This window comes from Lepus europaeus, chromosome 1 (assembly GCF_033115175.1).
Source record: "Lepus europaeus isolate LE1 chromosome 1, mLepTim1.pri, whole genome shotgun sequence".
In the NCBI taxonomy this organism is placed as follows: Eukaryota; Metazoa; Chordata; class Mammalia; order Lagomorpha; family Leporidae; genus Lepus; species Lepus europaeus.
Genome location: NC_084827.1, coordinates 10,809,970 through 10,950,194, shown reverse-complemented (window position 1 = coordinate 10,950,194; position 140,225 = coordinate 10,809,970). Strand labels below are relative to the sequence as shown.

At 41.3% G+C, this 140,225-nt stretch overlaps 2 protein-coding genes, 1 long non-coding RNA gene, 1 other non-coding gene and 3 pseudogenes across 6 annotated transcripts; 4 read left to right on the top strand and 3 right to left on the bottom strand.

The window, feature by feature from the left end:
- Positions 1-27,549: 27,549 nt before the first annotated feature.
- Positions 27,550-66,508, bottom strand: AKR1D1 (aldo-keto reductase family 1 member D1). Its single transcript, XM_062194397.1, has 9 exons — positions 66,323-66,508; positions 60,865-61,032; positions 56,426-56,542; positions 45,888-45,965; positions 40,890-41,012; positions 35,349-35,458; positions 33,979-34,144; positions 31,637-31,719; positions 27,550-29,142 (listed from the first exon to the last, which is right to left on the bottom strand). Exons 1-9 carry the CDS (start codon positions 66,413-66,415, stop codon positions 29,100-29,102), a joined length of 981 nt encoding a protein of 326 aa, XP_062050381.1. The 5' UTR covers positions 66,416-66,508; the 3' UTR covers positions 27,550-29,099.
- Positions 66,509-68,889: 2,381 nt separating this feature from the next.
- LOC133768351 (U2 spliceosomal RNA) lies at positions 68,890-68,956 on the top strand (annotated as a pseudogene).
- A 3,663-nt stretch (positions 68,957-72,619) lies between these two features.
- On the bottom strand, positions 72,620-117,272 carry LOC133761744 (uncharacterized). Its single transcript, XR_009866219.1, has 4 exons — positions 116,851-117,272; positions 86,686-86,890; positions 75,383-75,583; positions 72,620-72,791 (listed from the first exon to the last, which is right to left on the bottom strand). It is a non-coding gene; the product is annotated as an uncharacterized LOC133761744 (long non-coding RNA).
- Positions 87,583-89,213, top strand: LOC133763174 (palmitoyltransferase ZDHHC6-like; annotated as a pseudogene).
- A 3,567-nt stretch (positions 117,273-120,839) lies between the features above and the next one.
- LOC133761593 (UDP-N-acetylglucosamine transferase subunit ALG13 homolog) lies at positions 120,840-130,991 on the top strand. Of its 3 annotated transcripts, none has more exons than XM_062194080.1 (4): positions 120,840-120,939; positions 121,463-121,625; positions 127,242-127,380; positions 130,849-130,991. In XM_062194080.1, the coding sequence occupies exons 1-4, from the start codon at positions 120,859-120,861 to the stop codon at positions 130,961-130,963; spliced, it is 498 nt and encodes a 165-aa protein (XP_062050064.1). In that variant the 5' UTR covers positions 120,840-120,858; the 3' UTR covers positions 130,964-130,991. The 3 variants fall into 3 exon arrangements, with proteins under 3 accessions (XP_062050064.1, XP_062050240.1, XP_062050154.1); XM_062194256.1 differs by lacking the exon at positions 120,840-120,939 and adding an exon at positions 121,170-121,317; XM_062194170.1 differs by lacking the exons at positions 120,840-120,939; positions 121,463-121,625 and adding an exon at positions 123,594-123,679.
- LOC133762418 (probable U3 small nucleolar RNA-associated protein 11) lies at positions 123,002-123,700 on the top strand (annotated as a pseudogene).
- Positions 130,992-137,153: 6,162 nt separating the features above from the next.
- On the bottom strand, positions 137,154-137,225 carry TRNAC-GCA (transfer RNA cysteine (anticodon GCA)). The gene has a single exon. It is a non-coding gene; the product is annotated as a tRNA-Cys (tRNA).
- Positions 137,226-140,225: the final 3,000 nt, after the last annotated feature.

Sequence of the window (140,225 nt, the reverse complement as noted above, 5' to 3'; positions counted from 1 at the left end):
AACAAAGAGGGAGGAGAGCTGGCTGGTGCTGGCAGTAGCCTGGTAATGCAGCAGCGACAGTTAAGATCAATGTTTGCCCTAACAACAATGATTGATTTCCTGCACCTTGAGTACACACAGAGGGATAAGTGCAGAAAAGTCTTAGAGTTAGAGCACCATAAATATACCAGTAGCCAGCAAAGCACTCAGGATATTGTTGCTGTTGCTGTGTTGCTATTTTTGTTTCCATCCAATTTGTGTGTTTGTAGCTTTTATCCAACTTGAAGGATGGATTATTACTGGTTCCCTCTTGCATCCCTTCCAGGGCCTGAGATCTCACACAACAAGTGACCCACACTGGCTCTTTCTTATCATCCTCCATGAAGTGTCTTAAGACAAAAAAATTCACACAAAGAAACTCTATATCATGAAATTAGTCCAAAATTGCTGTTTTAAAAGAAAATATCTTAAGGCTTTTAAAAGAAGATAATTTGTAAAATTATTGTACTTAGGACTAAGAGCATTATTTAGATTGCTATGTGAATTTTGAGAAAGTAGCAAGTTGAAAAGAACATTGGTAATTTTACTATACATAAACTTCTGAAAAGTGAGTAAAAGTATTAGAATTCAGCAATAGAGACCCAGCTATTTACAATTCACCTAGAGAGATATGTATTTTATTTGTAATAAGTACTCACAGTTTTCAGCAATTATATTTTTTCAAGGTCAATTGTTTATCACCTTCAGTGCCTGAAGACATATATTTTGAGAATTTACTACTGTAAATGTTTTTATGTATACTCTTTGTTTTGGCTGATGCCAATATAAACACATACAATGCTGGCTTAGGAAAATATTTTTTTTTTCTGCCACATGAATTTCCATTCATTCTCTAAGACAGGGGGATTTGATTCAGTGGAAGGGCTTTTGGTTGAGCCTGCACTGTCGCTTTACTATTGGGAGGAAAGGAAAAGGGGTACCACAATGCAAGACAGGAAGCCGAGTCCTGACCCTGCTGTCCGAGCCCTACAAATGCCCCCAGAGGTCTCGCCTGGAGACAGAATAGAGACAACACCTATCACTGTTCTTGAAAGGATGGCATTGGAAGTGCCCCACCATCAAGGAAGAAATCCTTCTAAAGATGGTGAAATAGACATGTACCCCTTCTGTCTCGCCCCTGAAGTTTCTCACTTGCTATAGGAAAATTGTGTCCCCACAAAGTTCCTATGTTGAAGTCCTAGCACCCAGACCCCAGAATGTGGCCTTCTTTGAACATAGGGTTATTGCATATATAATTAATTAGATGAGGTCGTACAGACAAAACCAGGGGAAATTCACCCTGTGGAGATGAGGCAGACTGGGTAACATCTCCATAAGCAAAGGAACACCAAAGACAGTGACCACTACCAGGAACCCGGCAGGAGGCGTGGTGCACATGCTCCGTACAGACCTCAGAAGGAACCCCCACCCCTGTGCTGACACCTGACTGCAGACTCCCAGCCCTGCTGATCGTGAAACAACGGATTTCTGTGGGTTGAGCCCCCCATTGGGTGCACTTTGCTATGGAGGCCTGCAGAGTAACACCATTCTTCAGTAGAGATTTCCAGTCCCCCCCAGCTGACATCTGCAGTAAAAACTGGCTAAGCCCAAGGATTGATAACCAGTAGTCATGACCTTCCTGGGGACTTTTGCAAAGTGATGTTTGCTTTTAGAAAAGTCAGTCTTTCTAGTGTATGGCCTTTGATCAGCTATGGACTGAGTAAGAGCCAGGACTTCCTGCCGCAGCCTGCACAATGGTTCTTGGCCTGCCTACCCTAACTGTTGCCACGAGGGCCTTCCCTGGGCAGTGCCGCTCACAGACCGTCCACAGCACTGGGGTGCCGGGAGAGTGGCAAGGCAACTATGCCATGTCCTCAGCCTTCAACACTTCGTCGTGCGCACATTTTGAGGCCACAGTTATGAGGACTCATGAAGGCTGAACAACTTGAATTTCCCAGACTTGCCTTCTCTCTCTGGAACTCATAACTTTCAGGCTTCCGCTGCTGACTTCCCCCATTTCTGACCAGTGCAGGTTAATAATGGAATCTGGGTATCTATCTTGTGGAGCCCTGGTCCTTAACTATGAACCTCCCTCAACTCTGAACTGTAGTCTTGATGCTTCTGCCTCCACATACCAGATCTCCAAGTCCTGTTTCATTTCTTTCAAGAGAATAGGCTAAGAGAGTGACACCTCACTAGGAGCTCACCCCCTCACAAGGGGCATCTGGTGGAAGCCTTTCTCACTGGGTAACATCTCCTCTGGTAGAGCCATTCAGTGTGGGGGGATTCCCACCATTCTGTGGTCTCGTCAGGGTCCCAGCTCGAGGTCAGGCTGCCCTCCTGCATTTCCTACCACTGACTGAGCTTGGGGCAGACCTCTCCTTTTGCAAGGTGCGTGATGACGTGACTCAGCAGTTAGAAGTTGCTCCAGGTTTCTCAGACTCTCTTACCAAGGCCACATTATCTTCCTTGTTTGCCATGCACCTCCTCCTTAAACCAAACCTTTTGTTGTTGTTGTTCAAGATTTAACTGAAGGCCAAAGGAAGCATCTATCACAGATCTTCTACCCCTGTCCTAAAACTGAGTATTGTCCAGCTAATGGTCTAAGTTGCAAAATGCAAGCATATAACCTGTTGTTTTCAATGATAGGCAGTGTATCCCACATTGTGCTTTAGCCACATTAACTCCATCATTTCTGAATTTCAGGTATTTCCACTTGCGCTGCCTCACTTCCAGCTAGCTGTTTTTGCAACAGGATTTTTTTTTAGTTGACAATAGTGAAATTCTAACTCATTCTAATTAATCAGAAAAAGTGAGTTCAAAATTCCCAAGAATTGGCACGAAAGAAATAAAACACATGGATAAGGTGGCTCTAATCAGCTAGAGCAAGAGCTCAAACAACCTGCTCACAACTTGCATGTTTCTTATTATTCAGACATGTTGTCTCCCAACAGATAACAAGCCAGTACTTAACAACCTTGAGCTCTCCTATGGACAGCTTATGAGAGTCGTTTATAAGAGTACTGCGGGGGAAATAAGTCCTGGCAAGAGCTCTTTTTGACCAGCACATATCATACTTGAAGCAAGCACAGTGTCCTGTGACAGCCACACTGTCAGGGCCTGGGATATAAACTAATCCCTGTGGCTTAGAAAAGAAAAAGAGGAGGGACATGGAGACTGAGAGAGTAAAGAGATCACAGGAGGATGGGAGGAGGTGGGAAGAGAGGAACATGGAGGAGAAATGAAGGGACCTACCTCCTGCAGCCCCAACTGAACTCTAAGGAATAGATTGCCCTAAGAAGCAGGAAAGTACTCCAAGCAGACAAAATAAGATGTCCACACAGGTAATTTCAGTGAGTTGGAGCAGAAGGTAGTTTTTAAAAATGATTTATTTATTTGAGAGGTAGAGTTAGAGAGAGAGAGAGAGAGAGGTCTTCTATCCGCTGGTTCAGTCCCCAAATGACTGCAATGGCCAGGGATGCACTGATCCAAAGCCAGGAGCCAGGAGTTTCTTCCGGATCTCCCACATGTGTGCAGAGGCCCAAGCACTTGGGCCATCTTATGCTGCTTTCCAAGGAGTATTAACAGGGAGCTGGATCAGAAATGGAGAAGCCAGGACTCAAACCATCGTCTATATGGGATGCCGCCATAGGCAGAGGCTTAACCTGCTACACCACATCACCAATCCCATAGCAAAAGGTTTTAGTTTTTGCTCCATTACTTCAGATTTCAAAAAAAAAAAAAATCATGGAGATCTGTACCAGCACTGAAATTCAGGATTGACTACCTGTTAGAGAGTGTAAATGATAAAGTATCAATGCATAATTTTCAAAACCCTAAAATGAGGGTGGACATCTGGACACTACGTAGTATCACTTTGACCACTGATGGGACTGTGGAATGAGTGACTAAGATCAGCCTAATGGGATCTATATGACGAAGTCCCAATAAGAATGGTCACCTCAAAGCGGCAATGAGTTTCTCTGGCTGACATATTATGCATGTGGTGTCACACTTCATTGCTAGGAGAAGCACACTTTGCCCGTGCAACTCTACTGAGAGAGAACATCTGGAATTTTGTGGCTGGTCCTACTCCTGGACTCTTCTCTGTGCTCCTTGTACCCTGGCTCACTTTCATCTGCATCCTTTCACAATAATGAACCATAACCATGCCTATAACAGCTTTTCTGAGTTCTGTGACTCCTACTAGCAATTGAAATTCAGGGTGGTCTTGGACTGCTTAGCATAAGCAGTTATGGCTCCCTGGAGAACCAGATAGTCCTCGAGGAAGTTGCAAGACAATGTCCATCACAGCATTGACAGTGTACACAACAGTTCCTTTCACCCATCAAATGTTAGGGTTCTTTTTTTTTCATCTTTATTTATTCCTATTTTCTATTTGAAAGACAGAAACAGAGATAGAGACCAAGAGACAGAGTGAGATATTCCAAACACTGGTTACTCTCCACATCTCTGCGATAGATAGGGGTGGATTAGGCAGAAGCCAGGAAGCAGGAATGGTTACCTGGATCTCCCAGGTGGGTGGCAGGGACCCTAGTATTTGAGCCATCATCAGCTGCCTCCCCGTATATGCATTAGCAAGAAACTAGGTTGAAAGAATTGGAACTAGAACTACAGTTACTCTGATTGGTATGTGCGCATCCCAAGTGACTTCTAAACCACTGAGCCAATAGCTTTTCCCAGATTTTAAATAAGTTTTTAAAGACATATTTGATTATTTGAAAGGCAGAGTTACAGAGAAAGAAGGTGAGACAGAGTGATCTTCCATCTGCTGGTTCACTCCCCAAATGGCTGCACCAGACATAGCTGGGCCAGGTTGAACCCAGGAGCCTGGAACTCCATGGGGGTCTCCCAAATGAATGCCAGAGCCCCCGGCACTTCCACTGCTTTCTCGGGCACATTAGTAGGGAGCTGGGTCAGAAGTAGAGCAGCTGGGACATGAAATAGATATTTTTTAAAAATTTTAAAGATGTATCTATTTTTATTTGAAAGGTGGAGTTACCGAGAGGGAGAAGCAGAGGCAGAAAGGGAGGGAGGGTGGGAGGGAAGGAGAGAAAAAAGAGTGAGAGAGAGAGAGAGAGAAATGAATCTTCCATCTGCTGGTTCACTCCCCAAATGGCCATGACAGCTGGAGCTGGGCCAATACAAAGCCAGGAACCAGGAGCTTCTTCTGGGTCTCCTACATGGGTATAGGCGCCCAAGGACTTGGGCCATCTTCCACTGCTTTCCCAGGCACATTAGCAAGCAGCTTCATTGGAAGTGAAGCAGCTGGGACTTGAACAAGTGCCCATATAGGATGCTGGAACTGCAAGTGGATGCTTAAACTACTGTACCATAGCACCGGCCCCAGATATTTAAAATTTTTTGCCTTTTCCCTGAAAACTAACAATTTAGATGTCAACTGTTTAATTACTACATTTATTTAAGTAGCAATTTAAGACCAGAAACTTATAGAAATCCATTTCCCTCGATATAGCTATACGTTCTTTTTTCACTTATTTGAATACATCACTAAACTTACCTATATCTATATTTTTCATTTTTATTTGTTCTTATTGGATATTTCCTCTATTTTAGAAATCTCTGCCTACCATTACTCATCCCAGAATCTGTATCTAGTGTTTTTGTGGGTTTTTCAAGCTTTTTTAGATATAATGAGCAAATGAAAATATTACATTTTCAAGTTACATGATGGGATGTTTTGATATACATATTCATTGTGAAATGATTTACACAATCAAGTTATATCATCACCTCATATAATTCTCTTTCTCTTTTGTATGTGTAGTAAGAATACTTCTACTTAAGATTTATAATCTTAGCAAATCAAAATTATATAATACAGTAATATTAACCATACTCACCAAGCTATACATTTTACCATCAGAATTACTCATCTTTAACTGCAACTTTGTACTCTTTGACCTTCTATCTCTCAGCCCACCTCCTACTCTCCCACAACCCCTAGTAACTGCCCTTCACTCTGTTTCTATGCATTCAATTGTTTTTAATCCCACATTTAAGTGAGACCACGTAATATTTGTCTTTTGGGGTCTAACTTTTTTCACTTAGTTCAATAGACTCCAGGTTCATCCATGCTGTTAGACACAGAAGGATTTCCTTCTTTGTTAATGCTAAATCATATTCCATTCTGTATGCTCATATATACCATAATTTCTTTATGTTCCTATCCATTGACAAAAATGTTGCCATATTTTGGCTAGTGTGAATAGTACTGTGGTGAGCAAGAGAAAGCAGATTTCTCTCTCTCTCTCTCTCTCTCTCTGTGTGTGTGTGTGTGTGTGTGTTACTCTGCTTTCAAGTAGATGAAAGGTAAACATTTTAAAGTAAGTTTATAACAATAATTGGCGGTGCCGGCACTGTGGCGTAGCAGGTAAAGCCGCTGCCTGCAGTGCTGGCATATCATATGGGTGCCGGTTCGAGACCCAGCTGCTCCACTTCTGATCCAGCTCTCTGCTATGGCCTGGGAAAGCAGTGGAAGATGGCCCAGGTGTTTGGGCCCCTGCACCCACGTGGGAGACCCGGAGGAAGCTCCTGGTTCCTGGCTCCTGGCTTCAGATCAGCGCAGCTCCAGTTGTTGGGGCCATCTGGGGAGTGAATCAGCAGATGGAAGACTTCTCTCTCTCCCTCTCTCTGCCTCTCCTTTCTCTGTGTAACTGTGACTTTCAAGTAAAATAAATAAATCTTAAAAAAAAGATACTCTTTAAAAAAAACAATAATTGGCTACATTACAAAAGAAGGATGCAAAATAAGTAACCATGGATAAACTAATTGGTTTCCTGCTAACCAAGTGGGACCTGGATGGTGTTCTTAAATCCTGGCTTTGGTCTGAACCCAGTCCTGACTGTTGTGAGCATTTAGGGAGTGAACCATTGGCTATAAGCTATCTTTGTCTGTCTCTGTCTCTCTGCCTTTCAACTTAAAAGCAAAATTAGCTAACTAAGAACAACAGAGAGAATGCTGAAATAAATGAAACCAGAAATGAAAGATGAGCTAATACTGCTGATACCAAAGTAATACAAAGGATCATTGTAAATTATATGAATAATTACAGACAAACTGGATGATCTAAAATAAAAGAGCCGGCACTATGGCTCACTAGGCTAATCCTCCGCCTGCAGCGCCAGCACACCGGTCCAGTCCCGTTTAGGATGCCAGATTCTGTCCCAGTTGCCCCTCTTCCAGTCCAGCTCTCTGCTGTGGCCAGGGAGTGCAGTGAAGGATGGCCCAAGTGCTTGGGCCCTGCACCCCATGGGAGACCAGGAGAAGCACCTGGCTCCTGCCTTCGGATCAGCGCAGTGCGCCAGCCGCAGCGCGCTGGCCGCGGCGGCCATTGGAGGGTGAACCAACGGCAAAGGAAGACCTTTCTCTCTGTCTTTCTCTCTCACTGTCCACTCTGCCTGTCCAAAAAAATAAAATAAAATAAAATAAAATAAAACATACATTTTTAGAAACATATGACCTAACAAGATTGAATCATTAACAAGCAGAAAATAGGAACTGAGCAGTAAAGAGATCAAAAGTAATTAAAAATCTCCCATCAAAGATTAACCCAGGACCTCATGTTTTCCTTGCTGAATCTACAAATATTTAAAGAGGATTAATGCCAATTCTTATAAAAATCTTCAAAAAAAAAAGAGAACTTTCAAAATTGTTTTGGCAAGCCCAAAATTACCATCATAGCAAAGCCAGATAAGAGTACTACAAGAAAAGAAAATTACAGACCAATATCCCTAATGAACATAGGTCCCAAAAACCTCAATAAAATACTAGAAAACCAAATTCAACTGAATGTAAAAAGGATATCCATCACGATCAATGTGGACCTATCTCTGAGATGCAAGGATGGCTCAACATATGCAAATCAATCACTGTTACAAAATTTATTAACAAAATGAAAGATAAAAATCATATAATTACCTCAATAGATGCATAAAAACCACTTGACAAAATTCAATACCCTTTTAATGATAAAAACTCTCCACAAGTTAGGCATAGAGAAATGTACCTCAACACAACACAAACTCCTGGGGCCATATGTCACCAGCCTAGAGCTAACATGGTACTCAACAGTGAAAAGGTGGTGACCCTCCTTTAAGATCAAGAACAAGATAAGGATGCCCACCAAAATGCTATTGTTTTTCCTACTCTCACACAACACTTCTGACACCTAATGGGTGGACTGTCCAAACAGTCCTCTAGCAGCTACAACTAGGTTTTCCCTGATTTACCCCAATCCAATTCTGACATTGTCTACCTGGAGAAAGAGCCACACTGCACAGATTAGGAGCTCAGTCTCATCAGACTTCGTCCGCTGCAGATGGCAGGCCCAGGTTGTGGCTTGTGCTTCTGACCAATTGGCAGTAAATCAAAGTTCTTCTGATTCCCTCCTGAGGTTCAAAATACAGGGGCTGACGGAACTCAAGGAAGCAGTTACTTACATGTATCTTTTTCTTACCAAGGGCATTTTAAGGACACAAATGATGCTCACCCTGGGAGGCAGCAGGTGGGTCCTTGTCAACTCAAGCAGTTGAGTCCTTGCCACCCACAGTGGAGATGTGGATTGAGTTGGGAATTCTTGGTCTAGCTTTAGCCAGTGGGTTTTGGAGAGTGAATCAACAGATGAAAGATATATATATATATATATCTGTCTGCCTATCTCTATGTATCTGTCTCTGTGAATATCAAACAAAATGAAAATAAACAAAATTTGAATACTCAGGAAGGCTTCCAAAGATGGTAGCATAGGGAGCGAGCTTACTGCTCTAGTCTAGGAGAAGATAGTTTAAAAAGTGGACTGAGTACAGTCTCAAGGAATAGTTAGGGAGATTATGGCAGAGGAAACTCTACGCAAATTAGAGGGACACAGTGGACCTACGTGGAGGGCATGGATGCCCACAACTCAAGACCCCAGCAGCCAAAAGCTTCTGCAGCAGCATTGGAGAGGGAGGTAAGACCAGTCTGCAGCAGCCCAAGCCACTGGTGATAAAGCTGCAGGAAGAGCCTAGAGGAAATCCGGCTTGGAGCCCCATGGGGAATAGTGTGCCTGCCAAACTAGAGGAGGAAAAAAAACGATGGGCCTTTCCTCTCTCCTTGATCACCCTGCAATGGTATCCTGTAACAAGCTGATAGAGCAGGCGCCATTTTGGACATACTTAACAGCTGTGCCAACTTGTGTCCACACTCAGCAACCAGCCAAGTAGAAGACTCCTGACTCTGGTGGGGAGAACTAACAGGGAGCTGGGTGCTCATGACTGTGGGAGCCTTGTGTGCCAGGACTGTGAAAAATCAGGCTGTGTGGGTGGCTTACAGTGTGGCTGGGATATTGGGCAGTCACTGTGGGAGACTGCACACACTCAGGGCTCCCTGGATTCCTGGTGAGGGACATTGCTGGGGAATCTGAGCTAAGAGTGAAGACTGCACAGATCTTTTGTGTGGCCCTTGTGGCAGAGCTGATGAATACTATACCCACTGGGGCTAGCGCTCAGGCACTGGTCTCCTTTGAGGAGAGGAGCTCAGCTGAGTAGAATAAATCTCCCCTATGATAAAAAGACAGAGATTTACCATGCCAAACCTGAATGTGTCACCTTAGACACACTCTTCACCCTGGAGAACAGAACAGAGCTCCCTGGCCACACACACTGCACACCTCTAGATGTTCAGTGAAAGCAGACACCCCACTTATCTACAGAGGTATGGTACAAAGATAAAAGCTCCCACAGAGAAAAGAAAAAGAAACCAATGAGTATCTCCACAAATGCACCAATTCAAGAAACAAGAATAAGGAAGACATGATGCCCCAGAAGAACACCACACTTCAATACTAGATTGTGATGATGAAATTGAAGAAATGCCAGAAATGGAATTCAAAAAATTGATCATAATATTACATAGAAGAAATCGGAAGCAAATGCACAAACTACTGAAATTTGTACATGACATGAAAGAAAATTTATCCTACAAAATTGAGATCTTAAAGAAAAATCAAAACTAAAGAATTCAATAAAAAAATGCAGTGGAAAGCATTAGCAACAGAATCATTGAAGCAGAAGAAAGCATATCCAACTTAAAAAAAAGCATGGGGCAGCACTGTGGTGTAGCAAGTAAAGCCGCTGCCTAAAGTGCTGGTATTGCATATGGGTGCCAGTTCAAATCCCGGCTGCTTTCTGATCCATCTCTCTGCTATGGCCTGGGAAGGCAGTGGAAGATGGCCCAAGTCCTTGGGCTCCTGCACCCACATGGGAGACCTGGAGGAAGCTCCTGGCTCCTGGCTTCAGATTGGTGCAGTTCCAGCCATTGCAGCCAACTGGGGAGTGAACCAGTGGATGGAGGACCTCTCTCTCTCCCTCTGTCATTCTCTGCCTCTCCTCTCTGTTTAAATCTGACTTTTAATAAATAAATAAATCTTTAAGGAAAAAAAGGCAAACCACAGGAAATTATACAGTCAGACCAAAAAGAGAAAAGGAAATTAGAAAACTAAAAAATACTACTGGGGAATCTACAGAATACTATCAAATGACCAAAAATACGGGTTCTAGCAATTCCTGAAGGTATGAAGAGAGAAAGGATTATAAGGTCACTTTAGTGAAATAATAACAGAAAACTTCCCTAATTCAGAGAACTAAAGAGACATCCAAGTACAGGAAGCACAGAGAACTCCTAATAGACATGACCAGGAAAGATCTTCACCACAACACACTGTAATCAAACTCACCACAGTAAAAAAATAAAACAAAGAAAAGTTTCTAAAATGTGCATAAAAGAAATGCCAGATTACTTTCAGAGGATCTCCAATTATACTCACAGTTGACTTCCCATCGGAAACTCTATAGAAAAGGAGAGAATGGCTGAATTCTACCAGACTTTCAAAGAACTAACTCCAATTCTATGATGCCAGCATCACCTTAATTCTTAAACCTAAAAAAGATGCACGAGAGAAAGAAAATTACAGACCAATTTCATGATGAACATAGACACAAAAATCCTCAGCAAATTCTAGCCAATAGAATACAACAACACATCAGAAAGATCATCCACCCAGACCAAGTGGGATTTATCCCTGGTGTGCAGGGATGGTTCAGCCTTCACAAATCAATCAATGTGGTACACCACATTAACAGACTGCAGAAGAAAAACCATATGATTATCTCAATAGATGCAGAGAAAGCATTCGATAAAATACAACACCCTTTCATGATGAAAACTCTAAGCAAATTGGGTTTAGAAGGAACATTCCTCAACACAGTCAAGGCAATTCATAACAAACACACAGCCAACATCCTATTGAATGGGGAAAGTTGGAAGCATTCCCATTGAGATCCGGTACCAGACAGGAATGCCCACTCTCACCATTGCTATTCAATATAGTCCAGGAAGTTTTAGCCAGAGCCATTAGGCAAGAAAAAGAAGTTAAAGGGATACAAATTGGGAAGGAAAAAGTCAAAATATCCATATTTGCAGACAACATGATTCTTTAGATAGGGGATCCAAAGAACTCCACTAAGAGACTATTGGAACTCATAGCAGAGTTTGGTATAGTAGCAGGATATAAAATCACTATACAAAAATCAACAGCCTTTATAATCATAGACAATGCCATGGCTGAGAAGGAACTTCTAAGATCAATCCCATTCACAATAACTACAAAAAAAAATGCCTTGGAATAAACTTAACCAAGAATGTCAAAGATCTCCACAACGAGAATTACAAAACATTAAAGAAAGAAATAGAAAAAGACACACAAAAAATGGAAAAAATCCTCAATGTTCATGGATTGGAAGAATCAATATCATCAAAATGTCCATTCTTCCAAAAGCAACTTACAGATTCAATGATATACCAATCAAAATACCAAAAACATTCTTCTCAGATCTAGAAAAAATGATACTGAAGTTTATATGGAGGCACAGGAGACCTCAGATAGCTAAAGCAATCTTATCCAACAAAAACAAAGCTGGAGACATCACAATACCAGCTTTCAAGACATACTACAGGGCAGTTATAATTAAAACATCTTGGTAGTGGTACAAAAACAGATGGATAGACCAATGGAACAGAACAGAAACACCAGAAATCAAACATCTATAACTAATTTATATTTGATCAAGGAACTAAAACCAATCCCTGGAGCAAGGACAGTCTTCTCAACAAGTGGTACTCTGAAAACTGGATTTCCACATTCAGAAGTATGAAGAAAGGCCCCTACCTTACACCTTACACAAAAATCCACTCAACATGGATTAAAGATCTAAATCTATGACCTGACACCATTAAATTATTAGAGAACATCAGAGAAACCCTGCAAGATATTGCACAGGCAAGAAATTCTTGGAAAAGACCCCAGAGGCACAGGCAGCCAAAGCCAAAATTAACAACTGGGATTACATCAAATTGAGAAGTTTCTGTATGGCAAAAGAAACAGTCAGGAAAGTGAAGAGGCAACCGACAGAATGGGAGAAATTATTTGCAAACTATGCAACTGATAAAGGATTTTTTTTTTGACAGGCAGACTGGATAGTGAGAGAGATACAGAGAGAAAGGTCTTTCTTTTTGCCGTTGGTTCACCCTCCAATGGCCGTCACAGCCAGTGCGCTACGACTGATGCATCGCACTGATCCAAAGCCAGGAGCCAGGTGCTTCTTCCTGGTCTCTGATGCAGGTGCAGGGCCCAGTGATAAAGGATTAATAACCAGAATATACAAAGAGATCAGGAAACTCAACAACAAGAAAACAAAAAACCCACTTAAGAGATGGGCCAAGGACTTAAACAGGATTTTTCAAGAGAGGAAATCCAAATGGCCAACAGGCACATGAAAAAAATCTTCAGGATCACTAGCCATCAAGGAAATGCAGATCAAAACCACAATGAGGTTTCACCTCACCCTTGTTAAAATGGCTTTCATACAAAAATCAACAGACAACAAATACTGGTGGGGATGTGGGGGAAAAGGTACCCTAATCCACTGTTGGTGGGAATGCAAACTGGTAAAGCCTTTATGGAAGACAGTATGGAGATACCTCAGAAATCTGAATACAGACCTACCATATCACCCAGCCATCCCACTCCTAGGAATTTACCCAGGCGAAATTAAATTGGCATATAAAAGTGCTATCTATACCTCCATGTTTATTGCAGCTCAATTCACAATAGCTAAGACATGGAATCAACCTAAATGCCCATCAACAGAAGACTGGATAAAGAAATTATGGGATATGTACTCTACAGAATACTATACAGCAGTAAAAAAAAAAATGAAATCTGTTCATTTGCAATAAAATGGAGGAATCTGGAAAACATCATGCTGAGTGAAATAAGCCAGTCCCAAAGGGACAGATACAATATCTTCTCCCTGATCTGTGACAACCAACTGAGCACCTAAAAGGAAACCTGTAGAAGTGAAATTGACACTTCTAGAAGCAATGAATTGAGCGCCCTTGTTTTTATTGTCGAGGAACAGTTTTGGTTTTTTTTTTCATAGTATTTGTTGAACTGTTTACTTAACATAGAGTTAATCATATGTGTATAAAGTCAATTAAGGATGGATCTCATTAAAAAATAAGAGTGGGAATAAGAGATGGAAGAGGGAATTTGTAACTGTAAAGCTGTATAGTTCTGCATACATTCCTACAGACTTACTTCTAAGGGTACAGTTTTTTTCTTTTTTTCATTTTTTTTACTTTTATTTAAAAATATAAATTTCCAGAGCACAGCTTTTGGATTACAGTGGCTTTTTCGCCCCATAATCTCCCTCCCATCTGCAACCATCCCATCTCCCGCTCCCTCTCCCATCTCTAATGGTACAGTTTAAAAACTTGTTTTGGGACCCCAAATCCCATTACGCTGGATGGAAAAAAATGCCATCTTAATATTGAAAGTGATCATATTAAGTGTTAAAGTGATCATATAACTAGGATCAAGTGTCTGGTAATAATAGATAGGTAGAATTAAAAAGGAGAGAATATTCCAACAAGGGAAGCAGTCCACACAGCTGATACATAGAATGCTGATTGCATTAAGTCACACTCTGAGCTCAGAATCAGCCCTTAAAGCATCCTGGTCTGCCTGAAAAGCCCGTGAGAGCATTTCAGGCATAGAAATCCAAGACACTGTGGCAAAAAAAAAGTTCTACATGAAGGATCTCTGTGAGATCCCAGCAGAAAGAAGTGGTCATCAAAGAAGGATATACTTTCTCTGAAGGGAGGGAAGATCTTCCACTTTGCTATGGCCTTGCCTAAATACTGACAGATTTTGTGGGCTCAAAAGGCTTCCATAGCTCAGGCAGCTCATGTCAAGAGCCTCGGGTGATCACTGATACCATACATAAGAGTGTTAATTATTCAGTTAACAGGAGTCACTGTGCACTAACTTCCCATGCAGGTCCTCTGTCCTTAATGAGTTGTATTTTGAGAGTTAATTGTAAAACTTGTTCTCAAACAGTTTGTGTGTTTGTGTGTGTGCAAATTGTTAAAATCTTTACTTAGTATAGAGTTGATCTTCTGTGTACAAAGTTAATTGAAAATGAATCTTAATGGAGAATGGGACTGGGAAGGGGCAGGGTAGGAGGAGGAGGGATGGGGGTGTGGGTGGGAGGGTGGGTATGATGGGAAGAACAACTATATTCCTAAAGTTGTACTTAAGAAATTTTTGTTCATTAATAAAAGGTTTCTTTGGGGAAAAAAAGAAATAAAATAAAATTTAAGACACAAAATTGAAGAGTGGTGTGCCAGGAATAAGAGACAGAGACCAAATGTATATTTCTGATTATATCACAACATCACACTTTTTCCTTTGTATTAATTTATTTGAAAGGCATTGTGACAGAGATTGAGGGAGAGACAGAAAGAGAGATGTCTTCTAATTCACTCCCCAAATTCTGAAAACGGGTTGGACTGCTAGGCAGAAACCAACTGCCAGGAACTCCATCCAGGTATCACATGGGGGTGCAGGATCTCAAATACTTGGGCCATCTTCTGTTGCCTCCCAGGTGTGGTAGGAGGAAGCTGAATCGGATGTAGACGAGCAGGGACACAAGCTGGCACTGAGTAAGAGAAGAAGGTGACTTAACCTGCTGTGGCACGCACCCTCCACATACACACTCGTCTTCCCTCTCCTTAAGAAGGTGCTGGAAAGTCTTAGTCACAACGGTTGGATAAAAAAAAAAAAGTAAGTTACCTAAATCAGAAAGCAATAAGTTAAATCGTCTCTACTTGCTAATGACATGATCTTATTTATGGAAAACCCCAAAGATTGCACTAAAAAACTCTGAGACCTAATAAACTCAGTAAAGTTTCAGGCTAAAAAATTAACATAAAAAGTCACTTGTGTTTCAATACACCAACAAGGAAGCAATCACATTAACAATAGACTCAAAAGAAATCAAATACTTAGCAGGAATAAATTTAATCAAGAAGCGAATGATATGAAAATTATAAAATATTAATGAAAGAAATTGAAGAAGAGGAATAAATGTTTTCATGAATTAGAAGAGGCAATATTAATCAATATGTCCATATTTATCCAAAGTGATACACAAATTCAATGAAATCCCTATCAAAATTCCAATTGAAAATTTTCACAGAAATACACTAAAATGTGTATAGAAAGTCATAGTTACAGAGATCAGGGAGAGACAGAGAGAAAGAGATCTTTCATCCACTGGTTCGCTCTGTAGATGGTGGCAATGGCCAGTGCTGGGCCAGGCCAAAACCAGGAGCTGGGAGCTTCATCCAGGTTTCCCATGTGAGTGGCAGGGGCCCAAAACTTGGTCTGTTTTCCACAGATTTTCATTAGCAAGGAACTGGATCAGAAGTGGAGCAGCCAGAATATGAACCAGTGCCCATATAGGATGCTGGTGATATTACCCATGCTCCTCTTCTGATCCAGCTTTTTTTTTTTTTTTTTTTTTTTGACAGGCAGAGTGGACAGTGAGAGAGAGAGACAGAGAGAAAGGTCTTCCTTTACCATTGGTTCACCCTCCAATGGCTGCTGCGGCCAGTGTGCTGCGGCCGGTGCACCGCGCTGCTGATCCAGCTTTCTGCTACAGCCTGGGAAAGCGGCAGAGGACATGGCCCAAGTGCTTGGACCCCTGCACCTGCGTGGGAGACCCAGAAGAAGCTCCTGGCTCCTGGCTTTGGATCAGCCCAGCCCTGGCCATTTTGGCCATCTGGGGAGTGAACCAGCGAATGGAATGGAAGACTTCTCTCTGTGTCTATAACTCTGCCTCTCAAATAAATAAATAAAATCTTTTTTTTTTACTTTTATTTAATGAATATAAATTTCCAAAGTACAGCTTATGGATTACAATGGCTTCCCCCCCCCATAACTTCCCTCCCGCCCGCAACCCTCCTCTTTCCTGCTCCCTCTCCCCTTCCATTCACATCAAGATTCACTTTCAATTCTCTTTATATACAGAAGATCAGTTCAGTATATATTAAGCAAAGATTTCAACAGTTTGCCCCCATATAGCAACACAAAGTGAAAAATACTGTTGGAGTACTAGTTATAGCATTAAATATCAGTGTACAGCACATTAAAGACAGAGATCCTACATGATATTTTTAAAAAATTAATTTTCTATGCAATTTCCAATTTAACACCAGGTTTTTTTTTATTTTCAATTATCTTTATATACAGAAGATCAATTCAGTATATACTAAGTAAAGATTTCATCAGTTTGCACCCACACAGAAACACAAAGTGAAAAATACTGTTTCAGTACTAGTTATAGCATCACTTCACATTAGACAACACATTAAGGACAGATCCCACATGAGACGTAAGTACACAGTGACTCCTGTTGTTGACTTAACAATTTGACACTCGTTTATGGCGTCAGGAATCCCCCTAGGCTTTAGTCATGAGTTGCCAAGGCTATGGAAGCCTTTAGGGTTCGCCGACTTCGATCTTATTCCAATAGGGTCATAGTCAAAGTGGAAGTCCTCTCCTCCCTTCATATATATATATATATGAAGCTTCTTTACTGAAAATGTTAATAAAATGCAAATGAGAGGATATGGATTGAGGAGGAGCAGGTGAGAACCTCCTGGAGTGCCGAGGTGTTCTGTCTCCTGACCTGGGTGCTGGTGGTGGTGGTGTGTATGCACAAAAATATCCCTGAGCTGCACCCTGGAGATTAGTGTGCTAAATGCACTTTCCTGCCTCTCTCCCTGTGTGTGTGTGTGTGTGTGTATGTGTATACATACTCTCTCTCTCTCTCTCTCTCTATATATATATATATATATATATATATATATATATATATAATTTAATATATAAACAGCAAGTTTAATATGCAAGAAAAATGTTTCTTGTCAAGAGAGGTATAGGGCTGGTGCTGTGGTATGGTATAGTGGGTAAAGCTGCTGCCTGCAGTGCCAGCAGCCCATATGGGTGCCAGGTTGAGTCCTGGCTGTTCCACTTCTGATCCAGCTTTCTGCCATGGCTGGGAAAGCAGTAGAAGATGTCCCAAGTCCTTGGACCCCTGCACCCAGTGGGAGACCTGGAGGAAGCTTCTGGCTCCTGGCTTCGGGTCAGCACAGCTCCAGCTGTTGTGGCCAACTGGGGAGTGAACCAGTGGATGGAAGACTCTCTCTCTCTGCCTCTCCTCTCTCTGTGTAACTCTTTTAAATAAATAAATCTTTTAAAAAGAGAGAGAGAGAACTAGAGGTATAGTCCAGTATTATTCACTTTGTATCAATCACCTTTTCCTGTGACTATCAGGGTGACTTGGAGATTACAATGTACCTTCACAGTTCAAATTTGTAGAGTAGGTAAGTATCATTTCTCCGCCCTTTGGCTAAGATCAAGTGTAGAGTAGGTAAATAACTTAGATGACTTGAAGGTGTTGTATGATTCATTAACAGGACAAAACTTTGTTTACTCAAAGGTATTTTTAAGAAAACTTATATGGGGTTGGGGGAAGTGTTTGGTGCAGTGGTGTCCTTTGGACCCCCACATCACACATCAGAGTGCCGGTTTGATTCCCTGCTGTTCTGCTTCTGACCCAGCTTCCTGTCGATATGCGCCCTGGGAGTCAGCAGATAATGACTCAAGTACTCGAGGCTCTGCCGGTTACACAGGTGACCGCACTGAATTCTCAGCTTCTGGCTTCAGCCTGACCCAGTGCTGGCTGTTGGAACCAGAAAATGGAAGTTCTGTCTGTCTATGTCTCGCTCTCTTTTTCAAATAAAAAATGAAAATAAATAAGTGAAAAGCAAAGGAAACAGAAAATCGAACATTCGATGGGTGAGAGGAACTGTCTTGTGCACTGTCAGTGCTCTTATGGACATTGTCTAGCAACTTCCTCAAGGACTGTCTGGTTCGCCTTAACTATTTATGCTACAGGGCCCGAAGACCAGCATAAATTTCAATGATTTGTCAGGAGGAGTCACAGAGCTCAGAGAAGCTGTTATTCTCATGGTTATCGTTCATTACTGTGAAAGGATGCAGACGAAAGTGAGCAAAGGTAAAGGAACACAGAGCAGTGTCCAGGAGAAGGACCAGGCAGAGCTGCAGATGTTCTACCCCAGCAGAGTTGTGTAGACAGAGTGTGCTTCTAGCAACGATGTGTGGCGCCACACTGCTGGTGCTCCGAGCAGGGAGACTCCCTGCAGCTTCTAGGTGAACATGTTTATTGAGACTTTGTCACATAAATCCCACAAGGCTGATCTTGGTCACTCATTCCCAAAGCCCTCAGTGGTCAAAGTGATACCATGAAGGTGAAGGCCTCCCCACCATAAATCACATCATTAGCATAAGCTATCTTATGTGGCCCTAGGTCCCAGCTTAACAGAAAGAAAAAGCATTCTTCTCAGGAATGGCATTCCCAGGGTTTCAAAGTCATCTCCCAAGAGAAGTCAGGGGCCAGACCTTCCTTGGGAATGTGCAGGATTTTTGAACCTGCCGGATCCACTGTGTGAAACATCGGAAAGGATACTCCACAATTCTGATATATAATAAGAAAATTTAGTTTTGAACTGCAAAAGGAATTGTTTCAGAAAACTGGGAATAATAAAAATGATTCTTGTGCAATCAAAAGGCTAATGGTTTGTCTAGTAGAGATATGTTTTATTATGTCTGGAAATAAAAGATAAACTCAAGGCTGATATAGTTACTGACCTTTGGAAGATACTATTTTGGTATCTAGTGAAGAAAGCCACTTCACTTCTGCACGTCTTTGCTTCCAGTTCTGCAAGGAATTTGAATTCAGTTTTTGCTTAAACTAGTTTGAGTTGGGTTTCTCTTACTAACAACTAAAATATCCTGATACAATAGTTCCTAAAAGTGGGGCATGGCAAGTGGCAAATCCTGGAATTCAAAAGTGACTGAGTTAAACATGGCTGAACCACAATGTGGGATACAGCTCTCACTGGAGTCAGCACAGCTATGCTGTCATTGAAAAACAACACGTTACATGCTTGTATTTGGCAACTTAGGCCATAACTAAGATCTAAGTTTTATGGATGGAAGAGAAGATCTGTGGTAGATGCTTCTTTTGGCTTTCCGTTAAATCCTGACAAAAAGAAATAAGCACGAGCTGGAGGTGCAGAAACATAAATGGGCAAGGAATGACTCAAGGAAAAAACTGCAGAGGAAATGCTTCCGGATCTAGTGGATGTGACACAGAGGACCTAGAGGGAGCCCACCACATGGAAGCCCAGCCGCGGGAGCCGAGCCGCAGAATCTTGCCAGCATGGGGACTGGAGGTAAGACAAAAACCTCAGAAACCCAAGACATTGGTGGGGAAAGGCAGAGGCCTATCTCTCCACTCACCTAAAAAAAGTGGAGCAAAACAAAGAGCAGGCACCATTTTACATATGTAAAGCGGCAACAAGTACACAAACTCAGTAACTTTGGGACTGGTCGAAACTTGAGAACACATTGAAGGCTGCATAAACTCTTTGTGTGGTCCCAGGGGTAGATCAAACGAATACTCACAGAGGCCAGATTTCAACTACCCTCAATTCCACTCAGCTGTGCAGAATTACTTCCTAACTGAGTCAAAAAAAAAAAAAAAAGAGAGAGAGAGAGAGAGAGATCCAGCAAGGAGCAAGGGGGGGAACAATCTGGGTGAGTCACTTTTTGCACAGCCTTAAACCTGAAGAATCAAGCAGAGCTCTCTGGCCACACCCATCACAGCCTCCAAGGATCCATCAAAGCAGACAACCCACTTAGAGGCATAGTATAATGAGAAAAAAACACCACCACAACAACAAAAAAACATAAATTATCTCCAACATGCCAAACAACAAATGTAGAAGCCGAGGTAACAAGAGCAAGGAAGACACCATGATGCCCCCAAATGAACAAGACACCCCAATGCAAGATTATGAAGATGAAGAGATAGAAGAGATAGAGGAAATGCAAGAAGCGGATCTCAAAAAATTGATAAGAACATTAAGAAGTTCTCAAAAACAAATTCTTGAAACAGAAATCCTTAATAGACAAGATAGAAAATCTCTCATGAAAATGAAATATTAAGGAGGAATCAAAACGAAATGAAGCAACTAGTAGAACATGAAACTGTGATAGTGACAAGAAACCATAATGAAATGAAGAACTCAATAGATCAAATGACAAACACATTAGAGAGCCTTAAAAACAGAATGGGTGAAGCAGAAGAGAGAATATCGGAATTAGAAGACAGAGAACAGGAAAGGAAACAGTCAAATCAAAGAAAATAAGAAGACATCAGAAATCTAAAAAATACTGTCAGGAATCTACAGGATACTATTAAAAAACCCAACATTCGGGTTCTAGGAGTTCCTGAAGGCATGGAGAGGGAGAAAGGATTAGAAGGCCTTTTCAGTGAGATACTAGCAGAAAATTTCCCAGGTTTGGAGAAGGACAGAGACATCCTAGTACAGGAAGCTCATAGAACCCCTAATAAACATGACCAAAAGAGATCCTCACCACGACACGTCATAATCAAACTCACCACAGTGAAACATAAAAGATCCTAAAATGTGCAAGAGAGAAACGCCAAATTACTCTCAGAGGATCTCCAATTAGACTCACAGCAGACTTCTCATCAGAAACCCTACAAGCTAGAAGGGAATGGCGAGAAATAGCCCAGGTACTAAGAGAAAAACTGCCAGCCCAGAATATTATATCCTGCAGAGCTCTCATTTGTGAATGAAGGTGAAATAAAGACCTTTCACAGCAAACAGAAATTGAAAGAATTTGTCACCACTTGTCCAGCCCTGCAAAAGATGCTTAAAGATGTGTTACACACAGAAACACGGTCACCAATATGAAAGAAGGTAAAGGAAGGAAACCTCACAGCAAAAGATCACAGGAATCTCAAACCATATAATAGAAAATATCTTTGGCAAATGACAAGGCAAAGTTACTCCTTCTCAATAGTCACATTGAATGTTAATGGCCTGAACCGTCCAGTTAAAAGACACCGATTGGCTGATTGGGCTAAGGAACAAAACCCATCTTTTTGCTGCTTACAAGAAACTCATCTTTCCAACAATGATGCATACAGACTGAAAGTGAAAGGCTGGAAAAAGATATACCATGCCAACAGAAATGAAAAAAGAGTGGGCGTAGCCATCTTAATATCGGATAACATAAACTTTACCACAAAAACTGTTAGGAGAGACAAAGAGGGGCACTATATAATGATTAAGGGATCCATTCAACAGGAAGATATAACGATTATCAATGTATATGCACCTAATTACAGGACACCGGCTTACATAAAAGACTTGTTAAGGGACTTAAAGGGAGACGTAGACACCAATACAATAGTTCTGGGGGACTTCAATACTCCACTCTCAGAAATAGACAGATCAACAGGACAGAAGATCAATAAGGAGACAGTAGATTTAAATGACACTATAGCCCAAATGGATCTAAAAGATATCTACAGAACATTTCATCCTACATCTAAAGACTTTACATTCTTCTCAGCAGTACATGGAACCTTCTCTAGGATTTACCACATACTAGGCCATAAAGCAAGTCTCAACAAATTCAAAAGAATTAGAATCATACCATGCAGCTTCTCAGACGACAAAGGAATGAAATTGGAAATTAGCAACTCGGGAATCCCTAGAGCACGTGCAAACACATGGAGATTGAACAACGTGCTCCTGAATGAACAATGGGTCATAGAAGAAATTAAAAGAGAAATCAAAAATTTTCTGGAAGTAAATGAGGATAAAAGCACAACATACCAAAACCTATAGGATACAACAAAAGCAGTGTTAAGAGGAAAGTTTATATCAATAGGTGCCTACATCAAGAAATTGGAGAGGCACCAAATAGATGAGCTTTCAAGTCATCTCAAGGATCTAGAAAATCTGCAACAAACCAAACCCAAACCCAGTAGGAGAAGATAAATAATTAAAATCAAAGAAGAAATCAACAGGATTGAATCCAAAAAACATTACAAAAAATCAGCCAAACGAGGAGCTGGTTTTTTGAAAAAATAAACAAAATTGACACCCCATTGGCTCAACTAACTAAAAAAAGAAGATAAAAGACCCAAATCAATAGGATCAGAGATGAAAATGGAAACGTAACAACAGACACCACAGAAATAAAAAGAATCATCAGAAATTACTACAAGGACTTGTATGCCAGCAAACAGGGAAATCTGTCAGAAATGGACAGATTCTTGGACACATACAACCTACCTAAATTGAGCCAGGAAGACATAGAAAACCTAAACAGACCAATAACTGACAAAGAAATTGAAACAGTAATAAAGGCCCTCCCAACAACGAAAAGCCCAGGACCAGTTGGATTCACTGCTGAGTTCTACCAGACATTTAGAGAAGAACTAACTCCAATTCTTCTCAAACTATTCAGAACAATCGAAAAAGAGGGAATCCTCCCAAATTCTTTCTATGAAGCCACCATCACCTTAATTCCTAAGCCAGAAAAAGATGCAGCATTGAAAGAGAATTACAGACCAATATCCCTGATGAACATAGATGCAAAAATCCTCAATAAAATACTGGCCAATAGAATGCAACAACACATCAGAAAGATCATCCACCCAGACCAAGTGGGATTTATCCCTGGTGTGCAGGGATGGTTCAACGTTTGCAAAACAATCAACGTAATACACTACATTAACAGACTGCAGAAGAAAAAACATACGATTCTCTCAATAGACGCAGAGAAAGCATTTGATAAAATACAACAGCCTTTCATGATGAAAACTCTAAGCAAACTGGGTATGGAAGGAACATTCCTCAATACAATCAAAGCAATATATGAAAAACCCACGGCCAACATCCTATTGAATGGGGAAAAGTTGAAAGCATTTCCTCTGAGATCTGGTACCAGAGAGGGATGCCCACTCTCACCACTGCTATTCAATATAGTTCTGGAAGTTTTAGCCAGAGCTATTAGGCAAGAAAAAGAAATTAAAGGGATACAAATTGGGAAGGAAGAACTCAAACTATCCCTCTTTGCAGATGATATGATTCTTTATTTAGAGGACCCAAAGAACTCTACTAAGAGACTATTGGAACTCATCGAAGAGTTTGGCAAAGGAGCAGGATATAAAATCAATGCACAAAAATCAACAGCCTTTGTATACACAGGCAATGCCGCAGCTGAGGAAGAACTTCTAAGATCAATCCCATTCACAATAGCTACAAAACAATCAAATACCTTGGAATAAACTTAACCAAGGACGTTAAAGATCTCTACGATGAAAACTACAAAACCTTACAGAAAGAAATAGAAGAGGATACCAAAAAATGGAGAAATCTTCCATGCTCATGGATTGGAAGAATCAATATCATCAAAATGTCTATGCTCCCAAAAGCAATTTATACATTCAATGCAATACCAATCAAGATACCAAAGACATTCTTCTCAGATCTGGAAAAAATGATGCTGAAATTCATATGGAGACACAGAAGACCTCGAATAGCCAAAGCAATCTTGTACAACAAAAACAAAGCCGGAGGCATCACAATACCAGATTTCAGGACATACTACAGGGCAGTTGTTATCAAAACAGCATGGTACTGGTAGAGAAACAAATGGATAGACCAATGGAACAGAATAGAAACACCAGAAATCAATCCAAACATCTACAGCCAACTTATATTTGATCAAAGATCCAAAACTAATCCCTGGAATAAAGACAGTCTATTCAATAAATGGTGCTGGGAAAATTGGATTTCCATGTGCAGAAGCTTGAAGCAAGACCCCTACATTTCACCTTACAAAAACAAAAATTCACTCAACATGGATTAAAGACTTAAATCTACGACCCAACACCATCAAATTATTAGAGAGCATTGGAGAAACCCTGCAAGATATAGGTACAGGCAAAGACTTCTTGGAAAAGACCCCAGAAGCACGGGCAGTCAAAACCAAAATTAACATTTGGGATTGCATCAAACTGAGAAGTTTCTGTACTTCAAAAGAAACAGCTAGGAAAGTGAAGAGGCAACCGACAGATGGGAAAAAATATTTGCAAACTATACTACAGATAAAGGGTTGATAACCAGAATCTACAAAGAAATCAAGAAACTCCACAACAACAAAACAAACAACCCACTTAGGAGATGGGCCAAGGACCTCAATAGACATTTTTCGAAAGAGGAAATCCAAATGGCCAACAGACACATGAAAAAATGTTCAAGATCACTAGCAATCAGAAATGCAAATCAAAACCACAATGAGGTTTCACCTCACCCCAGTGAGAATGGCTCACATTCAGAAATCTACCAACAACAGATGCTGGAGAGGATGTGGGGAAAAAGGGACACTAACCCACTGTTGGTGGGAATGCAAACTGGTAAAGCCACTATGGAAGTCAGTCTGGAGATTCCTCAGAAACCTGAACATAACCCTACCAAAAAACCCAGCCATCCCACTCCTTGGAATTTACCCAAAGGAAATTAATTTGGCAAATAAAAAAGCCATCTGTACATTAATGTTTATTGCAGCTCAATTCACAATAGCTAAGACCTGAAACCAACCCAAATGCCCATCAACAGTAGACTGGATAAAGAAATTATGGGACATGTATTCCATAGAATACTATACAGCAGTAAGAAACAATGAAACCCGGTCATTTGCAACAAGATGGAGGAATCTGGAAAACATTATGCTGAGTGAAATAAGCCAGTCCCAAAGAGACAAATATCATTTGTTTTCCCTGATCGATGACAACTGAGCACCAAAGGGGAAACCTGTTAAGTGAAATGGACACTATAAGAAACAATGACCTGATCAGCTCTTGTCCTGACTCTAGATGTACAATGTAATACTTTATCCATTTTAGTATCTGTTGTTGTTGTAGTTGTTGTTCTAGCACTAGTGGTTGAACTCTGTAATTAACACACAATTACTCTTAGGTGTTTAAATTTTAACTGAAAAGTGATCCGTTAAATTTAAGAGTGGAAAAAGAGAGGGAGGAGATGTACAATTTGGGACATGCTCAATCGGACTTGCCCCAAATGGTGGAGTTAGAAATGTGCCAGGAAATTCCAATACAATCCCATCAAGGTGGCATGTACCAATGCCATCTCACTAGTCCAAGTGATCAATTTCAGTTCACAATTGATGGCTCTGATAGGTCTAAGAGTCAAAGGGATCACACAAACAAGACAAGTGTCTGCTAATACTAACTGATAGAATCAAAAAGGGAGAGAAAGATCCAACATGGGAAGTGGGATACATAGCAGACTCATAGAATGGCAGATGTCCTAAACAACACTCTGGCCTCAGAATCAGCCCTTAAGGCATTCGGATCTGGCTCAAGAGCCCATGAGAGTATTGTAGGCATGGAAAGCCAAGATACCATGGAAAAAAAAAAAAGAAGAAGACCTAAATGAAAGATCTCTGTGAGATCCCAGTGGAAAGAACGGGGCCATCAAAGAAGGAGGTACCTTTCTCTGAAGGGAGGAGATAACTTCCACTTTGACTATGACCCTATCGGAATAAGGCCAAAGTCAGCGAACTCTAAAGGCTTCCATAGCCCTGGCAACTCATGACTAGAGCCTAGGGAGATTACTGACACCATGAACAGGAGTGTCAAATTGTTAAGTCAGCAACAGGACTCACTGTGTACTTACATCCCATGTGGGATCTGTCCTTAATGTGTTGTCTAATGTGCAGTGATGCTATAACTAGTACTGAAACAGTATTTTTACACTTTGTGTTTCTGTGTGGGTACAAACTGATGAGATCTTTACTAATTATATACTGAATCAATCTTCTGTATATAAAGAGAATTGGAAATGAAAAAAAAAAACAAACCTGGTGTTAAATTGGAAATGGCATAGAAAATTAATTTTTTTAAAAAAGTATTATGTAGGATCTCTGTCTTTAATGTGCTGTACACTGTTATTTAATGCTATAACTAGTACTCCAACAGTATTTTTTTCATTTTGTGTTGCTATATGGGGGCAAACTGTTGAAATCGTTACCTAATATATACTAAACTGATCTTCTGTATATAAAGAGAATTGAAAATGAATCTTGATGTGAATGGAAGGGGAGAGGGAGCGGGAAAGAGGAGGGTTGTGGGTGGGAGGGAAGTTATGGAAGGGGGAAGCCATTGTAACCCATGGGCTGTACTTTGGAAATTTGTATTCATTAAATAAAAGTTTAATAAATGAAAAAAAAAAAAAAGAGCACTGGTAGCAGGGGTCGGTGCTGTGACACAGTGGGTTAAAGCCCTGGCCTGAGGCTCCGGCATCCCATATGGGCACCGGTTGAAAAAAAAAAAAAAATCCATTGTTTCACGATCAGCAGGGCTGGGAGTCTGCAGTCAGGTGTCAGCACAGGGGTGGGGGTTCCTTCTGAGGTCTGTACGGAGCATGTGCACCACGCCTCCTGCCGCGTTCCTGGTAGTGGCCGGCTGTCTTTGGTGTTCCTTTGCTTATGGAGATGTTACCCAGTCTGCCTCATCTTCACAGGGTGAATTTCCCCTGGTTTTGTCTGTACGACCTCATCTAATTAATTATATGTGCAATAACCCTATGTTCAAAGAAGGCCACATTCTGGGGTCTGGGTGCTAGGACTTCAACATAGGAACTTTGAGGGGACACAATTTTCCTATAGCAAGTGAGAAACTTCAGAGGGGTGTGAGCAGAAGCAGAAGTGACTTTGGAAAGGCAGGTCCCACTGTTATTCTTTCTTGACCTTCCTAATTTCTGTCTCCAACAACTCCCCCATCTGTAGGACTGAGATAGGAATTCCTTCTTCCATGTTTAGAGGAATTTTCTTCCTTGGTGGATCATGGGACTCTTTCCAATGTGATCCTTTAAACAAAGGTCTGATAGGTGTTGTCTCTATTCCACCTCCACACAGGACCCCTGGGGCATGTTGCAAGACTCAGACAACGTGGGTCAGGATTCAACTTTGTGCTCTTCCACTGTGGTAGCCCTTTTACTTCCTTCTCTTCCCAGTGCTAGATGGACAGTACTCAACTGAAGGCCTTTTAAATTTTTGAATTAAGATGATTCTTCCCTTTTACTCAACTTAGAAAATGGAGATTCATGTAGAGAAAAATCGTTCAACTTTTATTGTTTCTTGTGAGCAAAATATTTTCCACAGGACAGAATTGTACAACTGTTAGATCATTGGAAACAAATGTGCAAATCAAATTTTTTTTTATTTGAAAGACAGAGTTACAGAGAGAGATCTTCCATCTGCTAGTTCACTCCCCAAATGGCTTCAATGGCCAAGGCTGGGCCAGGGCAAAGCCAGGAGGCAGGAGTTTCATCTGGGTCTCCCATGTGACTGCAGGGGCTCGAGGGTTTGCACCATCTTCCACTGCTTTCCCAGGTGCACTAGCAAGGAGCTGGATTGTAAATGGTGCAGCTGGGACTCAAACAGACGCCCATATGGAATGCCAGCATTGCAGGTGGTGGCTTAACCTGTGCATTACGATGCTGACCCCTCAAGATCAGATTTTTGTAATCAATAAAAACATATGTGTAAGCAATGGAAATGATAAGAAATTGGTTTTGAAAAATATAATTTTTGAAGAACTCACCTTATGACAGTGACCTATTGCTAACAAATAAAATATCTAATTAAATTATCTGTAATGCTGAATTCTAATAATCTTCTTATTCGCTTTTCAAAGATTTATGTAAAGCAAACCGCCAATGTTATTTTCAGCTTGCCACTTTTCAAAATTCATATAGCTATCTCAATAACACTCAAAGTTGTAAGTATAATAATTCTATGTCTTATGTCACTATGCTTCCTAAATCCTCCTTTTAAAATATATTCTTTTAAAATAGCAGTCTTGGTACAATTTCTTGATACAGAGTTTATTTGTGTGTGTTGTTTTCTCAAGTCACGTAACAGTGGTTTTTGATGGCTGTGGACGAGGGGGATAAGACGGAGTCAATGCGAGTCACCAGTTCCAGTTGTGTTAGAGCTCAGGCCCTTTAAGGACGCAAGCTAGAACTAGTAATAATCCATTCTCCAAACTGGATAAAGGCTACAGAAACACACACTGGATGGAACAAAACAGCGACACAATAGCCGTAAGATCACCAGGGCTTTGCTGACCACTGTGTTAATTACATAGCTCAATTTTAAGACTTTTTCTACACTTAGCCCTCTACGTCTACTCATGGTGGGACAAACGACTTCCTTGTTAATCATGCATGTGTGCATCTCATCGTGGTTGTGTCTGCATTACAAGGCCACTGTCAGCACACTGGCACCTGCCGGCTCTCCCCACTCTTGGTTGTCCTGTTAACTGCTAAAGAATCGAGACTACCAACAGTAGTACCCAGATTAGTGAGATATTTATCTTCATATGCCTTTTAAATATTTTCTAAATCTTTCAATATGGAATGCAGAATACATTGGTCTTTGCATTGTTAGCTAATAATTTCTCGGTTTTTTTTTTTTAGCTAATAATTTCTAAAGAATTATTTCATCAGATCTGAATAGTTTTTGTTAAAGCTTAGCTAAGTTAAAGTCACGGATGCTACACAAAAGTTGGGCATCATTCCATTACCACTTTGAGAACAGTGAAGCCCCTTTCTTGTGCGCATCTTTGGGCACTGTGGGGAGGAAGAATCTGAAGTCAGTATTCATCATTAAATGGATATTCAGGATGATCACGCCACCTGCCAAGACAACCCCCCCAAAAGGAGAAAGTTCATTCCAAAAGTTGCACAGCTGTGAGGGTTACTCACACCCTTCATTATTTCATGGATCACTATCCCACTCCCACCCATTACCCCTCTGTTTCTCACATCTTTCTCCCCCTTTTTCCCCCCAAGCTAGGGCCTTAATCTACAGCCCTGGATAGTACCCTTGGTTGTAGGTGTGAGTGTGGGTGTGAGGTTGGTTACCACATCAACATTTTACTCAGCACAACACCAAAAAAACTAGAGGTGAGTCCCGCCTGTCTTTGTTTTCAAGACGTTGCTCAATTCCATCCTCCCCTGCTCTCTTGACCCTAGCTCCCACCCACTGCAATGAACTAAATAAGCTTAGCTCTTCAAAACTCCTCTTCTGGGTCTGTGTCACACTCTTCTCATCACAGTTTTACTTGCTGCTCTCACTAGACCTCCTGAGTGTGGAAAGTTTTAAAATCTACAAAGGGAACAAGCAGTGAAGTGTCCATTACTAGTGATTGTGATGATGATGAAACTGTGTCTTAAATAACAAAGGTGAAACAGGCTATAAAAGGTCTGGAGTGTGTATCCCTGACATGGTGCTTGTCCAAGATTCAGTTCTTTCCAAGCTACCATGAACTAAAAGTATAAAACAAAAAAGGCTCTCAAATGTAAAAGATCAACTAAATGAAAAACAATAAAGATTCATGACCCAGTATCCCTAAATGATAGTTTGTTGACTCATGCAGCCTAATTTTTGCTTCGTCTTGTTAGTTTTCTAGGTATTTCCTGCACAATAGGTTATTCTCTCCCAGTGTTGCTAGAACTGGTATTAAATAGGTGAAATGTCTGACTGAATCATGCCACAAATGTCTGTGAAAAAAATCAATACAGTGGTGAATTGATTACATCTTGCTATTACATCTTGCCTCTTGCTATTTCATCTTAATTTAATGATATTTATTAAATAGAAACTGGTTGTCTTGAAGAACTATTAAGTCACCTCTAACTATCTGTTAGTTCAGGCAAAATGTTATGAGTTTGTGTTTTCTTTTTGTTCTTGAGGTTGAGTACTACCTTTTGATGTCAATCTTTCCATGGAAAATTCACACTCACAAGTTTTTATTACAGTGGTTCAGATATTCAATATTAGCCCTACCAGAGAACCTTCCACCTTATCAAAAAAGGAGAGCCCAAAGGCTAAGTGTCCAAATCTTCTTAATGAGCATTTTCTAAATGCCACTAAAGTTAAGATTACAAAACAAAGATGACTGTCTAGGTGATGAGAAGAAATGGAAAGATTAATAGAGAATGATAAAAAAGAAAACAATGTGTGCATATGCAGATAAGTGCATGTGTAAAAACTATATTTTTTGTCTTAAAATTGTAATCTTTAGAGAATAAATGGCCACCTAAGTGGGTTAACTGATTGTGGCAACACTCTAAAGAAATATAAGGAATTCTGCTTGTGGGAAGTTAGTTAACAGGTGGAGCTAGAAGCTCTACATCTTATAGGTAGGAAATTTGCAACTGCAGGTTCTTTCTTCCCAATCTGATTCTCTTTCTAGTACATTATAGTGCCTTTCTTCCAGGAACTTTTTCAATTAAAAGATTTTTATATCAACTTGCTCTAATTTATGCATCACTTTGCTTTTGGGGAAGAAATAAATATATTTTGATACTTTTGCTGCTGTTGTTTTAACATATACATCATGAGTTACTTCTCTAACATGTATACATTGCATTAATTGTTTAACATGTACACGAGTTAATGCTCTAACATATGTATGTTATTAGCTAATTCTCTAACATATGCACATCATGAGTTAATTCTCTAATCTATGTTCATGAGCTAATTCTCTAACATACATGCATTATGAATTCTCTGACATATATACATAGTGAGTTAATTCTCTAACATGTGCATATGAGTTAATTCTAAAACATACACATGATTTATATATGTATGTATGTTATGAATTCTCTAAAATATCTATGTAATGATGTAATTCTCTAACATGTATGTAATGAGTTAATTCTCTGATGTATATACATTATGAATTAATTTCCTAATATGTACCTAATGAGTAAATTCTCTAACACATGAACATCATGAGTTAATTCTCAGTCCTTCACATGCCACACTTTAAACTAAGCCATGAAATGGCACAAATCCAGGATTCTCTTAAATAAGTGTAGGCTAACACTTCTCAATCTTTTGGCTAAGATCAAGTATAAATAAAAGTGTGGGGTTGTAGGAATTTTGGGGGCAAGGAGGCTTCAAAGAATTCATGGACAATGCATGTTATCTAATACCATTTTCGCATGAACTTTTTGAATCCCTCATACAATGTACATATCTCACCCAGGCATGTTTAATATTCAGAACATGCAACCCACTATCCTTGAGCTGGTGTTTCCTGTGGACACCTGGGTCAGGATATGTACAAGCCCTATTGGCCACTGGGAAATTTCTGATTAACAATCCCCCAAAACTTACATGAGCAATTCCACATATCGAACATTTTTATTCAAAGCTTCAATGTCCTTCATTTCTTCTTCAGTGAGAGAAAAGTCAAAGATCTGCAACAATCAGGACAAAAGAACATTTTTGAAGGGGGAAGGGTTAAGCTTGGGGTGAGAGTATGGCCAGCAGAGGGCGCCCTCCTCAGGTATAGGAGCATCTCTGCAGGTGCCTGAGAAGGCTGGGGCTGCTGTTGGAGCCCCCAGGGGAAGTAGGGCTTGACATCCTGTTCATCCCTTCATCTCTGAGGTTATCCTGTGAGAACATTTTGTAAGACATTCCAAATGCTCTGTCGAACAGCAGATATTCAGGAACTCTTGAGATTCCAATGTGAAGAATTCTTATTTCTGTGTAAGATGCTCAGCTTTGGATGCATTTGGTGCATCCCCTTAAGCCCCCACTTGCAATGCTGGTGTTCCATATGACTGGCACTTTAAGTTCTAGCTGCTCTATTTCCATTCTGCTCACTGCTAATGCACCTGGGAGAGCAGCAAATATGGCTCAAATGTTTGGGCCTCTGCCACTGGATGGAGTTCCAGACTCCTGGCTTCAGCCTGGCCCAGAGTTGTGGCCATGTGAGGGAGTGGACCAGCTAGCAATGGAATATTCTTGCCCCCCCCCAACCCCCCCCCCACAATTGTCACTCTCTTTCAATTAAATAAAATAAATCTTTTTTTTTTTTTAAATGGTCAGTTTTTATTTTGGACTACTGCCTTATACTTTTAAAAAAAAATTCCTAGCTTCTAAAATTGTGTATTTTTTGAAATTTTGATTTTTTTTATCTTGAAATATGCTCTTACATAGTTTTCAATGTTTTGCCTACCTTTATATTTTAATAGCATTTTCAGTTTTACTTTTTTCTTTATACTTATATACTTTGCACATACTCTGCTCTTTAAATACTTGTGAAGTTTAATTATCTGCGCAGTACCTAACTATGTGGTGTGTGTAAAGAAACGGACACCATGGAAGTACAGACAAGCATGGAATGAAAAATGAGAAATCCGAGCTTCCAGGTGAGTGAGCAAGAACATAGCCATGTGAGTATTCACCTCAACTTGTCAGGGACAGAACCTCTTGTGATTCAATCTCTCTCCATCTCTCCCTCCCTCCCTCCCTCTCTCTGTAACTCAGCCTTTCAGATAAGTTCATTAATTAAAAATGTACTTTGGTAGACGCAGAAGAACATTATTTAAGGGGCTGGTGTTGAAGCAGTGAGTTAACTCACTGCCTTCAATGTTGAAGGGTACCAGTTTATGCCCCTGCTGCTCCATTTATGATATACTTCCCTTTCAATGCACCTGGGAAAGCACTGAATGAAAGTGCTTGAGCCCCTGTACCTAGGTAGGAAGACCTGGATGGAGTTTCTGCTCCTGGCTTTGGCTTGGTGCAAATTTGGCTATTGGGGCCGTTTGGGGATGGGAGCCAGCAGACAGAACACTCTTTCTCTCTCTCACCATGCCCCAGTTTCTCTCTCTCTCTCTCTCTCTCTCTCTCACTGCCTTTCAAGTAAAATAAGTAAATTTTTCTAAAAAAAAAAAAATGGTTCAAAAAAAATCAAATGATTAGGAATTTCATTCAGTTGAAGTCTTCCAAAGATTTTAGAATTGTTCTCTTTATGATCATTCTTCAAAACCCCTTGTGAAATATAGAATATCATGGTGTGCAATTTTGTCAAACATTTTTAAAAAATTAGCAATGAGGGCCGGCACTGTGGCGTAGCATGTAAAGCTGCCACCTGCAGTGCCGCAATCCCACATGGGCACTTGTTCTAGTCTCAGCTGCTCCACTTCCAATCCAGCGCTCTGCTATGGCCTGGGAAAGCAGTAGAAGATGGCCCAAGTCCTTGGGCCCCTTTACCAGCATGGGAGACCTGGAAGAAGTTCCTGGCTCCTGGCTTCGGATGGGCTCAGCTCTGGCTGTTGCTGCCATTTGGGGAGTGAACCAGCAGATGGAAGACCTCTCTTTCTCTTTCTCTTTCTCTGCAATAATTTTCAAATTTGTTTCCAAGTTTTACCAGAGTCATTGAGGAAGGAGATAGTTTATAATGAATGTCGAACCTTACACATTTCTGTTGTGTAGAAATGAGTAGGGAGTGTCCAGAGTCAACAGAGAGGGGGGAAGAAGATTGAAGGGGATTGCTTTACTGCTTGTTATTCATCTCCCAAGTACGGGGAATTATACAAAGATATGGGCAGTGGTATAAAATAAAGCAACGCAGCATTACAGATTGCTTAGTGAGCCACACAGGACATGCTCTGAAAGCAAAGGCAACCAGTGTACCCATATTTTCACATTTCCAAAAGCAGTTCTCTTACCTGAAAGTTCTCTTTGATCCTTTCAGGATTAAAGCTTTTAGGAATGACAACCACCCCTCGCTGAACGTTGAAACGCAAAACAATTTGGGCTGCAGTCTTCTTGTACTTTTTCCCCAGTGAGTTCAGCAGTGTGTCCTTTAACAAAGGCGGGGAAGATGTATTCACCCTTTCAAAAAATCAGGACATAAGTCACATGTAGGCAGAGAGATGACAACCAAGTGTTAACCAAACCCCCTCCTCCTCTGTCTCCTGTCTCCTCTTTATCTGGTGACCCACCGGGACACTGCAGGTCACTTGTAATCAGTTTCTCTAAGTGACAGAATCCCTTGAATGAAGAGTTGCTCTTTGTATGAGAAGATCAAGGAAGAAAGTTTATGAAGATGCCACTTCCAGAGGGTAAGTAATAATAGTGTTCTGAAGAGTCTTTTTTTTTTTTAATATTCTTTATGTGAAAGGCAGAATTACAGAGACAGGGAGAGAGAGAGAGAGAGAGAGAGAGAGAGAGAGAGAGAGAGAGAGATTGTCCATCCACTGGTTCACTCCACAAATGGCAGCAACAGCTGAGGCTGAGTCAGGCCAAAGCCAGGAGCCAGCAGCTTCATCAGATCTCCGATGCGGGTGCAGGAGCCCAGGCACTTGGGTCATTTTCTGCTGCTTTCCAAATCACATTAGCAGGGAGCTGGATGGGAAGTGGAGCAGCTGGAACTCGAACTGGTGCCCATAAGGGACACACCACAATGCCAGCCTCCTCTGATGAGTCTTACAGAGAGAACTGGATCAGAAGTCCACATAGGGAAAGGCAGAAAGACTAAAGTGGAAGAAACAGAGCCCCAAGTTTTGGAATTATCTTAGAGTAGAAAAATTTCTACTTAACTTTGTGGAACACCTCACATTGAAGAGCCACCATGCTATACACAGAACAAAAGATTCAAATATTTCAGAACCTAACCATAAAAACTCTGTCAAATAATAATTGAAATAACATTTATTTGGCCTTTCATATGTACCAGGCACTGATAGATAATTTTACACTCGTAATGAATTCTAACAACACTTCAGGGAGAAGCATATTAAAAGCTCTATTGTATATAAGTACATAATGATTTTAAGAGATTACTTTCTTAACCAGTTAAGTGCCGAGTTTTCAATTTCTATTTCAATGAAATATTTATTTCATAGTTGCCAGAAGTAGTATATTTATGGTTCAATTCAAGTATTTATGTGTCCTATAAATAGGACAATGGGACATAATGGATTAAGATCAAACAGTCAAACAGGGTCATTCCAATTAAGTATTCACAACAGCCTCACTACACCGAATGAACTATTTTCTGAAGAGATGTGACACAAACTAATGCCGAACTACTTACCACATTGGATTCCTAGAAGTTCCCAAAGGGCTATATGCAACAATGACGATGTCATGTTGTTGGCAAAATTTTAGGAGTTTTGGCTGAGTGAAGTAAGGGTGGCACTCAACCTACGTAGTTGTATTGGAGAACAAAGCACAAATTTAGTTTCTTGTAGTCAAATGCATTTCACATAGTTAAAAAAAAAAACTCTTCAACAAAATCCACATTAATAACATAACCACCTCCATACTATATGCTACAGTTTGTATCTAGGTCTTTTTCTTAATGGGATAAGTTCATCTCTCTTTCTTCTATTAAGGTTTTCTATATTATGAATGCTTTAAAATTTATTCATTCTCCTAATTTTTAATGTTGTTTTCATCCTCTTTCCTCTTAATAAGCCATGCTTTGATAAACACACACTAAATCTATCTAAGCATCCTGAGATTCTTTAATCAAAATAGATTCCTAGAAATGGAATCCTCTGAACATTGTTAAGGCTCTTAATATATATTGCCACACTGATTTCCAGTCAGACCGAGTTAATTTATATTCTCTGGTGCCTCATCACTTGCTTATGCAGAGCATTATAATATGTACAGCATATGTAAATGTACAACAGACACTTTGCTAATATGAAATACAGAATCACACTTAAATTTGCATTTCTCTAATATGGTGAGTTGAACATTTTTCACATATGAAGCTCCCTCAAAAATGTCCTGGAAAATGGAATTAAAAGAGGAGGTTATTTTGGTGCACACATATACAAGAGATCTGGAAATCCATGCACAATTTTTTTTTTGCTTTAAAGGTAATTATCTTTTTCTTATTTTTTTAATTTATTAAATATAAATTTCCAAAGTACAGTTTATGGATTACATTGGCTTCCCCCCCCATACTTCCCTCCCACTTGCACCCCTCCCATCTCTCACTCCCTCTCCCATTCCATTCACATCAAGATTCATTTTCAATTATCTTTATATACAGAAGATCAATTCAGTATATATTAAGTAAAGATTGCATCAGTTTGCACCCATACAGAAACACAAAGTGTAAAAATACTGTTTCAGTACTAGTTATAGCATTACTTCACATTGGACAACACATTAAAGACAGATCCCACATGAAACGTAAGTACACAGTGACTCCTGTTGTTGACTTAACAATTTGACACTCGTTTATGGCATCAGTAATCTCCCTAGGCTCTAGTCATGAGTTGCCAAGGCTATGGAAGCCTTTTGAGTTCGCCGACTTCGATCTTATTCCAACAGGGTCATAGTCAAAGTGGAAGTTCTCTCCTCCCTTCAGAGAAAGGTACCTCCTTCTTTGATGGCCCCGTTCTTTCCACTGGGATCTCACTCACAGAGATCTTTCATTTAGGTCTTCTTCTTTTTTTTTTTTTCCCATGGTATCTTGGCTTTCCATGCCTACAATACTCTCATGGGCTCTTCAGCCAGATCCAAATGCCTTAAGGGCAGATTCTGAGGCCAGAGCTTGCACAATTTTTTAATAATATGCATTTTTTCATGAATTTCTGCAGTATCCTCATATTGACCAGTTCTGCAAGCTCTGTCTTTGTGAATTTGTGTTCAATTCTTTTACACACTTTTCTGTTGAATCTTAATTTTTTTTACTTATGTTTCACTGATATTTACTATATTTTTAATTCATAAAGAGGTGAACAACTTTTATATTTCTAGGAGTGTTATTATTATTTATTTTTCTTTGCTCCTTAATTGTTACTAGATGTTTATATTATTAAAATTTTAATAATAGTTAAACAATATTTAAATAATAATAATTTAAAGTTGTCTTTGTGATTTTTCCATGGTTTTTTGTTTCTACCCATTTTCCAGAAAACTAAAGCTCTCTTCTTGTATTTACGGGTGATTTTTGTCATCCTTAACTACTGACCAGAGGGATATTAACTTTCTAGTATGAGGCAAAGATCTACATTTGTTTCTACATGCAGTCATTTTTCTCACACTATTTACTAAAAAAAAAAAAAATTTTAGAAGTACGGATTAGGCTTCTGTCATTTATGACGACTTCAGGGAAACTATCTCAACCTTTAGCATACCCTAGATATCAAAGCTATAATAATGTGACCCTTGAATCTGGATGTATTCAATGTGTATTTGCTGAATGAATTAAATTGTCACTTTATTTTTCAAAAAAAAAAAAAGAAAGAAAAGAAAATCATCCCTTTGCCCTTAATTTGTGTTACTTTACGTTACATTACATTTTTATTATACTTGGTCCTATTTCTAAGGTATTTGTTAACGTCCATTTATTAGTACAATGTTTCCTGCACTGGCTTCACATTATTTTAAATACTCTGTACTATGTCTCCACATTGAAAGGTCTTATTCTACCTCATTCTTTTCTTTTTCTTTTTTTTTTTAGTTATTTTTCTATGGATTTGAGCTTCAAATCTTTTTTTAAAAAAAAAAACTTATACTTTGGAAATTTACATTTATTAAATAAAACTTTTGGATTATAGCGGCTTTTTTCCCCCATAACTTCCCTCCCACCCGCAACCATCCCATCTCCTGCTCCCTCTCCCATCCCATTCTTCATCAATATTCATTTTCAATTATCTTTATATACAGAAGTTCAACTTAGTATATGCTAAATAAAGATTGCAACAATTTGTGCCCACTCAAATACACAAGGATAAAGTACTGTTTGAGTACTAGTTATACCGTTAATTCACATAGTAAAACACATTAAGGATAGAAATCCTACATGGTGAGTAGGAGCACAGTGATTCCCGTTGTTGATTTAACAATTCACACTCTTATTATGACCTCAGTAATCACCTGAGGCTCTTGTCATGAGCTGCCAAGGCTATAGAAGCCTCTTAAGTTCACAAACTCTGACCTTATTTAGACAAGGCCATAATCAAAGTGGAAATTCTCTCCTCCCTTCAGAGAAAGGTACCTCCTTCTTTGATGGTCTGCTCTTTTCACTGGGATCTCACTCAGAGACCTTTCATTTAGGTCATGGGCTTTTTAGCCAGATCCGAATGCCTTAAGGGCTGATTCTGAGGCCAGAGTGCTGTTTAGGACATCTGCCATTCTATGAGTCCACTGTGTATCCTGCTTCCCATGTTGGATCATTCTCTCCTTTTTAATTCTATCATTTAGTATTAGTAGACACTTGTTTATGTGATCCCTTTGACACTTAATCCTATCTTTATGATCAATTATGAACTGAAACTGATCACTTTGACTAGTGAGATGGCATTGGTATATGCCACCCTGATGGTATTAGATTGGAATCCCCTGGCATGTTTCTAACTCTACCATTAGGGGTAAGTCCGATTGAGCATGTGCCGAACTGTACATCTCCTCCCTCTCTTATTCCCACTCTTATATTTAACAGGGATCATTTTTCAGTTAAATTTAAACACCTAAGAATAATTGTGTGTTAATTAAAGAGTTCAACCAATGGTATTAAGTAGAACAAAAAAAATACTAGAAGGAATAAAATAGTAAGTTGTTCCTTGACAATCAGGACAAGGGCTGATCAAGTCATTGTTTCTCATGGTGTTAGTTTCACTTCTACAGGTTTCCTTTTAGGTGCTCAGTTAGCTGTCATGGATCAGGGAGAACATATGATATTTGTCCCTTTGGGACTGGCTTATTTCACTCAGCATGATGTTTTCCAGATTCCAGCATGATGTTTTCAAGGTTCTTCCATTTTGTTGCAAATGACCAGATTTCATTTTTTTTACTGCTGTATAATATTCCATAGAGTACATATCCCATAATTTCTTTATCCAGTCTACTGTTGATGGGCATTTAGGTTGATTCCTTGTCTTAGCTTTTGTGAATTGAGCTGAATAAACATTGAGGTGCAGTTAGCTCTTTTATTTGCCAATTTAATTTCCTTTGGGTAAGTTCCAAGGCGTGGGATGCTAAGTCATGTGGTAAGGTTATAGTCAGGTTTCTGAGGAATCTCCAAACTGTCTTCCATGCTGGCTTTACCAGTTCCCATTCCCACAAACAGTGGATTAGCATACCTTTTTCCCCACATCCTCGCCAGCATCTGTTATTAGTTTATTTCTGTATGTAAGCCATTCTAATCGAGGTGAGGTGAAACCTCATTGTGCTTTTGATTTGCATTTCCCTGATGGCTAGTGATCCTGAACATTTTTTCATGTGTCTGTTGGCCATTTGGATTTCCTCTTTTGAAAAATGACTATTTAGGTCCTTGGCCCATTTCTTGCATTTCTTCTGTCTCACTGTCTTCATAATCTTGTATTGGAGTATCATGTTCTTTTGGGAGTGTCATGTTTTCTTCCTTGTTCTTGTTTCCTCAGTTGTTGTGTTTGTTGTTTGGCATTTGTGGAGATATGCGTTGGTTTCTTCTTTTTTTTCCCCTTCCGCTGTGGTGGCTTTTCTTGTTGTACTATGACTCTGTAGATAAGTGGACTGTCTACTTTCAGTGAATCTCTAGAGGCTTGTGGTGGATGTGGCCAGAGAGCTCTGTTCAGTTCTTCAGGAATAAGGGTGTGCCTAAGGTGACACACCCAGGTTTGGCGTGGTAAATCTTTTTTGTTTTAATCAGAAGGGAAGTAATTATGCTCAGCTGAGCTCTTCTCCTCAATGGTGATCAGTGCCTGAGCACTAGCCCCAGTGGGTATAATGTTCGCCTGCTCTGTCCCAAGGACCACACAAAGGATCTGTGCAGTCCTCAGTGTAAGCTCAGATTCCTCTGCAATGTCTCTCACCGGGTAGCCAGTGCCTCCCAAACTTATGGCAATTCCCACTGAGATTACCCATGTCTCAGCCACACCGTGAGTTCTCCCACACACTCTCAGTTTTTTTTTTCCACAGTCCCAGTTCATAAGCTCCACACATTCACTAGGTCTTAGTCTCCTGTTATTACTCCCCACCAGAATCAGGTTTTTCTGATTGGCTGATTGCCAGACACAGCTCCGAGCTGGTGTAGCTGTTACTTATGTTCAAAATGGTGCCTCCTCTGTAGGCTCCTATGCCTTTGTAAGGTGATTGGAGAGATAGAATCGTGTCCGTACCTTCCCTTTTATTTCTTCTCTCCTCTAGTTAGGCTGGTGTACTTTGCCCCACTTTCCCTCTAGGCTCTTCCTGCTGCTTTTCCACCAGTGTCTTGGGCTACTGCAGTTTTGTCTCACCTCTCTTTCCAGCACTGGTGTGGAGGCTCTCGGCAGCTGGGGTCCCCAGCTGTGGGCACCCATGCCTTCCACGTAGATCCACCATGTCCTCCTAATTACAGAAGAGTTTCCTCTGCCGGTTTTTTCCCTAACTCTTCCCTGATACTACACTATCTCCACTTTTATTAAACTATCTTTTCCTGGACTATCAGTAAGCTCCCTCCCTATTCCGCCACCTTGGAACCCTCTCTCCCAAAGCTTTTTAAATTGAGCAAAGTCAGAAGGTGTCCCCAGGGTCCTGTGATGAGGTTGCTATGGAGCCATCACAAGACTTCCCAACTCCTGGTCCAGGCCTCGCTCTCTTAGTAAACGCTGTCCTAGGTCCCCTCCACCCGCGGTGGAAACTGAAGCTGTACCTGGTTGCAGACGGGCTTGTGCTTCAGTCCTGGTTTGTTCAGGAGGAGCTCCAGCTGCCTGCGGTTAAAGTTGGACACCCCGAGGGATTTCACCAGGCCAGCATCTTTGCAAGCTTCCAAAGCCTGTAAGAGACAACATGTCAAGAAAGAGGCCTCACAGAAAGCCAAATTAAATGTTTAGGGGTGGGCATTTGGCAGAGCAATACAACAACCAAGTTGCCACGTGGAATACACTTTTCAATAAGATGAAAAATAAAAATTAATAAATGCTTATGAGGGTTAAAAAGTAAAAGACCTTAGGCATCTCAACAGGCATTCTGTCAGGAAAAAGAGGGGGTGGGGTGGGGAAAGGCAGGAATTCCATGACTGCATGAGTCTGAGAAAAACTATATACTGGGGATGGCACTATGGCATAGAGAGTAAAGCCACTGTCTGAAGTGCCAGGATCCCCTATGGGCACCAGTTCAAGTCTCGGTTGCTCCACTTCTGATGCAGCTCCCTGCTGATGTACCTAGGAAAGCAACAGAAGATGGGCCAAGTCCTTGGGCCCCTGTACCCATATAGGAGACCTGGAAGAAGCTCCTGGCTCCTGGCTTTGGATCATCCCAGCTCTGGCCACTGTAGCCATTCAGGAAGTAAAACAGCAAATGGAAGACATTCATTCTCTCTCACTCTCTCGCTCTCACTCTCTCGCTCTCACTCTCTCGCTCTCTCACTCTTTCTCTGCTTCTGACTCTCTGTAACTCTGCCTTTCAATAATAAAAATAAATAAATAAATAAATCTTTAAAAAATAAAGAAAAACTACATACCATATCTACACATTGTATTTGTGCAGCATATACATTATATATTATATATTAGCATACATTAATAAAATCATATTTCCTGAAATTTGTTGAGGTTTCTTTATGGCATAGGAATATTCATTTTTATAAATGTTTTAGTGTATATGAAAAGCATATACTCACCTATTTTTGGATGCAAAACTATCTTTTTCTCTCCTCTCTTATACAAATGAGTATGTATGTACAGCATATACAATATATATAAAATCAAGCCTAACTTTACTTTTCTCAGTATGTGAAAGGAATATGTCATAAATTTACCATTATAATGCTGGATTTATCAATAGCTTCCTGCTGTCCATACTTTTACACAAATTATAAATTTTATTTAGGCAGAGAGACAGAGCCCTAATCCACTAGTTCAAATCCTAGATGCCTACAAGTGTCAGGGATGAGCCAGGGCCACAACCACAATCTGGCAATGCTATCCAGGTCTCCCAGTTGAACCCAATTACTTGAGTCATCATCATTGCTTCCCAGGGTCAGCACTAGTAGAAAGCTGGAATAAGAAACCAGAGCTAGCAATTTTTTAGAGAGTTTTTATTTAAAAATATAAATTTCATAGGTACAGCTTTTGGAATATAGCAGTTCTTCCCCCCATACCCACCCTCCCACCCCCAAACTGCAGCTCTACTCACTACGCCTCAGTGTCAGCCCTGACTTTCAAATAAATAAGTAAATCTTTTAAAAAAAAAAGAAAATATTATCTTTTTACAACCAGTAACTGAAAATAAAACAAAATAGATACTAATTTCATTGTATGTGACTAGTTCTTTCTGTCTGGAAGTTTTAATTTTTATTTTCATTTAAATGTATAATATATTGAGTTAGGACTGATACACAATAAACTACATATATTTGAAGTGTAATTCTGGTGAATTTTAACATATATACATATCAGTCAAATCATCAGTGCAGTCAAGATAATGAACACTTCTGGTGGAATGCTGATAAATATTTAACAATTCACTCTTCAGGGGAAAAAGGTCCCAATTTGTAATTTGATAATTTCTACAATATGACCACTCACATCAGGCTGGCTGCACTCAGACTATCAAGACATCACCAAATTATAAGTTATAAAGGGATTTACACAATCAGTTCTTGCAAGGTGATATGAGTCAGCTTCAGTACCCCTGGAAGATTCTCCCTCTCCCACTGAATTGCCTTCACAATTCTGCTGAAAATAAACTGACCACACATATGCATATGTATGACCATATATGTGGCTTCTCTACTCTGTTCCATTGATTTAGATATCCATCTATGCCCTACTATGACATGATCATGATTTCTATAGTTGTATAGCACTTCTCAAAATTAGTTTAAGTCCTCCAAATTTCTCCCTCATTCTTTCAGAACTGTTTTGACAATTACAAGCTATTTGCATTTCTATATAAATTTTAGAAATAACTTTTCCATTTCCATTGAGGTTTTGACTAGGATATTTTTTTAAGATTTATTTATTTATTTGAAAGCCAGAGTTACACAGAGAGAGGAGAAGCAGAGAGAGAAAGAGAGAGAGAGAGAGAGAGAGAGACAGAGAGAGGTCTTCCATCCAATGGTTCACTCCCCAGTTGGCCACAATGGCTGGAGCTGCGCTGATCTGAAGCCAGGAACCAGGAGCTTCTTCCGGGTCTCCCACATGGGTGCTGGGGCTCAAGTCCTTCTTCTACTGCTTTTCCAGGCCACAGCAGAGAGCTGGATCATAAGTGGAGCAGCCAAGTCTCAAACTGGCACCCATATGGAATGCCAGCACTTCAGGCCAGGGTGTTAACCTACTGCGCCACAGTGCCAGCCCCTTGACTAGGATTATATTGAATCTACAGATAAATTTAGCAAGACTGATTAGGCCAACTATATCAAGGGATGTGGTGTATCTCTTCTTTCATTTACACCTTTGGCTTATCTCACTAACATGTTATAGTTTTTATTAAATAAGTCTTAGACAAACTATTATATGATCTACAAATATTATTCATTTAAAATTCAGTTTCAAATTATGTTGCTAACATTTAGGTGATATAGAAAAACAGGTTTTATTTCCTTTATTTGCTAACTGGTTGCTTACAGGTATGCTTATTAGTTTCCAAATATCTGGTGATTTTTCAGACATGGCTTTGTTAATAATTTCAAGTTTAATTCCAATAGTATAAGGCAGCATATTTTGCATAATTAGAAAAATTTAGAACTCATTGAAATTTGCTTTATGGCTCAGGAAATGGCCTGTCTCATTAAATGTTCCATGTACATTTGAAAAATAGCATTCTCTTTGTTTTGATAAAATGTTCTATAAATATCAATTAGATAAGAAATATTGATAATGTTTCAATCTCCCATATGCTACAGCAGTACTATATACTTACTGTCTCATTTACTGGGAGACAAATTTTGAAATCTCATAGCTGTAAATTATTCTTTTTATCTGTCAGTTCTCTTATTTTATGCTTCATGAAATTTGAATCTCTGTTATTATGTTCCTAGATGTTTAGGTTTGACTCCTCTATCATCATAAAATAACTCTTTACAAAATAACCCTCTTGGGGCCGGCACTTTGGTGTAGCAGGTTAAGCCTCTGCCTGGGACACCAACATCCCATATGGGCACTGGTTGGAGACCCAACTGCTCCACTTCCAATCTAGCTCTCTTCTAGAGAGTGCCTGCGAAAGCAACAGAAGATGGCCCAAGTGCTTGGGCCCCTGCACCCACAGGGGAGACCCAGAAGATCCTGGCTCCTGGCTTCAGCCTGGCTCAGGCCTGGCCAATGCAGCCATTTGAGGAGCAAACCAGCGTAGGGAAGATTATTTTCTCTCTATCTCCCTGTCTCTCCTCCTCTCTGTAACTCTGCCTTTCAAATACATAAAAAATAAATCTTAAAACAAAAGAAAACTTCTTTCTCCTTGGAAATACCTTATGCTCTGAAGTATTCTTAACATTAAATGTCACTCCAGTGTTAGTTTACTACCCTTTTTCTATCCTTTTAAGAAAACATTTTGCTCTTAACCTATTTTGAGTTTTTAAAAGGGTTTATTGTGTATTAATATATACTGGGTTATGGCTTCTATCCATTCTTACAACCTCTGCCTTTTAATTGGATTTAGACATTTACATATTCTCTGATTATTGGTATCACTGAGCTTAAATTTATATTTCCCATCTCCTATCTCCTGGGGATACTGCTACCTTATCAGGTAGTTCCTTCCAGGCAAACCTATCAGCAACAATGGGGCCAGAAGTGAGCACATGGTCTTTTGGGTGCAGAACCCAGCACCTGAAAACCCATTCCAAGCTTCTTTACACAGATGGGTCAAGTTCCCAACCATTACCCACAGGGGGAAGTTGATAAGAGATATTCATCACAGTGTGACTGCCCAGGCTCTGGAGTGTGGAATGGGAGTGACTGGGAAACAAATGACTAAGGCCAGTTAGTGACTTGTGTTTTTCTCAGCTTCCCAAATGGCTGGATGCCACTGCTGCTCTGATCTGATTTCTGAAGACTTCTCACCATGAGGCCTCAGTTTGTACCTGTGTTTGGAGCAGGCAGTACTTGCCCCTGGGCTATGGCAGGGGAGAAGAAAGTGGAGAAAGAGCTTCAGTAGCTCCTCTCCCATACTTATGACTAATGTCCTGTACTGCTCCTTGGGTTGCCTCCTATTCCAGGTCAAAGCTGCAAAACTACCTCACAAACTTCCAAACATCCCTCCCCACTGTGAATCTATAAGTTTCTCCTTGTTTTCCCACAGTTTCCACTCTGATCTTGGAGAGGAGTCAACAGTTGGCTCAAAATTGGATCCAGAATTATCCCAAGTCATTCATACATCCTCTTGTTTTAAGTTGGTTTACTGGACATCTTACTATTGGCTTTTTAAAATTCAATTTTTTTAATTTATCCTGTTCAAATATTTTAATTACTGTTATTTAGAAAATATTTTCTATACTTTCTTCTTCCTTCCACACCTTCCCCTTCCTTTTCCTTAAATTTTTTCTATTCCAATAAAACAAAATCAAGAATTATTCAGCACCTACACATAGAGATCTCATGTGTCTGTATATATTGTTAGAACTGTCTGCTCTGTTACTCTAAATCTGACAAATCAATCAGATCACTGTTTAAAATAAGTTCTTTTAAAATAAAAGCCCACCTGAACTTACCTCCCATGTGGCACACAAATTTGTCTTGTGGTATATCCACTTGCCATTCTCATCTCTGGGATAGACTTCATCTCCAGGCTACAAAACAACAACAAGTGTAATTCACTTCATTTATGTCCAAACTAAAATCACAGTATTTGAGGGGACAGTGTTGATGCACAGCAGATTAAGTTCCCACTTGCAATACTGGCATCCCATTCCAGTGTGCCAGTGCAAGTCCTGGCTACCCTGCTTCCAATCCCGCACTCCTGCTAATGTGCCTGGGAAGGCAGTGGTGGATAAGCACAAGTGCTTGAGCCCCTGCAACCCATGTGGAAAACCAGGATAGTTTCTGCATCCTGGTTTCAGACTGCCTCCTACCAGACATTACTTCCAATAGGAAAGTTAACTCTCAGATAAAAGATCTCTGTCTCTACCTCCCTCTGTCACTCTGCTTTTCAAATATATACAGAAAGAAATATTTTTTAAAAAATATTTATTTAAAAAAAAAACCATAGAGAGAGAGAGAGAAAGGATTAGAAGGCCTTTTTAGTGAGATACTAGCAGAAAACTTCCAGGGTTTGGAGAAGGAAAGAGACATCCAGGTATAGGAGGTACATAGAACCCCCAGTAATATAACCAAAAGAGATCCTCACCAAGAAACATTGTAATCAAACTCACCACAGTGAAACATAAAGAAAAGATTCTAAAATATGCAAGAGAGAAATGTCAGATTACTCTCAGAGGATCTCCAATTAGACTCACAGCAGACTTCTCAGCAGAAACCCTACAGGCTAGGAGGGAATGGTGAGAAATAGCCCAGGCACTAAGAGAGAAAAACTGCCAGCCCAGAATATTATATCCTGCAAAGCTCTCATTTGTGAATGAAGGTTAAATAAAGACCTTTCATAGCAAACAGAAATTGAAAGAATTTGTCACCACTTGTCCAGCCCTGCAAAAGATGCTTAAAGATGTGTTACACACGGAAACACAGAAACACGGCCACCAATACGAAAGAAGGTAAAGGAAGAAAACCTCCCAGTATAAGATCACAGGAAGTTTAAAGCATATATTAGAAATATCTTTGGGAAAATGGCAAGTATTTCTGGTTTTGGCTTGTTACACCACAAATCTCACCCCAAGAAATCTTTTTAAAAATAAATAAAATCATGGAATCTGAGGGGATAATATACCAATATACCTTGCTCTAGGGAAAATAGTTCAAGTTTATTTGCTTATATGTTTGTATAATCTCTAATAAACATAATTTATATACATATATATATCTGTTACTCTGTCTTTCAAATAAATAAATAAATATTTTAAAAAATAAACAAGAGAGTGGTTGAGAATTAGGACTTTCAGTCTTCATCCTCTGAGGGCCAATCCTTGAAGAAGTTGAAGACAGCTAATTTCTTTTTCTTATTAAAACCCAAAGTTACTCTCTAAGGGTGAGAAGAAATTCTTTGGCTAAGAAAGGTATCACCAAAGACGGAAATGCTTCTTAAGTTTAAGGGAGCTACATAGCATGTGGCTCTCCATTCTCTTTCCCTTCCTGGACCTGCCGGAGTTCAGCATCTTATTTTCTACGCAAGGTCAAATTCCTCCAGTTTTTTGGAGACCATCTCTCAGATTAGACTAACTATGGTGTGAAGCATTCTCTTTCAGATCTCTCCTTTTCTTATGTATCTAAAAAAGAGACCTATCACTTTGAAGGAGAAATGTTCTATTCTCTACCTTTTCAACTCAGTCCCATATCTTGCTAGTGAATGCTGATTATATACCATAATTTTTCTGAGTTCTGAGGACATTATGGTTGACAAGACAACCAAGACTTGTTTTCTAATGAGGATTACATTCTGGTATGCATAGCATAATAACAAGCAAGATAAGCAAGAAGCTAAAAAAGTGACCTATGTTAGACAGAATGACTTGCAGAGGATGATTTTTGATATGATTTTAAGAGGCTCCCTAAGAAGATGATAATTGAGTTGTATTCTGAAAGGTGAGATAAAACTAGCTATTGGAAAATTTAGGGGGAAGAACATTCTAGACAGAGGGAGATGCAAGTGCAAATGACTACAAGTAATGGACTTGGCATAAATAAAGCATCAAACACAGTAAGACTGTGCCTAAATGGGTATGATAGTAAGTAAAATAAAAGAGAAAGGCAAGGGCTGGATCATGGAATCTGTGGTCTATTGTTAACACTTTGCACTTAACTCTAAAGCAATGGGAAGTCTTTGCATAATTTTCAGCAGAGAAGTGTCTTACTGGGTTCCTGCTTTAAAAAGATCATTATGGATATTTTATGCAGGACGCATTTAGGGGAGTGTTGTGGGTTGAAATGTGTTCCTCCAGAATATGTTCAAATTGTAGTCACTAGTACCGGGGAAAATGATCTTGTTTGGAAATAGAGTCTTGGGCTGTTTTGGGTTGCTATAACAGAATACCTGGTGCTGAGTGGTTTATAAAGGAAAGAGATTTATTTCACTCATGATTCTGGTGGTTTGAAAACTAAACATTATTGGATCAGCATCGAGATTGGGCTCCGTGGCTGCATCCCCACACAGTGAAGCAGAAGGGAAGTGGGAGAATGCAGAGACAGAGAGATGTTGGGGGGGTGCCAGGCTTTATAACAACTTGCTCCCTTTGTAACCAATCCAGTCCATGACACATAACCTACTCCCATGAGACAGGCATTAATCTCTTCTGGAGGATTTGCCACAATAAGCCAAACTCCCAACACTGTTACACTAGGAACCCAGTGTCCAGCGCACAGATGTTGGGGGACAAACCATATCTAAACCTTAACAAGCTCTTTGCATATGATTTAGTTACAATGGGGTCATTAGCTGGGCCTGTTACAAAGGTGAGCCCCAAATAACCTCTGTGTTTTATTTCTTCACTACATGTTGCGACCCATTAATTTAGAAGTCAGCCTGAATTCAAACTTTATACATATAACTATTTGAAGAATTATCCAAACAAGTAGATGATTAGTCATTTAGAACCTGAAAACTTCAGCCAGCATCTGATGACAGGACCTTCTGGTTATGCTCTCAGCTACCATGGTCCTTCGGAGCTCCCATCCAGGCACTCTCCACCACGCCACTATACAACATAACTTCCAAAGGGATGGTCTCTCCCTAATCCCCCTCTCTCAAGAAGTTCTTTCACCCTTCTCCCCTGCCAGATGGTTGCTCTCTTGCCATGCTAGGTCTCTGAACAGTCTCATTCTATGAGGGACATTGTTTCTCATGCAACCCTGTGCTGGTGTTGCCAAATAAAGCTTATGTGTTACTGCTTCGCTTGTCATTTCTTTTCCTTTGATCAGTGCCCAAATATTTTCAGCCTCCAACAGGGCTCTAATATAATATGACTGTGTCCTTAACCAAAAAAAAAAAGGAGGGTGGATGAGAAATTTGACACCAAGAAAGAAATGCATACAAGAAGAATCAGATAAAAATAAAGGCAGAGGTCAGAGATTACATCCATAAGCCAAGGAATGTCAAAATCATCAGCAAATCACCTAAGGGTAGGATAGAGGCACAGAACATATTCTACCTAACAGTCTGCAGAAGGAACCAATCTGCCAACAACTTGACCTTGAACTTCTCACCCCTAGAATCATGAGATAACAAATGTCTGTTGTGTAAGACATCTTGTTTATAGCACTTTGTCACAGCAGCCATAGGACACTAATACAGTGAGTAAAATGTAAGAAAGCACATTAACAGCAGGCTAGGATACCGCAGCAGGAGTATAATAGCTACCTGACGTATCATAGTTATGTGATGCTATGGTCTGAATGTCTGTGTACCCCTTCTATAAATATATTGAAACCAAACCACCAAAGTGATGGTATTAGAAAGTGGGGCCCTTTGTGAATGGGATTAATCCTTTATAAAAGAGATCCCACCCAGTAAGGTCACATAGAATGCGCCATCTATTTGAGAGCTCTCAGCAGTCACTGAATCTGCTTGTACCTTGATCTTGGATTTCCCAGCTTCCAGAACTATTACCATCAACTTTGTATTGTTCACAAGTGACCTAGTCTAAATTATTTTTGCTATAACAGCCTTGATAGATTACGACACCTGCCCATAACTGCTTGGACCCCAGGCCTGGATTTGCATCTGTGCTTTCATTCCCCACAGCCAGCCTGTAGGTCTATTTGTCACAGAACAGATCACAGGCTGCTGGAAACTGTCTACTCAAATTGGACAGGGCCATGAATTTACAAACCCCTGTAACTCCAGGGCAGCCTTTAACCAACTGTTACAGAGGTGTTAATATTTCTATTTCTTTGCCCCTTGATTGATCTTGAGATGTGACCAACTTTGTCTCCAGAGCTTTCTGTGACATTGAGGAAAAATTCACTGTCTAAAGGACTTTGTTTTATATCACACATCTGTTTGACCCCTTATTTCCAAGTTACAGTTTGCCATCTCCTTAATGGATTTTCCTGGCTATCCTTCATAATAAATCCCTCTCACAAGCATTCCCTTCCTCTCAGAGTCTGCCTCTAGGGAACTCAATCTAAGCTATTATTGCAGTAGGCAAGAGCTGGTGGTTCCTAGGAATGGGCCAGTAGCAGTAGAGAGGAAAAGAAGGGAAGAGCTTAGCATATGAATTAGGGTTAGAGTGGATACACCTAGATGTTGACTTGGAAATGAGGGAGGGTGGTGCTAGGGAGAGAAGCCAAGATGATTCCTAGACTATTTGTGTACATGATGGTAATAATTTCCTGAGATTAGCACTAGAAATTAAGAGTACAATTTTTAATATTTTGATTTTGAAATGACCATAAGATATTTAAGGAGGTAGGCAACAGAGAATTCTGGGACTCACAGAGGTCACTACTGCAGATCAAATTTGGGAGTCATCAGTCTGTGAAATGTCATTAAATCCATGTGATTAGATGAAATCACTTATCCAAAGAGCATGGTTAGTAAGATTAGAATATTGAGAATAGAACACTGGACATAACAACAGTTCAAAGTTGGCAGAGAAGTTACCAAACCATCATGTGGGAGTGGTAGCATAGATATCACCAGAAGAAAATGTTTAAAGAAGGAGGCCCCAGTCAACTATGTTGCAAGAGATCAAATAATTGAGGACAAAGTGTCTATTGACCTTGGCAGTATGCATGTCTACTAACTTCAAAAAAAGGGTTACTTGGGTTTGTTTTTTTTTTTTGGAGATGGAAAAATGCTATGTTTTGAATGTCTCTCAGAACTCCTGTGTTGGAATCTTTGTCTCCAGTGCATCAGTGGTGGGAGGTGGGCTTACTTGGGAGATGGGCCTACTGGCAAGTGTTTGAGTGTTTAGGCACATGGGTTATTGTCATTTTAAAAAGAGTTCAAGGGAGTTGGTTTGCTCTCTTGTGCTCTTTGCCCTTCCACTTTCTACCATGTAATGATGCAACAATAAGGGCCTTTTCTTTTTTTTTTTTTTTTTTTTAATTTATTTGACAGGTAGAGGTTACAGACAGTGAGAGAGAGAGACAGAGAGAAAGGTTCACTCTCCAAATGACCACAATGGCCGGAGCTACACCGATCTGGAGCCAGGAGTCTCTTCCTGGGCTCCCATGTGGGTGCAGGGGCTCAAGGACTTGGGCCATCCTCCACTGCTATGCCAGGCCACAGCAGAGAGCTGGACTGGAAGAGGAGCAACCAGGACTAGAACCCGGCACTCATAGGAGATGCCAGCACCACAGGTGGAGGATTAACCTAGTGAGCCATGGCACCAGCCAAGGGCCTTTTTCTAGATTCTGGTACCTTGATCTTGGGCTTCTTAGCCCCTATCCTTATAAACCTCATGGTCTCTTCCCTCCATTCCTGTTCCTCACCATCAGGTGACAGAGGAAGAATAATCTAACTCTTTAAAAGTCCATGTTGTTGACTCTCATTCCTGTTTTCTCATCTTCTAAAAATATCTTATAAATTTTTGCATTTTGTATTTTGTTATTCTGAAATTAAGATGGTTTTTTTTTAATTTCATGCTTTAAAAAATAGAGTGCTAAAATGTTTTAGCAAGAAAAGTTTTTTGTTTAAAAAATCATGAGATTCAAAAAGCATGGACATTTTAGCTTCACACTGATTTCTCAAACACAGGTTCAATTGACAGGTAATGGTATTATCTTGTATCATTTCTTACTGCTAAAAAATACCTTATGTGTCCTTAAGCATTGATCCCATCAAGAAAACAAATAGAAATTCTCTATTTACCTTCTCCAAAAAAGATTCTGAAAGTAATTTGTCAGCCACAGAGAAACACATTTCATTTTATAACGTTTAAATGCAGATTCTTTCCAAATTTTTAACTCAGAGTAGAAATGTTCCTTCAATCAAGTCATTAATAAGTCAATGAGGATGGAGACTAAGATCATAACACCCAAGAGCTTCCTGCCAAAACAATACTGAAGTCCCCAGAGTGCTGGGATAGCTAGACCTGAGAGGATAAGGTAGATGGTGCAGTATTGTATAGGAGAATGGGGATGGGACTGGCACTGCAGAACCCCAGATCTGGCCCTACAAATGATAGACTTTAAAACAGTACACAATGGTGGCATTGTGCCGCAGTAGGTTAATCCTCCGCCTGCGGTGCCAGCATCTCATATGGGTGCGAGTTCTAGTCCCAGCTGCTGCTCTTCTGATCCAGCTCTCTGCTCTCTCTGCTATGGCCTGGGAAGGCAGTGGAAGACAGCCCAAGCACTTGAGCTCCTGCACCCATGTGGGAGACCCAGAAGAAGTTCCTGGCTCCTGGCTTCAGATTGGCTCAGCTCTGGTTGTTGCAGCCATTTGGGAAGTGAGCCAGCAGATAGAAGACCTTTGTCTCCCCTTCTCTCTGTAACTCTACCTCTCAAATAAATAAAAATAAAATCCTAAAAACAAAAACAAACTGAGTACACTACTTTATCACTTGTGGCCTTAATTTCTCTTCTATGAAATGAGGTTTTTAGACTATATAAGTGCAGGGGCCGGCACTGTGGTGTAGTGGATAAAGCTGCCACCTGCAGTGCCAGCATCCCATATGGGTGCCAGTTTGAGTCCTGGCTGCTCCACTTCCAATCCAGCTCTCTGCTATGGCCTGGGAAAGCAGTATAAGATGGCTCCAATCCTTGGGCCCCTGCACCAGCGTGGGAGACCCAGAGGAAGCTCCTGGCTCCTGGCTTCGGATTGGCACAACTCCAGCCATTGCGGTCAACTGGTGAGTGAACCAGCAGATGGAAGACCTCTCTCTCTCTCTCTCTCTCTCTCTCTCTCTCTCTCTCTGCCAATCCTTCTCTCTCTGTATAACTCTGACTTTCTAATAAATAAATAAAATCTTTTAAAAATATATATATAAGTGCAAAAGTTCCTTTCCGCCTGAACATTTCAGGATTTCATCTTTCAACTATTACCTATGAAATGCCAGACATCCTGTCACTAATTTCACATACATAATTTTAATGACTTCTCACAACACTCTTCAAGTTAGTTATAATTGTCTCTATTTTAACAATGACGTTGAAGTTCAGAAGACAAAAGTGACTGTTTTAGTAAGTACTGAACTTGAATACCAACCCTTGTTCTGTGTGATTATAAAGCTCATACTCTGCACTACACCATGTTTAGGTGACACGGGAGAGAGATTAGGCAGAACCTGATCAGTTGTCTGGCTTTTAGGGACAGGGATAAGATTCCAAACAGAGCCCACAGTGCCCTTTCCCATAATGTGAAGTGACATTTAGTAAGTGAGGACAGTGGAAACCTGGTATTCATTTTTATTGTGTTCTCCCAACCATCCACCCTCTTTCTGGAGGAACTCATTCCATGCTGTTTGGGTAGACTGACTCAGCCCCCATTCTTGGCTATAAGGACCAAAATGAGTCAACAATGGGTACACATCCCCAAGCACATTCATCAGTGGTTCTCCATGATGTTTAATTTGTGGTCTTAAAGTGGGAGAGGTGGCATATAGTTTTTTATTCCAGGTCTTTACCTTCTACTTAGAGGAGCATTCTAAGCACAGGCATTTATATGGTGCATGTAATGTTTATTTAAGAAGTGAGAAGCATACACATACACACACACACAGAGGCATAGGTAAGGAGTGGAGAGCGGAAAAAGAGGTAGGAGATAGGAAGAAGAGAGATGGAGCAGCTCAGCACCTCCACTAGTCTTAGACTCCAACAAGATGGACAAGCAATTCCCAGCACCTCCTTTCATGAGGTAATGTGGTAAACTGAGAGTTTTATGATACCTCCATAAAATTCCATGTGGAGCTTAATATACATACATGGTGACTATTCCCCAGTTCCCAGAGGGGATAAGGAGGTATTCGGATAGACAAGTAGGATAGAGCTACATGGGGCAGGGACTTGTAGTTTGTGACTTCCAGCTCAGCTAGCTACCTTAGCCCATTTCCGTCTCTCTTTCTGTGATTTCTCAAGCTTGGCATGTCAACAATCACTTTGCCATCATACAGACAAGGAGTTCTAAGAAGCCAACCAGAACAGGGAGACAGAAAGGGCCTGAAATACAGAGACATCATTTGTACTTTGAGATCAAGCTATACTTGAATCAGACAGCCCTTGGAGTTCATGGCTTTTATTTTTTACTAAAGTCAACTTTAGTTTGATTTCTGTCATTTATAAGTAGAGTCATGACTAATTCAGAGGTCTTCAAGTGTTGCAAATAACATCCCTTAAAAATGCAGAATTGGCTAAGGATTGTGATCAAGAAGGATGTTCCTGCCTCCAGCTGAGAAGTGGCAATTTCTGCTATGCAATAACACAACATAAATTATTGCCTTGCTGTGTTCTAAGACTCAGACAATGGGCCTGCCAAGGCTGCAGCTTTAGGGTACTGATAGAAAAACACTGGATGGCTCCTCTCCCCTTCTTACCTGTAGTTCTCAAGAATAACAGCAGAAATGTGCTGAGAATGCAACAAGGGGGAACTGTCCAGAATAGCCCCAGAGTATCTTCCTATCCCTCCCAGAACTGGATGTCCTACAGTGTTTTAGCCCTACAGTGATCCCATATAAAACAAAACAAAATTGGATTGCTACAGGAATATCTCATCTGTATCCAGTGAGATTCACAGGTGAGATTCTATTTACCCTGAAGGTAGCTTTCCTGAACCTGGGTGGGGGTGGAGGTGGGGGTGGGAACTGGCTTCCTTGAATCCTAGGCTTCTGTTGTCCCTCATTACTTGGCTGTAACTTATAAAGTTGCTTCACTTCATGTTACATAAGTTTTCTGTCTCTTAGGGCTAATGCAGATGCCAGAAAATATAGCCCATGATACAGTCAAGAATAATCATTGCATGGTGAATCCACCAAAATAGCCTGGTACATAATGAACTTGCTTTGGGACTTGAGTGAATAATAGTTCTCAAGTTTCCCCCAAAGGCAAGATCTCAGGTCACAGATGCCCAACTTGTTCTGCATTATTTCAAGTCAGAGATCAGGATGGCCGCTAAGCTGAGGCCTCTGCAGATGGGCAGAGCAAGCAGCTGCTATAGGAAGAGAAAGAAATCCATAAGCCAACGAGTAGATGCAAGAAATGTGGCCCTGTAACATTTCCAGTTTTCACTATTCGTTCATGCACCTGACTGAATGTGAATTTACTGAAACCCTGTGAAGATTTCAAGGGACATTGTCTTGTCTGATAAATCCCTACCTAACAAAAGCCTGTGATTACCAAGGCAACTGTGAAGTCTTCAAACCCAAATCTCTATGAAGTAGGATGCAAAACAGACTTCCCCAAAGTCTGTCATGGATGATGACAACAGAGGAGAGTCAACTTTTCTGTTGACTCTGAGAACACAGAATGATACGATTGGTCGACTAAAGGAATTCTGGCCCCTGCAGTGATACAGGGTCCTCCTTCTCCCTAAGCAGCAAAATCTGATTTACCTCATGGACAATTGGCAAATTTCATTTTTTAATCTCTCCCTCCCTCAATGAAATCTTAAAGTGGGTACTGCTCTTCAACTGTGTATATTGGGCACATTCTTGGTTTTCAAATTGATATTAAGTCTACGCATTAAGAAAATTCAAAGAAGGACTGCATTTGATCTGGAAGAACACAAATCAGCTGAAAACTCGCACCTTGGAGTTGGCTCCAAAAATGTGACAATTCTTTGGGTTTGCTCCCTCTGGAGGGGTAGAAGGGGGGTATGTTGTTAGTTGTCTATATTATTTTGCTTTATATTGCGCAGGGCTTGGTTTTATAACAGTGTGACTGAGAAGAAGGTTGTATCTGGACACTAGACAACTATAATGTGCAGTAAAGTCAGGGACTGGTTTGATAAAGGGAATTTAAGCTGTAGTGGTAAAAACATGCTTTAACAGAAACCACACTGAATTAAGATCGAAGAAACTTGGGATCCAGGCTTGAGTCTACTAACAGAATAATCTTTTGGGGCATTTGTCAGGTTCTGTTCCATAATAACAAACTACCATCACATTCAGTGGTGCTAGGTAGTTAACAAGCTTCCTGCCTGTAACTGTTGAATCATGGTTGCTGGGGTGCAGAGGCCCAATTTCTAGGCATCTGAACTTACCTTGAAGGCCATGGGTATTTCAATGATGTAAAGATCTACATAATCAAGTTGGAGGACCTTGAGTGTCCTCTCCAGGGTTGGCCGCACCATCACTGGTTCATGATTTGTAGCCCAGAGCTAAAAAAGTCAAAGGGAGAGAGTTAGCTAATGTTCACACTTTACTTTTGTAAAGCATTCATCCACATCTCATCCACTTATTTAACAATCATATGTTTATGCTGCAACTATCCAAATATAGTACAAGAAAAGTCAATATCTACTTGACCACAGAGTGCATAACTCAAGGACAAGATCTTCCCCTGACCCATGCTAATTTCCTAGTTGGCCCTTAATGTGTTCATTTTTTCTCACTGTAAAACTAGCAAATGTGCATCTTGTAGATGTCCTGACCTAGCCTGCCATTTCATTTTCCTGCCACTATAACGAAATACATATTTTAAATTTGCAAAAATTATGGTTATGTGTGGCTTCAAGGAATCCTTCACTTTGGAACAGGTGGTACTGACATCTCATGAAATGTTAAATCATTGTGGAGCTGGCGCTGTGGCACAGCAGGTTAACACCCTGTCCTGAAGTGCCGGCATCCCATATGGGCACCAGTTCCAGTCCTGGCAGCGCCACTTCTGATCCAGCTCTCTGCTATGGCCTGGGAAAGCAGTAGAAGATGGCCCAAGTCCTTGGGCCCCTGCACCCACGTGGGAGACCTGGAAGAAGCTCCTGGCTCCTCGCTTCGGATTAGCGCAGCTCCAGCCATTGTGGCCAACTGGGGAGAGAACCAGTGGATGGAAGACCTCTCTCTCTTTCTCTCTGCTTCTCTTCTCTCCCTGACTTTCAAATAAATAAATAAATAAATCTTTAAGAAAAAAAAGAAATGTTAAATCATTGCATACATTTAAATTCCTTGTCCTGTTCTTTTGTACTCATTTGTTTCATCTCAGACTTCGGGTTAATTCTGTCAGTTCCCACTAAGAATTTGCTTAATTTCTAGTGTTACATAATGAAGCATTAAGGTTTGATTGGTCATCTTGAAACATCCTACATAAAAGGGTGCCCAGAGACTTTCAGACAAACCCTTTTTGCCTTGGAAGCACAGAGAAGAGAAAATTGAATGTGGAGAAACCAGAACTGTGTTTTGTCATTACTGTGGGCACATCTGGGTTATGGTTATGGTTCCATCTAAGTGAAAATTCTGCTTTTTTCAATAACTTTTATTTTATTTTCTTATTTTAATAACTTTTACTCAACAAACACCTAGAATATTAGTTTTGTGCCAGGTATTGTGCTAGGTATTATCTTATTATTTCCCCTTTACAGAGAGGGAAACTGAGGCCCAGAAACTCTATACTGACAGCCCCTCGTGACAGATCTGACATGCTGGCCTGGCAACCTAGTACCAGGATCTGTGCCCTTAACCACTGCCCAACAGTGCCTCACAGGCCCTGGTGGTGAAAACCAATCCTGCTGGAGCCGTAACAACTGAACCTGACATAAACTCAGCACTCCCTCTCCTGTTTCCTTAACCAGACGGTCACACTCTGCCTGTGTGAGCTGTAGTCTACACAGCACATTACTGAATTGTATATGTATAAATATAGGGATAAAACACAATTATACTTTTGAGAAAATTTAAGGATTTTACAGAGTGTGTTAGGCCTATTGGTTAAGAGGCCCAAATCCCACATCAGCGTGCTTGGGTTAAATTCCTGGCTCTGCTCCTCACTCCAGCTTCCAGTCATTGCAGACACTGGGAATCTCTCTCTCTCTCTGCCCCATCCCCTTGTCAGTCAAATAAGAAAAAGAAGGATTTTAAAGAATATTTTGACCACTTTCTTGTCAGATGCTAGCTTCAGCACCTGCCATAGTGAAAATGACACTATAGGATGTCAAGCCAGAGGCTTGCATGGTGTGCCTCCCCAGGATGCTCGAATAACTGGCTACCAGATTTGTGAACTTCTTTTATTTTTAAAATTTATTCATTTATTTATTTGAAAGGCAGAGCAACAGAGAGAAAGAGAAGGAGAGAGGTCTGCCATCCACTGGTTCACTCCCCAAACGGCTGCAACAGCCAGAACTGAACCTGGCTGAAGCCAGGAGACTGGAACTCTGTCTGATTCTCCTACGTGGGAACAGGGGCCAAAGAACTTGGGCCATCCTCTGCTGCCTTCCTAGGTACATTAGCAGAGGGTTGGATTGGAAGTGGAGCAGCCATGGTTCAAACCAGTGCTTACATGGGATGCTGGCACTGCAACTGGTGACTTAACCTGTTGTGCCACAGTGCTGGCCCCTAGATTTGTTAACTTATTGACTGGTTTTGAATATATGCTTGATTTCTTTTAATAACCAAAGTCCTCTAGCTGTAAAAGTTGACCCCATCTCCTTCCTCAAAATATTACTAAATTTGCTATCATTTCTCCCATAATCTGATATTACAAGAATGTTGAAAATTCTATTTTGCATGATTTTGGTATCATCTTAAGTTTACCTTAAATAGAAAACACAAATTGTTATTATATTAAATACAGCATGCAATCATTTCTCAGTATCTACAGGGCATTGTTTCCAAGACTCAAAATACCAAAATCTGAGGAGGCCCAAATCCATTACATAAAAGGGCACAAATTTGCATATAGTCTATATAATTCTCTCCCCCATACTTTGACTCATCTATAAATTACTTGTAATATCTGATAAAATGCAAATCCTATATACTTATGTAGTGTATTTTAGGTAATAATGACAAGAAAAAGCGCACACAGTCAGTACAAATGTATTTTTCTGATGATTTTTGATCCACGATTGATTGAATCTATGGAGGCAGAGCTGTAAACATAAAGGGCTGAGAATACTTATACAAGTACAATTAGATTACACACACACCAGTATCCACATAGAGGGAAGCTGGGTAATAAGATGAACACCCAGACACTTCCCTTCAGAGAAGTCAAGAAACTGAACCTTAACTGACCTAAGAAGTCCTAGAAGGGCTCTATTCCTCTGTACAGTAAAAACTACCCTAAATTTGCCTTGCTGGCTTCACAGGTTTTTATGACCTGTAAATGTATCTCCAAACAATACAGTGTTAAGTTTTGCTTGTTGCTGATCTCCATATGAATGAAATCCTACTGATGACTTGCTTTCCCCTCACTACCATGTTGCTGAAACTCATCCCCGTGGATTCCTTTAGCCGAATTTAGTCATCATTGCTCATGCTCTGTGGCACAGTCATTTCCCCATTCCACTGTTGATGGGCCTTTGGGCTGTTTCTAGTTCTCAGCCATCATAAACAGCAGTACTCTGGATGTCATTACAAATGATAGTGGTTATATAAGACCAAAGTGATCTGTGGAGTAGGTGTTAAGGAGGTGAAGTTTAGGTTATAAGGTGTGCAGGAGGGCAGGTACTGTGTGCAGAGGGCTAAGTTGAAGCTTAGAATGTCTACAGTCCACATCAGAGGATTTGGTTTGAGTTTTGGATACTCTTCTTCCTCTGTAGCTTACTGCTAACGCACCTGAGAAGGCAGCAGATCATGACTCAAATACCTGAGGCCCTTCCACCCACACAGGAGTCCCAGATGGAGTTCCCAGCTCCTGACCAGCCTGGCACATAGTTGGCTGGTGGGAGCATCTGGGGAGTGAACCAGCTGACTGAAATCCATCCTCTCTCTCTCTCTCTCCCTCTCCTTCACTGTTTCTCTGCCTTTTAAATAAAGGAAAGTATTAAAAAAAGTACACATTTTTACCTTAAGAAGAGTAAACCTTGAAAACATTTTACTGCATAAAAGAAACTACACATAAAAATTCATGTATTGTAGATTCTATTTGTATGAAATACCGAGAACAGAAATACTATAGAGACAGAGTAAGGGAGATCCATGGTTGCCAGTGACAAGCGGAGAGTAATAAATGGAAAATATCTGCTAACAGAGTCAGGGTATCTTTTTTGAGTAATGCAAATGCTGTACAATTAGGTAAAGGTGATGCTTGCACAAGTTTGTCAATGTATTAAAAAAACCGTGATGAAAACGGTGAACTTTACGGTAGGTGAATTAGATCTCAATGTAAAAAATGGTGATCTATAGAAAAGAAGGTGCACACAAAGGAAAAAGAAGGTTACTCTTTTTAAAGACAGCACTGGCAGTCTTCTGGGATATGAACAACCTACACTCTTCCTGTCACTGCCCAAATTTTCTGCTTTATAGATTTGGCTTTTCTCACACTAAGTTCCCTTAAGTCAATATCATGAATGCATGGATGAAGAAAGAGCTCTGCCCCCCCCCCCCTTCAGGGGCTAAGAGTGAGGAAGAGCACAGTGGTGAGGGACAGGGAGCACACCCTCATCCCCTCGGCAAGTTCAAGTCTCTTTAGCAGAGAAAGGAGGTATTGGACCCACCATTAACATAAGGAGACAGGGTCGGGGTGGGGGTGGAGGCGAGAACTCACCTTTCCACAGTAGAAAATATCCTCTCTCCGCACCTTCCCTTCTGCTATCTTCTCCCTGATGGCTTCGCCCACTTCGTGCTCATTTTGGTAGACGTAGGCCCCGTCAATGTGTCGGTACCCTGTGTCAATGGCAATCTTGACTGATGTCGCACAGCTCCCCTTAGGGGTCTGAAATGACAAGGAGGTTGGGGTTGGAGAGAAGAAAAATGAGTGTTTCCTGTAGTTTAGTCATCATTAGTCAGGATATTTTGCATGTACATTGTTTGACAGCTCCCAGGACCCTAATATAAAATGGCATAGGATTTGCATATGACCTACGGCATCCTGAATATTTTAAAATTTGTCTAAAGAACTTAGAATACCTGCTACAACATAAATATTGTGTAAGTAGTTATTATATTGTACTATTTAGGGAATAAAAACAAGAAAAAAGTCTGTCCATGTGCACTATGAACCCAATTTTTTTAAAAGATTTATTTATTTGAAAGGCAGAGTTACAGAGAAGCAGAGGCAGAGAGAGAGAGAAGTCTTCCATCCACTGATTCACTCCCCAAATGGCCGCGATGGCTTCAGCTGGGCTGATTCGAAGTCAGGAGCCAGGAGCTTCTTCCAGGTCTTCCACATCGACACAGGGGTCCAACAACTTGGGCATCTTCTACTGCTTTCCCAGGCCACAGCAGAGAGCTAGATTGGAAGAGGAGCAGCCAGGACTTGAACAGGCACCCACACGGGATGCCAGCACTGCAGGCCATGGTTTTGCCTGCTACACCACAGCACCAGCCTGCAGACCCTTTTTTTTTTTTTTTTTTTTTTTTTTGACAGACAGAGTGGACAGTGAGAGAGACAGACAGAGAGAAAGGTCTTCCTTTCGCCGTTGGTTCACCCTCCATTGGCCGCCGCGGTAGGCGCGCTGCGGCCGGCGCACCGCGCTGTTCCGATGGCAGGAGCCAGGTGCTTCTCCTGGTCTCCCATGGGGTGCAGGGCCCAAGGACTTGGGCCATCCTCCACTGCACTCCCTGGCCACAGCAGATTGATCAATTAATAAATGAAGGATGGAGAAAGTGAAAAGAGAGACAGAAAGCCAGCAAACAAGCTCATCCATCAACTGCTTCATTCCCTAGATGCCCACAACAGCAAGGGCTGGGCCCGACTGGAGGCAAGAGTCAGAAACTCAATCCAAGTCTTTCACCTGGGTGGCAGAGACCCAAGTACCTGAGTCATCACCACTGGCCCCCACGGTCTGCATCAACAGGAAGCTAGAGACAGGAGCAAAGCCGGGAACAGAACCCGGGTATTGTACATCTGCTCCTGAATTTTTTTCTGAGTATTTTCAATATATGGTTGAATCTGTGGACACAGATCCCTCAAACATAGAGTCCACTGCAGTGTGTTATAGCAGCACAAAGCAGACTAAGACTGTTTTTCAGACTCCACATACATCATGGTACTTCAGTTATGCTATTTAAATAAACACAAGTGTGTCTAATTTAGTTACAATTTGCTTAATGAGAAAGGAAAGGCCTAAAGTGATTTCCTTCCATCAAGAAACACATCTAATCTCATCAAGTAAAATTTTCAAATTATCTTTCAGAGTGTGTGTGGGAGAAGGTTAATCCAATTTGCTGACTTTTTCAACTTCATACTCATGGTGATTGTTCTGGTCTTATGCAATGAATGTTGAGAAATACTTGTACCTGTTTCTGTTTTTCAGTCTTCTAACCAAATGCCTGACAAGTCGTATCAGACATGAGGCCTCTGACCCACAGCTACTGATTTGTTGTAAAATGAACAAGATAAGAAGTCTGGAATGTATTTCTAATTACTTTACAGACCCACAGGAAACAGCCCAAAATCTAAAATACACTGGAAATGCTGGAAGCCCATTGCACAGGGCAATCAACAATAGTGAATGGAATACAGATCAGAAGACATGACACAGCACTGCGAAAGTGATCTCCCTGTTAGTGTCTGACAGTCCCTGTTTCCTCTGAAAATGATGTGGCAGGCTCTGCCCTGAATGCAACATGATTCCATGAAGGATCTGCTTGCAAATCTTCCTCCAGCCACCAGATAAGTTTCAAGATTTCTTGGCAAACCAAAGGAAGAAAGTGGGTTGCTAAGGGAAGAAAGAAGAAACCATATGGAAGGAATTGTAGGACCAGACACCTAGCACAATGAGAACTGGAGAGGACATACAGGAATGGGTCTTAGGAGTACTGCCTCAGAGGGAGCTGGATATCAGTATGAATAAAGGGTAGAGTTATTTTTTTTTTTTAAATATGGGAACCCTATCCTGTTTTTTTTGAGGAATAATTGTTTTTTTATTTTCGTTCAATTACTGTTTATAACCATTGCCTATATTCCCACTGAATTAGGATTGTTTTGCTTTTTATTTGTTAAACTTCTTATTTTATAAAGCATTAAACTTCACTATAATGTACATTTAAAATGTTATCTCAAAAACTAACAAAAGACGCCGGCGCCGTGGCTCACTAGGCTAATCCTCCGCCTTGCGGCGCCTGCACACCAGGTTCTAGTCCCGGTCAGGGCGCCGGATTCTGTCCTGGTTGCCCCTCTTCCAGGCCAGCTCTCTGCTATGGCCCGGGAAGGCAGTGGAGGATGGCCCAAGTGCTTGGGCCCTGCACCCCATGGGAGACCAGGAGAAGCACCTGGCTCCTTCCTGGCTTCGGATCAGCGCGGTGCGCCAGCCGCGGCGGCCATTGGAGGGTGAACCAATGGTAAAAGGAAGACCTTTCTCTCTGTCTCTCTCTCTCACTATCCACTCTGCCTGTCAAAAAAAAAAAAAAAAAAAAACTAACAAAAGAAAAGAGGAAGGAGGGGAAAGACAGGTGGGAGAAAGAAAGAAAAAAAGGAGAGAGAGAGGGAAGGGGATATCATTTTTTTTATTTAATAAATGTGAATTTACAAAGTGCAACTTTTGTATTGTTGTGGCTTCCCCCCTCCCCAACCTCCCTCCCTCCCGTGGCCCTCCTCTCTCCCACCCCCTCTCCCATCCTGCCCTTCATCAAGTTTCATTTTCAATTACCTTCATATACAGAAGATCAACTTAGTATATACTAAGCAAGGATTTCAACAGGCTGCACTCACACAACTGCACAAGGTATAGGGTATTGTTCAACTAGTAGTGTTGTCTTTAAGTCTCATAGTAAAACACATTAAGGACAGAGATCCTATGTAGGGAGCATGTACCCAGTGACTCCCGTTGTTGATTTAACAATTGGCACTCTTATTTATGATGTCAGCAATCACCCAAGGCTCTTGCCATGAGCTGTCTAGGCTATGGAAGCTCCTTGAGTTCACCGACTCTGAACTTGTTTAGTCAAGGCCGTATCACAGTGGAGGTTCCTTCCTTCGGAGAAAGGCGCCTCCCTCCTTGATGGCCTGTTCCTTCTGCTGGGGTCTTGTTCACCAGGATCTTTCATTTAGGTTGTTTTTGCCACCGTGTCATGGCTTTCCATGCCTGTGAGACTCTCATGGGCCTTTTAGCCAGATCCAAATGCCCCAAGGGGGGAACCCTATCCTCTGACTCAACACCTCAAAACAATGCAGGGGCTGGCGCTGTGGCGTAGTGGGTAAAGCTGCCACCTGCAGTGCCGGCATCCCATATGGGCACCAGCTTAAGTCTCAACTGCTCCACTTCCAATCCAGCTCTCTGCTATGGCCTGGGAAAGCAGTGGAAGGTGGCCCAAGTCCTTGGCCCCTGCACCTTCATGGGAGATCCTGGCTCCTGGCTTCGGATTGGCACAGCTGTGGCCATTGCGGCCAATTCAGGAGTGAAGCAGTGGATGGAAGACCTCTCTCTCTCTCTCTCTCTCTCTGCCTTTCCTCCTCTATTTGTGGAACTCTGATTTTCAAATAAATAAAAATGCAAATGCACTACCAGCAAAGCTCTTGAGAATTTGGAAAAAGTAATGACCCACACTAAGCAAAGTAGACTTTCCACAAATACAAATGGCAGATGGTCAAGAAAGGGATCAAAACTCTCAGAGCAGGCTGGCATTGTGGCGTACTGGGTAAGGCCACTGCCTGCAGTGCCAGCATCCCATATGGACACTGGTTTGAGTCTCGGCTTCTCCACTTCCAATCCAGCTCTCTGCTATTGCCTAGGAAAGCAGTAGAAGATGGCCCAAGTGCTTGGTCCTCTGCACCCACGTGGGAGACCTGGAAGAAGCTCCTAGCTCCTGGCTCCTGGCTCCGGATCAGTGCAGTTCCAGCTGTTGCAGCCAATTGAGGAGTGAACCAGTGGATGGAAGACCTCTCTCTCTCTCTGTGTGTGTGTGTGTGTGTGTGTAACTCTTTCAAATAAATAAATCCTAAAAAAAAAAAAAAAAAAAAACCCTCAGAGAAGAGGACAGACTAGGGTGAATCTACTGTGTTAGGTGAGAAAACCCAGTGATGGTTGTGTTCTGCAGCAGGGACCAGAGGACATTCCTTTACTCAAAGAGATAAGAATGCTTCAATGACAGAAACACCACAATCACTGCAGTCAGTTACAGCTGTCCTTGGTGGGCCAAGGGAGTCTGTGGGAGATGCTGTTGCAGATCTGGGTTGATTCATAAATTAGAAATGACAGAATTTTCAACCATAGAGGCCATGTGGTAGTAGTTAATCTCCAAAATGAGGTGGCAAGAAGTTATCCTACCAAGTGTTATCCAGAGAACATAACCTACAGAGAGCTATGGAGATGGTTGTGGACATGAAACATTAGTTTCCAGAAGAAAAACAGGATGCCAAGATAAATTTGCATTTCAAATAAGCAAGAATTATTTTTGTTATAACCACAACCCAAATATTAAATGGGACATGCTTAAATTAAAAATTATTCATTGTTGATCTGAAGTTCAAATTTACCTGAATATCTTATATTTTTATTTGACAAATCTGGTAGCCTTAGTCTAAGGGCAAATTAGATAGGCTGCTTATAAGGATATTGCAAAATTTACACAAACCAAAGCAATCAAGAGTAAATTTTTGGGGTACTGCTAGAAGTTCTTTAAGAAAAAGTCACATATATGGCTGCATGCTGGGAAAGTGTTAAGAATGAAGCCTCACACCCAGAGTTAGGTTCCTGAGGTTCCAGAAGCAGTGTATCCACACTTGCGGTGTCTATTCTTACCAGTGTTCATGAACACAATCATAAATTCACAAATGCCTCGTGCCTTAGGTCACTCTGAATTTGCATTCAGCCAAATTTCAGTGAAGGAAGTAGAACGATTCCATTGTATCACCCAAACCAGTTTTTAATACCGAACTGATTTAATTTAACCTTCAGTTCAATACTCATGAAGGCACGGTAATCCTTGGAGACTGCTTCCACTATTACAAAAAGTTAATCAAAAAGATCCATACAAAACAAATTACAGATTCTGCTCTAGGAAAGTGTTAAACACACACACACACACGCACACACACAACAGGGAGAGAATGAGAAGCTTACCTTTTTAGGTTCTGAATAGGTACCAAGTCCGATGATGGGGATGCTGTTTCCATCACTGAGAGCAATGCGGTGATTTGTAGCACTGAGGTCCATCGTGAAGACAGAGCCTGAGCTTTCAACTTGCTACGAGCAGCTCTGATCAGAGGGAGAGTCTTTCTGAAATGGTGTCCTAGGGCATATTTAGTCAAAAGAGGAGGCTCAGAGGGAGGGGCAGAGGGAAGAGACGGAGAGTGACAGATCTATTTCTCAACCAGTGTTTTTCCACATTGTCCATGAAATCCTGTGTATGGATGCTCCTTGAACTTCATCAGAGGCGTGCAAATAACATAAGAGTTCATGCTTACTTCTCTACAAAGAGAAAATGAAAAAAAAAAAAAAAAAAACCAAAACAAGAGGGAACAATTCAACTGGCCTCTTCCAGTTAAGATGTTGCTATGGGTGAATGAAGGACCTATGTTAAATTCTCTTCAACTACAAAGGAAGTTTATTAGTTCTAGCATTAAGGCTATAGTCGTGGAGACTAAAACAGCTTTTCAGGATTTCCTTGGATATCCAGAGGCAGCAGGACTGGGAGAAAGTCTTCAATTTTTATCTCCAGTAAAGTTTGGGAGCCGCTAAAATAAAGGAATAAATATGGCCAGGATCAGTTTCCCACTCTGCAGGTGGTCTCTCTGTAGACTCTCTCCCCTTATCACTGAAATGTGTTTATGCCTGTCCTTGGAGTGACATGCTGACAGTATCAAACCCAAGGAGTAGGAGGTTTCACTTACCCCTTAACCTACACAGCAATGCAGAAATTCAGCCCTGTTCTCACTTGCCTTTCTTGGATCATGGGTCTGCCACCAAATCAATCACAGTGGTGAGAGGAGATAAAAGACTGACGGCCTTGAGATAATTAGAAATCACTTCTGAATTTGCAATTAAGGTCAGTTGAGAAAGAGGTAAATGTTAGGGTAACAATGAACAGGTGTTTAATTACACTGTTCCTCAAAAGGACTGTGCTGTGTGTAAAATGAGAGCTTTGATCCTGATGGCTTCAGAGCTGGTTAAAGATCACGGTCCTGAAGTCTGCTTTTCAGTGCTTTGCCGCCTCCCTGGGGTAGTCCTCCTTGCTGATATCTCCATTGATATGGAGCAGACACAACAATAAAACCAGGCTGGGGCAGTCTGGGGCCCGGCAGCAGAAGATTCATCATTAGTAACCGGATCCAAGAAATGCTTACTGTGCACCCTTGAGTGCTTAAATGTTGGTGAATACATGCTTCTCTGTTTTCATTATGACTGACTTTTTGCTGTTTATCTCTAGAATTTTAGCATATGTGTAGATTTGTATGGTCTGCATTACAATGGGGATACCAGAGAGTGCCATGACCCAGGGAACTCCTTCATTCTACCTGATTATAGCCACACTCTCCCTTCACCTCTAGCCCCTGGAAATCACTGTCTCTTCTCTATTACTATAGGTTTATCTTTTAAGGTGATTATGCAGCGGCCCACGCTGTAGCACAACGGATTGACACCCTGACCTGAAGCACTGGCATCCCATATGGGCGCCGGTTCTGAGACCTGGCTGCTCCACTTCCAATCCAGCTCTCTGCTGTGGCCTGGGAAAGCAGTAGAAGATGGCCCCAGTCCTTGGGCCCCTGCACCCGTGTGGGAGACCCAGAAGAAGGTCCTGGCTCCTGGCTTCGGCTCGGCGCAGCTCCGGCCGTTGCAGCCATCTGGGGAATGAACCAGCGGGTGGAAGACCTCTCTCTCTCTCTCTCTGACTCTCCTCTCTCTGTGTAACTCTAAGAGATTTTAATTTTTATAATATTTATCAATATTTTGTATCCTACTTTGAAGGTCATTTCAAAGAACTTCTTGACTCACTATAGGTCTATTTTTTTGAAAGTTTTATGATTTATGTTTTCCATTTAGATCTATGATCCATTTTCAATAGGTGTTTATTTAATGTAGCAGATTTAGGTACCATTGTTTCATTTTGCATAATACTGTCCTCTTGTTAAAATTACATTTGTTGACGGGAGTCACTGTGCACCTGCTCCCCATGTAGGACCTCTGCCCTTAATGTGTTGTAGTACGAGAATTAATGGTAAAATTACTACTCAAACAATACTCAATACTTTGTGTGTCTTTGCGGGTGCAGACTGTTGAAATATCTACTTAGTTTATACTAAGTTGATCTTCCTTATATAAAGATAATTGAAAATGAATCATGATGAAGAATGGAATGTAAGAGGGAGTGGGAGATGCGATGGTTGCGGGTGGGAGGGAGGTTATGGGGGGAAAAGCTGCTATAATTCAAAAGTTGTACTCTGGAAATTTATATTTATTAAATAAAAGTTGAAAAGAAAAAAAAAAGACAGCAGTACCAAAAAAAATTACATTTGTTGAAAGAATTGCTTTCTCCATTGAATTTCTTTTACATCATTGTTATAAATCAAAGAGCAGACTGAGTGAGTCCATTTTGAACTTTTTATTGTTTCCATTCTCTATGCATCTCTCCCTTTATGGCTAACAAGTGACCTTGATTATTCATAATAAGACTTAAAATCATGTACTTAATTGCTTCTTGGCCTTTTGGCCAAGATCAAGTGTAGTAAATCATATAATATAATTCTCAAACTTTATTTGCTTTTCCAAAAATGTTTTAGCTAATCATCTTCCTTTACTTTCTTTTTTTAGAAGATTTATTTATTTATTAGAAAGAGTTACAGAGAGAGAGGGAGAGAGAAACATAGAAAAAGTTCTGTCTGCTTGTTCATTCCCCAGATGGCTGCAATGGCCAGGGCCGGGCCAGACGGAAGCCAGGAGTTTCTTCCAGGTCTCCAACATAGGTGGAAGGGGCCCAACACTTGGACCATCCACTGCTGCTTTTCCCAGGCTGTTAGCAGGAAGCTGGATCAGAAGAGGAGTAGCCAGGACATGAACCAGTGCCCATATGGGAAGCTGGCACTGCAGGAATCAGCTTTACTTGCTATACCACAACACCAACCCCTTTTCCTTCATTTTCTACGTAAGCTTTAAAATCAGCATTTCTATTTCTTTTTCAAAAATCTTGCTGGAATTATTGTGTGTTCTAAACTTTTTTTCTTGGATGACTTTCAGCTGGGGCTGCTATGATAAAATCATAAACTGAATGGCTTAGAAATTAGCTGCTTATTTCTCAGTATTCTTTAGACTGGGAAGTCCAATTTTGAACTGCCAGCCAATTCACCTCCTAGTAAGGGTTCTCTTCCTTTCTTTTAAATGACTATGAGAGAAAAGGGGGCAAACTCAATGGTTCTTTCTTCTGAGAACACTGAGCTCATCATGGGATCCAATTCTCATGACTCCAGCTAAACCTAATTAACTCCCCAAAGTACCATCTACAAGTACTGCTGACAATACATTCCAAGACCCATAATGTATGCCTAAAACCAAAGATACTACCATGCCCTATACACCATACTTTTTTCCTATCCAAATATAGCTGTGATAAACTCATCTTTCACTTGACAAGTCTGAACCGCCAGCATCAATACTCTTGTACTATGATGCCTATTAATTAAAACAAGGGTTATTTGAACACAACCATTGGATACTAAAATAGTTAATCTGAAAACTGATATGGCTATAAAATGATAAATGGACAAGTAAACACATACAGTGTGAATACACTGTACAAGGAATGAGCCATGCCTTAGGCAAGACAGAGTGGGTTGGAAGGTGATTTATTCACTAACTCAGAATGACATCTCATTTAAAACTTAGGAATTCTTTGTTTTCCATTGAATACTTTTGGATTACAGTTGACTACAGGTAACAAGCCACAGACAGCAAAACTGAGATAATGGGAGACTATTGTACCATCTTGTTGGAGGTTATAGCTTTAACAAATGGAATTAAGTTCATAGCACTGGGTTACCGTGGAGGTTACAAATAGCATACTGTCTTTATAAAAATCAAAGCTGAATTAATATGCACCTATTTTCAAAAGTATACAAAACTTTGATCTTTTAAAGGTAGAAACTAGGCCAACTGTCATTGGAAATGCATACGGGCTGCTTTTATTTATTTCTTTTTTTTTGGGGGGGGGGTCACTTTCTGTCAAAAACAGACCAAAAAAAGGCTACTTTAAATATCCAGCTACATCTTCCTAGTATTTACATATTTGCACTAAGAAATATTTGTTCTGGCATGAACTTCCTCTGGATTAGCCAAGAAGAAATCACAGATTGTGTGTTGATAGAACACCTTAGATAATGAATTTAAACTGGTTAAATGGCTTCTCAAGGTAGTATCCACATGAGGAAGAGTTCACTAGTATGACATGAGCCCCAGGTGAGCATAAACATTTATTTTTAAAAGGAGTAAGCCAATCATTGAGTCTTAAAAGTGGACATGCATTCTGAGTAATGTGACAGTTCCTGCAGGACATTCTGAGAGTTATCCTTGTTTCTGATGAGTTCAGCGTACTATTCTCTTAAGACATACTATGTTGATGGGGAAGCATAGTCCAGCTATTTACAAAGTTGAGGTTTGGAATTCACAATATGAGAGAAATATCAGTATCAGAGAAAATCTGAACTAAGAAATATTTAAAGAAACACCTGTTACATTTTTCCCCCAGCTGGGTCAGGTGGGTATGATACACCAATAGCATTTACAGCAATGACAAGGGTCTGAGGAAAGTGCATAAGAATGTTTGGTCTCACGTTAAATAACACACACCCAGAAACCCATAGGAGTTTAGAAGTGGGGAACAAAAGGAAAAGAAACAGGAATGGGGGAGAAGGGGAAGGAGGAGAAGATGGCAATATGCGAAAACCGAGACTACCATAGTCAGTCACTGGGGACTTTCAATGTACATTATCAGCCAAGTGTAGCAATAAGAGAAACCAAAAAAAAAAAAGGGTGTTGAGTTATCTGAAACGTAATCCTATTCCAGAGATGTAAGCAAAAACTGCCTAGTTTATGGAAACAATAGTTTCAACTGAGGATTTTGAATCAGCTGTAACTTTTGGAGATTGTTTCTGAAGATCACAAAGAAGTCTCGGTTTGAGATCTGTAAGTGAACTGGAAGTCCAATAATCTGGATAAAATGATGTGTGCCTTTTTAATTAAATATGTAAATCCAACATTATCACCCTAAAATTTCACTACAATGTTAACTACTAATAGTACCTGATAAGGTCCCTGTTGATTGAAACTCAAGGTAAACCTCTGCTTTCTCTCCCAGAAGATAAAAATCTCCAGATTTCAGGTTTTCCACATGTTGCTTTTGTGGTGATTCTGGAAATTCCCTATTTAATTACCTATTTAATTACCTATTTAATGGTAAGACTAGAAGTAATTAGTCCTATCAGATTTCGGTAGGGCAAAGACTGGAACCAATGTGAAATTTCTAAATGCATGGGTCTATGATGTTGTATGTAGTTAATTTGAAAGGAAACAGCACCTCATACAGGCTAATGATATGAATACCTTAGAACATGAAAATTCTAGAGTCTGAGAACTATGACAATTTTTAGAATTCCCTTGCTTTCTCTACATTTGAAAGATAAAGGATAGGGGCAAGAAGCATGTGAGGAAAAGGCAAGGCCATCAAAGTTATTTCATGACAGCAAGAAAATCTCTCACTCCATCCAAAAATAAGTAAAGAAGGACAAAGTCTAGTAAAAAAAAATTTTTAAAAGTTCATAAAATATTTGCGTTATTAAAACACTATCCACATACTTTCAAATGTTTTTACACCAAAATAAACTTATCGCTTATTTCTATTTCTGCATGATTTTTTGAAGTGCTCTTGTACTGCCTGGAATATATTTGCTCTTTTCCTTCATGCTAACTGGTAGATGAAATGGAGGGCAATTCATTCAGCTAATTGAAATGAATTAACATTCAGAAAGGTTCAGATACCACAGGTGAATTTGAATGATATTGTATAGCATGCATCACAATCTCCAGTTTGGGTATTTAAGTATGAACTACTAATCAACAAAACTCAACTAAGTTTATAAAAAATTAATTATAATAATATATTTATAAATTAAATTATATATAAATTAAATATAATTATAAAATAATTATAAAAAATAATTATTTTGGTTAACAGTTTAGTGAAAGGATTCACAAGATTCAGTTTAGGACACCTTCATGAAAGGCAACAAATACAAGAGAACATAAAAAAAATTTTGGACAAATGGTATTAAAATTTGCTTATTTGAGTGCAAAGAATTTTGGAAATTCACACACTACTCTTTTTTAAGATTTATTTATTTATTTGAAAGTCAGAGTTACACAGCAAGAGAAGGAGAGGCAGAGAGAGACAGGTCTTCCATCTGCTGGTTCACTCCCCAGTTGGCTGCAACAGCCAGAGCTGCGCCGATCCGAAGCCAGGAGTTTCTTCCAGGTCTCCCACATGAGTGCAGGAGCCCAAGGACTTGGGCCATCTTCCACTGCTTTCCCAGGCCACAGCAGAGAGCTGAATTAGAAGTGCAGCAGTTGAGACTTGAATTGGCACCCATATGGAATGCCAGCACTGGAGGCGGCAGCTTTACCTGCTATGCCACAGCGCCAGCCCCATACCACTTTTTCATAACATGTGTTTTTCATGAACTTTTTGAAGACCATTCACATGCATGGGTTTCAAAATTTTTTGCACCCAAATAGTTACTCTTGGAAAAAAAAAAAAAAAAAACTTCATTTTATCTGAAAGGCAGAGAGCAGAGAGAGAGAGAAAGAGAGAGAGCTTCCATCTGCTGGTTTACTCCCCAGATGGCCATGACAGTTGGAGCTCAGCCACATCAAATCTAGGACCCCGGAACTCAATCCAGGTCTAACATATGGATTGTAGTCTGCCTCCCAGGAAGCTGGGTCAGAAGTGGATCCAGGACGTGAACCCGGGCGCTCTAATATGGAATGCGGGCATCCCACGTGACATCTTAACTGCTGCACCATAAACCCTCCTTTCAACCTATCTTTAGACTCCATATTTTCCATGAAGTTTGGAAGTACCCTCACATAATATGGTAATAACAAGAGAAGAAAATTCATTTGGAGGGCTCAGAGATCTCAGGTCCAGGTTTCCTTACCCCCGCCCTCAATCAATGGATTGTTCTGGATACCCTTTGCTGTCAGGTATCGAACTACTATTGATGTGTGTGAACACCTTTGTACTGGGAAACCCGCAGCCTGTTTCAGGCAAGGGTATCTTAGCATGAGCTTATCAAACAGACACATTTCAGCATGTAACCAACCTTAGCCCCACCAGGCTACACCAAAACCAGGGGCATGGATGGTGTTGTAGCACAGTGAGCTAAGCTACTGCCTGAAAAGCCAGCATCTCATATGAGTGCCAGTTCATGCCTTGACTACTCCACTTCCAATCCAGCTCTCTGCTAATGCGCCTGGGAAAGCAGTGAAAGATGGCCCCAATGCATGGGCCCCTGCAACACACGTGGAAGAGCTCTTGGCTCCTAGCTTTTGCCTGGCCCAGCCCCAGCTGTTGTGGCCAACTAGGGAGGGAGCCATCAGATTGAAGATCAATCAGTCTCTTTCTCTGTCTCTCCCTCTATGTTTGTAACTCTGCTTTTCAAATAAATAAAATCAATCTTTTTTAAAAAAAAAATTATTGACAGGCTGATTATGTTATTCTCAAACAACTCACAGATCAAAGATTATTTAACATCATTTACCTTTAGTTAATATATTCCACAGTACTGTCAAGGGTCAATGTCATACTCCAGGCAGGTCCAGAGAAAGGTATTTGGTCAACTCAGACAAGAGATTAACCCATGCTTTAGAAAAGGAATATCCAAAGGTCTGTACAAAATGCAGATAATTCCCTAAAACAACTTAAATAATCATGGGAGTTTTCTTTTAAAAAACTAAAATACTGTGATAACAAAATTTTCATATGCCACCATTTGAGAAAAGATAGTTTTTTCTCTTCATCCATATTCTGAACTCACTCTAATTTGTTCTAAACAGATTTGTTTAAAAGGATTATTTTAGGTAATTTCAAACAGGTAACTTATAAATCCCTACATTAATAACTAAACTGAGATACTCCTTATGTAATGCCAAAAGCTTTGTGTATTCAACTTAGTTTTTTAAATTAAATTAATTTATTTCAGAGGCAGAATGACAGAGAAAGAGTGAGCTCCCATTCACTGACTCACTCCTCAAAAGACCACAAGGGCTGGGAATGGGTGGGGCAGAGCCAAAAACCAGGAATTCAATCACAATCTCCCACATGGGTGGCAGAAATGATGGTTCTTGAACCATCATTATTATCCATCCTCCCTTTCCCACCCACCTCAGTATGTACATTAGCAGGAAGCTGCTGAAGTCAGGACCCAGAACCAGGAATCAAACACAGGAATTCAAACGTAGTATTCATCTTAATTGCTAGGTCGGAAGCCCACCTCCATGTATTCAAATTTTAAGTCTTGTAACCCTAAACAATGACATTGGCTTAATTCACAATTAAATTCTCTTAGTTTTTCCTTTGAATATGTTAAACTTTGAGCAAGACAAAATTTTGAAAACAAGATATCACAAGCTTAGTATTTTCCTTTTTCTTTTAATTTGGGTGGTAGTATTAGTTTTCCCATAATCTTTTTTAAAAATTTGGTAGATCTTCATCGAAAACGTAAATCCTTTTAAACTGATTAGTTTATAAATCTTTGCCAGGATTATGCCTATTCTTTTATTCCAACCAAGGTTTTGTTCTTTCTGGCTTTATCAAAATATGCTTGTCCTGAAATTCTGGAGGGAGTGTGCCCAGGACAAACCTAAACTCTTCAACACACTGTTTCTTTCCATCTTGAGGTTTGGGAATTCTTTAAAATGTCACAGGGATCTGAATAGGATAAAATTTAAGAGGTGTGTACTGGTCACAGTCTGGAAAACTAAAGGGAAGAGACAAACAAGAACAGGGGAGCAGCCCTCTCAGGGAGCCACAAGGACAACTGTCTGATGTTCTGAAACTCCTCAATGGCCTTGGTTAAAGGAGTTTTTAGAGACACAGCTGTAAAGGAAAAGCTGCGATTGCAAACCCCTCCTACTCACCCAAGAAACCTGAGCACTTGGCAGGTAGCGTTTTCTTCTGCTGTCCTTGAATTCCAAACAGCAGCTGAAAGGAGCAGTCTTACTCCTATCAGTGGTTTTTAAAGTGGTCATTGTAGTCACAGACGTCTGTGAAACCGCCAGCTAGAAACACAGGTGCATGAACATCATGCTGTTCTCTCAAGCACACTTTTCATTTGTCACCTAAAGCAAATAAATAAACAATAAATAAGCAAATAAATAAAACAATCCATGTTACCCCGACCTAAAAAGAAAGAAAACAGGCAAGAATGGGATCTGCAGGATAAAGCAAAAAAAAAAAAAAAGGTAGATATTTGGCTCAGATGATGCAGTTTAGAGTAATGGGGCCTCTGAGATTGGCTGATTAGAATGGTGCCTGTGAAACCAAAACATGCCCCCAAACCTGCCCCAAGACAAGTCATCCCCAGTGAGCCCTCCCACCTCTAGGAGATAAAACTGAACAAATTCTCAGGGACACAGAGATAAGACCTGGGGAAAGTTCCTGAAGGGTTTAGAAACAGTGACTAAAGGTAATGTTCATGCAAAGGGCACAGGTGGGACCCATCGGAGAAAGGACTCCTTGAGGCTGTGCCTGTCCTCTCCCTGGGAGACATTTCCTGTTACAGAAAAACAAGATTCAAGGTACTGGGTAAGCACTCGGAAAACAGAGTTTTACAAGGTCATAGGCTTTTCACCAAAGAATACTGAGATCAGGATCAGATGACCAAAAAATATCAGGAGAAACTGGCCTTAGGAACACAAATAAAACCTAACACTTAAGGGCTGCACTCAAATAATCAGAGTACATACTAGGCTCTAAGTATGCGTTGCAGATGTCCACTAGAAAACAGACACAGAGGATTTCAGGAACTTGGTCTGGTTTTCAGTATAGGGAGTCTTGGCTGCATCAAGGCAGGACCTCCAGAACTTTCCTACCTCACACCCTGACACACCTTATATCAAAATTGGGTCTGTTTGGAGCTTTCTGCAGGGAGGGAGATTGTATTTCCTGGAAATGCTGAAGGAAGTGCCCGGGGGAGAGAGGTTGAGAAGGTGCTCACTGTGTAATTCAGGCTTATATTAAGGTTATTTTAGAGAGGGTGGAAGAACTAGTGGTTTGGTCAGGTTTGGGTACAGTAAGAAAATGGGAGAAATTCAGTGATTTACTGGCATACATTTATCTATGAAGCAAGTGCAACTGAAAATGCTAGAATACTCGTTGAAGGAATCACACTCACATACTGGGTTAGGGGTTCTGCTGATCATGTGTGTGTGTGAGTGTGTGTGTATGCCTGTGCATGCACACATATTTTATTACATGGTGTGTATATATATATATATATTATCGTAGACCTTTACTTTCCTGTAACTCTCCTAGTAAAAACGTTAAACTGTCTTTCAAGATTCCAAACCGGTGCTGCACAGACCACTTGCTTTCCAAAAATATCTCTAATATACTCTCCCTATACAAAATCTGAAGTCCGGGAACCATGACACCTGGTGGAAAGTCATTGAGCCTGAGGGGACAGGGTGCTGAGGACAGGGCTCCCCAGGGGGGCAGGGCCAGGGCTCCTGACCAGTGTGGCCCCAGCCAGCATTGATCTGGTTGTGATCAATTCTGAGTCCAATGACCCTGGCCCAAGGCCTGGCGTGGGAGGATGCGACAGGCTGTGTCTTCTTCTGGGGCAGCTGGGGTTACAGGAGTCTCTGCAGCTGTGCCAACCACCAGCAACTCTGAGCCTACAGCCCAGGACTCTGCATCAGAACCCCCTTGGCGATGTTCTGGGAAACTGTTTATGTACAGCTGGGGCAAACACTCTGGCTTAGGCGAGCAACCACGTCAGGCTATCAGGACTACTTTCTATTTCTCACATATTTATGCCTCATGAAGAAGCACAGGTCTATTAAAAATATCAGAAGCCTTTTTTCAGTCAGTTAACTCAGTTGAACTGGACCCAGGGTACAGAGCTCATGTATTCAAAGATGAGTCTGACAGGATTTCACAGTAAATAAATGAGATCGTAGCGTTTTTTTCTTTGTTATTATTCACTTGGCATTCAATTCCTTAATATTGTATACTTATTTATGCATTTAACTTACTTGAAAGGCAGTGAGACAGACAGACTGAAATCTTTTATCTGTAAGTTCAATTCCCAAATGCCTCAACAGCCAGGGATACACCAGGCTCGGGCTAGGAGCTCAGAACTCTATTTAGGTCTTCCACAAGGGTGGCAGGGTCATAACTAATGAGCTATCATCACTCCTGCCTTACAGAATGTGCATTAGCGGGAAGTGGAGCTGAGAATAGAGCCCAGTCGCTCTGATGGGAGGCAGGCATCCCAAGCAATGTCTTAACTGCTGTGCCAAATGCTCACCCCCGGAATTAAATTTTTTGAAGCACTATGCTGACAATTGAATGGAACCACAAAAGACACAGCATAACAATGCAATGTTGAGCAAGAAAAACAATGCTGGCGGCATCACACTACTGATTTAAAACATACAACATAGCTATAGTAAGCAAACAGCATGGTATTGGCATAAAAACAGACACGCACACTCCAGAAGTAAATCCAAAAGTTTTCCATTGGTTTGCCTCAACAAAGGCAGCAAGAAAGCAAGATAGCAAAAACACAATCTCTTCAATAAATGTTGAGAAAGTGGGTTATCTACATGTAGAAGAATTAGACTGGACTCTCATTTCGTATCATATACAAATATCAACTCTGAATAAAGGAGATGGCAGGGGCTGGCATCTTGCTGCAGTGGATTAAGCCACAGCCTGCAACAGTAGCATCTTATATGGGCATCAATTTGAGTCCTGGCTGCTCCGCTTCTGATCCAGAGCCCTGCTTATGTACCTGGGAAAGCAGTGGAAAATGGCTCAAGTGCTTGGGCCCCTGTACCTATGTGGGAGACCTGGATGAAACTCCAGGCTCCAGGCTCCTGCTTTAAATTGGCCCAGCCCTGGCTGTTGCAGCCATTTGGGGAGTGAATCGGTGGAAAGAAGGTCTTGGTCTCTCTCTCTCTCTTTCTCTCTCTCGCTCTCTCTCTCTCTGCCTCTAGCTCTCTAACTCTGCATTTGAAATAAATAAAATAAATCTTTTTAAAAAATAAAGCAAAGAGTATGTGGCTTAATGATTGAGGTACCCATGTCCTAATTGAGAGTACCTGGGTTTGATTCCAGCTCTGGCTCACTGACTCCAGCTTCCCGCCAGTGCAGACTCTGCAAGGCAAGTGGTGGCTCAAGTAGATGGGTCCTTGCCACCTGATTAGGAGGCCTGGATTGAGTTCCTAACTTCCAGTTTCAGTCCCAGCTAGTCCTTGCTATCAAGGGCATTTTATGGGGCCGGCGCTGGGGCGCAGCAGGTTAAAGCCCTGGCCTGAAGCGCCAGCATCCCATATGGGTGCAGGTTCTAGTCTCGGCTGCTCCTCTTCCCCAGCTCTCTGCTGCGGCCTGGGATAGCAGTAGAAGATGGTCCAAGTACTTGGGTCCCTGCACCCATGTGGGAGACCTGGAAGAAGCTCCTGGCTCCTGGCTTCAGATCGGTGCAGCTTCGGCCATTGCGGCCAACTGGAGAGTGAACCAGCGGATGGAAGACCTCTCTCTCTGTCTCTACCTCTCTCTGTAACTCTTTCAAATAAATAAAATCAATCTTTTTTTTAAAAAAAAAAAGGGCATTGTATGAGTGAATGAATGAAAAGTTTCAGTTGTGTGCAGTGAAAAAGGTTTGGACAACTAATATACATAGTGATTACAATTAATATTGTATTTTATCAAAAGTTATACTGAACATTTGCTAACAGAATACGTAGATCTTAAGTATTCTCATCATACACATAAACACACAAAAAATGTAACTATGCAAATCAATGGACATGTTAGATTGGTCATGGTAATCATTTCACAATGTATTTATATGTTGAAATATCACAATATATAATTTAAATGTATACAATTTTTGTTGATTATACATCAATAAAACTGGAACAAAATTAAACACAAATCAGGAACTTTTTAAGTAGATAACAGAAAAGCATACAATTTATATGATTCACAATATAAGAGTGCTTCAGAAAGTTCATGAAAAATGAAATTAAAAGTTAAGTTTATTTTGGTAAAAAAAATTGAATCCAAGGATAGTTTTTCATGACATGCATTTTCCATGAATTTTTTGAAGATCCTTTGTATTTTTATCATATATATCACTTTACTAATATGCAATAATACCATCTAGGATTATCCTCAGTTATGATGAGGGCAGAAAGTAACTCTATGTGGCTAAAAAGAATCTTTATGCAGCTGAACTTTGATCATGCAAAGAGTGACAATTTTACCAGGCATTCTTAAGAAAAATTGTCTACTTGTAGGTTCTGTTTAATAAGCTCATCCAAGGATTCAATTCTCTAGTGTCCTTCATTATTTGATAAGAGTCTACATACTGAATTTTTCACGGAAATTGTAGATATTTTAGGGGCCAACGCTGTGGCATGGCAGGTAAAGCCATCAGCTGTAGTGCTGGCATCCCATATGGGCGCTGGTTCAAGTCCCAGCTACTCCACTTCCTTTCTGGCTCTCTGCTGTGGCCTGGGAAAGCAGTAAAAGATGGCCCAAGTCCTTGGGCCCCTGCACCACGTGAGAGACCCGGAAGAAGGTCCTGGCTCCTGGCTTCAGCTCTGGCCATTGTGGCTAACTGGGGAGTGAGCCAGAGGATGGAAGATCTCTCTCTGCCTCTCCTTCTCTCTCTGTATAACTCTGAATTTCAAATCAATAAATAAGTCTTTAAAAAAATCCTTTAAAAATTGTAGATATTCTCCAGTGGGAAAGATGATCCTTAATTTATAATTATATTGCGGCGGGGGGGGGGGGGGCAATGACCACTTTTGTATCTGGCACAGTGGTTTCTTCCCTATATTTAAAATGCTTTTCCTGATGAATTATGGATGTCTACTATTCTAAAATTCTGCTGGAATTATCTTTATCATCACCTTTTCTCTGAAATCTAAATTCCTAAAAATCGAAAACTATGCTGACATGGCAGCCATAGTGGAAAACTCCTATGAAAGATTATAGCCAAAATGTGGTTCAGAGTACCAAAATTTTGTATCAAGTACAAAATTATTATAAATATTACCTATAATTACATTCAGGCTATCTGCATAAAGTATATATAAAACATAAGTGAATTTCATATTTAGAATTGAACCTCATTCCTAAGATATCTCATTATTTACAGGCAAATACACCAAAATCTGAAAAAAAAATAGAAAATTTAAAAAATCAGAAATATTTCAGGTCCCAAGCATTTTGAATGATCTTGTACAAAGAGCAAGATCAAGAAGACAGTGGGGGCCGGCGCCGCGGCTCAATAGGCTAATCCTCTGCCTAGCGGCGCCGGTACCCCAGGTTCTAGTCCCGGTCGGGGCGCCAGATTCTGTCCTGGTTGCCCCTCTTCCAGGCCAGCTCTCTGCTGTGGCCCAGGAGTGCAGTGGAGGATGGCCCAAGTGCTTGGGTCCTGCACCCCACGGGAGACCAGGAGAAGCACCTGGCTCCTGCCTTTGGACCAGCGCGGTGCGCCGGCCACAGCATGCTGGCCGTGGCGGCCATTGGAGGGTGAACCAACGGCAAAGGAAGACCTTTCTCTCTGTCTCTCTCTCTCACTGTCCACTCTGCCTGTCAAAAAAAAAAAAAAGAAGAAGAAGAAGAAGAAGAAGAAGAAGAAGAAGAAGACGACGACGACGACAGTAGGGGCTGCCATTGTGGCTTAACGTTAAAGTTGCTGTCTGCAATGCCGGCATCCCATATGGATGTTGTACCTGAGCGAGTATGAACAAAGGAGCTCCACAAATTGATAAAATTTGATGGTCCTTTATTTGCCAGCGGTGGAGAATGGGCTCATGCCCTAAAGAACTCTCGACCCTGAAGCCCAAAGCAACAGGGTTTATAAAGGCAAAAACCACAAAATCAGGAGGGGAATTCATGGTTGCTAGGAACAGGGGGGAATACATGGTTACCGGGGTCAAGCTGACCTAAAACCTATGCAAAACTAGTATCAATTATAATCTTGACAATACCAGTTACAATTTTATAATCCTGACATTAATCCAGGTATTGGTTTTAATTACATGTAGGACATAGACAAATTACATTTTTATCATTAACCCAGGTGTAGCCTACTCACTTCCAAGCTTGAGCAATCATGGTAGGGGTTTCTGTGCTCTGCCAAGTGTGATGTAGTGGACTGCTATTGTTCAACTGTTTTAGATCATAGTTTCAGACCAGAGTCTCACGGTGTGGGGGGGCACCTTCTCAGAATGGAGTCTCAAATGCTCCAAAATGGAGTCCCTACTGTCAAGGTGCTACTTCATGGATACCGGTTTGAGTTCTGGCTGCTCCACCTCCAACCCAGCTCCCTGCTAATGCACCTGGGAAAGCAGTAGAAGATGGTCCAAGTGCTTGGGTCCCTGAACCCACGTGGGAGAACCAGATGAAGCTCCTGGCTCCTGGCTTCAGTTTGGCCAGCCCTGCAGTTGCAGACGTTTGAGAAGTGAACCAGCGGATGGAAGATCAATCTCTCAATGTCTCTCCCCTCCCCCCATAATCCTGCCTTTAAAAGTAAATAAATAAATCTTTATTTTTTTAAAAAAAGATGACAGTGGAGTATTTTAACCCTTTGACATGCCTTCATGTGAGAGAAAACAAGGAAGTCAAAAGAAAACTATTACAGGTATCCTTAGTACATGTACTTGCAAACACAGAAAACTTCATGAAACTCAGAACACCAGTAAGTCAGGTGGCCTGGGAAAAACTGGGGAAGATGTTTGAGCCCCAACTATACATATGGGAGACCTGGATGTTGCTCCCAGCTCCTGGCTTCAGCTTGGTCCAGCCCTGGCCGTTGTGGTCATTTCGGCAGTGAAACAGCAAATAAAAGATCGATCTCTCTCTCTCTCTTTCTCTCTCTTTCCTCCCCTCCCCCATCTTTGTAACTCTTTCAAATAAATATATGGAATCTTTAAAAAAAAGAAAACAAGTCACATTGAAAATGATGTGAATAACATGCTAACAAATGCAGCAGAAAAAAATATGGTCACCAGGAAATTAAGCTAATATTACCAAATAACATAAAGGAAATTAAAACAAACATAAGATTACAAAAGAATAGCAAGACCAGAAACAAAGAAGGTAGAAAATGAGTCTTCTAAACAAAAACAAAAGAATAATACAAGAAATGTTAATGACAATCTAGGAAAGATTAGAAAAGGTAATTTCAGAAATGAGTACTAAACTTCAAGGAACATAAGCCAGAGAAAGGCCCACATGGGCATCTTGCGAGGCTAAATACTACCATTTACAATACATAATATGGATAATACATGATATGGATGACTTAGGCATAATGTCAAATTTCATAAAGGAGAAACTGCATTGACCCAAGTAAAGTAGGCAAATGAGCCGATAGTGGAAGACTTTGACATCTGTCTCTCCAACAAAAGCATGACCACAGAAAACATAAACATATTCATAAGGCAGCTCTTGCATCCTTAGGTACTTTCTGCTCAGGTCATCCACTCCTAATCATCAGACACCCGGTGGGACAACACTAATTGGAAGTCCCATTTCCCATTATTTGAAATGAGCAAAATGTTCTATATCAAACTCAACATCTCAACTGGTGTTTTTCTAACATTTTTCAGTTATTTTTTTCATTTATTTTCAACTTCAAATTGTTGTTGATGTAAGTATTTAATGTGATGGATTTTCCTAGGAGCATTACTTTTTCTACAAACCATAGATTCTAGTATTTTTATCTCATTGTAATTATTTTCTAGAAATTTTGTATTCGAATTCCCTTTTTACCCTAAATTTTTGTTATTAAGCAAACATAACATTGCTGGAAAAATTTAAAAATAGAAACAAACAAAAATGGAAAACTAAATTTCACTTGTGAATTTAATGCAAAAATATTAAACATAATAATAGTAAAAAGAATCTAGCATTATATTCAAAAGCTAGACTCTGATGTATGTGTTTATTTAGCCTACCATTTAAAATGCTGCATTCTGTATCATTTTGCCTGGGTTTGGTTCCCAGCTATAGTTCCTGTGGTCAGGTTGCTGCTAATGCAGACCCTGTGACAAAATGATTATGGCTCAAATAATTGGATTATTGCCATCCACATGGAAGACCTGGGTTGTACCCAAGGCTGGCAACTTCAGCCCCACTAAGCCCCAGCCATTTCGGCCATTTCAGCCATTTGGGGAGGGAATACGCAGATCAGAGATGGCTCTCTATTCTGTCTCTCTCTTTCTATCTGTCCTGCTCTGTCTCTCTGCCTTGCAAATAAATAGAAATAAATGAAAACTGAATCATACTCAACCTTTAAAATATATGTTCTGTCCAAATGGGAACTTTCTATAGGTATACAGTTGCCTATAACTAGAAAATACATTAAATAACTCACTATATTAATAATTAAAAGAAAAAATTTATCTTTATAGATATAAAAACATATTTGAGGAAACTGAAGTTATTAAGGAATATTTTTAAAATCTCACAAAATAGTAAATAATTGATTTTTTTTTTGAGAGTAGAAGAAGTGAAGTTTTATTTAAGTAAGAAAAAGAGAAGCTCCAGGGGCCGGTGCCATGGTGCAGGTTAATCCTCCACCTGCAGCACCGGCATCCCATATGGGCGCCAGTTCTAGTCCTAGCTGCCCCTCTTCCAATCCAGCTCTCTACTATGGCCTGGGAAAGCAGTAGAAGATGGCTCGAGTGCTTGGGCCCCTGTACCTGCATGGGAGACCGGGAAGAAGCACCTGGCTCCTGGCTTTAGATCCGCACAGTTCTGGCCATTGTGGCCATCTGGGGAATGAATCAACGGAAGGAAGACCTTTCCCTCTGTCTCTCCCTTTCACTGACAGTAACTCTACCTCTCAAATAAATAAATAAAATCTAAGAAAAAGAGAAGCTCCAAACAGTACTATCAGAGGGGCTGGTGCTTACAATTTAGGGGTATTTGTATGTCTTTACCACGTTATCTCCAAGGAACAAAGATAATGGTTACACATTAGTTACCTGAGTTGGGGGGGGGGGGGGAGTTTGGCAGTCTTAATGGAGCCCTTTCTAGTTTGTATTTATGGAGACCTAGATCTTGTCATTGAAACTTAGGTCTTGTCACCTTTGATAAGTATTTGTTACAAGGGGTTTCCATCCTGATTTATTTAGCGTGTATGTGCTGGGAGGGAGCATCAGCATATGTGTTGGGAAGGAGCTGCAGGATACAGCCAGTCTGGCCTGCTTCTAGTTCCAGGCTCCCTCATTCCCCCTCTCTGCTTATGGAAACCCTGGCTGATGACAGGGCTTAGAGCAGAGATGGCTCTGGCTTCTTCAAGCTGAGTAGCGGAGAAGCAGGGGCCCTCAGTCAGGCCAAGGTCCCTGCATGGGGTGGCCTTTCAAGGGGGCCTCTGTACCAACTCATAGCACTGTTTCCAACCGAGGTTCCATGTGCAAGACCATCTGGAGTTTCATTGCTTCAAGTCTCGAAGAAACAAATTTAACAAGCAGGTTAAAAATGTAGACCCTAAACATTAGAGTACGGATTATCATAGACAATGGGCCCAGCAGAGCAAGAATCCACGCTGTCGATGGCAACCGGGGTTTCATTTGTTCCCAGACTTGACTTGCCATTTGTGTCTTAACTGAAAGACTTTTTCATCACATGGCCTTTTGTAGGATTTTATCTGTTCATGTATCTATGGCTCCTGAGATGTTGATATGGAAGCAGCAAGAGGTGTTTGGCACTGCACATACTCCTGCTTGCTGAGCTAACATATAGTCCAAACCAAGTCTGTGGTCTAAGACCATCTGTGCTAATAAGTTAAGAAATTTTTGTAGGCCTTTGAGGTTGAGACAAGCTTCCTGAGCTATGTCACCTACAATGTTGGTAATATTAGATTCTTGTGGGTGAGTACTAACTACTCCATAGGTTCACCCAGCCAGCGATGCCACTGGGTCAGCAACACCCAGTACAATCAGGGTGTTCTCTGGTTCTCTTTTGGTTCTGGCTTGGTAAGCCCTCTTAATCAATGCCTGATTGATTGAGAAAGAAGATTCCTTCTGAGTCTGGCATTAATTGGCCCAACATCCAACATCCTCTGGTTTTACCTGGATGGAGACATCTTACACTCAATGCCTTTCTAGACTGGCTATTGTAACCTACAAAGAACATCCTCAGGGAAGACAAAGAAGCTTTTTTGTGGGCATGCCGTTAAAATTGTTTTTTAATTTTTTTAAAGATATTTATTTATTTGAAAGGCAGAGTTACACAGAGGCAGAGGCAGAGAGAGAGAGAGAAGGTCTTCCATCCAATAGTTCACTCCCCAAATGGAGCTGGAGCTGAGCTGATCTGAAGCCAGAAACCTGGAGCTTCTTCTGGGTCTCCCAAGCAGGTGCAGGGCCCAAGACTTGGGCCATCTTCTACTGCTTTCCCAGGCAATTGCAGAGATCTGGATTAGAAGTGGAGCAGCTGGGACTCAAAATGGCACCCATCCATATGGGATTCCAGTACTGCAGACGGCATCTTTACCAGTTATGCCACAGCACCAGCCCCGAGTAATATTATTACTTAGCAGTGGATCATGATGTTGAACATTTTGGGGGATGAGAGGTTTGTTTTGTTTTGTTTTTTATGCCTTGCCTTGACTTTACTGGTTTTACCCTCACTCTGTTGGAGCATACTGATCACATCGCCAATAGAGTAGGATGACTCTTATTTTCATAGACTCCCTTTCAGCCAAAGCCCCAGCCAAAAATAGAAGTATAGCAATAAAGTCCTCCCATATTTATGTAGGAAGTTACTTGTCCCTCCCACAAGAGTTGATCTATGGACATGACAAGGTTAGAGAAGGACAGATTTTTGACCTCTTACTATTGGTGTCAACCCATTTCAAATCTGAGGCTTAAACCACCAAGGCTCAATGGTGGTTGAGAAGAAAAGAAAAACAAACCCAGCAATTGTTCAAGTCGGTGCCTGCATTTGCCACATGGACAAGGGAGTTGTGATCAACCCTGTTTTTAAAAGAACCAATAGCTGTACCCATCAGTGTTACATACATACAACATAAGAAAAAGAGCCCTCACACCCAGCAGAGGAAGAGCTGTACTATTATGACCACTTTGTCAGCTGTCTCATCAGAGAGGTTGTTACTCCTAGTCTCACTGCCACAGTCAAGACTCACTGCAGTTAGTGATGTTACCAGATGAGGACACTAGTCTTGGCTTACCATCAGATATGACCTTTGAAGAGGAGGTTCTCAGTGAGCTCACAGGTGTACGTGTCTGGGTGGGTCATCTTTTCCTGATCTTGCTCTTTGCATTGAGATGTCTACAGTTTGAATCTGGAGTGATGGATCCAGGAGTCAATCCCATTCACCTTGACAATGATGAGTATGGATAGAATCATGATATATGATCCCTTCCAGATGAGTTCTAAGGAAAGGGAGAGAGAGGGCAAAGCTTTGATTAGTACATTATCCCCTGGGTTAAAGAGTGGATTTCCCTCTTTCCAGGGCTGAGAGTCAGTTATTGGATAGTTTGTTGGAAGATTCTTTCTTAACCTGATAAAATCTAACTATATCTGCCCCAAAACAGCATCTTGCTTAATAAGGAAATGTTAGATGCATAGCAACTAAGATCAGAAGCAAAATAATGATATTCATTATCTCCACTACTATAAATGTATTCACTAAGTTAATTAGTCCAGATAAAGAAATTCAGTGCAAAAGAAACAGAAAGAGGTGGAGAGGCATGGATTGCAGGAGATTCTGTGCCCCAGCCTCAGGCAAATGGGATTTGCTTTCTGCCTGCCGCGGACTGAGGTGTCCATGATGGAATTACCCAATAAGGAGAAAATCTGTTCCAGTGAGCCCAGACCACCCCAGAAATGCAATGGCTGTGGAGCAGGCAGCCAGGCCATACTGAGGTTGAGTTTCCAACCAAGATACTAGATTCTTCTAGTAAGGATAGAGAACTTTGAGTCCTTAGCAGTGAAAATGGCATGGTCTGTGTTAGCATCCCACAGTTTGAAGGCATGACAATTAAGGAACACACATAGAAACGTGTGCAAAGAAAAAAGGAAATCTGTAATTTTTAGAAGTAGGAAGACATTCTTCTGTGCCAAAATGGGTACATTCTGCTCAGTTATCAAGTTTGAAAATCTCCAAGAATCAAAGAGATTGTGTCACTGGGGTCCCATCATAGCCCTTGGTGTTATAGCAATATGTTCAACGATGGCCATGATTGACTCTGTGCTGTGGTACTGACCCTTACATACAACTGGAGGAAGTGTGAATTTCATCATGTTGATAAGTTGGACTGTCATGATTCATTATAATTACTTCAATGCCATGTTTGTTGGTCCTGGCTTTGTCCTCTGCGGTGGAAACCGGAAAATTCTCAGGATACCGTATATCTCGAGTATTGTAGTCTGCCAAGCATCCAAGGCACCACATTCACATCACATTCACATTCTACACACTGTAGAAAGTGTAACAGATGTGTAATGAATATGGATCATCACTGTCCTTGGATCAACAATTGTAGTTACCAAAATCATGCTTCATTCACATTGTTTCTCCTGTCAGAGAAACTGGGTTGTATCCATACTGCTTTCATTTTTGTTATGACTATGTACACACAGCTTTATAATCAGCTCTCCTCTGGGTGGAACACAGTAAAGACTGATACGGAGAGATCCTCTTCCAATTGTTCCCTTTGGATTAGCTGCATTTGCTGCCAACTTGTTTGCCTTGGGGTTAGCATGAGGAACAACTATAGCTGTTGGGATGTTGTTTTTTTAATCCAGATGAAAATAATTCTCAAACAAAACTTCTATTGAATCAAGGATTGAAGAGAAGGCTAAATATCAAATTAATATTATCAGCTGAAGTCTTTGTTTTTCTTTATGATTTGGGAGATAGATGGAAGAACTTCAAACAGGTATTTATCTGGTCAGGGGCCCCTGATAGAGATGGACTGAAATGGCCAATATGAGAAAGCTGTCACCAGTATAGCTTAACAATAGAACAGTTAAAACAAAAAGCAGGCTGGCACCATGGCTCACTAGGCTAATCCCCTGCCTGCGGCGCAGGCACCCCAGGTTCTAGTTCCGGTTGGGGCGCCGGATTCTGTCCCGGTTGCTCCTCTTCCAGTCCAGTTCTCTGCTGTGGCCCAGAAAGGCAGTGGAGGATGGCCCAAGTGTTTGGGCCCTGCACCTGCATGGCAGACCAGGAGGAAGCACTTGGCTCCTGGCTTTGGATCAGCGTGGTGCACCAGCTATAGCAGCCATTTGGGGAGTGAATCAACAGAAGGAAGATCTTTCTCTCTGTCTGTCTCTCTCTCTCTCTCTCACTGTCTAACTCTGCCTGTCAAAAAAAAAATAATAAAAAAATTTTAAAATTAAAAAAAAGCAGGTAAGAGAGTCAGAAGTGTTCACTATAAAGTAATAGAGGATTATGGTGGTGCCTGCTGTCCTTTGAATAAAGGAATCAAAACCTACTTTATGAGCCCTTGCACTGAAGAACCTCAAATACAGCTACAAAAAGGGGAGTTCACATTGGCCATGAGAGGTTTACATTACTGGTTATAGAGACAAAACTCTTAATGATTCCTTTGTAGAACATGTTTCAAGAATCAGAGGATGGTTCCCAAGAAACTGTATGTGGAAAAGTGTCCCTGTGATGCAGAAACAGATCTGGCCCCAAAGGGCGAGAAGAAAATAGATAGCCACTGTAAATGTGAAATGATTCTTTAAAGCTGCTTTATTACTTGAAAATTGTACATAACTACTCAATAATTATGCAAAGAGTCTACTCTGGTGAAGGTGTTCTTTTCCTCAAAGGTGCCCTAGTGCCACAATATAAATATTTTTATACTGTTTTGAAATGGAGAAGCCATTCTGTATATGCCTTTGAATCCTACTCTTTTTACCACCTCTTCTTCCACCCAAAAGGGAAAACCATTTTACCAAGTAAGTCGAAATTGCATTTTCTCTAGGATTTTTTTATGTGATACACACTCTGGACCTTACCTGCAGATGTAGTTCTCTCTTTGCCAAAAACAACTGCATGTGATGCTTTTATTTCCCCTCACTTTATATCTCTTATATTGTCAGATTCAATATAAGCTCAGATTTTATTACCTGTCTTTTAATAATGCAGATTTTGTCAAATCAAATAAAGATTAATGTATGTTCTGTAAAAAAAAAAAAACAGAAACAAAGAAGCAAAAGTTTTTTCTTTTCTTTTTTTTCTAAATGTTTAATTTGGCTTTCTGTGAGACCTCTTTCTTTTTTTAATATTTTTTATTTAGTAAATATAACTTTTCAAAGTACAGTTTATGGATTACAATGGCTTCCCCCCCATAATTTCCCTCCCACTCGCACCCCTCCCATCTCCCACTCCCTCTCCCATTCCATTCACATCAAGATTCATTTTCAATTATCTTTATATACAAAAGATCAATTTAGTATATATTAAGTGAAGATTGCATCAGTTTGCACCCACACAGAAACACAAAGTGTAAAATACTGTTTCAGTACTAGTTATAGCATTACTTCACATTGGACAACACATTAAGGACAGATCCCACATGAGAAGTAAGTACACAGTGACTACTGTTGTTGACTTAACAATTTGACACTCTTGTTTATGGTGTCAGTAATCTCCCTAGGCTCTAGTCATGAGTTGCCAAGGATATGGAAGCCTTTTGAGTTCGCCGACTTCGATCTTATTCCGACAGGGTCATAATCAAAGTGGAAGTTCTCTCCTCCCTTCAGAGAAAGGTACCTCCTTCTTTGATGGCCCTGTTCTTTCCACTGGGATCTCACTCACAGAGACCTTTCATTTAGGTCTTTTTTTTTTCCCAGAGTGTCTTGGCTTTCCATGCCTAAAATACTCTCATGGGCTCTTCAGCCAGATTCAAATTTCTTAAGGGCTGATTCTGAGGCCAGAGTGCTATTTAGGACATCTGCCATTCTATGAGTCTGCTATGTATCCCGCTTCCCATGATGGATCATTCTCTCCTTTTTAATTCTATCATTTAGTGTTAGCAGACACTTGTCTTGTTTGGGTGATCCCTCTGACTCTTAGACCTATCAGTGTGATCAACTGTGAACTGAAATTGATCACTTGAACTAGTGAGGTGGCATTGTTACACGCCACCTTGATAGGATTGTATTGGAATCCTCTGGCACGTTTCTAATTCCACCATTTGGGGCAAGTCCGATTGAGCATGTCCCAAATTGTACATCTCCTCCTTCTCTGATTCCCACTCTTATATTTAACAGGGATCACTTTTCAGTTAAAATTTAAACACCTAAGAATAATTGTGTGTTAATTACAGAGTTCAACCAAAAGTACTAGAACAAAACAAAACAAAAATACTAAAATAGATAAAGTATACATTGTACATCAACAGTCAGGACAAGAGCAGATCAAGTCTCTGTTTCTCATAGTGTCCATTTCACTTCAACAGGTTTCCCCTCTGGTGCTCAGTTAGTTGTCGCTGATCAGGGAGAACACATGATATTTGTTCCTTTGGGACTGGCTTAATTCACTCAGCATAATGTTTTCCAGATTCCTCCATCTTGTTGCAAATGACCGGATTTCATTGTTTTTGACTGCTGTATAGTATTCTATAGAGTACAAGTCCCATAATTTCTTTATCCAGTCTACTGTTGATGGGCATTTGGGTTGGTTCCAGGTCTTAGCTATTGTGAATTGAGCTGCAATAAACATTAAGGTGAAGACAGCTTTTTTGTTTGCCAATTTCATTTCTTTGGGTAAATTCCAAGGAGTGGTATGGCTGGGTTGTATGGTAGGGTTGTATTCAGATTTCTGAGGAATCCCCAGGCTGACTTCCATAGTGGCTTAACCGGTTTGCATTCCCACCAACAGTGGGTTAGTGTCCCTTTTCCCCCACATCCTCTCCAGCATCTATTGTTGGTAGATTTCTGAATGTGAGCCATTCTAACCGGGGTGAGGTGAAACCTCCTTGTGGTTTTGATTTGCATTTCCCTGATTGCTAGTGATCTTGAGCATTTTTTCATGTGTCTGTTGGCCATTTGGATTTCCTCTTTTGAAAAATGTCTATTGGCTGGCGCCGTGGCTTAACAGGCTAATCCTCCGCCTTGCGGCGCCGGCACACCGGGTTCTAGTCCCGGTTGGGGCGCCGGATTCTATCCCGGTTGTCCCTCTTCCAGGCCAGCTCTCTGCTGTGGCCCAGGAAGGCAGTGGAGGATGGCCCAAGTGCTTGGGCCCTGCACCCGCATGGGAGACCAGGAGAAGCACCTGGCTCCTGGCTTTGGATCAGCGAGATGTGCAGGCCGCAGTGGCCATTGGAGGGTGAACCAACGGCAAAAAGGAAGACCTTTCTCTCTGTCTCTTTCTCTCACTATCCACTCTGCCTGTCAAAAAAGAAAAAAGAAAAAAAAATGTCCATTGAGGTCCTGGGCCCATCTCTTAAGTGGGTTGCTTGTTTTGATGTTGTGGAGTTTCTTGATCTCTTTGTAGATTCTGGTTATCAACCCTTTATCTGTTGCATAGTTTGCAAATATTTTTTCCCATTCTGTCGGTTGCCTCTTCACTTTTCTGACTGTTTCTTTTGCAGTACAGAAACTTCTCAATTTGATGCAATCCCAATAGTTAATTTTGGCTTTGACTGCCTGTGCTTCTGGGGTCTTTTCTAGGAAGTCTTTGCCAGTACCTATATCTTGCAGGGTTTCTCTGATGTTCTCTAATAATTTGATGGTGTCCTTAATCCATGTTGAGTGGATTTTTGTGTAAGGTGAAAGGTAGGGCATGTGGAAATCCAATTTTCCCAGAACCATTTATTGAATAGACTGTCCTTACTCCAAGGGTTTGTTTTGGATCCTTGATGAAATATAAGTTGGCTGTAGATGTTGGGATTGATTTCTCGTGTTTCTATTCTGTTCCATTGGTCTATCCATCTGTTTCTCTACCAGTACCATGCTGTTTTGATAACAACTGCCCTGTAGTACGTCCTGAAATATTGCGATGCCTCCGGCTTTGTTTTTGTTGTACAAGATTGCTTTAGCTATTCGAGGTCTCCTGTGTCTCCATATGAATTTCAGCATTATTTTTTCCAGATCTGAGAAGAATGTCTTCAGTATTTTGATTGGTATTGCATTGAATCTATACATTGCTTTTGGGAGAATAGACATTTTGATGATATTGATTCTTCCAATCTATGAGCATAGAAGATTTTTCCATTTTTTTGGTATCCTCTTCTATTTCTTTCTTTAAGGTTTTGTAATTTTCATCGTAGAGATCTTTAATGTCCTTGGTTAAGTTTATTCCAAGGTATTTCATTGTTTTTTAGCTATTGTGAATGGGATTGAACTTAGAAGTTCTTCCTCAGCCACGGCATTGCCTGTGTATACAAAGGCTGTTGATTTTTGTGCATTCATTTTATATCCTGCTACTTTGCCAAACTCTTCTATGAGCTCCAATAGTCTTGTAGTAGAGTTCTTTGAATCCTCTAAATAAAGAATCATTTCATCTGCAAAGAGGGATAGTTTGAGTTCTTCCTTCCCAATTTGTATCCCTTTAATTTCTTTTTCTTGCCTAATAGCTCTAGCTAAAACTTTTAGAACTATATTGAATAGCAGTGGTGAGACTGGACATCCCTGTCTGGTACCAGATCTCAGTGGAAATGCTTCCAATTTTTCCCCATTCAATAGGATGTTGGCTGTGGGTTTTTCATCAATTGCTGTGATTGTATTGAGGAATGTTGCTTCCATACCCAGTTTGCTTAGAGTTTTCATCATGAAAGGGTGTTGTATTTTATCAAATGCTTTCTCTCATCTATTGAGATGATCATATGGGTTTTCTTCTGCATTCTTTTAATGTGGTGTATCACATTGATTGTTTTGTGAACAATGAACCATCCCTGCATACCAGGGATAAATCCCACTTGGTCTGGGTGGATGATCTTTCTGATGTGTTGTTGCATTCTATTGGCCAGAATTTATTGAGGATTTTTGCATCTATGTTCATCAGGGATATTGGTCTGTAATTCTCTTTCAATGCTGCATCTTTTTCCAGCTTAGGAATTAAGGTGATGATGGCTTCATAAAAAGAATTTGGGAGGATTCCCTCTTTTTCAATTGTTCTGAAGAGTTTGAGAAGAATTGGAGTTAGTTCTTCTTTAAATGTCATAGAATTCAGCAGGAATCCAACTGGTCCTGGGCTTTTCTTTGTTGGGAAGGCCTTTATTAGTTTCAATTTCTGTCTCAGTTATGGGTCTGTTTAGGTTTTCTATGTCTTCCTGGTTCAATTTAGGTAGGTTGCATGTGTCCAGGAATCTATCCATTTCTAATAGATTTCCCTGTTTGCTGGCATACAAGTCCTTGTAGTAATTTCTGATGACTCTTTTTATTTCTGTTGTGTCTGTTGTTATGTTCCCTTTTTCATCTCTGAGTTTTTTGATTTGGGTCTTTTATTAGTTAGTTGGGCCAATGGGATGTCAATTTTGTTTATTTTTTTCAAAAAACAAGCTCCTCGTTTGGCTGGTTTTTTGTAATTTTTTCTTTATTCAATCCTGTTGATTTCTTCTCTGATTTTAATTATTTCTCTTGTCCTAGTAGTTTTGGGTCTGGTTTGTGGCAGTTTTTCTAGATCCTTAAGATGAACTGAAAGCTCATTTGGTGCTTCTCCAATTTCTTGATGTAGGCACCTATTGATATAAACTTTCCTCATAACACTACTTTTGCTGTATCCCATAAGTTTTGTTATGTTGTGCTGTTATCCTCGTTTACTTCCAGAAAATTTTTTATTTCTCTTTTGATTTCTTCTATGACCCATTGTTCATTCAGGAGCATGTTGTTCAATCTCCATGTGTTTGCATATGCTCTAAGGATTCCTGAGTTGCTAATTTCCAACTTCACTCCTTTATGGTCTGAGAAGCTGCATTGTAAAATTTCTAATTCTTTTGAATTTTCTGGCCTAGTATGTGATCCAGCCTAGAAAGGTTCCATGTACTGCTGAGAAGAATGTAAATGCTTTATGTGTAGGATGAAAAGTTCTGTAGATACCTGTTAGATCCATTTGGGCTATAGTGTCATTTAAATCTACTGTCTCCTTGTTGATCTTCTGTCCTGTTGATCTATTTCTGAGAGTGGAGTATTGAAGTCCCCCAGTACTATTGTATTCGAGTCTAAGTCTCCCTTTAAGTCCCTTAACAAATCTTTTAAATAAATTGGTGCCCTGTAATTACGTGCATATACATTGATAATCGTTATATCTTCCTGTTGAATTGATCCCTTATTCATTATATAGTGCCCCTCTTTGTCTCTCTTAACAGTTTTTGTGGTAAAGTTTATTTTGTCTGATATTAAGATGGCTACGCCCACTCTTTTTTCATTTCTGTTGGCATGGTATATCTTTTTCCAGCCTTTCACTTTCAGTCTATATGCATCTTTGTTGGAAAGATGTGTTTCTTGTAAGCAGCAAATAGATGGGTTTTGTTCCTTAACCCAGTCAGCCAATCGTGTCTTTTAACTGGACAGTTCAGGCCATTAACGTTCAATGTGACTATTAACAAGTAGTAACTTTGCCCTGCCATTTGCCAAAGATATTTTTTAATATATGCTTTGAGCTTCCTGTGATCTTTTGCTGTGAGGTTTCCTTCCTTTACCTTCTTTCATATTGGTGACTGTGTTTCTGTGTGTAACACATCTTTAAGCATCTTTTGCATGGCTGGATGAGTGGCAACAAATTCTTTCAGTTTCTGTTTGCTATGAAAAGTCTTAATTTCACCTTCACTCACAAATGAGTGCTCTGCAGTATATAATATTCTGGGCTGGCAGTTTTTCTCTCTTAGTACCTGGGCTATGTCTCGCCATTCCCTTCTAGCTTGTAGGGTTTCTGATGAGAAGTCTGCTGTGAGTCTAATTGGAGATCCTCTGAGAGTAATCTAACGTTTCTCTCTTGCACATTTTAGAATCTTTTCTTTATGTTTCACTGTGGTGAGTTTGATTACTATGTGTCATGGTGAGGATCTCTTTTGATCATGTTTACTAGGGGTTTTATGAGCTTCTTGTACTAGGATGTCTCTGTCCTTCTCCAAACCCGGGAAATTCTCTGCAAGTATCTCACTAAAAAGGCCTTCTAATCCTTTCCTTCTCTCCATGCCTTCAGGAACTCCTAGAACTCGAATGTTGGGTTTTTTAATAGTATCCTGTAGATTCCCAACAATATTTTTTAGATTTCTAATTTCTTCTTCTTTTCTTTGGTTTGACTATATACTTTCCTGTGCTCTAAGTCTGATATTCTCTCTTCTGTTTCACTGACTCTGTTTTTAAGACTCTCTAATGTGTTTGTCATTTGATCTATTGAGTTCTTCATTTCATTTTGATTTCTCTTCACTATCACACTTTCCTGTTCTACTAGTTTCTGCGTTTCATTTTGATTCCTCCTTAAGATTTCATTTTCTCGAAGGAGGTTTTCTATCCTGTCCAGTAAGGAATTCCGTAGCTCAAGCATTTGTTTTTGAAAACTTCTAATTGTTTTTATCATAAATTTTTTGAAATCTGTATCTTGCATCTTCCATCTCATCATCTTCATAATCTTGGCTTGGGGTGTCTTGTTCATTTGGGGGTGTCATAATGTCTTCCTTGTTCTTGTTTGCTCAGTTTCTGCGTTTGTTGCTTGGCATTGTAGAGATATTCTTTGGATTCTCCTTCCCTTGCTGTGGTGTTTTTTCTTGTTATACTATGACTATATTAAGTGGACTGTCTGCTTTTGATGGAGCCTTAGAGGCTTGAGATGGGTGTGGCCTGAGAGCTCTGTTTGGTTCCTCAGGGTTAAGGGTGTGCCAAAGGTGACACTCCCAGGTTAGGCGTGGTAAATCTCTCTCTTTTTTTGATTCAAAAGGGAAGTAATTCCGAACAGCTGAGCAGAATTGGAGGTAGTTAGCAGGCGAATGATATACTCACACGAGCCAGAGATCGGAAGCTCTTTCCCAAGGACCACACAGGGAATCTGTGCTGCCCTCAGTGTGGGCTCCTGCAGTCTCCCACTGGGTTGCCAAGGTTACCGAATTGTAGCATCTCTGGAGAGTACTCATGTGAATTCCATGAGTTCTCTCCCCCATCATCCCCTTTTTTCACAGTCTCAGTTCATTAGCACCACACATTCACTAGGTCCTAATCTCCTGTTATGTCACCCCCCCACAAAGTCAGGTTTTTCTGCTTGGCTGAGGGCGGGTGCAGTCCTGAGGTTGCCCCACTTATGATGTATGTCCAGAATGGCGCCTGCTCTTTGTCTTGCTCGCCTTTGAGAGGTAAGCGGAGAGAGAGAAACTCGTGCCCGTATCGGTCACTTTTTTTTTCCTCTCTCTTCTTGATAGCCTGGTGAACTTTTCCTACGGGGTTTCAAACCTCGTTCCTTCTAGTCTCCTCTTTCCGCTTTCCCGCTGGTGTCTCGGGCTATTGAGGTTCAGCTCACCTCACATTCCAGCGCTGGTGTGTTGATTCTGCCGTTGGTGTCCCGAACCGTGGGCTCCCACGCTCTCCACGCAGGTCCACTGTGAATCACTAGTTCCGGAAGAGTTTCCTCTGCTGTTTCTTCCCCTACTCTTCCTTGAACCTGCAGTATCTCCACTTTTATTGAACTGTCTCTTCCCGGACTATCAGTGTGCTCCCTTCCTATCCCGCCATCTTGCTGCTCAGCCAAGCCAAAACATTTTTCTGTTCATAGATAGCATGATTACAGATTTGGAAATCTCAAAAGTAGTAATGGAGAAACCATTTCAAGCCATAAGGAGTGATAATAAAATTTCAGGGAAAAAATGAGCATACAGGCTTCACATACAGAAAAAATGTCTGGAGTTGGACAGGTTTTGTTCATAAAAAATCATAAGGACGGAAATCCAAGTAAGAATTGTCAGGAAAACTTCAAGAATAATAGGAGAGTGAATTTAAAACATTAAAATAAACACAGAAAACATACAAAACCACAGTAACTAAAATATTTGTATTTTTGTGGCTATATGAATAGGCAGACACCTTGGAACAGAAGATATAGGAAAATATACACAAATGCATGTAGAAATTTGGCATTTGAGCAAGTAAGGAAAAGATGAATTTTAATTAATTACATTAGGACAACTGAACTACAACACAGTAAAGGTAAAAATTAAATCTACAAATACCATACACTTCTAGAAATTCCAAAATGATCACAGCTGGAAAAGAAAAAGTGCCTTGATATACAGAAGAAAACTTTCCAAACTAGGCTTAAATCCAGAGGCAATAGTAAGAAGTGTGTGCATGTGTGACAAAGGATTAATATTCCTGATAATCAGTTTCTTAAAAATGGAGCATTGCAGAACAATGCATTACTTGAAAATTTTGTAATAATTCAGAATAAAAGAAATTAAATTGGACCTTATATTTTGTTACATATTGTATAACCTCTTTCATATATAAGAACAAGGCAAATGTAACCATATTAAAATCTTATATTTCATAAATAAGATTGGCAAAAATCTAAAAGCTTGACATCATGCCATGTAGGAGAAGCCATGGAAAGTGGGCATTCTCATGCTCTGATGTGGAAATGTAAAATGGCAGGGAAATTTGGCAGCATTTAATTAAATTGTATAAGCATTTACTCCTTCATCCAGCAATTCCTATTTTGAAAATCTATCTCTGAAATATATTTCCAAAAATATAGAATTATGTGTGTGCATAGTATTCACTTTATGAATTTCTCATTTTTTTTTTGACAGGCAGAGTGGATAGTGAGAGAGAAACAGAGAGAAGGGTCTTCCTTTTTGCCGTTGGTTCACCCTCCAATGGCCGCTGCGGCCGGTGCATTGCACTGATCCGAAGCTAGGAGCCAGGTGCTTCTCCTGGTCTCCCATGCGGGTGCAGGGCCCAAGCACTTGGGCCATCCTCCACTGCCTTCCTGGGCCATAGCAGAGAGCTGGCCTGGAAGAGGGGCAACCGGGATAGAATCCGGCGCCCCAACCAGGACTAGAACCCGGTGTGCCGGCACCGCAAGGCGGAGGATTAGCCTGTTAAGCCACGGCACCGGCCAAATTTCTCATATTTTTTAAAAGAACTAAAATTAAAAAAACACTAAAACAAATCCATAAAACCACCTGCCAAGGGCTGCTTTGCTGAACCCACAGCTAAGCCTTCAGCAGTGCAGTGTTCTTAAGGCAACTGCTGCTGGCTGATATTAGACCATGACTTCTACAGGCATGATCTATTGCTCTACTGTAGTTGCTAATACATAAAGTATCTGTCAGAGGTATTACTGTGTGGTAAAAAGTTATAATATGTGAGGTATTCTACGCATCTGCATATGCTGGCAGAAGTCCTGTGGGCAACAAAGGCAAATCTATGCTAAAGTCCCATGTCAATGAGGACAAACACTATCTCCACTATGATAGAAGGGGTCTCATATAATCAGTCTTCACCAATGACATTCCTGTAGTCCACCAGGGAAGACAGCCATATCTCCTTTTGTCTTTTGGTACCAAATAGCATCAGATCAGCTTTGGAAAGAAAAAGTACAATGTTTTCTGTCTTTGTCTCTTGGGTCATTGAGCAAGCACCAACCTCTCTGTAGATGCTATATTAGGAGCATTTATATTGGAATCGCCTATCTTCAAACGTGGTGTGCTTCCTAGTAAATCCATCCTCTAACCAGCCGCACAATTTGCTAAATACTGCCTATGAATTAGTGTTGACCTGGTCTTCAGGTTATTTCTCCTTTCACACAGAGTGAACTGTTAGATCCACCACCATTATTCTACCTAATAGGAGAATTTTCCTTCACATGTGTCCTAAACTCTGAGTAAGGCCATAGTGCAGGAACCATGCACTTCTGTCTGCTTTTGGTCACTGTACATACTGATCTACCTATGAAACCATGTCTTTGGTTTTTCTCCACATATGGGGGAGGAAACCACAGAATTTCAGGGCAGCAACAAAGGCAGTCGTTACCACTGCTGAACCTGAAAGCAGAGGAAGAGGGAGTAGTTCCTGGAACAAGGCAACAGAGAAACTATGTTTCAAATTTGGTTTATTTATTAACTTGTTTGATTATTTGTAACTTTTTTGCTGTGATCCACTTGCTTATGATAACATATCCACCCAGAGACTTGCATACTAATGTTCACGCAGCAGAAACATTAGGGGGCAGGGGATATGTAGTAACCCTCTATACTATTTGCTCAGTTGATCTGTAAATGTAGAACTACTCTAAAAGGAATGTCTATTAGAATTGTATCAATGGGGGCCAGCACTGAGGTATAGCAGGTAAAACCTCTGCCTGTGGCGCCAGCATTCCTCCAGGGCACTGGTTTGAGTCATGACTGCTGCACTTCCAATCCAGCTCCCTGCTAATGGCCTGGGAAAGCAGTGGAAGAAGGCCCAAGCACTTGATCTCCTGCACCCACTTGGAGACCTGGAAAAAGTTCCTGGCTTCATATGGGCCCAACTCCAGCCACTGCGGCCATTTGGGGAGTAAACCAGCAGATGGAAGACTTTCTCTCTGTCTCTCTCTCTATTTGTCTGTAACGCTGCCTCTCAAATAAATAAATCTTAAAAATAAAAGAATTGCATCTATGAACCATACTGAATCTGTTAAAAACTAATTAAAAGTTAAAATAGGGGCCAGCGCCATGGCTCACTTGGTTAACCCTCAGCCTGTGGCGCCGGCATCCCATATGGGCACCGATTCTAGTCTCGGTTGCTCCTCTTCCAGTCCAGCTCTCTGCTGTGTCCCAGGAGGGCCTGAGTGCTTGGGCCCCTGCACCCGCATGGGAGACCAGGAAGAAGCACCTGCCTCCCGGCTTCGGATCAGCGCAGTTGCAGCTGTAGCGGCCATTTGAGGAGTGAACCAATGGAAGGAAGACCTTTCTCTCTGTCTCTCTCATTGTCTATAACTCTACCTGTCAAATTAAAAAATTAAAAGTTAAAATAAACATACATTCAAAAGAATGTCTATTTATTAATATTTTATGTCAAGATACAACTATTCATAATCACAGTGTCGGTGGCATTCTAGGATACCATGGTTAATATAGCATATTGACCTACATCAACTAGAGTCAGAACAGTTGGTCAGTTCCTCACATGTGCCCTCACCTGCAGGTACTGGGAGTACTCCTGGAGTCCAGGTGCTGGTTCACCTGGGTCAGAGCAGCCTCACTCCATGACAGTGCAGCCAGACCAGGGGCATCTGGTAAGGACAGGGAGAAACCACTAGCTATCAGGACACCATGCAAACTTCCAAACACTGACACTTCACAGCCACCCAGCAACACACATACATCAAATCAGAAGGAGACTGGGAAGATCTCAATGTGGCAGTGACCTCCCTGCCTGAAAGATAAAACAGCTTTAGACTTGAGTAAATGTGACAGAATTAGGAGCCAGAAAAAATTTAGCTGACAACTAGAACATCTGAGGACTAGAAGTTCCTAGGGTTTGAGCCACCAACCTTTTCCATTAACAGCCACACACCAATCAAGTATATCAGAGATGACACACTGTAAAGTCACAGAGTGTTCCCAGGTGGTGAGAAGACACTCCCAATCCCTTCACTCTCACTTGAGGACACATTCACAACCAGCTTGTGCTGGTCACAATAATTCTTATCTTTGGGCAACTTTGATCATTGACATGAATGAGCTGTTGCATTGCACACCCAAACACAAGGTCACAAGTTGATCCCACCTGCTTCTTGCCTTGCAGAAGGCAGCCCTCTTCTGGTGATAGCTGTACCACTCAGGCCAAAGTCACGCACTTACCATTCTTCACCATGCTTCATCCTCATGGTCACCCCAAGTCAAACAAGACCCAGAGGGTAGGCACACAGGAAGGACTTGAACAGGCTCTGCACCTACTTTGCTGCTCCCTCTCAATGTCTCCGCAAGTGAACTTCATGATCAAGGGACCTGAGATGTACTCCTTATGCAGCGCCCTTCCAGTGCAGGACCTGACACCTGATAGTGCCCAGTAAACGCTCAGTGGAGCCGGCGTGGCTCAATAGGCTAATCTTCCACCTTGCGGCGCCAGCACACCAGGTTCTAGTCCTGGTTGGGGCACCGGATTCTGTCCTGGTTGCCCCTCTTCCAGGCCAGCTCTCTGCTTTGACCTGGGAAGGCAGTGGAGGATGGCCCAAGTGCTTGGGCCCTGCACCCACATGGGAGACCAGGAGAAGAACCTGGCTCCTGGCTTCGGATCAGCGTGATGCGCAGGCCGTGGTGGCCATTGGAGGGTGAACCAACGGCAAAAAGGAAGACCTTTCTCTGTCTCTCTCTCTCTCACTGTCTACTCTGCCTGTCAAAAAAATGCTCAGTGGAAGGAGGTATTTGCTACAAGGGCCTGGGGTATCATGAATTCCATTGCATCATGTCAACTTTTAGTCCTAGAGGATCCCAGAATAAGAGGGTATGAAAGACTTTCAGTGGTGAATGTTCTTTGCAACCTTTATGCTGGCAGCCAAGCAAATTTCCCACCACAGAAACATTACAGAAATCATCTGAATCAGTGCTGAGTGCCCTATCCAGCACAATGAAGCTGACATAACCTGGGAGATGCAGGTGTTGGGAAGAGGGTACAATGCGTCAAAGAGAAGAAAGTGGCAGAAGTGTGGCAGTAGAGAGAGAGTAGAGAAAATGAAAGAGACAAAAAAGAGAAAGTTTGGAATGGGGGCAGGGAAAAGAGGCACAGAGGAAGCCATGAAGGAAAAGGTCCAGAAAGAATTACTATTACTGACTTAAGTCAGATTGTGCATGGCACACCATGGTCATGGTAGGAAAGTAGGGGTCATGGTCCCTTTGTTCAAATCTGCATTTCAACACTAGAGCATCTTCTGTCCCTGACTGCAACCTGCAAAGTTGCTGTGTGGTTTTTCTCCTTTGTGTCAGGCAGCTTTCCATGTCCTTCGGTAATTAGGCAAGATGGCTGATGCTGCACTGCATCAGGACGATTCTGTGTTCAGAGGCTCAGAGATGTCACAGGATGTCCCTCCAAGGCAGGAGGTGACAGCACTCCAGGGTGAATTCCAAAAGCACAGAGTGTTAGGGCTCCAGATAGCAATAGGACAGGAAGCAATGATCTCTTGGTGAGTTCCAGATGCCTGTGAACTTTCAATTCTGTCTAAATGAGGAATGTGGCTAGCTTTTCTCTGGGCAAGCTCTAGCCAAACTATTCCAGAACATTAAAGGAGGTGCTTCCAAACTAATTTTACGAGGCCAGTATTATCTTGAACCAAAAACCAGACAAAGAGAAAGAACAGCAAAAACAGCAAAGTTATAGGTCAATAGATGCAAAAATTCTCAACAAAGTCTAGGAAGTCGATTCCAACATTACATTAAAACAAAAGAAAAGAAAAAAAAAGTACATCCCGATCAAGTGAGGTTTATTCTAGGAATGCAATGATGATTCAATATCCAAAAATCAATGAATGTAATGTATCATCACATCAACAGACCAAAGATAAATACCATGTGCCCATCTCAGTTAATGTAGAAAAAGCATTTGAGGGGCCGGCACCATGGCTCACTTGGTTAATCCTCCACCTGCAGAGGACCCCATAAGGGTGCTGGGTTCTAGTCCCAGCTGCCTCTCTTCCAGTCCAGCTCTCTGCTGTGGCCCAGGAGGGCACTGGAGAATGGCCCAAGTGCTTGGGCCCCTGCATCCACATGGGAGACCAGGAAGAAGCACCTGGCTCCTGGCTTCGGATCAGTGCAGCACCAGCTGTAGTGGCCATTTGGGGAGTGAACCAACGGAAGGAAGACTTTTCTCTTTCTCTCTCTCTCTCTCTCTCTCTCTCTCTCTCTCACTGTCTATAACTCTACCTGTCAAATAAATAAAAAATAAATTAATAAAAAAATAAAAAGCATTTGATAAAAACCTACATCAATTCATCATGAAATCTTGAACAAACAGGGGTTGGAATTTGCATACCTCAACCTAATAAAGCTGTATAGGAAAAATCCACAGCCAGTAAAATAGTGAACGTGGTAAAGCTTAAAGCATTTCTTCTGGTGCCAGCACTGTGATGCAGCAGGTTAAAGCCCTGGCCTGAAGCACTGGCATCCCATATGGGCTCTAGTCCTGGCTGCTCCTCTTCTGATCTAGCTCTCTGCTATGGCCTGGGATAGCAGTGGAATATGGCCCAAGTCCTTGGATCTCTGTACCCACGTGGAAGAAGTTCCTGGCTCCTGGCTTCAATTGGTGCAGTTCTGGCTATTTTGGCCAAATGGGGAGTGAACCAGCAGATGGAAGGCCTCTCTCTCTGTCTCTACCTCTCTCTGTAACTCAGTCTTTCAAACAAATCATCTAGAACCAGAAAAGGATTTCCACTGTCACCATCATTATTCAAAATACTAATGGAAGTATTTGGGCAATTAGAGAAACAAAATAAACAAAAATCATATGGGAAGAGAAGAATTCAAATAACCCATGTATGCAAATTATAGACTATACACAGGGAGAAATCTAAAAACTCTACCAAGAGATTAATAACCAATTTAGTAAGCAAATTGGATAAAGGTGCATTATGCAAAATCAACATGCAAAAACATAGCATTTTTATTCACCAATGAAGAATTTGCTAAGAGATTAAAAATGTCATTCACAAAAGCTACAAAAAAATACTGCGTAATAAATGTAACCAAAGATGTGACACATCTCTACAATGAAGAGATACTAATAGAAAAAATGCAAACATACACACAAATAAAAAGATCTTCTATGTTCATAGACTGGAGAGCTAATATTATAAAAATATCTGTATTACCTAAGCCATTTACAGACTCAAGGCAATTGCTATCAAACTACCAACAGCATTTTTCACAGGACTAGAAAACACAACACTAAAATTCACATGGAAGCACAGAAGATGCAGAATTGTTTTGACCCTTGTAGGAGGGCAGATTCATTTTAAAATCCCATTTAGGATTGTATTAATATAAACTTCTGGGGTTTGGGTCAGATTTTTCAACACAGGATTTAAAGTTGAGGAAAGGAGGATATGGGGTGCTGCTGCTGATTTCTCAACAATGTTGCAGTGGATTCGTTTCTGAGAGGAGCAGTGTGGTGGGGGCAAGAGTCACCACACAGACCCCGGGAGTCGGGTGAAAGCAGGTTTGAGGCGAGCAGCCCGCAGACTTGTTTATTACAGTTGGAACAACATCTTATATAGCCAAGACCAGCCAATCTGGTCAAGGGGTGGTCTATGCCCCAACCAATCACAGCCTGTTGCCAGGCAGGCTCCATTGCCAGGTGGGTTTCAAAGCCATTCCTGAGTAACTGACACTCGCTTGCCAGTGGCCACCTTGGCATGGCCTTCTCATTCCACCACAATGGGGGAGTCTGGTTAAGAGAGAATGTGACCCACAAACTCATTTTTAAAAGACTACTATGACTCAAAACCCAGAGTCCCTAGCGGGCCTTGAACTATCAACTTTCAGTGAACAAATGAGGGAACTAATGATTTCACAGCCAACACAGACCTTGAGCTTCTGTGCACCTTCTCCTGCCCCCAGGCTGCAGCACCCAGGGGGCCCTGTGCCTCCTCCAACCCACGGAAGACAGGGATCCTAGGGACTTGTCTCCAGCTCCTGCCAGGTGCAATCAAACCCTGACAGATCTCAAAGCTCCCAAGTTGAAGATGCTCACGCTCACGCGCAGAAGGAAACGCTTCATTCCTGTGAGAGACCGGACAGATGAAGGCAGCATTTCCTACGGCCCGATCCACGCAGGGCGTTCTGAGACTCCTTTCCCGGCCGGGCAGCCAAGGCTGGGCTACCTGGGCTTGCACCCGCCGGCCTGGGCGCCTGCGCCGGGCCTTGGCGCTCCTTCCAGTCCCTGCACGCCGGCCACCACCCTCCCTACCTCGTTCTTCCCGGGAAGCTGTGCGCGCCACTCCCTCGTCTTCCTGGCTCTGAGCGTCAGTTCCGAGGCCGGGACGGCACTCTGCCCTCTGGAAACGCCGTTACTCAGCGCCATCCCGCCACGCCGCCTCTGCTCCTGGGCGCGGCCCTGGCGGCTTCTCCTTGAGCTGGTGTCCCCAGCAATGGCCTCAAGGGCTCCAGGCCGCCGACGTCCTCCGGGGGTGAAGGCCGGGCTGAGGGCGTCCGCGGTGTGGACGGTGCGTGGCCTCGACCGCCTGAGGGACGGCGGCGCTGAGGCGCGGCTGGGCGGGGCCTGCGCCAACCCCACACGGGGGCGTGGCCTCTGCCCACGTGGCCTTTCCCGCCATTTGAGGGCGGCTGTGGAGGCCCGGCCGGGACTGGGCCCCGGGACTCCTGGGGCCCTGGAAACAAGTCCGGGACCGCCGGCTGACTGGGGCCGGGTTCGGCCTTCGCACTGGGCCCTGGGACGCAGGCGTGCGGGGTCCCGGAGACCTTGCGGTGCTGTGCAGGAAGTGAGCTGAGCCTGCGGCACGTGACGCGTGTTCTGGCGGACAAGGCCGGACATCCTGACGTGAGGCTGCTACTCCAGGTGAGGCCATGTGGGTGTCGCACGTCCGGTGTCTGCAGCTTCCAACTGCGCACATGGTGCCGAGAAACGGATGTTGAGACACTGCACATGGAGACGGACGGGACGAGGCGGGCTGAGGAGACCGGAAGGGATGTGACGTGGCAGGCCCAGGACACAGGAAGTGACGTGTGTGACAGGCAGAGGGGACAGGACTGGACGGGACAGCTGCTGGCCGGCGGAGGGGGCGAGAAGTAACATGACATGAGGTTCGGGGCAGAGACGTGAGGGACTGAGGCCAAGGTGAAGTGCGGGCGGAGGAGACGTGCTGTTCAAGTCAGAGAATGAGGCGACAGGTGGCCTGAGCAGAGGTGAGACTGGAGGTGACCGCCGAGGAGAGGAGACAAGAGCGTGGCTGGGAGCGAGTACGTGAGGTGACTGCTTTGGGCTCCGGGAACACATGAAGAGCTGGGATGGAGACTGGCTCACGGTAGGGGTGTTGCTGGTTTCTGGGCCATGGACGTGAGTAGTGTTGGCCATGCGGGGGTCTGTGGCCTGGGCATCGTCATGACGGCAGTAGCACCAGTGTATGGGGCAGGCGTATGGTGGCGCTGGGATAGAGATGCGTTGGTGATGGCTCCACCCACCATGGGCTTTGGGCAGTTCCGTCCGCCCAGGTAAGCATTAGTGGGGACTGCAGAAGCCCTCGGTGAAAGCTCGTTTCCTTTTTCCCCTACGAGTGGAGGCCTTAGCCAAATAGATCCTTCTGGGCCTCACCTGAGCCGGTCTGGGGGATAGGTAGCTCCAATAAGGTAGGTTCTATTCTGCACTTTAAAAAAATGTTACCACATACAGGTTTCTTCCTCCTCTTTGCTAACCGTGAGCTTCCAAGATCCCTTTCTTCTTTCTGGTTATCCTGATCCTCCCTTCCACGTTGACAGCTCCCTGCACTTTCTGTCTGGCACAGCTCCTCAGGCTGTTTTTGGAGGGTCCTTTATTCCTACTGCTACTTGGTGTTTCATTGCTGTTGCTGTCAGATACTGTGTGCATGGGAATGTGTGTGTGTGTGTGTGCAGTACATGCACATGAATATGTACATGCCTGTGTCTGGGTGCACACATGTGTGCACCCCATTCCATGAGTTTGTGTTTGGGATGACTTGTAGGGACACATCAGAATGAGGATGTGAGAACCTCAGGCTGTAGGTTCTACCCCTTCTCTGGCTGTGTCTTATTTCCAAGTTTGTGGGACTTTGTGGGAGCCCACCAACCATTCTCCTCTGCTTTGGGGCCTAATTTCCAAACGCCTCTTCAACACCTGGAACACTCCAGCAGCTCTGCCCTCCAGGAACTGCCCTCAGTTCAGAATATCTGGCATGATGGGAAATGCTCTTCTCTGCCAGGCTCACCACACTTCCTTCTTGCAAAGGCTTCATAAATTAGGGCACATCTGTCACTCACTGGAAAGAGTGCATATCTCAGTTCAAGGCTCTAGAATGCCAAGGATTCCTGAATCCACAGAGGCAATGCTGCAGTGCAGGGACATCAGGTCATGTCTGTAGTTACCATCACAGTGTACACAAGGAGCCTCCTGCAATGCCAGTGCTGTCACTGATCTGGGTGGGACCAGGGGTCATCTTTTATGCTTCCTCTGTCCTGCACCTTCCCTTTGTAACCTATACACATTGTGATCCGCATCCCTCATTGTGCCCTGTAGATTGACATAACCTGATTGCACACTTTGAGGGTTTTTACCTGGTATATTTTGTAGGTATAAATGATAAATTTTTTAGCTGTGTAAAACAGTATGCAGAAAGGTACATAAAACAAAAATATTTCCCTTAACAAATTTCTACAAGTTAATGTATCCTTCACTCATATTAACACCTAGAATACAGGGAGTTTCCAGAAGTTTCCAAGATGTCTTCTCCTATCTCTCCTCACTCTCTGCCCTGAGCACTTATCATGCTGTTATCTTCACTATGTTCTATTCCTTTTAAAGATTATAATTTTTTGCTTCTTGTATGTTCCAAACAGGTCTGTATTTTAATCTCTAATCTTTCAGAGTTTATTTTCCTATTCTTGGTGGCTTTTGTCATTAAAACTTACTGATTTGGTAGTCACTTATCCTCAGAGTCAATGAAAAAAAATCATAATTTGTCTTCCTTTTTTAGTTAATTTACTTTTAAGGAATACAGTTTTACATGTATGTTAGGAATATAGTTATTCTTCCCACCCTACCCACCCTCTCATCCCTCTCTCTGCTCACTATCCCATTTCCAGTCCCATTCTCCATTAAAATTCATTTTCAGTTAACTTTGTACACAGAAGACCAACTCTATACTAAAGATTTCACCAATTTGCACACACACACACACACACAAACACACAACTGTTTGAGAACAAATATCATAGTTAACTCTCATAATACAACTCACTGAGGACAGAGGTACTGCATAGGGAGTTAGTGCACAGTGACTCCTGTTGTTAATTTAACAATTAAAACTCTTATGTATGATGTCAGTGACTACCCGTGGCTCTTGACATGAGCTGCATAGGCTACAGAAGCCTTTTGACTCCACAAACTTCATCAGTAGTTAGACAAGGCCATAAGCAAAGTGGGAGTTCTCTCCTCCCTTCAGAGAAAAGTACATCCTTCTTTGATGGCCACTTCTTTCCACTGGGGTCTCACTCACAGAGATCCTTCATGTAGAACATTTTTTTCCCAGTGTCAGCTTTCCATACCTGAAATGCTCTCATGGGCTATTCAGCCATACCAGGAAGCCTTAAGGGCTGATTCTGAGGTCAGAGTGTTACTTAAAGCAGTTGGCATTCTATGAGTCAGCTGTTTGGACTGCTTCCAGTGTTGGAACATTCTCTCCTTTTGAATTCTATCTACTATGATTACCCTACACTTAGTCCTACCTACATGGTCATTTGAACACTTAATCCTATCTATATGTTCACTTTAACACTTAATATGATAACCTTAACACTTAAGTTGACATTTTATCACCCAGCTTAATGGGATTTGGGGTTCCATGACAAGTTTTTAAGCTGTACCTTTAGAAGTTAGTCCTTAGGAAAGTATGCAGAACTATAGAGCTTTCCAGTTACAAACTTCCTCCTCCATCTCGTATTCTCACTCTTATTTCTTACTGAGATCTATCCTTAATTGAATTGACTTTATATACATACGATTAACTCTATGTTAAGTAAATAGTTCAATAAATAGCATGAAGAGAAAAAATGAAAAAACAAAACTGTTCCCTGATGGTCAAGACAAGGGCTGCTCAAGTCACTGTTTTTGCACGTGTCAATTTCACTTCTGCAGATTTCATTTTAGGTGCTCTATTAGTTCTTACAGATCAGGTACAATACATGGTATTTGTCCCTTTGGGATTGGCTTATTTCACTAATTATGATGTTTTACAGATTCATCCATTTTGTTACAAATGATTGGATTTCATTTTTTTACTGCTGTGTTATATTCCATAGTATACATACTCCATAATTTCTTTTTTTAGTGTGATTTTTTTTTTAATTTTTAAAAATTTTTTAAGGAATACAAATTTCATAAATACAACTTTAGGAATATAGTTTTTATTCCCACAATACCTGCCCTCCCACCCATGCTTGCACCCCTCCCTTTCCTCCCTTTCCCCTTGCCAGTCCCTTTCTCCATTAAGATTCATTTTCAATTAACTTTGTACACAGAAGACCAACTCCATGCTAAGTAAAGAGCTCAACAATTTGCATGCACACATACACACACAATTTCAGAACTGGTTTTATGCTTAACTGTTAATACCACTCATTGAGGACAGAGGTCCTGCATGGGAAGTTAGTGCATAGTGATTCCTGTTGTTAATTTAACAATTAGCACTTTTATGTATGATGTCAGTGACCACCCAAGGCTCTTGACATGAATTACCTAGGCTATGGGAGCCTTTTGAATCCACAAGCTCCATCAGTATTTGGACAAAGCCATAAGAAAAGTAGAAGTTCTCTCCTCCCTTTAAAGAAAAGTGCACCCTTCTTTGATGGCCACTTCTTTCCACCAAGGTCTCACTCACAGAGATCTTTCATGTAGAACATTTTTTGCCACAGCGTCTTGGCTTTACATCCCTGAAATGCTTTCATGGGCTTTTCAGTCAGACCAGGATGCCTTAAGGGCTAATTCTGAGATCAAAGTGTTACTTGAAGTGATTGGCATTCTATGAGTCTGCTGTGTGGATTGCTTCCCATGTTGGACATTCTCTCCATTTCAATTCTATCTATTATTATTACCAGGCACTTGATCCTATTTATATAATTTCATTAGCACTTAATCCTATCTATATGTTCACTTTAACACTTGATATGATCACTTTAACAATTAATATGGCATTTTTAGCACCAAGTTTAATGGAATTTGAAGTCCCTTGACACATTTTTAAACTATACCCTTAGAGGTAAGTCCATAGGAATGTATGTAGAACTATGCAGCTTTACAGTTACAAACTTCCTGCTCCCTCTCTTACTCCCATGATTACTTTTTACTAAGATCTATTTTAAATTGACTTTATATACATATGATTAACTCTGTGTTAAATAAAGAGGTCAACAAGTAGTATGAAGAAAAAACATGAAACTCTTCCTCAATAGGCAATTCAAGAGCAGCTCAAGTTATCCCTTCTCAAAGTGTCAGTTTCACTCCAAAGATTTCTTTTTAGGTGCTCTATTAGTTCTCACAGGTCAGGGAGAATATATGGTATTTGTCTCTTTGGGACTGGGTTATTTCACCAAGTATGAGGTTTTCCACCTTGCTCCATTTTGTTGCAAATGACCAGATTTCATTTTTTTGTATGCTGTGTAGTTCCATAGTATACGTATCCCATAATTTTTTTATTCAGTCTTCATTTGAAGGGCACTTAGATTGATTCCATATTTTAGCTATTGTGAATTGAGCTGCAATAAACATGGGGTGCAGATAACTCTTTCATATGCTGATTCCATTTCCTTTGGGTAAATTCTGAGGAGTGAGATGGCTAGGTCATATGGTAGGTCTATATTCAGACTTTTGAGGTATCTCAATACTGTCCTCCATAGTGAATTTACCAGTTTACATTCCTACCAACAGTGGATTAGTGTACCTTTTTTCCTACATCCTCTCCAGCATTTGTTCTTTGATTCCTGTATAAAAGCCATTTTAACTGGTTTGAGGTGAAACCTCACTGTGGTTTTGATTTGCATTTCCCTGATGGCTAGTGATCCTGAACACTTTTTCTATGTCTGTTGGCAATTTGGAAAATTGAAAAATGTCTGTTTAAGTCCTTTAACTATGTCTTAAGTGGGTTGTTTGTTTTGTTGTTGTTGAATTTCCTGATCTCTTTATTGATTCTGGTTATTAATCCTTTATCAGTTACATTGTTTGCAAATAATTTCTCCCATTTTGTCAGTTGCCTCATCACTTCTCTGAGTGTTTCTTTTGCAATACAGAAACTTCTCAATTTGATGTAATCCCATTTGTTAATTTGGCTAATAGCTCTGGCTAAAACTTCCAGAACTATATTGAATAGCAGTGGTGAGAGTGGGCATCCCTGTCTGGTACCAGATCTCAGTGGAAATGCTTCCAATTTTTCCCCATTCAATAGGATGTTGGCCGTGGGTTTTTCATCAATTGCTTTGATTATACTGAGGAATGCTGCTTCCATACCCAATTTGCTTAGAGTTTTCATCATGAAAGGGTGTTGTATTTTATCAAATGCTTTCTCTCATCTATTGAGATGATCATATGGGTTTTCTTCTGCATTCTTTTAATGTGGTGTATCACATTGATTGTTTTGTGAACAATGAACCATCCCTGCATACCAGGGATAAATCCCACTTGGTCTGGGTGGATGATCTTTCTGATGTGTTGTTGCATTCTATTGGCCAGAATTTTATTGAGGATTTTTGCATCTATGTTCATCAGGGATATTAGTCTGTAATTCTCTTTCAATGCTGCATCTTTTTCCAGCTTAGGAATTAAGGTGATGATGGCTTCATAAAAAGAATTTGGAAGGATTCCCTCTTTTTCAATTGTTCTGAAGAGTTTGAGAAGAATTGGAGTTAGTTCTTCTTTAAATGTCTGGTAGAATTCAGCAGGAATCCATCTGGTCCTGGGCTTTTCTTTGTTAGGAGGGCCTTTATTACTGTTTCAATTTCTGTCTCAGTTATGGGTCTGTATAGGTTTTCTATGTCTTCCTGGTTCAATTTAGGTAGGTTGCGTGTGTACAGGAATCTATCCATTTCTGATAGATTTCCCTGTTTGCTGGCATACAAGTCCTTGTAGTAATTTCTGATGATTCTTTTTTATTTCTGTAGTGTCTGTTGTTACATTTCCTTTTTCATCTCTGATTTTATTGAAATTAAAGGGATACAAATTGGGAAGGAAGAACTCAAACTATCCCTCTTTGCAGATGATATGATTCTTTATTTAGGGGAACCAAAGAACTCTACTAAGAGACTATTGGAACTCATAGAAGACTTTGGCAAAGTAGCAGGATATAAAATCAATGCACAAAAATCAACAGCCTTTATATACACATATACAGGCAATGCCATGGCTGAGGAAGAACATCTAAGATCAATTCCATTCACAATAGCTACAAAAACAATGAAATACCTTGGAATAAACTTAACCAAGGACATTAAAGATCTCTACGATGAAAATTACAAAACCTTAAAGAAAGAAATAAAAGAGGATACCAAAAATGGAAAAAATCTTCCATGCTCATGGATTGGAAGAATCAATATCATCAAAATGTCCATTCTCCCAAAAGCAATTTATAAATTCAATGCAATACCAATCAAAATACTGAAGACATTCTTCTCAGATCTGGAAAAAATGATGCTGAAATTCATATGGAGCTAAAGCAATCTTGTACAACAAAAACAAAGCCAGAGGCATCACAATACCAGATTTGAGGACATACTACAGGGAAGTTGTTATCAAAACAGCATGGTACTGGTACAGAAACAGATGGATAGACCAATGGAACAGAATAGAAACACCAGAAATCAATCCAACAACTACAGCCAACTTATATTTGATCAAGGATCCAAAACCAATCCCTGGAGTAAGGACAGTCTATTCAATAAATGGTGCTGGGAAAATTGGATTTCCACGTGCAGAATCATGAAGCAAGACCCCTACCTTTCACCTTACACAAAAATTCACTCAACATGGATTAAAGACTTAAATCTATGACCTGACATCATCAAATTATTAGAGAGCATTGAAAGAACCCTGCAAGATATAGGTACAGGAAAAGACTTCCTAGAAAAGACCCTGGAGGTGCAGGCAGTCAAAGCAAAAATTAACTATTGGGATTGCATCAAATTGAGAAGTTTCTGTACTGCAAAAGAAACAGGAGAGTGAAAAGGCAACCGACAGAATGGGAAAAAATATTTGCAAACTACGCAACAGATAAAGGGTTGATAACCAGAATCTACAAAGAGATCAAGAAACTCCACAACATCAAAACAAACAACCCACTTAAGACATGGGCCAGGACCTCAATAGACATTTTTCAAAAGAGGAAATCCAAATGGCCAACAGACACATGAAAAAATGCTCAAGATCACTAGCAATCAGGGAAATGCAAATCAAAACCACAAGGAGGTTTCACCTCACCCCGGTTAGAATGGCTCACATTCAGAAATCCACCAACAATAGTTGCTGGAGAGGATGTGGGGAAAAAGGGACACTAACCCACTGTTGGTGGGAATGCAAACTGGTTAAGCCACTATGGAAGTCAGCCTGGGGATTCCTCAGAAATCTGAATACAACCCTACCATACAACCCAGCCATCCCACTCCTTGGAATTTACCCAAAGGAAATGAAATCAGCAAACAAAAAAAGCTGTCTTCACCTTAATGTTTATTGCAGCTCAATTCACAATAGCTAAGACCTGGAACCAACCCAAATGCCCATCAACAATAGACTGGATAAAGAAACTATGGGACATGTACCCTATAGAATACTATACAGCAGTCAAAAACAATGAAATCCAGTCATTTACAACAAGATGGAGGAATCTGGAAAACATTATGCTGAGTGAATTAAGCCAGTCCTGAAGGGACAAATATCATATGTTCTCCCTGATCAGTGACAACTAACTGAGCACCAGAGGGGAAACCTGTTGAAGTGAAATGGACACTATGAGAAACAGAGACTTGATCAGTTCTTGTCCTCACTGTTGATGTACAATGTAATACTTTATCTATTTAGCTTTATCTATTTAGCTCCTTGGTCAAATATAAGTTGGTTGTAGACACTTTGATTGATTTCTGGTGCTTCTATTCTGTTCCATTGGTCTATACATCTGTTTTTTTTTTTTAACAGTACCAGGCTGTTTTGATGATAACTTCCTTTAGTATGTCTTGAAATCTGGTATTGTGATGCTTCCAGCTTTGTTTTTGTTGTATAAGATTGCTTTAGCTATCCAAGGTCTCTTGTGTTTCCATATAAACTTCAGCATGATTTTTTCTAGATCTGAGAAGAATGTTTTCAGCATTTTGATTGGTATCACATTGAATCTGTAAAATGCTTTTGGAAGATTGGACATTTTGATGATATTGATCCTTCCAACCCATGAACATGTAAGATTTTTCCATTTTTTATATATTCTTCTATTTCTTTCTTTAATGTTTTGTAATTCTCATTGTAGAGATCTTTGACATCCTTGATTAAATTTATTCAAAGATATTTTTTATGGATATTGTGAATGGGATTGATCTTAGAAGTTCAGTCTATTGCTTGTCATTAATTGTACATACAAAGGCTCTTGATTTTTGTGTATTGATTTTATATCCTGCTACCTTACCAAACTCTTCTGTGAGTTCCAATAGTCTCTTGGTGGAGTCTTTTGCATCCCCTATATATAGGATTGTGTCATCTGCAAATAGGGATAGTTTGACTTGCTCCTTCCCAATTTGTATCCCTTTGATTTTTTTCTTGCCTAATGGCTCTGGCAGAAACTTCCAAGACTATATTAAATAGCAATGGTGAGAGTAGGCATCCTTGTCTGGTTCCAAATCTCAGTGGGAATGCTTCCAACTTTTCCCCCATTCAATAGGGTGCTGTCTGTGGGTTTGTCATTAACTCCCTTGAATGTGTTGAGGAATGTTCCTTCTGTACCCAATTTGCTTAGAGTTTTCATCATGAAAGGCTGTTGTATTTTATCAAATGCTTTCTCTGCATGTATTGAGATAATCATATGGTTTTTATTCTTCAGTCTGTTAATGTGATGTATCACATTGATTGATTTGCAAACATTGAACCATCCCTACATACCAGGGATAAATCCCAATTGGTCTGGGTGGATGAACTTTCTGATGTGTTGTTGGATTTGATTGGCTAGTATTTTGTTGAGGATTTTTGTGTCTATGTTCATCAGGGAAACTTGTCTGTAATTCTGTTTCTCTGTTGCATCTTTTTCAGATTTAGGAATTAAGGTGATGCTGGCTTCATAGAAAGAATTTGGGAGAATCCCTCCCTTTCAATTGTTTTGAATAACTCGAAAAGAATTGGAGTTAGTTCTTCTTTAAATGTCTGGTAGAATTCAGCAGTGAAGCCATCTGGTCCTGTGCTTTTCTTTGTTTGAAGGGTCTTTATTACTGATTCAATTTCCATCTTGGTTATGGATCTGTTTAGATTTTCTGTGTCTTCATGGCTCAATTTAGGTAGGTTGTATATGTCCAGGAATCTATCCATTTCTTCTAGGTTTTCCAGTTAGACAATGGAATGAAGCTGGAAATCAGCAACTCAGGAATCTATAGAACATATGTAGGGGACCAGCACTGTGTCATAGCATGTAAAGCCACTGCCTACAGTGCAGTATCACATATGGACACTATTTGAGTCCCAGCTGCTCCACACTCTATTCAGCTCTCTGCTATGGCCTGGGAAAGCCATAGAAGATGGCCCAAGACCTTGAACCCCTGCACCTGGCTTTGGATTGGCACAGCTATGGCCATTGTGGCCAACTGGGGAGTGAACCAGCGAATGGAAGACCTCTCTCTCCCTCTCTCTCTCTCTCTCTGGATCTCTCTATCTCTCTGTCTCCCTATCCTTCTTTCTCTATGTAACTCTAATTTTCAAATAAATAAATATATATTTTTTAAAAAAGAACATATGTAAACACTTGGAGACTGAGCAACATGTTCCTGAAAGAACAGTGGATCATTGAAGTAATCAAAGAGAAATCATAAATTTCTGGAAACAAATGAAGATGACAATACAACATATCAAAACTTACAGGATACTGCAAAAGCAGTGTTAAGAGGAAAGTTCATAGCAGTTGGTGCCTACATCAAGAAATTAGAAAGGCACCAAATAAACAAGCTATCAATGCATCTCAAGGATCTAGAAAAACAACAGCAAACCAACCCAATTAGAGTTGAAATAAACAAAATTGAAACAAAAAAATACAAAATATCAGCAAAATAAAGAGCTGATTTTTTATTTTATTTAATTTCCTCTTTTTTCCTCAGTGAGTCTAGATAAGTATTTAATGGTCTTGTTTATCTTTTCAAAAAGCAAGTCTCATTTCACTTGTTGTTTGAAAGGTTTGTGGTAGAGCCAGCCCTGCAGGGGCCCCCAGCCACTTCCCTACAGTAGTCTTTCCCCTCACACTCTCTTCCAAGGCTACAGTCACTTGGAGGCCACTCCTTCCATACATCATTGTCCTGCCCATGCCACAGCAGGACATCCACTCTTGGAGGAGAACAGGCCTCCTGTGCAACCACAAGTTTGGCAAACAGGAAATCCACTGAGAAGAGGCACACAAAACCCAAACACTCAACCCCTCATGCTCTATTTCATTCCATGTCTTGAGAATCCAGGGTTTTCTGCTGGGTTGGGACAGTATCTTTGGGAGATACAAGATAGATACCTCTGATAGAATCCTTGTTCTGCACCCCACCACTCCAGCACTCTCAGGAAACATAGTGCCTGAGGGAGCTCTTCTCTGCCTCCATTTGAGCTTCGGGAGCTGGAAAATGTGCTACAGCACCGAGACAGAGAGATAACAGTTTTGTTTTGTTTTGTTTTGTTTTGTTTTGTTTTAAAGATTGTTTTATTTATTTGAAAGTCAGAGTTACACAGAGAGAGGAGAGGCAAAGGCAGAGGCAGAGAGAGAGAGAGAGAGAGGTCTTCCATCTGATGGTTCACTCCCCAGTTGGCTGCAATGGCTGAAGCTGTGCCGATCCAAAGCCAGGAGCCAGGAGCTTCTTCTGGGCTCCCACGTGGGTGCAGGGGCCCAGAGCCTTGAGCCATCTTCTACTGCTATCCCAGGCCATAGCAGAGCTGGATCAGAAGTGGAGCAGCCGGTTCTCAAACCAGCACCCAAGCACCCATATGGGATGCCGGCGATTCAGGCCAGGGCGTTAACCCACTGTGCCACAGTGCCAGCCCCTTGAGACAGAAGTTTTGAAAAACTTGCAGGAGAAGTTTTCTTATCCAGCTCTATGGTACTGCACCTGGGAAAGCAGCAGAAGATAGTCCAAGTGCTTAGGGCCCTGCCACCGATGTGGGAGACATGATGGAGTTCTAAGCTCCTGGCTTCCACCTGGTCCAGCCCTGGCTATTACAGATATTTGGGGAGTGAATCAGAGGATGAAAGAGTCTGTCTCTAATTCTGCCTTTCAAATAAATTCAAAACAATTAAAAATTTAAAAAACTTAAAACTATTATCTCCAATAAGGTGAGGCATCAGGAGATCTTCCATTTCAGGGAGGAGCATCAGTCCCTCTCCAAGCAGGTTCCAAGGAAGAGGGGTCCTCTGATAGGACAGGTGGTGCTTCTCCATATGTAGAAGAAAGGATCTGAGCAAGAAACTCGGTGTCCCCTTTGTAAACCTCAGTTCTTCCTCGGCCACTCTTTATTCATGGGTGACTTTAGCAGAAAGAAGAACTTCTCTGGCGATGCTTCTTTTCATGCCAAAGTTGTAGAACGCTCCACAAACAGAGATTGGAGAAGGAGCATTTTCAGGCTCCCAGGTCCATATAGGATATGTGTCACACCACAACCCAGAAGCTTCTACACCAGCATGGACCTGAATGATGCTTCTCCACTACACAAGTCCTACTACTGCTTGGTTTTTCATGTTATTTATTTGAGAAGCAGATTTGCAGAGACAGAGAGAGGTCTTCCATCTGCTGGTTCACTCCCCAAATGGCTGCCACAGCCAGTGCTGGGCCAGGCCAAAGCCAGGAGCCAGGAACTTCTTCTGGGTTTCCCATGTGGGTGCAGGGGCCCAAGGACTTGAATCATCTTACCCTGCTTTTCCCAGACACATTATTATGGATCTGGATCAGAAGTGGAGCAGCTGTGATTGAACCGGTGCCCATTTGGGTTGCCAGGGCTGCAGGTAGCAGCTTAACCCACTATAATGCCAGTCCCCTACTACTGTTTGTTGACAGGAAAAACACTGGTGGAGTAGCAAGAAAACTGAGCTCATGTTCTAATGTATCTGCAGTATTGCTGCCCATCTGTTCTGATGGATACCCTACCTCCACTAAACCTTGCTACCTTGCTTACCACTACTCTCTGACGCACGCCTGAATTCTTTCTGGTGAGAACCTCTATTCCGGCCATCTCCGCTAACAGTTAATTATTCCGTTCACATAGAAGAAGTGTTTTCTGCAGGTTAGTGTACCTTGTGGTAAAATTCAGAGCAACTGAGGTATATGCATAAACCAGAAATTCAGGATGTTTTAGGACAAGTAAGATTTTTAAATATCTTTGTCTTCAAATTTCAATACAGATTATTATTTTATTCCTCTTATTAGGCAGAAAATTATTATTATGTATTTTTTATTCAACCATGACTTTCTTACATTCATTATTAAACTGTAGTTGTGCTGTATCATTAATTTGTGTAATTTGGTATCAAGGAAGGGATAGCAACATTATCACTCCTCAAAGATAACTACCCAATGTACAAGATTTAAAGGAAACATCCTGTAGAAATAGGAGTCTGTCTTCTCGGCCAATTTTAGGCTCAATTCACCTCCAATTCTTTCCTGCCTTAAAAGAATTTCTTCTTGGGGCCGGCTCTGTGGTGCAGGTTAATCCTCCACCTGCCGCCAACAGCATCCCACGTGGGCGCTGGTTTATAGTCCTCCCACACTACTCTACTTCCAATCCAGCTCTCTGCTATGGCCTGGGAGAGCAGCAGAAGATGGCCCAAGTCCTTGGGCCTCCGCACTGGCATAGGAGTCCTGGCTCCTGGCTTCAGATGGGCTCAGCTCTGGCTGTTGCAGCCATTTGGGGAGTGAACCAGCAGGTGGAAGACCTCTCTTGTCTCTCCTGTTACTGTCTGTAACTCTACCTCTCAAATAAATACAATGTTTTTAAAAATTATTTTTCCTCTTGGTTTCTGTGGATATATTCAGGAAGGCCAAAATATAAACATGACTTAAAATGAGATTTTAAGTAGGAAACACAGAAAACATTAGAACCAGATAAAACAGGCAATAATTAATGGTATGATGGTGGCAGTTTTGAGATCTCTCTTGCACCAGCCTGCTCAAGTGTAATTTCTCTGTGGCACCCATGCTGATTTATAATTTACATTTTAAATGGTTCAGTGGGCTACAGATCTAGGCTTCAAGCTAAGGGTTTGTGCTAAGGGAGTTGACCAGTCTTTTTGCAGCTTTCAAGAGACTCTCAGGGCCAGCGCCGTGGCTTAACAGGCTAATCCTCCGCCTTGCGGTGCCGGCACACCGGGTTCTAGTCCCAGTCAGGGCACCGATCCTGTCCCGGTTGCCCCTCTTCCAGGCCAGCTCTCTGCTGTGGCCAGGGGGTGCAGTGGAGGATGGCCCAAGTGCTTGGGCCCTGCACCACATGGGAGACCAGGAGAAGCACCTGGCTCCTGCCATCGGATCAGCGCGGTGCGCCGGCCGCAGCACGCCACCCGCGGCGGCCATTGGAGGGTGAACCAACGGCAAAAAGGAAGACCTTTCTCTCTGTCTCCCTCTACTGTCCACTCTGCCTGTCAAAAATAAATAAATAAATTTATTAAAAAATAAATAAATTTATTAAAAAATAAATAAATAAATTTATTAAAGAGACTCTCAGACCAGCGTCGCAGCTCACTAGGCTAATCCTCCGCCTTGCGGTGCTGGCACACCAGGTTCTAGTCCAGGTCGGGGCACCGGATTCTGTCCCGGTTGCCCCTCTTCCAGGCCAGCTCTCTGCTATGGCCCGGGAAGGCAGTGGAGGATGGCCCAAGTGCTTGGGCCCTGCACCCCATGGGAGACCAGGAGGAAGCACCTGCTCCTGCCAACGGATCAGCGCGGTGCGCCGGCCGCAGCGCACCAACCACGGTGGCCATTGGAGGGTGAACCAACCGCACAAGGAAGACCTTTCTCTCTGTCTCTCTCTCACTGTCCACTCTGCCTGTCAAAAAAATTTTTTTAAATAAATAAATAAAAGAGACTCTCCAACCAGAGTTGGAAGAGCCTATGGATGATTTTTTTTAAAGGCTCTTTTATTTTTCATCCCCCTCCACCTTCGCAGACTTGCATTAAAACTATTTAACTCAAACGTATCTTGGCAAATCATAGTAGCAAATAAAGAACCCAAACTCTCCTATCATGACATGATCTGTAATGCCCAGGAAACGACGATAACATAATTCCTAGAGTGGTGGGTCGTTTTTAGGAAAAAAAAAAATACCTGTAAGGAGAACCTGCACTGGGCAATGCCCTCTCCCTTTGCAGCGCTCCGAGACGCAGTTTACAGCAGGAGCGAGCAGAAACCTTCCAAGGCCGGAGGCTGCCCACCGGCGACACTGCCCTGGCTCCGCAGCCCCCGGCCGCCCTGCCGACTTCCGCTTCCGCCGGGAACCGCGGCCGCCGCGCGCGCGACCTCCGCCACGTCACTTCCGGCCCGCGCCATGAAGTGCGTGTTCGTTACCGTGGGGACCACCAGCTTCGACGACCTCATTGCGTGCGTGTCGGCGCACGACAGCCTGCAGGTGAGCGGGGGCGGGTCGGGCGGCTCGGCGCGTGGCGCTCGGCCCGCCGCGGCCGGTCCTAACTGCTGGGCCCGGTCGGAAGTCCCCGCAGCCGAACCGAGCGGCGCGTCCCCGCGGCCTGTGGCGCCCTCCTCCGGCTCCGCAGCCGCTCCTGGGCCCGTGGTCTCTGCGGGCCACGGCTCCCGCCCAGCCCGGCTTCCCGTCCGGGGGCCCTCAGCGCGGCGCCCCCGGGCGCGGCCTCGCAGCCCGGCTCTGAGGCGGTGGGCCCTGGCCGTTCCCAGCGTCTCCCCGGCCAGCTTGCGACCCCTTTTCAAAGTCAGAGCCGCGGTGCTCCTTTGCCGACTTGGAGAGCTGGGTCCCCGAGATCCATCTGGGCTGGTGAGGTTCCTGGTCGGGCTAAGTTGGGAAAATTAGGGTTATTTGGCCACCCGTGCTCGGGTCTCCTGCGGGCTTTAGCGTTTGTTGCTGCGGTTTTCATGGGAGCCAGTTTAAAAGGCCCGCGTTTTCTTACTTCCTGTTTCAGATACTCAAGAGCCTTGGTTACGACCGACTTGTTCTGCAGATCGGTAGAGGAACGGTAGTGCCTGAACCGTTCAGTACTGAGGCCTTCACTCTGGACGTGTACAGGTACAAGGATTCCTTGAAAGAAGACCTTCAGAAGGCAGATCTTGTTATTAGTCACGCAGGTAAAACGCCTTCGAATCTCAGGATTTGGTCTTTGCGACTTAGCAAAAACGAACTGACAAGACCCTTCTGTGCCAAATCACCAGAATTCCCGACGGAAGCCCCTTTGAGCATAATAATTCCTGGAATTATTTAAATGTGACAATTAAGAACTTTATTGGAATTTAGTATTTCTGGGTGAGAGAAGGATGGAAAATTCATCACTGTGGCTCAACCTTCCAATAAGACACCCTAAGCACAGAGAGGGAGATGACACGTGTGATGAACTGTCCCTTGAAATTCGTATTTGGGCTTAGAACTGAAGATGTTTAGCCTGCTGATGGGTTGGATTGGTCGCAGTGAAATTCGCTTTGAAAGATTTTTTTGCATTTCTATTAAAAGTGTGTGTGAAATGAGTTCAGTCAGAAATATTCTTTATAGATTATGCAAATCACTGCCTACTCTTAAGAGAACCATGCTAATGATCTAGTTAATTAGACTTCCAGTTCCTTCATAATTGCATTTAGGGAGCTTTGCAGTTTTCACCGCCAGGAGGGAGGATATTCCTGATTTTTAAAGAGTCTAGTTTGAGGAAAGAAAAGTCATTAGATATGGACATCACTAATAGATTGGTGATTAAAAACTTACAGCATAATAGCTAAAGAGCTTTTGCAGCTGCTCTGAATGCTTTGTGTCTTTTATCTTGTTTAATTCTCCCATATGAAGTAAATATAAGGAAATCCCAGTAACTTCATGGAAGTTACAATTAAAGGATGTTTATTTTGATGCAAAAAATTTTGAAATCCATGCGTAACTTTTTTCATAATACACATTTTTCGTAAACTTTATGTACCCGTGTTTCTCCATTTTACAGATGAGGAAACAGAAATAAAGGTTAAGTAACTTGTCCAGTCAATAAGTAAATGGTAGACAGATAACAGTCTGGTACTGAAGACTTTGTTAATTATTACCCCTTCCCTTAAAAGCAGCTGTCTACTCATCAGTGTTCTTGCTCCCATTTAAAATAGCTGCATGATTTTAGATTCAAAGTTGAGTTGATTCTAATATTTTATGGGTGAAAATTCATAGCCCTGTAGCTGCTCTGGGTATGACATCTTACAGCTAGACACATAAGGAGCAGGCAGTGCTTTTCTTTGTTACCAGTTTGTGTTTGAGAAGTAAGCTGCAGTTGTTCATTGGTATCCTTGGAGGATTGATTCCAGGACCCTGTGCAGACGCTTCAGTCTCTTTTATAAAATAGGATAGTATGTGCATGTGACTTAGACACATCTTTCTGTGTACTGCACTTGATTGTTTATACCAGCAAGATCGGTGGCCGCTTGGCGCAGGCAGTTCAGTAACTGCGTTGTCTGCTAAGGTTTTCCAGGAGTGAGCAAACATGGCTGCGGCTTTCTGGAAGGCGGCTAAGTCTATGCAGCGAGAACGCTGAGAGTGACACCAGCCCAGCTTTCAAGAACATCTGGGCTTGCTAGAGAAAAAGAAGGATGACAAACTGCACTAATGACTACCATAAAAAACAAGAATACTGCAGAGCTCTCTGGAAGAAGGTGCTTAAAAAACATCCAGATGACTTTTACTTTAAAATGATTCATTGTTAAACTCCAGGATGGAGTTCATCTTATTAAGGAGGCAAAGGAAGATGTAACTCTAGAACAGCTAAAGCTGATGAGAACTCAGGATGTCAAATATATAGAAATGAAAAGGGATGCAAAAGCTAAGAAAATTGAAAAGACTAAAATCAGAGCTCCATCTGCTGGATTTCCAGGGGAAGCAACAGAATAAGCAAGTGTTCTTTTTTGACACCAAAAAGGAAGTTGAATGGTTTGATGTAACTCACCTGCCTACAGCCCTGGAACTAGGCAACAGTTTTCAGTAGACCCAAAATAGAGATCTTACAGAAGAAAAAAATTAAAGGAGTTACCCATCAGACTGGGCTTAAGTTAAAGAGAGGAAGAAGTAATATAACTGCCTGATAACAGCAGATTAAACAAGAGAAGGAATTGTTACTGCACAGAAAATTGAAATATGCGAAGTTCTTATGGATAAAACTCAGGAGGTAAAGATGAAGAAACAGTGAACTCCCCAGCTATTTACAAATTTCAGAGTCTTCAGAAATGTTGAAGTGTTATAGATAAGCCTTGTCATTCCACATTGAAAAATCACTGTATTTTGTATATTTTTTTCTGGTGACTTAGATTGGATCAGTCCACATTGCATGGTTTTCCTGTTTGTAAGCAAAATTGATCATTGAGCTGACTTTTTTTTTTTTTTTTAAGATTTATTTATTTGAAAGGCAGAGTTACAGAAAGGCGGGGGAGGGAGGGTCTTCCATCCACTGGTTCACCCCCCAAATGGCTGCAACTGCTGGAACTGGGCCGAGCAGAAGCCAGGAGCTTCTTCCAGGTCTCCCACTTGTGTACAAGGGCCAAAGGGCTTGGACCATCCTCAACAGCTTTCCCAGGCTGTAGCAGAGAGCTGGATCAGAAGTGGAGCAGCCAGGACCCAAACTGGCACCCATATGGGATGCCAGCACTGCAGGCAGCTGCACTACACCACAGTGCCAGCCCTTGAGCTGACATTTGATCTTTCTGTGAACAACATTAAAACCCCTGTCATTTAAAATGTATATATATATATATATATATATATACACATATATATATATATATATATTGCTTATAATACCTAATACAGGGTAAATACTATGTAAATAATAGTTATATAAGGTTACTTTTAAAATTTTTTGGAAAATAGAATTAAAAGATGTTTATTGGTAGAAAAACTTTGAAACCCACAGATTTTTCATAACATGCATTTTCCATGAACTTTTTAAAGACTCTAGTATGCATGATTTTCAAAAATTTTTTATCAAAATAAACTTTTTATTTTGTTTATTTGAAAGGCAGAGTAAAACAGATACCTTTTATCTGTTGGTTCATTCCTGACATGCCTGCAACAGCTAGGGCTGGGTAGTTGCTTATACCTGCTGGTATAAACAGTCTTGAGATGATTTCAAGTGCAGTACACAGAAGGATGTGTCTAAGTCACATGCACATACTATCCTATTTTATAAAAGAGACTGAAGCATCTGCACAGGGTCTGGAATCAATCCTCCAAGGATACCAAGAGACAACTGCAGCTTCTCTCAAACGCAATATTTTTGTGGTAAGCTGAGCACAGAACTCTGTCCAAGGGGCCAGCGCTATGGCGCAGCGGGTTAACGCCCTGGCCTGAAGTGCCAGCATCCAATATGGGCGCCAGTTCGAGACCTGGCTGCTCCACTTCCAATCCAGCTCTCTACTATGGCCTGGGAAAGCAGTAGAAGATGGTGCAAGTCTTTGGGCCCCTGCACCCACATGGGAGACCCAGAGGAAGCTCTTGACTCCTGGCCTCAGATCGGCACAGCTCTGATTATTGTGGCCAATTGGGGAGTGAACCAGCAGATGGAAGACCTCTCTCTTTCTGCTTCTCCTCTCTGTGTAACTCTGACTTTCAAATAAAAATAAATACATCTTAAAAAAAAAAAAAAACTCTATCCAGGTTTGAGATATCATATGCTGCCCCCCAGAGTGTACATTAGAAGGAAGCTGGATAAAAAGTGGAGGCTGGGAGACAGAATTCTGGCACACAGTTTAAGCCACCACCTGAAATACCACATCTCATATGTGTACCTATTCAAGTCCCTTTCGCACTACTTTTGATCCGTCTCCCTGCTAATGCACCTGGGAAAGCAGCAGCAGATGACCCAAGCACTTGGGCCCCTGTGCTTCACATGGGAGACCTTGATGGAGTTCCAGGCTCCCAGGTTCTGTGAACCATTGGATGGAAGATATTTTCTTTCTCTTTTTCTATCTCTATCTTCTCTCTCCTCTCTTCTCTCTCTTTCAAATAAATAAAATCTTTTTTTTTTATTTATTTATTTGACAGAGTTATAGACAGAGTCAGAGAGAAAGGTCTTCCTTCCATTGGTTCATCCCCCAAATGGCCGCCACACCAGAGCTGCACTGATCTGAATCCAGGAGCCAGGTGCTTCTTCCTGGTCTCCCATGTGGGTACAGGGCCCAAGCACTTGGGCCATCCTCCATTGCCTTCCCGTGCCACAGCAGAGAGCTGGACTGGAAGAGGAGCAACTGGGACTAGAACCCGGTTCCCATATGGGATGCCGGCGCTGCAGGTGGAGGATTAACCAAGTGAGCCACAGCACCGGCCCTGATAAAATCTTAAAAAATAAAAATCTTCTCTCTGAGCATGCAACCCTCTGTTTTTTGTTTTTTTGTTTTTTTGTTTTTTTGTTTTTTTGTTTTTTTTTTTTTAAAGATTGGACAAGATCCCAGGCATTCTGCCACAATGCCTTCCCTAAAAATAAACTTTTTTTAAAGGATTGATTTATTTATTTGAAAGAGTACATAGAAGCAGAGAGACATACCTTCCATCTGTTGGTTTACTCCCCAAATACCACAATGTCCAGGGCTGGCCCAGGCCAAAACCAGGAGAGAAGCCAGGAGCTTCTTCCAGGTCTCCCACATAAGTATAGGGGCCCAAATACTTGGGCCATCTTCCTCTGCTTTCCTAAGCATGTTAGCAGGGAGCTGGAGTGGAAGTGGAGCAGCCAGGACTCAAACTTGTCCCCATATGGGATGCTAGTGTTGAAGGTGGCAGCTTTACCTGCTGTGCCATATCACCAGCCCCAAAAATAACTTTTAATTCGTTTTTCCACAAACTTTTTTTTTTTTTTGACAGAGTTAGAGACAGAAAGATCTTCCTTCTGTTGGTTCACCCCCAAAATGGTCACTATGGCCGGAACTACACCAATCCGAAGCCAGGAGCCAGGTGCTTCCTCCTGGTCTCCCATGCGGGTGCAGGGCCTAAGCACTTGGGCCAACCTCCACTGCCTTCTTAGGCCACAGCAGAGAGCTGGACTGGAAGAGGAGCAGCCGGGACTAGAACCCGGCGCCCAAATGGGATGCCAGCGCCACAGGCAGAGGATTAACCAAGTGAGCCATGGTGCCAGCCCCTTTCCACAAACTTTTTAAAGTATCCTTGTGATATTTAGGGAATAAAAGACCTACACACGTTTTGTACGGATCCAGTTTGTTTCCAGAATATTGTTTTAAATATTATTTATTTGAAAGGAAGAGTCACAGGCAGAGACAGATCTTTCACCTACTAGTTCAATCCCCCAAATGGCTGTAATGGCTGGATCTGGGCTAGGCCCAAGCCAGGAGCTTGGAACTCCATCTGTGTCTCCTATGTGGGTGGCAGGGGCCAGCGTTGTGGCACAGCAGGTTAAGTTGCTACCTGCAACACTGGCCTCCTGTGTGAGTGCCAGTTTGAGCCCCAGCTGCTCCACTTCCAATCCAGCTCCTTGATAATGCACCTGAGAAAGTAGCAGAAGATGGCCCAAGTATTTGGACTCCTGCTACTCACATAGGAGACTCGGATGGAGTTTTAGGCTCCTAGTTTTGTTGTGGCACAAGCTTAGCCATTGCAACCATTTGGGGAATGAATAGCAGCTGGAAGATCTGTCTCTGTCTCCCTCTCTATGACTCTGCCTTTCAAATAAATAAATCTTTTTTTAAAAAATTGTATTAACAAATTTTATTTATTTGTTTCGGTAGGTGCAGGAAGCTGTTTGGAGACTCTGGAAAAAGGAAAGCCACTTGTAGTAGTTATAAATGAAAAGTTGATGAACAATCATCAGCTGGAATTGGCAAAGCAGCTGCACAAAGAGGGGTATCTCTTCTACTGTACTTGCAGGTATACTAGAGACTGATTATTTGACCACTAACTAATTCGTCCCTGAGTGTTCTTATCCACCTACTTAGCCCATCTGTCTTTTTTGCCTGTTCCCTCCTCCCACTTACCAAACATACTTCTATATTTCTCACCTATGAAGCCATTTCATTTGTTTGTTTTTCCTTTTTGAGTTACATATCTTTCTATGTATGTGACTGTTTGCATGTGAGTATCTGAGTACATGTGTTTATCTGAGTGTACAGCTCTCTGAGCATCTGATTTTTGAGTTCATTATTCAGATTTTCAGTATTCAGTGGAAGCATTTATTTAGTTAAAAGTTTGCCTTCAGTAAGCCCACTCACATCCCTAAATTAAATTCATGTATTCAATTTTACCTCATGTGTAGTGGGTGCTGTTTTAGGCATTGTAGATATAATGGCTAAGAAAAAAGAGGTACAGTCCCTGTACTCATAGTGCTTACATTCTAGTGTTGGTTGATTGACAGTAAACAAGTATACAGATAAACAGTCACAGTAGAGAAATGTCCTGCAAAGAAAATAAGCCAGGGAGATACCTGGGGTGAAGACCAGTTAGATACAATTGTCAGGGGAGGCCTGGCATGACCTTTGAGCTGAGGCCTGAATTCCGTGGAAGAGCCAGTCTTGTGAAGCTGTGGCCGCAGAGGCGCAGCAATCGCAGTCGCCCAGAGTTAGGAGTGAAGGTGGAGTTTGGTGTGCTTGAGGAACAGAGGGAAGGTTAGTGTAGCAGGAACGTAGTAAGCAAGGGAGAACATAGTATAAGATAAGGCTGGGCAGGGATTTTATTCTAAGGAAAACGAGCTATCAGTGGAGTGTTTTAAGCAGGGGAATTACTTTATGGTAAGAAGTACTACTTTCTGGAAGCGTGTTAGAATTCAGCAGGAACTGACTGACATTATAATAGGAGGATGAAGAAAGTTTCTGGTTGTTTTCTATTCATTCTTCCATGAGATACTAGAGCTTCCCAAAGGGCCAGGTCAGTAGTTGCTAACTGTTTGACTTTAAAAAATCTATCCTAATTTGATGTTTTGTAAGGTAAATATCTCATAGAAATATTTTAAATTACATATTTTTGTTATAATACATTGAAGTCAATTAAAAATAAGTAAACTATAGAAGAAATTAGCTAGACCATAATAAGCTTTCCTTGTCATTTGCCTGTTTTATCTCTTAGGCACTCAGTAAATACTTGTTCATTCATTAATACTTACTGAGCACCTACTACATGCAAGGCGTTCTTAGGAACTTGGTATATACATCAGTGAACAAAGAAAGATTCCTGTTCTCGTTTGAGAGAACACCAGTTCATTGACTCAGGAGTAAAACTGTTGGTTGTCCTCATTTGTACACTGAGAGCGGTCAGAGGGCTCTGTAACGTAGAAGCCCGTTTTGAAGCATTGTGAGTCAGTGGAGAAGCTAGACAATTGAAATTATGTGTGCTTTAGATGATTGGCATATCTGTCTAGATAACTGAGATTGCTGGGGAATGAGCACTCATCTCCCTAACTGGTTTCTGTGAATCAGTTTTTCTAGATATATTTGATGATTATTTTCACTCAGAATGATACAGCAGTGACTTTGTTAGTACATTTAAAAAGGGGAGAGATTGACTTTAGAAACACATCCTGACATTTTATTGAGACCAAAAAGGAAACTGTACACAGCTTTAATTTATTCATTTTGTCTCATAGTTTTAGAAATGTTTTTCTTACATTAATTTCCTTTTTTGTGTTGTTGTTGTTGTTAAAGATTTATTTATTTAGTTATTTGAAAGTCAGAGTTACACAGAGAGAAGGAGAGGCAGAGAGAGAGAGAGGTCTTCATCATCTGCTGGTTCACTCCCCAATTGTCCACAATGGCCAGAGCTGCGCCAATCCAAAGCCAAGAGCCACGAACTTCCTCCAGGTCTCCCACATGGGTTCAGGGGCCCAAGGACTTGGGCCATCTTCTGCTTTTCCAGGCCATAGCAGAAAGCTGGCTCAAAAGTGGATCAGCCATGACTCGAACCGGTGCCCTACAGACGGCAGCTTTACCCACTATGCCACTGCACTGGCCCACTGCATTAATTTCAAGAAAGTCAAACACATGAAAGCAGTAAGATTCAATAATTGGTTGTATTTTCATCTTAGGTAAATCATTTTTTTTCAAACTTATACCAGTAGTATATCTGTTCCAATTGAAGTGACTGATTTAAATAAATGCCTGAGGGGCTGGCACTGTGGCAAGGCGGGTAAAGCTGCCACCTGCAGTGCCAGCATCCCACATGAGCACTGGTTCCAGTCCTGGCTGCTCCACTTCCAGTCCAGCTCTCTGCTATGGCCTGGGAGGGCAGTAGAAGATGGCCCAAGTGCTTGGGTCCTTGCGCCTGCCTGGAAGACCCAGAAGAATCTCCTGGCCCCTGACTTCGGATCAGTGCAGCTCCAGATTGGTGTAGCTCTGGCTGTTGTGGCTAACTGGGGTGTCAATCAGCAGCTGGAAGACCTCTCTCTTTGCCTCTCCTTCTCTCTCTGTATAACTCTGACTTTCAAATAAATAAATAAATCTTTAAAAAATGAAAAAATAAGTAAATAAATGCCTGAAACAACAGTTTCATGTTGTCATCTAGAACCTTATTTCTGGGGCCGGTGCTGTGGTGTAGCAGGTAAAACTGCCACCTGCAGTGCCAGCATCCCATATGGGTGCCAGTTTGAGTCCTGGCTGCTCCTCTTCCAATCCTGCTCTCTTCTATGGCCTGGGAAAGCAGTAGAAGATGGCCCAAGTCCTTGGGCCCCTGCACCCGCGTGGGAGACCCGGAGGAAGTGCCTTGCTCCTGGCTTCTAATCAGCACAGCTTTGGCCATTGCGTCCAGTTGAGGGGTCAACCAGTGTATAGAAGATCTCTGTCTCTCTTTGCCTCTCCTTCTCTCTGTGTAACTCTGACTTTCAAATAAATAAATAAATCTTATTTTTAAAAAAACCTTATTTCTAAAATGCATAATGGTTTTATATTGCTTATTTATTTATGGATTTATGATAGTAAATTACTGCAGGAAAGTTATTTTATAATCTTCATGCATGGTCTAGTCTTTTCTTGCCTGGCAGCTATTACTTCTGGTTTCATTGATTCTATTTTCATAAATTAATTTTGTTCTAATTTATATCTGCCTGGTCCTGAGAAGTGTTACAAAGCCAAATAAACACTTTTTTCATGAAGTAACTACATTTCTGAAATATTACCTTGATGTAAAAAAGAATGTATTTGTTGAATTTGTGTTGACATTTTATAGTATTCTTTGTATTGCTTTGACTATCTTAGAATGTATGCCTAGAATATTAAAATACATAAAAATTATATGTGCAGTTTAAGAAGCATCACTATGTTTTTGGAAGTTAGGCTTACTCATCAAGTGGGCAGCAGACGAATTATGAAATTTTCTCCCATGTTACCTAATATTTTTCTTCTTTTGTTTTAGCACGCTTCCTGGGCTGTTACAGTCAATGGACTTATCAACATTGAAATGTTATTCTCCTGGCCAGTCAGAAAAATTTTCTGCATTTTTGGATAAAGTTGTTGGATTACAAAAATAAACACTAAACTCTCAATACTTTAAAAACACCTCCAAATCCAGCCTCTGACATGTAATCAAATCAAATAAATGCCTAATATATTTGCAGAATAATATAAATTAATGAACTTCCTACATCGATAGAGTACCTACATAGGAATTTTTATGGTGTATACATTTGATTGGGGTCAAAATCCTAATTGCAGTTTATTATACTTAATAGATTTTCCCCAGTCTTCAGTATGTAGTTAGAATTCACAGTTTTGGTCTTTGAATTCCAAATGGATTTGGAATCCTGGGGAAGAAATGAAATTTGAAAACTTTGACAAAAACCATAAAGGTAGTTAGCTTGATGTTCCTGAGAATAGAAAAAAAAAATGAAACATTAACAACTTTAAAAAGTTTTTACATGAGAGTCATCATCTTTTAAAAAAAAAAAGATTTATTTTTATTTATTGAAGGAGTTAAGAGAGGTAGAGCCAGAGAGAGGGAGATGTCTTCCATTTGCTAGTTCACTCCCCAAATGACTGCAATGGCCAGAGCTGAGCTCATCCAAAGCCAGGATCTTTCGGGTCTCCCACGCAGGTGCAGGGGCCCAAGGACTTGGGCCATCTTCTGCTTTCCCAGGCCATAGCAGAGAGCTGGATCAGTGTACATACAGGATACAGGCACTGCAGGCTGAGACTTTAACCCACTGTGCCACAGTGCCGGCCCCAAGTCATCATCTTTACCTTCATAATCCAGGGAACCAATTTAAAAAAAAAAAAAAAGTAAAAAGCTGAGTAATTACCTGAAAAACAATGGATCCATTGATCTATTTTAGTTGGAGAAACTACTTTTATCCTAAAAGGGTAAAGTGGATATGTTAACTCTTTTCCCTCTGTAACATAAGTAGAAAGTGACAAAATAATCTTGTTCAGTGTCAAGTCTTTACTGGTTTAATTAAGAAGACTAAACCAAAAGAAACTTATACCAGTAGGACTTGCTGTTATTTTTTTAAGAATCCCCTCTCACAATTTTAATGAAGCATTTATTTTAATTTATGTGCTTATAAAATTAGTGTTACAAATTAGGTGGACATAATGGCTTAAATGTATAGGTTTAAAGTTCATGTGATAACTTGAGATAGATACACTATTAAATTTTTTCTGATTAAAGTGCAGGGGATCAGCATAACTAAGATAAATACTAGGCAAATAACTATAGAGAACCAAAAAACTTAAAACTTACAGTATGATAGAAAGCACAGGACTGGGAATCAAGAAGCTGCTTCTAGTGCTGGCTGTGCCAAAAGTTGTCATTTTAGGCAAATTGTAACCTCTCACCTCTTTGCTCATCTGAGAATGAGGACGTTGATCCACATAATCTTGAGGCTCCCTTGCAAGTCAGCAAGACTAAAATATCCTTTGATTTAAAACCAGACAATTGATATAAAATGCCATGAACTGTAGTCAGAGATGTTATTACAATTGACACCACTGGCTTAAGCTTCTGCTAAATGTAATGTAGATTATGCATTGCAGAAAAGTGGAAAGCAGAGGATTTGAGGGATTGTACGGCTTTTTAGTTTTCTGCTGTTTGAGTAAACCCGTCCTTTCATTTCTTTTGGAGTCTCTAGGGTTAGTGCTTTGTGTGCCATAAAACAAAGACAGAAATACAAACTTCAAGTCACAATTTTTTTGAAATTAATAATATTTTCAAAGGCTCAAAAAACACCAAGAATCTCCATGGATTTGAAGAGGACTTTTCCTAAAACATTAATATGACATTAATATACAATTATTATGGTACTGTGAACTCTCAACTATGTAGAGAGCTTACTTATTTTTAAGATTACTCAGCAAATCTTGATCAAACTTGGCTTCCACCTGCTACCCAGAGTACTTCTCAGTCATCAGCTTATATCATTATTAAGATTGGGTCTGGCGCTGTGGCTCACTTGGTTAACCCTCCGCCTGCGGTGCCAGCATCCCATATGGGCACTGGGTTCTAGTCCTGGTTGCTCCTCTTCCAGTCCAGCTCTCTGCTGTGGCCCAGGAGAGCAGTGGAGGATGTCCCAAGTGCTTGGGACCCTGTACCCACATGGGAGACCAGGAGGAAGCAATTGGCTCCTGGCTTTGGATTGGTGCAGCGCCGGCTGTGGCGGCCATTTGGGGGATGAACCAACGGAAGGAAGACTTTTCTCTCTGTCTCTCTCTATCTGTAACTCTACCTGTCAAATAAACAAAAATTTAAAAAAAAAAGGAAAACCCACAAAACATCGTACAATGCATCCAAAGTTAAATGTTGGAACAGTTAATATTTTAGGATGGTAGAATAAGAGAAGGTTGGTCTTTATAGTAAATGTTTACTTTTGTGGATACGTTACATTGAAACTATGGATATTTAGGGATAATCTGTTTATGAAGTAACAGATTCTTGTTCCAAGGTACTATTAAAAATTTTTTTTTGAAAAGTTTGTGGGGCTGGCGCTGTGGTGTAGCAGGTAAAGCTGCTGCCTGCAGTTCTGGCATCCCATATGGGGTGCCAGTTCGAGTCCCGACTGCTCCACTTCTGATCCAGCTCTCTGCTATGGCCTGGAAAAGCAGTGGAGGATGGCCCAGGTCCTTGGGCCCCTGCACCCGTGTGGGAGACCTGGAAGAAGCTCCTGGCTCCTAGCTTCGGATGTGCGCAGCCCTGGCCATTGTAGCCATCTGGGGAGTGAACCAGCAGATAGAAGACTCTCTGCCTCTGCTTCTCTGTAGTTCTGCCTTTCTAATAAATAAATAAATTTTTTTAAAAAAATAAATAAAAGTTTGCCATTATACATTCAGTAATGAAAGACCTTAAAAAGTTTTTATAAAATTGAAGTTATTTTCTCCCAATGGACCCCATGTTACTTGATACTAAATTTATTTGAAATAAACTACTACTAAATTTTCTGATTACCTTTCCAGTAGGTTCTGTTACAAGTTTATGAAAAATTAAGTCTGCTTATTTCATTTGGTAAGGTCAAAGTTATTAAATTTTCTGTAGGCTAATCAGCCCCACTTACTGCCTAAATAATAGGCTAACACCATTACAGCGATTTAATGGAGAATGTTGATCACCATTTGACTACCTGAAGGAAGAGCAAATCTGTTACCCACCATTGAATCACAGAATAATTTCTTAGACTCATAAGGGAGCTGAGAGATCCTGCAGCCCATCTCTGTTGTCTTATACATGAGCAAACAAACCCAGAGAAAATACTTTTGATGATACTATATTACCTCTCAGAAACTAACTCAAAAGCATTATGTTGCATACATTTACAGCTATACCTTGAATGTCACAGAAAACATGCTTAAAAATTCTGAGCAAATATATACCTCATTTAGTTCATTGGAACATAAAGGACTGTTCCTTAGAATTAAAATCACTATGTTCATGTGTTATATTACGAAGATTTCCCTGTTTGACCAGTGAAAATTAATTCTAGCAAATAAAACCACAAATCACATTTCACTGAATTTCAATATAAAAGGTACTAACCATAAAATTGAAGTACATCAATTTCAAGACAGAACAAATATGTTAACTTTTCATTTTATTTTTTCTTAATTCCATTTTAGTATGCACCCAGAAGTATAGTGCCTAAAAAGAACCCCAGCAGGGGTGGGGAAACCTGACTGGGAGACATATTTAAAATTTGGTGTGATTTCCTATAGAATTTAAGTGAAACTTCTGATTCTCACCTTCTAAAAAAATATTTGAAAGTACAGTAATGAGAGTGAGAACAAGAGAGAGATCCTGCGTCCTAGTTAACTCTCCAAATGTCCACATTACTCAGGGCTGGGATGCTTAGGAAGTAAGGCTGAGATTAGTTGTGAACAGTTAGATGTACAGGGTTGGACTGATTAAATGGTTAACTCCATTAATAGATATAAGGATTTCAAAAATGAATAGTTTGGGGAGAATCCCCCATACTGTCTTTCATAACAGTTGTACTAGTTTACATTCTCACCACTAGTGTATTAGGATACCCTTTTCCCCACATCCTCACCAGCATTTATTATCTTTTGATTTTTGGATGATAGCCATTCTAATTGAAGTGAGGTGAAACCTCGTTGTGGTTTTTATTTGTATTTCCCCAATGGCTAGTGGTCCTGAGCATATTTTCATGTGTCTGTTGGATTTCAGCCTTTGAAAAATGCCTGTACATGCCCTTTGCCCATTTCTTTATTATTTATTTTGTTGAGTTTCTTGAGTTCTTTATAGATCTTGGATATTAATCCTTTATCAGTTGCATAGTTTGCAGATATTTCCCTTTGCATTGCAAATGCTTCTTAGCTTGATGTAATCGCGTGTGTCATGCTCGCTTTGGCAGCACATATACTAAAATCGCATTTGTCTATTTTTGCTTTTATTGCCTGTGCTTCTGGAGTCTTTTCCAAGAAGTCTTTTCCTATGCCAATGTCCTGCAGAGTTTCCCCAATGTTCTCCAGTAATTTGAAGGTGTCAGGTCATAGATTTAGATCCTTGATCCATTATGAGTTGATTTTTGTATAAATTGTAAGGTACAGTTCTTGTTTCATACTTCTGCATGCATAGATGAAATTTTCCAAACATTTGTGGAAGAGACAGTCCTTTCTCTAGGGATTGATTTTAGCTCATTTGTCAAAGATTAGTTGTCTGCAGCTGTATGGATTAATTTCTAGGATTTCTGTTTTGTTGGTCTACGTGTCTGGTTTTGCACTAGTACCAAGCTGTTTTGATTATAACTGCCCTGAGGTATGCCTTGAAATCTGGTATTGTGATGCCTCTGGCTTTATTTTTGTTGTGTACGGTTGCTTTAGCTATTCAGGAGCTCTTGTGTTGCCATATAAATTTTAGCATTTTTTTTTTCTAGATCTGAGGAGAATGTCTTGGTATTTTGATTGGAATCACATTGAATCTGTAATTGCTTTGGGTACATTGGACATTTTGATGATTCTTCCAGTCCACAAGCATGGATGATTTTTCCATTTTTTGTTTCTTCTGTTTCTTTTTTAATATTTTGTGATTTTCATTGTAGAGATGTTTCTCATCCTTGGTTAAATTTATTCCAAGGTATTTAAGTTATTTGTAGCTATTGTGAATGGTACTGACCTTGCAAGTTCTTTCTCAGCCATAGCATTTTTTATGTATACAAAGGCTATTGGTTTCTGTATGTGTGTGTGTTGATTTTATATCCTGCAGCTTTACCAAACTTATGAGTTCCAGTAGTCTCTTAGTGGAGTCTTTAGATTTCCCTATATATATGATCACGTCATCTGTAAACAGGGATAATTTGACTTCCTGCTTTTCAAATTTGTGTCCCTTTGATTTCTTTTTCTTGCCTAGTGGCTCTAGCTAAAATTTCCAGAACCAATTTGAATAGCAGTGGTGAAAATGGGCATCCTTGTCTGGTTCTGGATCTTAGTGGAAATGCTTCCAGTCTCCTTATTCAATATGATGCTATCTGTGGGCTTGTCATATATTGCCTTGATCACACTGAGGAATGTTCCTTCTATACCCAATTTGCTTTAGGTTTTTATCATGAAAGGATGTTGTATTTTATCAAATGCTTTCTCTGCATCTAACTTTGAGGTTTTCCTATGGCTGCTCGATGTGTGCAAGGAGCAACTAGTCTTCCTAACCCAGAGCTTGGCAAACTGCTTGGCACCTCCTCAGTAGACAGTGTTTACTAAGTCAGTGTCAGAAACTCAGCTGCAACTCCCCTGGTGTCTTCAGCCTCCTTCAAGTCTTCACCTCTAAGCTGTGCTTGTCCTTGTTAGCACAACCTCATGGGGGTAGTCTCTGCCCTCCGGACCTTAGCCTGCCAGTTAGGAATCCAGTAACAGAAATGCAACTTGTCACTCAGCAGCCAGTCCTGGACCAAACCAAGTACTATTTCCCCTTGACTGGGAGCATTGCCTCGAAGGTGTGCTGTTGAGGGGAAACAAGGAAGTGGGAAGGGCTGTCTGTGTGCACGCTGTAACAACAAAGTGGGCGATTCCAAGTCAGGGCAGCCCTCGCAGCCGTTGGTGATTGTAATGGTACAAGGAGATAGGCTCTATACACATAAAAGATGGGCCAAATAGCCCCCTGTTACGCAACCATAAGAGGGAGGCTTTAGGATTGTTCCTACAAACCCAGACCAGCGGAGATCTCCCAAACCTCAGTGAGAATCCACCTGGATGAACTTAGCTACCAAAATTATGTGCAAAAAAAGGGGGCACCTGGATTTGAACCAGGGACCTCTTGATCTGCAGTCAAATGCTCTACCCCTGAGCTATGCCCCCTTGGTGCCAGTATTACCTGGTTTATAACTTTCAACATGCAGCTCTGTAAAGTTAAATTACAGCTCCCTGTCAAGAGTGACCTGGAAGCTCTCAGACATGAGTCATAGCAAAACAGCTTCTGTCATCTCTGCAACTTTCTAGACGTGTCCTGGGCGGGGTCATCAGTGAGGGGAAAAAAAAGAAAAACTGCGTGCAGATACCCCAGCCCATTTCCCATTGATTTTTTTTATTTTGTCCAAGAGTTAACCAAGGGTCTTTAAAACTATTTGCACACTCCTGTATGGGATCCAGCCTGTGCCTTTCCTCCTTCCATGGAGATAGAATGGACAGCATCATTCAGATGCTGTCACAGAGCTGCACCAGTTGGGGTTTGTAGAACCAACATTGCAGAATCCCTCCCTCCCTTGCTAGAGCAGCCCCACCAGGCTTTGACCTATGAGGGTGAAGCAAGTGTGTAAGTGAAGCAGGCATGGGAGAAACCAGTTTCCCAGAGGGAAAGGTCCACTTAATGGAGGACCTGGCAGCTGTGATCTGTCTCTAAGTCTAGCCACTACTACTATGTACCAAGCTGCTGTGGTGGGAAGGACACAGGAGGGTGATAACTTAGGGGTACCAGTTCCTGTTCATTCCTGGGAAGTCTGCTACATATACAGCTATCTAATTTTTTGAACCCAAATGAATTTATATTTTAATTCCATTTTCCATGAAATTTTTGAAATATATGGGGAATGAGAGCAGTGATACCAACTAGAGTATTAGTACAGAGGTGGGAGAGTATCTACCCAGATCATAGTTGAGCTAGAGTGCACCTGCGGCCTTCAGTTCCAGGAAGTATTATAATTAGAAGAGATGCCAGGAAAGTGGAATGTGAGCCACAGCTTCTGTTGATAGAAAAAACAAAATGTGGAAGGGGGCACCCAGATTTGAACCAGGGACCTCTTGGTCTGCAAATGCTCTGTCCCTGAGCTATATCCCCCTATTTAATACGGGTGTCTAAGAAGCACCTTTCACCTTCATAATCACACCCAGCACCCCTGCAACACATTGGAACTTTCTGTTTCTAGAGAGTAGGCAAGATCAGCAACTGACTCCTCCACAAGTTCACCCCACAAAGGTACTCCCAAGGTCCTCAGGACCCCCTACCCGTCACATGCCTGCACACACATCTCTCCCCTCTTCCTCAGTTTGTGGTCACAGCGGCAGCTGAAACACTGACACTACTGGGAGGGTTTTAGGATTTGCATGCCTGGTTTCCTCTTGCTACGCACTACAAAACAGCAGTTTGAAGATACTCTGCCCAGCCTCTTGAGCCACATGCAGTATCTACATCTGAAGATAGCTGTGCATTAAACCCTGAGGGTGGCAGTTGGGGAAACTGGTGAACTTCTCAGCCCCTGTGAAGGCGTCATGGAGACAACAGCAAGAAGGCTGCACAGGACCTCTAGATTTGAGCCAGGGGACTCTGGAACTATGGGAGAAAGCTCTACTCTTGAGCTCTACTCCCATCCCCAGTACATGAATGTTATAGGTGTTGCATATGTTTTTGTTTATTGTGCCACTAGTTTTTAAATTGTTTTTAAACTTATAAAAGCTCCAATCCTTTGTATTTCTTTCCTGCCACCCACATTAAACCACTGTCCACCCTTTTGACAATTTCTTCTAGTCTGTTTGCGTCTATAACTTTAAAATATATTAGTATGCCATAATATACTGTGTCTAATTGGGGTTTAAGTATCATTAACTTATGTACTTCTGTAGATGAAGATTATAATTCATATGAGTTCTCCATTTTCTAAGACATTTATATCTCAATTTTTGTTTAAATGGTCTTCTAAGTTTTTATCATTATGATTACTTAATAGTGTTCATGGCTGATTTACATAACGTTAAGTAGAACAAAGAGTTCTGATAGAACCTTTTGTTTTTCCTCAAGTTAGCAATAGTTTTATGTTTTCAACTAGTTTTCTTGGAATGTTTAAGATCTTCCACAATCTTTCTGTAAAAGACTTATTTTATTTATTTAAAAAGCAGAATTACAGAGAGAAAAGGAGAGATGTGGGGAGGGAGAGAAAGAGACTTCTTTTGTCTGCTGGTTTACTCCAGCAAGTGACTGCTGGGATTGGCCTCTGTTGTGTTGGTGGGGCGTGCAGATCTGCCGGGGTTATATGGGATGGCTTCATATTTTTGCTTTTAGTGCTTGCTTTTCAGTGTGTGGAGAAGTTGAAAGGCACAAGTGAAGTGGGGTGGAATGGATAAGAAAGGCCTGCTGCATCCCACATGAGAATTTCAAGTGGTCTCAAATAGGGCAGGAACCTCTGCAGCTTGCAGAGGTGAATTGAACAAAAGCCCCCTGGTCTGTAACAAAGTGGCTTCACCGAGTTCCCACAAGGGACAACAGACCCCCGGGAGGACACTACCATGGAGAATAACTGAGTACAGATTAGGACAGCAATGAAGCAACCACCCCCACCCCAGCCCCGGCCATCGCCGGCCTTCTCCCACATTCCATAGGTCAGCATGCAAGCCAATCACCTGAGAAAATGGAAGGCAGCTCACTTCCAGAGGGCACTGGAAGTCTCCGCTGCTTACAGGGGAAATGCATGTCCCCTGGGCACACTGCTGGCATTCCCACTGGGAAGCACATGCTGCGGTCTGCGAGCAGACACTGCAGGCAGGGAAGTAGCCCCAGGCTGCAGTAGCGAGGGAGACCTGGCTGTGGGGGGCTCCCAGGTCCTTCGATGTCAGAGACATTTCCGAGCAGTCACAGTGAGCAGACCCCTCACTGCCCTCCCTTTAGTCCCCTCTCTGTCCAGACCTTGCCAGAACAGTATGGGATGGAGCAGCTGAGACCATGGGCCTGCTCCACAAACATCTCAGTGCTAGGCTGTCCTGGAGGCAGGGACTGGAGAGCAGTCAAGGTGCCCCAAGCCCTAAGCCTGTGCTTGATCCAAGACTGACCCAGACAGGTGAGAGCTGCAGGCCCTAGCGATCAGCATTGCA

Coding starts and splice junctions, on each gene's coding strand:
- LOC133761593 (XM_062194080.1), top strand. CDS start 120,859: ATGAAGTGCGTGTTCGTTACCGTGGGGACCACCAGCTTCGACGACCTC. Junction 121,626..127,241: donor TCTTGTTATTAGTCACGCAG/GTAAAACGCCTT, acceptor TTGTTTCGGTAG/GTGCAGGAAGCTGTTTGGAG. Junction 127,381..130,848: donor CTCTTCTACTGTACTTGCAG/GTATACTAGAGA, acceptor CTTTTGTTTTAG/CACGCTTCCTGGGCTGTTAC.
- AKR1D1 (XM_062194397.1), bottom strand. CDS start 66,415: ATGGACCTCAGTGCTACAAATCACCGCATTGCTCTCAGTGATGGAAAC. Junction 61,033..66,322: donor CCTATTCAGAACCTAAAAAG/GTAAGCTTCTCA, acceptor TTGTCATTTCAG/ACCCCTAAGGGGAGCTGTGC. Junction 34,145..35,348: donor ACTTCTAGGAATCCAATGTG/GTAAGTAGTTCG, acceptor ATTTTTTGAAAG/GGTGAATACATCTTCCCCGC.